The sequence below is a fragment of the Poecilia mexicana genome, unplaced genomic scaffold (assembly GCF_051168715.1).
Source record: "Poecilia mexicana isolate PSO_F unplaced genomic scaffold, ASM5116871v1 scaffold_19, whole genome shotgun sequence".
Lineage (NCBI taxonomy): Eukaryota > Metazoa > Chordata > Actinopteri > Cyprinodontiformes > Poeciliidae > Poecilia > Poecilia mexicana.
Window position 1 is genome coordinate 654,035 of NW_028263388.1, and position 138,933 is coordinate 792,967.

The window sequence follows — 138,933 nt, forward strand, 5'->3', positions numbered from 1 at the left end:
ATCGGCTTATTTTGGGCCGGGGGGGCAACATGAATCTACGTAGCAATAATAATATTACTCAAGTAAAAGAAAAAGGTACATTGCAGTAAAACTACTGTCATAAGAACCTTTTTTACAAAAAAGTTACTCAGAAAAACACAGACAGCTAGTCATGTCTGTGTTGTAACAAGTACTACAACACAGACAACATCAGTAGCCTACAGGCTGCTACTTAACAAGCTTAAGGTGCTGTATTGGTGTTAGCTAGTCATCTGTTAGCTAACATTAGCTAGTCATCTGTTAGCTAACATTAGCTAGTCATTTTTAGCTAACATTAGCTAGTCATCTGTTAGCTAACATTAGCTAGTCATCTGTTGGCTAACATTAGCTAGTCATCTGTTAGCTAACATTAGCTAGTCATTTTTAGCTAACATTAGCTAGTCATCTGTTATCTAACATCAGCTAGTAATCTTTTAGCTAACATTAGCTAGTCATCTGTTAGCTAACATTAGCTAGTCATCTGTTAGCTAACATTAGCTAGTCATCTGTTAGCTAACATTAGCTAGTCATTTTAGCTAACATTAGCTAGTCATCTGTTAGCTAACATTAGCTAGTCATCTTTTAGCTAACATTAGCTAGTCATCTGTTAGCTAACACTAGCTAGTCATCTTTTAGCTAACATTAGCTAGTCATCTGTTAGCTAACATTAGCTAGTCATCTGTTAGCTAACATTAGCTAGTCATTTTAGCTAACATTAGCTAGTCATCTGTTAGCTAACATTAGCTAGTCATCTTTTAGCTAACATTAGCTAGTCATCTGTTAGCTAACACTAGCTAGTCATCTTTTAGCTAACATTAGCTAGTCATCTTTTAGCTAACATTAGCTAGTCATCTTTTAGCTAACATTACCTGCATCCAGCAGCTTTACTCAACTCAGTTGGTTAGTTTGGGTAAAAACTGTGCAAAGTTCTTTGCGTTTTGCTGCCGTGATTCTAACATGGATCATGGCAGCTCTGCGCAGCAGCAGCAGGTCTCCGTCACTGCTGTGCAGGTGTGTAAACCCAGCGTGAGTGTCTTAGCATTCGCATTTAAAGGCGGCTCAGAAGAACAGGTTACGACGCGCTAATAACGGATTAAACAGATTTAACTGCTGGAAAAAAAAGTGACAGAAGGTACAGATATGGGAAGTGCTGAAGCTCCTATCAAATCGATGTAGGAATAACAGAGAGTTGGCCACTCTGAGGTAAAAACAGCAAACAGCTTCCAGTCCAGGGGGGCACTGCTGTATCTGTGGGCGGCAACGCCCCCCAATGCCCCCTGCTTCCCCCCAATGCCTGCCCATGCCCCCCAATGAGCCTGGATAAGATTATGATCCAAACTAAATATCTACCTGGCAAACAAGCTTGCTAAGTAAATATGTTGTGTTTAGTTGGCAAGCTGAATATTTAGCTTATGGCTAACTAAAGAATTACATAGCAAGGTGACTTGTGAAATATCTTGTTAGCTTAAAGCTAAATATTTAGTTAGAAAGCCAGTTTGCCCTGTAAATATTTGGCTTACAAGCTAAATAGAAAGCTGACTCATCTCGCAGTAACCAAATCCACCAAATGCTACAAATAAAGTTGACTGACTATTTATTAGCTAACAATCTAGTCTGTATCTAAATTTTTAGTTTGAATCTGTGCCATTTATAAATGAAAATAAAACAAACTGTTTTCTCTTCTGTCAGGCTAAATCACACAAATTATTTCTGTTAATCGACTGTAACTTTTATAAAAACCAAACGAGTTTTAATCTGATTTTCAGCTGTGTGTGGAAAACGTCGGTCCATGTAAACGTTTACCAGCAGCCTATTCTGTTTCTAACCCCCATGGTGTCTCTAATTGCCCCAGGCCCAGGCAAACAGCGGCTGGTCTACTTCTGCATCGACATCTGCTTCCCCAGCAACATCTGTGTGTCGGTGTGTTTCTACTACCTGCCTGAGTGACGGAGGTCAGCCTGGATGCAGGGCTGCTGCCAGCCAGCTCATTCCCATCCTCCAGAGACAGAAAACAGGCCTGGTGGTGGAGCAATGCGCCCCCTGGTGGCACCATCTGGAGGTTCCAGACAGAATCTTTGTTTTTGTTTAGACTGGAGTGTAATTATGTGCAGCCATTGTTGTAGAAATGTTTTTATCTGCCTATTAAAACACATACTGTTGGTATTTATGTTGAAAAGTTGTTTTCATTTAATCTCACAGAAAACAGACGAAAACTGATAAATAATTTGTACATGGTTTATTCCCAGTTGACCCACCAGGCAGAGAAACAGATCTGAACACAGAGCATCACAGACGCGTCACAACCACAAACTTTTAGGATTTTATGCAACAAATTAACGCATCATTTTGAAGTGAAACAGAAATCTGAGAAGTGTGGCGTGCATTTGTGTTCAGCCTCTTTATTCTGACACTCCTGATATCAGATTATAGCAGATGTAAAACTTTAATTCTTTAAATGAGACGTACAGAAAAATCCTGGGTAATTCTACAAACTTTTGTTTATTTTGGGCTGAATATGAAAGCGGTTTATTTTTTATTTTTCTCTTTCCCCTTCACGATAATTCTGTGCGTTTTTTCATCTGAAGTCCCAGTAAGGAGCTCTGAGGTTTGCTGCAATGTGACACAGTGTGAGCTCAGCTGAATGTCCAGTTGTGGTGAATAAATACAGAAACGTGTTGAAATGTGAGGTTTACCTTCTGCTTCTCCTCCTGCCTGCCTGATAAAGTCTGTCCTGTAAAGCCTGAGGCGGCCATGATGCTGCAGGGAAACCTCTAACTCTCCTCCACTGTGAGGAACCGGCTTGCTGGCGTCTTCGTCGTCCCCCTCGTCTTCCTCAGCCGAGCACGCTGTCGTTGAAGGCCAGGCAGACGACGGCCTTCTGGTGGCCGCTGTATTCCCGCTTGATCTCTCCCGTCTCCACGCACCACAGCCGGGCCAGGTTGTCGGAAGACGCTGTGGAAGGAAAAACTGTCATTAAGGACTAAAGAAATCTGTTTAAAGTGGAGGCCAGAAGTTTACATACACTAACCAACATGAGTTTGAGCCTTTGAAGACAGATCACTGCCCTGGGTTAGAATAGTTCAGATCAGTTTAGTTGTGACTTTTTGTCTGATTCAGTTAGTTTAATGAACGTGTTTACTACTTTTGATTAGTTATTGTTGGTTTAATATCGTTTAGTTTTTAATCAGTTATAGATTTAGTTTTTTCATACTTTGGTTCATTTCTAGGTTCAAAACAGTCAAAGTGTTGTGATTATGTTTACATGGATTAGGTAATAAATATTCAACACTAAATACTATTTTCAAAAAATATATTTAATAATTACTGAACAACCAAGTGACTGGAGTTTCCTGTTCACTGGCAGATTATTTCACTTCTAACTTTTTCATCACTATTTCACCTTCTACCATGTGCTGCAATGGCAGCATTATGCTGCGGGTCTGTCGAGGTTAAAGAGGATGAAATAATCTAAAACGACCCAGAGACGATGGAAACTTAGACACTGGCAAACACACATATTACTGGTGTATGTAAAGATCTGATCCTGGAAGTTCCACTCTGATAAAAAGAACTGTTCAAATGAATCATGAGACGCCCACAGGGGCGTCTCCAGGGCTCGTGTACAGACCAGTAACGATGTACTGGGAGTCCCCAGAGAAAGCACAGTCCCACATCCAGCCTCTAGAGGTCTCTCCAGGGTTGTTGCTCTTGATGCTCAGCTCCGTCATGAGGGAGAAATTCGACGTCCTCCAGATTTTACAGGTCTGGTCTGCTGAGCAGGTGGCCAGCAGTCTGGAGGGAACAAACGCAAACACAACTTATTTACAGAGAAAAACAGACAAACTGGCATCTGGAGGAGAGCATGCAGGTCAAAGGTCGCTCACGTAGAGTCTGGGCTGAACTTGCAGCGCAGGGAGTAGCGTTTGTGTGCCGGGATCTTGGTCTTGGGAATCAACTGGGTGACTTCGTCTCCCATCCCTCCAGCCAGGTTCCACACATAGCAGTTTCCCTGCAGAGGAACCAGCAGGTTAAAGCCCCACAGGGGCGTCTCCAGGGCCGCCTCAGGGGGCCGCAGCCCCACAGAGGCGTCTCCAGGGCCGCCTCAGGAGGCCGCAGCCCCACAGGGGCGTCTCCAGGGCCGCCTCAGGGGGCCGCAGCCCCACAGAGGCGTCTCCAGGGCCGCCTCAGGAGGCCGCAGCCCCACAGGGGCGTCTCCAGGGCCGCAGCCCCACAGAGGCGTCTCCAGGGCCGCCTCAGGAGGCCGCAGCCCCACAGGGGCGTCTCCAGGGCCGCCTCAGGGGGCCGCAGCCCCACAGAGGCGTCTCCAGGGCCGCCTCAGGAGGCCGCAGCCCCACAGGGGCGTCTCCAGGGCCGCCTCAGGAGGCCGCAGCCCCACAGGGGCGTCTCCAGGGCCGCTTCAGGGGGCCGCAGCCCCACAGGGGCGTCTCCAGGGCCGCCTCAGGGGGCCGCAGCCCCACAGAGGCGTCTCCAGGGCCGCCTCAGGAGGCCGCAGCCCCACAGGGGCGTCTCCAGGGCCGCCTCAGGGGGCCGCAGCCCCACAGAGGCGTCTCCAGGGCCGCCTCAGGAGGCCGCAGCCCCACAGGGGCGTCTCCAGGGCCGCCTCAGGAGGCCGCAGCCCCACAGGGGCGTCTCCAGGGCCGCTTCAGGAGGCCGCAGCCCCACAGGGGCGTCTCCAGGGCCGCCTCAGGGGGCCGCAGCCCCACAGAGGCGTCTCCAGGGCCGCCTCAGGAGGCCGCAGCCCCACAGGGGCGTCTCCAGGGCCGCCTCAGGGGGCCGCAGCCCCACAGAGGCGTCTCCAGGGCCGCCTCAGGAGGCCGCAGCCCCACAGGGGCGTCTCCAGGGCCGCCTCAGGGGGCCCACTGCCCCACAGGGGCGTCTCCAGGGCCGCCTCAGGAGGCCACAGCCCCACAGGGGCGTCTCCAGGGCCGCCTCAGGGGGCCGCAGCCCCACAGGGGCGTCTCCAGGGCCGCCTCAGGGGGCCGCAGCCCCACAGGGGCGTCTCAAGGGCCGCCTCAGGGGGCCGCAGCCCCACAGGGGCGTCTCCAGGGCCGCCTCAGGGGGCCACAGCCCCACAGGGGCGTCTCCAGGGCCGCCTCAGGGGGCCGCAGCCCCACAGAGGCGTCTCCAGGGCCGCCTCAGGAGGCCGCAGCCCCACAGGGGCGTCTCAAGGGCCGCGTCAGGGGGCCGCAGCCCCACAGGGGCGTCTCCAGGGCCGCCTCAGGGGGCCGCAGCCCCACAGGGGCGTCTCCAGGGCCGCCTCAGGGGGCCGCAGCCCCACAGGGGCGTCTCCAGGGCCGCCTCAGGGGGCCGCAGCCCCACAGGGGCGTCTCCAGGGCCGCCTCAGGGGGCCGCAGCCCCACAGGGGCGTCTCCAGGGCCGCCTCAGGGGGCCGCAGCCCCACAGGGGCGTCTCCAGGGCCGCCTCAGGGGGCCGCAGCCCCACAGAGGCGTCTCCAGGGCCGCCTCAGGAGGCCGCAGCCCCACAGGGGCGTCTCCAGGGCCGCCTCAGGGGGCCGCAGCCCCACAGGGGCGTCTCCAGGGCCGCCTCAGGAGGCCACAGCCCCACAGGGGCGTCTCCAGGGCCGCCTCAGGAGGCCGCAGCCCCACAGGGGCATTTCCAGGGCCGCCTCAGGAGGCCACAGCCCCACAGGGGCGTCTCCAGGGCCGCTTCAGGGGGCCCACTGCCCCCAGAAATATTCTCAACCCTCACTGAAATAAATCTGTGAGATTTCTGTTTGTTTGTTATTTCAAAAAACTGCCAACAAATTCCATATATTGTGGTCGTAATGAGTTTCAATAAATAATCACATATAGTATAATTTTTAAAGGGGCAGTCTCGTCATGTTATGTTTTTCCTGCAGTTTTCCTTTGATTCTTTCATGTTTGAGAAGTCCTTTAATCTCCATGGCAACCATTCAGCTGTTTAACGCCTGGGTGGACCTAGCTCCACCTCCGAGGCGCAGCTCCTCCCCCAATCAACTCCTTCAGACTAGCCAGCAGCAATTAGCAATCAGCTGAGCTCATTATAGGAGCTGCTGCTGAGAGTAGCGCTGGTAAAAACACTAAAGGGTTAATAGAGGAGCCATGTTGGATGACTTCCTGGGGCGGAGCTTCAGGAAGAGCAGGAGTTCTTAAAGAGATAGAGGCCCAATTTCAAGACTTTAAATTCAGATGTCAAATTTATTTTAAGTCATGTTCAATACATGCATATATATGTATGCATTTTTATAACAATTGAATGTAACCGTTAATTGATTTATAAAATGGCACCATGTGCCTGGAAAACATAATACTGCCCCTTTAACTCAAATAAGATCATAAATGTTAACATCATGTTGCATTATTTAAAATGATTATTATTTCACTTTCTACTAGTTTTTAGATGTACTGTTTAAAACAAGTGCTACGAATTAGCTTTGCTATAAGCATTATGATGTGAACGTGGGACTGCTGTTCTGTTTGTCTGTCAATGTGTGTCTGTCCCTATCAAATAAACTGAAATTAAATTAAATTAAATTTGTCAGCTCCCCTTTAATTACTCGTATAATAGTCAGTGGATTGGTATGAAACATGACTAACTACTCAGAAGATGACACAGGCATGAAAGTTTGCACTGAAGTTTTTCTAAAGGAACCTAATAATTTTAGCTGCAGAGAATTATTATTATCTTAGCAATGTTTGCTAGGAAATAATTTTATGTTATATTTATGAACTGTTTACAGTTATATTTTGTAGTAGGAGAGTTTTCTACTTTAAAAATGGAAAGCATCTTTCGGTTTTGTTGCAGTTTGAGCCATTTTGTTCTCGCCCGCTGCACTGCTGCTGGGGCCTAAACCCCCATCGTCCTTAAAACCCAGTGACGGCCCTGCCGGCTCGTGCTCTGTGCTGCCTGACTGACCGAGCTGTTGACTGCAGCCATGTAGCTGGCGTCTGGGTCGATGTGGACCGAGTTGACGGAAACCTCGGGTTCTGGAATCAGCTGCTCATTGTGATCCGTTTTCAGGTCCCAGACATGAATGACGCCGCTCTGGTCTCCCACTATCAGCTCAGCCTGGAAAACACACAGACCATGAAGCAAACGCTGCGTGACTCCAACACAAACCGCAGCGTCGGCTTATCTGGAGGCAAACCGTTTCCCAAACTGGGGTGTGCAGAGGAGGGCAGAGGGCCACAAACTGAACTCAAGCAAAAGCAGAACTACTTCAACATGTTTTCACTCAAGTAAAAGTAAAAAGTACCCGTCTAAGAAATTACTCAAGTTAGAGTAAACAGGTATTCGGCAAAACTCAGGTACTGAGTAACTGATGAAATGATGAATCATTTAATATTTAAAATTTACATCATCAGACGGACCAAAATATAAAGTTATGTGGAAATTAAAATATTTCAAAATGAAAATAATTGATATAAATACCACAACTGCAAAATAAAAACAGGCAAAAGAAACATTTTTCCAAATGACAAAAACTGCAGGTCTGTGTCTGGTTTGGTTAAAATAAGTTAATACATTTTACTCAAGTATGAGTAGCAATACGTCATAATAAAATTACTCAAGTAGAAATTAAAACGTACAGCATAGTAAAAGTATATTTCTCCCAAAAACTTCCTCAGGTAAATGTACCTAGTTACTCTGGAGCAGCAGACTCACCTGGTTGGGATGTAGACACACACAGTTAATGGGAGCGTTGACCTGGAAGATCCTCTGGCACTGCAGGTTCCTGGACCTGAACAAGGACAGCGGCTCAGCCTGCTGCACGGCGAGCTAACGGTGAGCTAACACCGGCGGTACCTGAGGTCCCAGATGCGAGCCATGCAGTCCTCTCCTCCCGTGTACATCCAGCGCCCGTCCTCATGGAAACCCACGGACGTGATGTTCTTGCTGACGCCATCGTAGTTGATGACCGGGTTCGGATTGTTAGAGTTCAGGTCATACATGCGGATGTGCTGATAGCCTGGAAATCACACATTCAGACGCAACAAGCAGAAGCCGCAATAAAAAGCTTCTTTATGCAGTCGGAGCAAACAAGAATGAGAAACAGCTCCAGTCTGCAGATGCTCAAAGCTGGTAGAACCGTAAAGACTGCAGCGAAATGTGATTCAAATGAACACATAGAAACACCCACCACACTTTTCAGATTTTTAGTCGTAAACATTTTGAAGAATCTTTATCCTTCCACATATAAACCTGCTTTATTGAAACAGATAACATAGAACATGTAAAACAGTTGATGAAGTGTCGAACTGACCTGCAGCAGCTATCATGCTGCGGTCAGGTGTGACCTCCAGAGAATTCACCTGCTGCAGGGAGGAGTTAAGGATCACCTGTTACCGGGCAGATTATTAAACCACTGAAAATATTCAAATGTCTTAATGATGTAGCTTACATACAGAATGATTACTGTCTCTTTAAGTAACGAGGGAAAGCCCAGATGATGATGTCATGGACGGGTTCTGGTCCAAAACCCCAGAACAAAAACCAAATACCTTGTGGGGGTGGCAGCATCATGCTGCGGGGACTGTTTTACTGCAGGAGGAACTGATGAAATTCATTAAAAAAAATGCAACATGGATAGATATCAGCCAGGAAGTTAAAGTCAGGTCCAAATGGGTCCAAATGGGCCCAGATGTCCCTCCGCATCCAGTCAGACTACAATCCTGACCCAGTTCTGCTGGTTCTGTCAGGAATAGACCAGAACTCCAGAAAACCATGGAGAGAAGCTTCTGGAAGGAAACCCAGAACCTAAAGTCATTCAGCTCCAAGGCAACGTGAGTAATAAACTTTATTTATAAGTACACTTCATTTACATAGCACCTTTTGCAGGCCAGAAACCACAAAGTGCTTTACATAATATAAAGCATAAAGAAGACAGTTACTTCTGTTTTTATAGTAACTTTTAGAATAAAGTTCTGTTACAAGTTTATTGTAAGGTTACGACTTTATTCTTATTTGAAAACTTTATTCATGTGAAGTTAAGATTATTCTCGTAAACTTATGACTTTAAGTCCCTAATATTACCACTTAATTCCCCTGATGTTATAAGTTTATTCTCCTAACATTCCTAATATTAAAATCCCTCGGCTCTTCGCGGTTCAACATTCCCTGATTTTCTGTGGGATGTGACTTAAAATGATTTGCCAATTTTTTCAACATATCCAAAACATTTGAGAGAAAATGAATCTTTGTGGACGCAATGCTGCGTGACGCGCTATAGTAAGTAAAGTGTAATCAAATAAAGCACAATATAAGACATAATATTGTCTTATGTCTTATACGACATATAAATGTGCAACTTATAAAGTTGCTCTGATTTAACCTCAGACAGACAGGGCGACAGGATACGGAGTCCTGGTGCTGGACCGTCCGGGTGCAGATCCCGCTGTGGGCCTGCCAGAACCGGACCGTGTGGTCGTATCCGGCCGTGGCCAGGATGACCGGGTCGCTGCCCACCGTCCCTTGGTTCACATTCATGGTTCTGCAACTGGAAGGTGAACCCTGCTAAAGCTTAAAAACAAGAAATATTCCCTTTACCAGCGTCAGAAAAACATATTATTACGTCACCATGTCTGATCCTAACCAGCTTAGCTTCTAGAAAATAAATAAATCTAGCTCTGCTGGAACTAAAACACAGTTTCTGATAGTGTTTATTTTGTTTACATTACCTTCTGTTCTCGCTCCTGTGCTGGCACGGCTCCGTAAAATGTTCGTCAGAAACCTGAAACTGGGCCTAAAGAGTTCCGCCTGGATAAAATAATGGAACACTACCGCCACCTGCTGGTGCATTTCATTATACCTGAACACACTGCAGCTTTAAACATCTTTTTCCTGAATGGAAGATAACTTTTTCTAGACTTTTACTATGGAGGACGGATAAAATATGGAGATAAATAAATGACCTGTTAAAGTATTGATTGCATCCAAAAACTAAAAAAATAACTTTTATTTATTTTATATTATTATTTATATTATTTAATGTTCCATTTTATTTCCATGCTTATTGCTCAACGAGTTTCCTTTCTTATTTCATTATTTATGTTCTTATTAATTTAACATTTTCTATTACTCACATTTCCATTTAATCATTTTTTTCTATATTCTCTATGTATAATTTCTGTATTTATTATTTTTAAATTGGCTCACTTTATTATACATCAGTTTATTATACTTTCTGAAGAGGAATAAAGTTATTAAATTGCTGTTGTAGATGATAAAAAATATTAATTTATGTCACACTATAATTAAACAAGTAGGCAAAGTTATCATTTTTTGATGCAATATTTGGCAAGTTATTTACTCCATCAAGCAATTTATTCATTTAAGTATTTAATACAATTTTGACAGGGTTTGACCTCCATATTTTCTAAGTAAAATTTTAAATACAGGATGGATGGATGAAATTTTAGAGGGTCTGCAAACATAAATATTCTTGCAATTTTCTTTATCTTGACATTAAAATACCTTTTCAAACTGCTTACGAATCCTGAGTTCAGTATTGACCACTTAATAAATGTAATAAATATTGAAACATTTCACAGAATAGCTATGGATGCTTTTAAATCATTTATTTAACACATATTTAATAATCTAACAAGCTGTCCATGCTAACAGAATAAATAGATTTAGATGAATAAGTTAAATAAATATTATCTGTGAGTTAGTTAGTTGCGGCTGCATCACTGCTCCTGCAGCAGGGCAGACATGCTCTGCTTCACCTCTCCGGGGTCGGCCAGCGAACAGCCCAGGATCGTCCCCCTCATCCCGCTCTTCATCCTGGCACAGGGGAGGATCTGCAACACATCCCTGGCATTAAACACCTGACTCGTCTCCATAGCAACACCAATCCATGCCTGCGGTACCTTCAGGTATATTTTGCACCGTTCCAGCAGAAACCTCCACTTTAGCGCCGTCCGCTGACCGTCGGTCAAACTGACAAACTCTTCCGTCTGCAACACAGGAAGGGATGGTTGGTCTACTGGTGAACTTTGACCCCAGATGCGTCAGTGAGGAGGAACGGACCGTGCAGCCGAGGGTCTGCTCTGCCACGGGGCCGCGCAAGCTGCAGGCCTGCAGGGTACCGGTGTGGTCGGTGACGTCCACCAGCAGGTCGAAGGCGGTGCAGGCCGTCAGCGGCCGCTCGCCGCCCGGACACAGTGGGTTGCTGCAGTGCTGCAGCTCCTGCTGCACCAGGAAGCGGCACCTGGCACTGGGAGGCAAAGCGGGTCAGCGCACAGTCGCCGGCACCGTGGTGCATTCAGGAGCCGTCTGGGGCAGTGACTTGGAGTACCAGCGCGTCCTGAACACTTTGGACACGGACGAGTCCAGGTCCAGCTTGGAGACAAAGCCGTAGGCGAGGCTGAAGAACGGCTCGGCGTTTTCTCTGGCCTTCTCCTTTAGCTGCTTCACCGTAAACACGGCTGTGATGGACGCCACTGCAACAAGACGCCGCAGTTACTGCAACAAAACACTGCAGAGTGGACCAGGGAAGACTCTTTGCTGTTGCTGCTGTTGGCGGATGTAGCTAGTGCGTCAGATTAACAGGCGTACCAGAAACATGGGAATAAAAAGGTTCCAGTTTGGGATTTTTATATGTAAAATAGATATGATAAATTGTGTTAAAGAGCAGCGTGCGAGTGCTACTGCCTTCACCTGCATGATCCAATTATATTTAATAAAACAGAGGAAATGATGACTCATCAGGTTCCAGAGTGTAATTGCTCCTCAAACCCACCAGGTGGATCCTCCAGAGCCTCATCTTGGTCTAGAGCTCCAGACTCTGACAGGTCTTTCACATAGCTGAACAACAAGCTGGCTTCTCTCGTGTCTGAGGGCCAGTGAGCACATTTAGACACTTTAAAACCTGATGTTACTGGGTCTGGGTCTGGTTCTGATCGCTCAGACTGTGTGGCTGTGTTTTCTCACCAGGGTTGACAGTAATGATGGTTTTGGAGCTCACCGTCGCCACCATGCTGCCACGGAAGCTGTCAAAACTCATCTTTGCATCGGCAACAAAGAGAACTGGAAAATAAAACCAGTTCAGCGAATGGAGAGGCAGAGAATCCAGCAGCTGGGCTGAGAAGCAGCTGTTACCGGTTTCTCTGGGTACCAGGTTCTGCAGGAGCTGAATGGCCTCCCGGTCCCAGCTGGGGACAAACAAAGATAAATGATCATAAATCCCTGATCAGGAGGCATCAGGAGGAAACGTGGCGGTCCCAAACAAACCTGATGAGGGGAAATGATGAGACGGAGTCATCAAACAGCTTCAGCTCCAGCCTCTGGCCTCTGCGTCCGTCTGAGGTGACAAACTGCTTCGTTTCTCCGATCTGACCAGAGGAAACAGACCGCTTCAGACGGCAGCAGCTTCAGTCCTTCCAGGTTTCACTGTCAGCTTTATTATCCTGCATGTTCAACCAAAAACACTGCAACCCATCTGAGCGCCACCAGAAAACTGACGCGTTTTTAGATGTTTCACCAGAACATGAACTTTATTGCATCTCTGTACACATTAAAAGATGCAAAACAACAACAACAAAAACAAACAATTTGATCATCTGCAGCTAAAAATCAACACGAGAAAATCTGAACATCAATAGTGTGCATGGATGACCTGGAGATTATTATTGATAAACTGATTAATGACTGGATAGAAAACGTGTTTAGTAGATTTTCTACTGGATGTGAACCAGGTGAAGCTAAAACTGAAGTACAGTTCTGGTAGGACAGATTTACAGACAAAGAAGTTTTTTTTCTTATCTTAAATGCAAAATTTATAGATGTATTGTCCAGTTTTGGTTAAATTACAGTTCTGAGGTAGTTGTTCTTTTTTAGAGTGTCTATAGTCCAGTTAATGATTAATTGATTAGGGGATTATTTCAATATGCCCTGTGATGGACGGGCGACCTGTCCAGGTGACCCCGCCTCTCGGCTGTTGACCTCTGGAGAGCAGCACCAGCACCCCACCAGGGATAAGCGTGGAAGACAATGGATGGATCTTTTCAATAATTGATTAATCTGATTGATTGTTTCAGCTCATAAAATCTTGATTATAAAAAGATTAATACTTTGTGTCGTATTTACCATTTAGCGTTCTAAGATGTCAGTGATGATTTTACCCTGACCACAGAGAAAAAGTTTCCCTCTGCATCCACCACCTGTCCTCAGATTTGTATCACTCCTGAAATGCCACAGTCGGCCCCCAAGCCGCAGCTTGGACACCCTGGTTTGGTGCACAGCAGCGGAGCTGAATCGGGAAGCCGGCGCCCCGTACCAGTTTGACGGCTGCCAGGACGTTGATGACGGCGCCGTCCAGCTGCTGGCCGTTGGCCACGATGTCGGCCAGGGAGTAGAAGTCTCTGCTGTCCTTCACCGGCAGGTGAAGCAGCGGCAGCAGCCGCTCCACGCCGTCGCCACACACACTCACCTGGGAGTGGGTCTCTGTCAGCAGCAACCTGTAGTGGCTGCAGCAGCACAAACCCTGCTAACATCACGCTTTATGGCATTTCACAGGAGTTTAATATCACTGAATGTCTCTGAGTCGTATTTACCATAACCTGACCCACTTACCTCGGTGTTGCCGGGCAGAACTTGTCTCCTTTCTCCGGGTCTTTGGTGGAAACTAAAGGATTTTCAATGATCACTAAGAAACAAGCAAATAACACGACTGTTAGAAAAGACATTCAAATAATTTATTATTATATTAATATTTATTTTTAGGCGTTGGTTTAAATCAGAGTTCCTACAGATTTTAAGTTCAAATTTCATACTTTTCCAGATATAAATCTTTGTAAAATTCTTAATTTATTGTTTAATTCAACATATAAATGATTACCAAGAGAACACCAAAGACAGTTATCAGTTCAAAGTTTAAATGTTTACAAACAACCAAAATAACAGGAAGGAAGGAAGGAAAGAAACATGGAAGAAAGGAAGAACAAAAGGAAAGATGAAATGTAAAAAAGAAAGAAAAACATTTTATTATATATATATATATATATATATATATATATATATATATATATATATATATATATATATATAATAGTTTTAGTCACAAAAAATACAATTGAATAAGTTTTCCATATTTTGCAAATTAATATAACAAAACCTTGGTCATAAAAACAGCCTATCATTAAAATTTCAACAGAAAATATTTGGAGTCATCCTTTCTGGCTTCTAATGTTTCTATGTTACATATATTTAACTGAGGATCCTGGCAGAAGAGCCGGCCGGTCGTCCTCACCGCAGTCTCCGATGCTGAAGCTGTCGGCCAGCCCGCTGATGAACGCCTCGCCGCCCCAGGCCGACACATTGATGAAGAACTCTGCAGAGTCTCTTATGGTGAAGCCAAAGGTGAATCGTTCAATCTCAATATCTGTAATCAGAGGAGAAACAGATTTGATTTGTGCACTAGGTTTTTAAATAATACAGGGATGAGCAGCAGAGGGCGCTGGTGTTCAACACAGCCAGGTTAAAAGCAGGTTAGGCTTAAGAGGTGAAAAAGAGAGACTTGTACTGACTTTTTCTATCGGGGAAACTTCTCACATCCGTTTTTCCAATGATGACCCCAAAGACTTTCTGGAAAACATTATCACAAAGAAACAGAAAGCGACAAAATCTGTGGGAATTTAAATAATTCAGCCCAAATTACTCAATAAGTACATGTCTGAAAGTACACAGCGTTCAAAACCATAAGGTAACGTCCCAGCCAAATAACCACGGAAGTTTATTCTGGGAAATCCGCAGTAATAATATAAGCTGTGAACTCACAGCATGGGAGAGGTTGGGGTGAAGCTCGGAGATGGAAATGTAGCTCTGAGAAGCCATTTGATGCGCACTTTATGGAAAAACACGAATAGGATAAAGCACACAAAATAAAAATACGTATTTTACGCATTTATTTTTGTAAAAGATTTGAAAATAAAGCTGAATCTAATGTTAGCTTTAGCTAAAAGAAACGTTTACCGTAGCTAAAGCTATTCTAACGCTGCCTAAACAAAAACATTCATAAATTATTTTCAGCTAACTTTAGTCAAAGACTACTATTAATATTAAACAATGTTGTTAATATTAACCCGTGTATTATAAATCGCTGTCTTTCACCTGCCCACGTCGTTTTATCACGAAAGGTTTTGTTTGACTTTTCGCGCCGCTGCAAATATCGGCGCACGCGACTGAACACAGATGCTGCCTTCAATGTTGTCGGAAACAAGAGCATCATAGTTGTTTGTTCTAAAGGAGGCGTTTAATTAATAATCTGCTGATATTATTATGAATGTAAAACTGATTCATTTTCTTGTAATACAAGAATTTCACACACTTCTGACTAACAGAGGTGTGAGGATTTGGTTTTTCTGTGTGTCAATTTAGTTCCTGTGTTGTGTCGTCCGGTCTGCCCTGATTGCTCCAGCTGTGTCTCGGGTTCCCTGAGTACCTCTTGTGTGTTTAATCCCACCTGTATCTGTGTTTCCCCGTCGGATCCTTGTCTTTGCTCTCTTACGTTGAGTCCATCCGTCCATTCTCTGTACACCCTTGTCCCTCCTGCCTTTCTCCAGCTGGGCAGGTCACAGCTTACGTTGAGTCGTTGTCTACCAGTGTTTGAGTTTTAGTTTTATTGCTCACCTGTGCTGCCTGGACTTTTGTTCTCTCTGAAGATCCTCATTAAATCCTCAAAACTCAGTTGCTGCCTCACATCTTTGCTTTTGGATCAGAACCTCAACAACCAGAATCATGACAACAGGTAACATCTGTTCTGCTAAAGAGTGGAGAAGGGTTTATGCTTTAAGCATGAAAGTCTTTGACATGTCAAAGAGGTTTTTGGTCAGAAAAAAAATGCAGATTATCTAATTTTTAAGTTAGAGGTTCCAAAAGGTGGGTTTGGGGCCTCATTGTGGGGCGTGAGATACCAAGAGCAAGATCTTAAAATAGTTCCTTTAAACTGTGTAAATAAAGATGTTTAATGAAAGTATTTTTGATGATTTTTGCATATCATTTTAAAGGCAGGAGGGCTGCTTGGTGAAGCAGTCGGTTGTTCTGCTGCCTTGCAGACAGAAGGTTCTCGGTTTGAATCCCAGCCTGGGGACTCAGTACGGAGTTTGCATGTTCTCCCTGCATGTGATGTGTGGGTCCAGTTCTTACTTCCACACTCCTATATTATGCGATGGATGGATGAATGATTAGTGAAACAGTCGTTGATGGTTGACTTCTTATCACCACTAATCACTGATGTGTGTGTTCTTCAGTTTGCTAAAGGCTCACACCATGGGTCAAAAACTAAACTTTTGTAAATACAGCTGGATACAAAAAAGATCTTAGTTACTATGCATCGGTTTTTCAGTTATAAATCTTAAAATAAAAACATAAACCTGGTTTCTTATCAGTGTTAATACATTAGAGATGCAAAAGAAAGTCTCCATGCAGCAGTGATCACCGCCACAAACATTTATCAATAGCTCAACTTTACAATTAATTCCTGATCAGTTTGATGCTGGAATTGGTGTCCAGTTTGGACTAAAACTTTATTCATGTGATTAATAATAAATGATGCAGATTTTCATCCTTTTCTTGGTTAACAGAACATCCTGTGTGAAATCTGGGAGCAGATGTGAACTAGAAACATTACAAACAGCTTTGAGCTCAGGTCGTATGAAGGTGATCTGGGACGTTTGGTTGGCTGTTTCGGTCTGGATCTGCCGTAAATCTGGGGTGATGAGGGGTCAGAGCTGATGACGGATGTTCCCTCTGTTCTGTTTCACTTTCTGTTCTCACGCTTTAAAACAACGGAGCTTTTGTTCAAAGCCCGACAGGTTTCAGTTCTTTAATGACCTAATGAATCCAATCTGCATTATTTTATATAATCCGACTAATAAAACGTACTGTCCCATGCACAGTGAGCAATATCCTGGCATGGGCGCCTCCACAGCCATATAGCTTTAGCAGTCGCTGGCAGGAGAGCCTGCCGCTTTATTGGCTTCCCTGACCTGGAAGAAGTCCAACCAGAGTCTGCTGTAATTTCCCTGCCACCTGTGTGCCGCCTGCCGCTGCAGCCTGCGTCCAGCATGGAGGCAGAGGAAACGCTGAATGCATTTAATGACGTGCTGCTGAACGCAGGCAGCGGCATGACGTCAGTTCCCGCCATGGAGGACGGCCGTCCTGTTCTCACTGCGGCCGGTTTCTGACCTGCTGTTGGATGATTTGACCGTCTTGTTTGGCGACTTCAGCTCTGTGGCATCTTGGCAGGCAAGAAACATGACATTTTAGGACATGAAGAACAAATATTCTGACATTTTCCAGTGTTTATGCAGACATTTACTCTTTATTGTTCAACGTAAACAGAGACTGTCTCCTAATCCTAATCAGGACAGTTACAGCATATTTCCAGATTAGAGATATTTGAACATTTTAATCCAGACAACTTTTCTACTTCAGATATCTTGAGTTAATATGACACGTGGAGTAATTATTCTAGTCAAAATGTCCCAGATTTAATTAGCATTTGGAAATTTCAATGAAAAATGTTCCATTTTCATTTTGCTAGTGGGTCGACGGCAGAAGTTCTGATCAGTACCAAACAAACAAACTGCAGAAATTTAATCATCCACGAAAAATCAAAATGTACCTGAGTCTAGTCCAGGGGTGGGCAGCTCCAGGCCTGGAGGGCCGGATTCCTGCTACTTTTAGATGTGTCTCTACTTCAACACACCTGAGTCAGATACTGAGGTCGTTAGCAGAACCTGATGCAGTGAGGAGGAGATTCAGCTGCTGGATCCAGGTGTGTTGGACCAGGGAGACGTTAAGAGCTGCAGGACTCCAGACCTCCAGGACCAGGACTGCCCACCCCTGGCCTAGTCAAAGCTCTGAAATGTAATTACACATAGTCAGACAAAACCGATTTTATGTTAAAACGACTTGCCATAGCGGTGGGCAGAAAGTAGCAGTCAGTGTTCCAACTAATCTGAAGAAGCCTCTGACTGAAGACACTGCTGGGTAAACACCTGATGTAGAGGATGATGACTTTTATCAGGAACCAGAACCTGAACAGAACCAGAACCTGAACAGAACCTGAACAGAACCTGAACAGAACCAGAACCTGAACAGAACCTGAACAGAACCAGAACCTGAACAGAACCTGAACAGAACCTGAACAGAACCAGCCTTCTTTCTCAGTTTGTTTTGCTCTTCCTGTGATTTCTTGGGTCTTTATTCTGTTTTTTTAAACAGTTTTAATAATTAATCTGTGATCAGTGAAGTTTTCATGTTTTCTAATCTGATTATTCTTGGACGGCTAATGCTGCGTTTCGCTAACCGTCTGTAAACGGGTCGGCAGGCCAGAACCAGAACCAGAACCTGTGGCTGGACTCTTCCACACTGGAAGCTGCTCTGTAAATCTTTCCATTGCACCGGCGGCTCAGGCTGTGTGTCTTTTCCTCGGCGTTTTGCTGCGTCAGTTTTGTGCTGCAGTCCAACAGGTTCAGGGTAAAAATGCTGCTTCCTGCTGTTCACACACTTTCTGTCCGTTCCTCATTTTTACTGGGAAAGAGCCGCAGATGGATATTTTTATATTTTCAGCTGAGAGGATCCAGAGTTGATTTAGTAAAAGTTACAAAAAAAGAAGTAAAATTAAATACTATTGAACTAACCAATAATTTACCAAAAAATAAACATGTTGAAGCCAAGTAGACGTCTACTGTCCCTACAGGCATAAAAACACATACATTTATATGTAAATATGCATATAGACTCACATCGGCTACCTAACAGTATTAACTTTAATAATTTTACATTTTAAGGCTCTTTCAAAGCTCATAATTTGAGATCATTAAATTTATTCCACAGTTTCTCTCTGATAACTGAAACGCATCTGGATTTTACTTTTCTTTCTTTTTTAAATGTTCAGATATTAACAAACTGTGAATTATTTCCTGTTTCTTAGCTGTAATAATTTCTGAATCCCCAAAGGAAACTTTTGTTCAGTGTTTTATACATTATTTCCAGTATAACATTAAAGTAATGTTAAAGCATTAAATAAAAAGTATTATATCAGTTGTTTTATTTGCATTTCTCCAGATTTGTGAGGAATATGACAAATAGTGAAAAACCAGAGAGGAGAATATAATATGCAAACCTTCTGCATTTATTAAATCTTTTATTTTAAGCATTGTTCCAATAGTTTCTGCCATTTTAACTCTAATATATATAATATGAGGCTTCTAACTAAGTTGATACCTAATATTTTGTCTCATAAACTCTGCTGGTTCTCCTCTGACATCTTCTTCACCTTTGACCTCAGGAACCTCTCATCATTTAAAAGCAGGCTGTTCAACATTCAACATGAGCTAAGAAACACATTTCTTCAGTTATTGTTGAATGAAACATAAAACAGGAGCGTCCATATTTTTGTCACACTTGTTCCTCTGAACAATGAAATCGTTCTATTTCTCTGAGCGTCGCCATAAATCCGTACATATGAAGGAGATTTGTGGGCGGCCATGTGAGGGTCGGCAGCGCTGCTGCAATTAGCTGCTGATTTTACAGCATCTGGGACTGATGATCTGCAGAAAGCACCGTCAGCGCCGATGCAACAACTGGATCCAGACAAACAATCTGATAATCCAGAATATCTGAGCTTCACCACACACTTCTAACAATCCGTTAAAGTTAAACCTGAGAGTGGAGGACGTTTCTCTGATTCAAACAAGAAAGTCTTTGACACAAAAATGTAAATTATTTCAGTTTATTTTAATTCAGTGTTTCCAAAAGGTGGGGTCAGGGCCTCGCAGAGGGACGTGAAACTCACCTCCATACACACTGTAATAATAAAGAAGATTGGTTGCAGTATTTCTGATCATTTCCATACTGACTTTGAGTCCAACCAGCAACACAAGTCTGTCCCCTGTATTGGTACATCATGTTAATCTTTGTAAAAGTACCTAAATGTATCTATAGAGCTAAAGCAATTTAATACAAAAGCACTTTCACACTTTATGTCTTTTGCATCAAATATCCAGATGTTAGCTAGATTAAATTATGGCTAAGCTAGTTGAGGATGCATCAACATTCTCTCGTTTTTTTTTTAAAACAAATGAAATTAAATAACATATTCCTCAAATTTTTACTCTGAAAAATTTACCAGTGTTCTTTTTGTTTTCTTTATATTTTAAGCAAATATTGATATAACTACCCAGATTGCACACAACGTTAACTCAACGTTGAATTATAGTTAGAATCGTTGATTTTTGGTTGAAGTCGATTTTTGGTTGGATGGTTGTTTGGATCAACCATCCAATCAAACCGTTGAAACTGTGTCATTGACTCAATGTTGTTTTGTGGTTGAAATCTAATGAATGCCGATGTCTGCTCAACGTCTCCTCCCCTCCTCCTTGGGCTCTGAATGAAAAAACTTTAATTTTAGGTGAGGGTTTTTCATTTTCACATGTTATTTTGTTTAAGATTTTTTTGCCTTAGTGGCCTTTATTTGATAGTTAATTGAGAGGAAGGTGGGTAATGAGAGAGGGGGGAGTGTGACAAAGTGGTTCAGTTTATGTTCACCACTTGTCCCTTATATTTTATCATTCACTTATTTTTATAGTTGGTTATAATAATTAATGTAAACATTGCAATTTTGCTTTACTTACTATCCCGGGTTTGTTTGTGTTAGCATTATGTTGCAGGATCTATCTATGTTTAGGTTGGTTATTATTTCTGGATTGTGGGTTGAATTTGTTTCAAGGTGTATTTATTTTTTCTTTGTACTCACCATCATTTGCCCTTGTAGATCTGCAGGAGTGTGGGAGGGGCCGACCCAGTACTTCCTGATTAAGTGGCTGGATGATGTCATTGATTACCTTATTGGGTTCTACCAATTAGAGGGTTTTTCTTTTGTGTATTGCTTTGTTTGTTTTTCTTTAAAAATAATCTTTTGGAGTTATTTTGGATCATGTGACTTATTTTGCAGATAATTTCATTAGGTAGGAGTTTGTCAATTGATTTGTAGTTTTGGTGTTTCTTTGTTTAGAATTTGTTTGTTTGACCTGTTCCTTGGTGGCTGTGTCCAATTAAGCACAGGTGTGGTGCCAAATGTGTATAAAACCAGTGAGTTTTTGAATGCTGGGGGAGAAGTCTGAGAAAGGACTGAATAAAAAGTATAACTGGAAGAAACTGAAACCGTGGCTGGTCCTGATTTTCTGCTCACTTCTGACCCTTGAGCCTAACCTACTTTACAGGGAGGACATGCAGTGAAGGTTGGGAATTGAACCTGTGGCAGCTGCATCGAGGACTAAGGCCTCTGTATGTGTGTTGTGCTTAACCCCTGCACCACCACAGCACCACCCCTTTTAGGTGAGGGTTAATCACGTTTTAACTTAAGCACTATGTGTTGACACCAGTTGTGATTCCGTTCTGTACCCAGATTCAACATTGAATTAACATCTTTTGCCAACAAGCCAACAGCGAAGTGGCTGTGTGTTTGGGACATCCCACTCATGTAAATGGTGGGGGTGGACCGCTCCACTCCTTGTAGTAAGTTGTAGATGTTTTTGTGTCAATATATCACACACAAATGACTTTTTATGAACAAGTAATAAAATGTACAGAAATGAATCTTCACCCACTATCCTTTACAAAGGTTAATTTAGAATGTAATACCCCCCACTCACTAATAAAATGCTCTGACCCAGAGCTCTGATGAGGAGGAGAGGAGGGGAAGGGGTGTGGCAAAAGAGCTGACATTGATTCAACATTGATCAGTCGTTGATCAGACATTAGCATTTCATTCATTAGATTTCAACCACAAAACAACATTGACTCAATGACACAGTTTCAACATTGGTTACTTGGCTGGAGGTGGATGGTTGTTTGATGGTTGATCAACCGTCAGTTGTTGACCTCAACCAAAAATCAACCATTCTGACTATAATTCAACGTTTATTTACTGTTGTGTGCAATCTGGGCAGTTTGTTGCAGCCCTCATCACCTCCTCATCTCCCCCTACTCCCTCCCAAACCTCCCCCACCCAGCCGCTCCTCCCAACCTTCTCCTCTTTACCCCCTCTCATTCCTTCTTCCCTCCCCCTCCTTGAGCTCTGGGTCAGAACATTTTATTACTAGGTGGGGGTTAATCATGTTTCAAATTAAGCACTACATGTTGAGAACAGTGGGTTGTGATTCCTTTCTGTACATTTTCTTACTTGTCTGTAAATATTATTACTGACTGCATAATGTGTTGACACAAAAACATCTACAAGTCTGTACTAGGAGTTGTACAGTCCACCTCCCCAATTTTACACTTGTGGTTTGTCCCAACCAAAAAGCCACTTTGCTGCTGGCTTGTTTGCTACCAGCTTCTGAATTGAATTCTCCTCTGAGCACTTTTATGGTAAGTTTTTCAATATTACTTTGATCTTAAATGTGTTTATTGAAAAATAAGGGCATTGTTTTGTGCCCATAGTAATCCTGGTTATTTTGGGGCAAAACTGATATTTTTAATAATTGAGGTCATGTCTCCTTTTGTATTATTTTCATCCTACCCACCACTCCAGGCCTAAGTATGAAATCCTGTGAGATTTTGTGGGATTTGAGTTTTTAAAATAGGGCGGGGCCTATTGTTTGGTCTGGGAGAGCATGTGGTGGACAAGGAAGTGTAAGGCTGGCTGGTCCAGGTGGGCTTTAAATTGTTGTGATTGTAATCACTTGTTGTTAATAGTGATGGGCAAATGAAGCCTCATGAAGCAATGAACCTTTCCAGCCCTTTGCTTTGCAAAAAGGTTTGTTACTTGATGCTTCATTCATTGCTCTATAGTGACATCTGCTGGTGAAACTGTAACAGTCTTGTCGCTCAGTTGGATCATACTTCCAAAAATTACTAAATGCAATATTGTCACAAAGTTTTCATCAAACTCATGTTTAGTAACAGGATAATCAATGAAACCATATTTAATTGTCATATGTTTTAATTATTACAATTATTTGTAACCAATCTAATCCTGGTTTATTTGAACGTTAGTGGTTGTGTCGGGTTTTCTTATGTCATAGATGGATTTGACAATAAAGACAATTGATGTTTTAATGTCTTGAGAGTGCAGTGTCTGTTGGGGCGTTCACTTTTTCTTGGATTTCTAATTGGCTCTGATCCCTCATATTTGGCGACATGTTGAATTTTAGTTCTGCAACAAGTTTAAATCTGTTTCTGCTGTGCAAGACTGATATATCTTTGCTAATCAGACTACAAATAATAGTGGAACTTTGCAGAAGGTGAGAAATTGGGAGGTGGAGGGTTAATTATTGTTATCTAAGAAGAATTTTAATGTGAGGATAATCTCATATTCTCAGATGTCAGATTTTCCTCTTGCTGGCTCCATTTCAGACAATCAAGTTTATTTGTGTAGCAGGTTTCAGCAACAATGCAGTTCAAAGAGATTTACATCATAAAATCACAATATAGTTATTAAAAAACAACAGGCACATGCAGGGGGGGGGGGGGGCTTGAGCACCTGCCCTTTTTGCTCCTTGCCCCAAAATGCCCTTTTGGTCAATTTTTCTTTTTTTTTTTTTTTTTTTGGTATTATTTCCTAAGCCCTCTTCTGACACATAACATGTACTAAAATTATTAGTTTTTGTTGTTGGTTTTTTTGTACAACATAATAAGCCCTCCGGTCACCTTGCTACCTTTGACCTTTTGCCTGTGACCCAGTTGCCTCTCGCAGTGAGATAAGGCGGCTAACTGGAGCTGAACGTAGCGAACATTCAGATCACAGATCAGTTTTTGGTGAATTAAAACGTTTTTGGTGAATAAAGTGGAGCAGACCTGCTGCTTGTCAGATGACGGAAAACGTTGAAGTCTCGTTTCTGCTTCAGCGGTTTAAGCAGAGAGGTAATGAGATACAACAGACACTGACAGGCCTCTGTCTGCCTTTCTCTGAAGAACTACTGAGGAGAGGAGACAGCCAGGTGAGGAGAAACTGTTCTGATCTATCATTCAGTGTTTTTATCATACAGACATCAGGCTGTTGTTGTTGTGCTATTAGCTAGCTGCTAGCTAACGACTTTGCTGGCAAAGCTAGATAAATAAAATCTTCTTCCCTGTATCGTTAATGATATCAGTCATTCTTCAGTATTGATTATGCAATAGGGGAACATCGCCCGTCCAGAACCGATCATCTCCATAATGGATTTATGTCTAATTTCCTTTGCTGCATAAAGTACATGGCATTTATTCTGGCGTTAGGTAAATGTACCTTGAAGGAGAATAGCACTTAAATAAAAGTCCAACAAGGATATTCATTTAGAATTAAAAATAACTCACCTGAATTACCATGATAGATAAAATGTATGTAATAAAAGTCATTAATGAAGGGAAAAAACTCAACCAGACTTTAAGTTTAGGGTCTGGTTCTCAGAGTATGGAGTTAATTTATTTCCCCAATTATTCAATAAAAAAATAAACTCAGTTAAGTAAAATAAAATTGTAATCAAAACTTTTGGAATTGTAATGATTTCTTTTTTAAAAACTAAAAGTTTTGTTTAAAAAAATGTTTTTTATTAAATAACTCATTTTTGTCTCGTGAACTTAAAAAGTTATTTTCCAAACAAACTTTTATTTGCACACATCAGAAATCTTTTCATGTGAGAATCACAAGCAAAACTTTGAGTCACAAACAAAAACTTAGAATATCAAGAAAAGATTTCTGACGAGCTCAAATAAGTTTGTTTTGCAAAAAAAATTCACTTCATGAGACAAAAATGTGTGATTTTAATTTTAAAACAAGTTTTTAAGCTAAACTCAGCAGCTTTTCTCATGGTGACATGCATTAATAATTACATTTTTGCTTCTTTTTCTTTTTTCTGCAGTTCCACCTTAAAGTTTGATGCAGCTCTGCTTTCCTGAATGGACCATCTTCATCTCCACTGCAGCAACCAGGCAGCTCTGTTTTATAGATTACAGTCACTAAAAGGCTGCATTGGGCCTTGTTTATATCTTTAATAGTGTAATTCTGTAAAGACAAAATATGTAAATCAGAGCTAAACCACCAGCTCTGATTTACATATCTCGCTAAATTGCAGGTTTGAATATTTCAAAACTTTCCTATAACAAAATAGACCTGCAGAAAGAAATTACTAATAAAATATCTTACATATCCATAGTTGTATGATCTATATAGGGACTTTCCTTAGCTTTGATTGTATATCTCACAATTTTGTAATTTATCATTGTTTATTAAACTCTGAAAGCTGAGAGGCTTTGTTCATATTCTGACCTAGAAGGTTAGATGGGCCCTTTTTTTTGAGCACCTGCCCCTTTAGTGGCCTCTGCACGGGCCTGAGAAACAACATAATCTACAATTGAGAAAACCAGTAACAAACATTTTGATGAGTGCCATGAATACACATCGAATATGTTGGTCAATGTTCATTTTATTTGGCCACTGAAGACAAATATCATCGTCTGATGTGTGACCAAATGGACAACAACCCATGAAGCAGCATGGCTCATCGCGCTTTTATTTTGAAAACCGACACGCAAAATGAAGCAGTCACGTAACCCATGCAATGCGAGGCCTTGTTTGTTGCCAGTCACGTGGTTTTCAGCAAGACGACACAAGCATAGACATAATATAAGAGTAGACCCCGCATTGGCCGCTCCGGCGCAGGAAACACGGCGGCCATCTTGGAGCGGTCGTCCCTCCTACTGTGCTCAACCAAAACAGCAGAAGATGCCTCAGCACTGAGGGATATTGTTGTTCGGATCGATGGATTATTGATGTGAGGGCTCCACAGACAACATTTCACAAGTAAGATGGACATATTATTGTGTATATATTGTGATTAGAATATTACTTTACTGTATTTATGTCCACCGGCGAGATGCCAGCTAATATTAGCTACAGTGCTTGGTGTAATACGGGTTCAGCCGTATTACACCAAGCACTGAGATTCCGTAAATCTAAAAAAATAATTATTTTCTAACATTGACTTAGATTATCTGACACAAGGGCCTATATTAGAAATGAAACAATATAACACATATTATTAAACTTATGTGTTATAACATTCACCGGCAAAGTTTACACAGGTGGTAAAGACTATTATTTATATTCTTTCACTCTGTCAAAAGTAAGATACATCCCAAATCTCCCGTTTTTGTTTTGAAAGTTTCCTAAAGACACGATGTGAGGAAGAAGAGGGAGAAATCTATAAAGAGAGACGAATTCACTGCAGCACGGATGAATTGGACTCGTCGGCTGAAAAACATAAGCATATATATATATATATATATATATATATATATATATATATATATATATATATATATATAAAATTCACTATTAATCATTATTTGTGTCATTATCAGTCTTTATTTATTAGTGTTTGTATAGTTATATAAATATATATTGATATTACTAAATAATTTATTAAACTATGAACGGCTGTGTGCTTTGTAATATGCTCTTCATACATCGATACCAGAATATTCCATTCCTATTTTATTGTTATAGCCACTAAGCATATTTAAATATGATGAACTATGTATTAAAAACATACTTAAAAAATACAATTGTTTATAAATGTTGCTTTGATAGATGTTTGAATATGATTTCCAGTAACAAAAAGTGTGTTATGATTGATTAAATGCGCTGATACGTCATTGTGCTGCTAAACACATAACGCTGAGTGGAGTGGTGGACCGCTCCAAGATGGCCGCCCTAAATCTCGTCAGCGACTATAGGCGAGAGCGGTCCATGAGGGTCTATCCTTATATTATGTCTATGGACACAAGCCTCGAAGCGGGGCTTCATCGGCCACGCCCCCTTTTTACTCGGTACAAGCCAGAAGCCTGGATTCAGGAGGCCCATCACTAGTTTTTAACTTTTTATTATGACGTTCTTATATGAGCCTCTGTTCCAGAACAGCTGAGTTAGATGACTGCATGACCGTCTGCAGCCATCAAGAAGTGCAGAAGGTTGTTAATCATCCACAGATTCAATCCAGGTGAGGCAGAAAGGAAACACTGAACTAAACCTGCTAATGACTGATTCAGTCTGTTGATTCTTGGGTTGGTAACTGGTTAAATTGAACTGGACTATTGTTACTTGTGCTGGATCTTTATCAGCATATAGACACTTTTTAAGATTAAACCAGCTATTTGATGGAAGTTTATTCTGTAAAAATTATAATTTTTCCAACTACACTATAAATCACCTTTTGTTCGATTTATTTGTCTCTGGTGTGTTAAATAAACCTGATCCTCCCTGAGTTTTATTGTTAGGTTTTCTGATAAACAGCCCTTATTTTAAATATTGATTTAATATCAATATCATAAATCCTACACTATACTGCAGCTTGATGGGTAAATGCAGTTGTATATGTAAACATTAAGATAAATATTAATGAGAGATTAAGATATTAATTTAACAGTGAGTGTACATGGGGAACTATATGGTTTGTATTTGTTCTCAGACCTGTAACCAGTACAGTGTTTAATCTTTCATTGTGTTTCAGAACTTTTCAAATGTTTATCATATTTCTAACCGGCACCTTCCTCACTTTTATTTTTGTGTTTTTCAGTCGTTGCTCTGCAGTTTGACCCAAAGCTGACTGACTGCAGTGAAACTGTCGAAGTGGCTTCATTATGCGCCAGAATGAGAGGAAGACATCACAAGGACTCAAAATGACGCCAACCAGAGTCAAACTGGGGTTACTGCAACTTGTCCTGTTTCCCTGGTTCATACAGTACAAAGCTGAACCTCATGGACTCTGTTCTTCTGTGGACAACATACTGTTGTTTTGACAGTCAAAAAGGAATCAAATATGTTTAAAGATCTGTCCCTCTTTTCTATATCAAACCCATGTTGTCATTTTTAACCTTTTGCACAGTTTACCCATCATCTGCCAATAATATAGTGTGTTTAACTCCAGTGAAGAAACTTTTAGTAGCATGTCATGATGTAGACCTATCAGACCTAAAAATGTACATAAATCCTGAGCTTTCATTCAATATAAAATCAACCCAAATCTGCATGTACATCCACATTCAGATGATGGTTGAATCAACGTTGATATAATGTCAGTTATGGTTGAAACCCTAACGTTGATTCAACATACAAGTGACCGACCACTTTCAACGTTGATTCAATGTTTCTGGCTGACATTGATTCAATGTTGTTTCAATCATTCTGTGCTCTCTGGGTAGGCTAACTTGCTAAACTAGCATACCAGAACTGGTAACTGACAGAGGTCACAGGTCAACAGTTAAGCTACTTGCATAATCCTAGCCATCAAATCTGATTAATTAATATCCAGCAGCTAAATACCAGACACATTTCAGCTTTATGAAATGTTAGCTAGGTTACCTTAAGCTAGCTAAGCTAATGGAACCTTTGCATTACTCCATTTGGACCTAATCTGTGTAAAGGTATTTATTTACTAGAGAAGAAGTGATTCTGCTTCAACAGGAGCATCTTCTTATGATTATATCTATGTAGGCCTTACCAAGATTTAAAAAATCTAAACTTTTTATGCCGAGGAAACAGTTTTGAACTAATATTAGCTGTGTTAGTTAGCTTACTTACCATGATTCCATTCACTTCTAGAGAATCCTGCAGTTTTGTAGTTTTTCTCAGACAAACGTGATTCGATGTGCAAATTGTTCTTCAGACTGGATGTTTTTCAGAACGCCACATGGACAGCCGGGCTGCCATGCATTAGACGCGTGTGAAGGCAAACCATGCTGCTCTGATCCCAAATCCAGTTGGATGTCATTTAGGTTCTGCTCAAGCCAAACTCTACAATTAGAGGGAAAAGATTTTGCTTCATCTGTCTCTTTTAGTCTTGAGATGTAGTGCTGGGCCTTGGGATGGTAGTAACATCACATATGGAAGACATCATGCTGTTACAGAGCAGCTTCTCTCACCAGGCACTAATAACAGTGTGGCTATGAGTTTAATAAAAAGGAATGGAACGAATTATGGCCCCATCCTAGTCAGGGCCATCATGTACTGCAGCACATTAGCTTGGCCTCAGCAGCCAGCCCAGACCAGCACAGACAGGGAGGGGAACTGGGTTCAGAGCTGCGGTTCTGCAGAGGAACACACAGAGAGATCCGGAGCCTGTGGGAAGCCAGACCCAGCTGCGTCTGATGCGTAGTGACGAGACGGTAACAGCAGTCTGGCAGGGGTTAAACTGAGACTGAAAAATGGTAAAGAGAAATCAACATACTGACGAGTCAAAACGGAGACAGAGATCCCGAACCTGCAGAGACGATTAGAGACCAGATCCAACTCTGCATTGTTCTTCAGTTTGCTTCAACCCGACTCCAGTCCGTTTGTCTATAAAGTCCAGTCCGGTTGGTGAGGTGTGAACGCTAATCGACCTCTGACCTCTGGTCCTCCAAACCTCGGTCTGGTTCGGTTTGCATGTGAACGCCAGGCGGACCGGAGACCGCTCCAAAAGCTGGAAGTGGACTACTTCCTGCTTACTACAGCGCAGGGCATTCTGGGTAAATCCAACCTAAGCTAACAAGCTAGCCTAGCGCTAGCAGCAGAAATGGCTCCTGGTCTTTAGCCTAAAGAGAAATCCTCCAACACTAAAATCTGACGCCTCCATCTTGTTTCCATCTGGTGAAGAAGGAAGTTGCTCTCAGTGTCTTCAGAGGTTTTTGTGTCGTTTCCTTCAGTGGTTCTTGGTGCAGCGCCCCCACAGGCCAGGAGGGGAACAGGTTGGTTTGACTCAGAACCACAGCAGCTGGAGGTGGAGCAGATGGTGGAGTTCTGGTTCCAGGAGAACTGGATCAGCCGGACCATCAGGAGGAAAACACCTTTAATCTGTTTCTCCAGTTTTAACCATCAGATCCCTCCATTTTTTCATTCTAGTTTATTGCAAATTTTCCTAAAAAAGGTAAAAAACCAAACTCCTGCTCCCTCAGTCTGACGTCATGTCATCGTCTGCGTTATATAAACATAAAAACAGAGTTTAAGTTCTTTCAGTTATTATAATGTTTGCGTGTCCAATCTGTCTGCCTGTTTTTTCTCATCTTTTTTCTTCTATTGTAGATTTTGTAAGCGGTTTTATTTAGGAGAATATCACAAAATTCCTCACAAATATTTTGAAAGCGGCTCCACAACAGATCTCTGGAGGGATTGCTTCATGTATCTCAAACTTACATCCAACTGGTTTTATTTTGAAACTTTATGAATTTCCCAAGGAGATTAGCTGCAAACTTCCTTTAAAAAATCTGTTTTTGATTAAAAATCAGGAGAAGCGCTCACAAATCCCCTGGATGTGCTTTTTATTAAATCAATAAACCAACTCAGTGTCTGCTTCAGCCTCGCTCAGCGTGGCTTACCGTTTCATTTATGACCATAACAACAAAAATGCATGACCACTAGAAACGTCCCCAGCTGGTAAAGTCTGAAGTTTTATAAATCTATGATTTAATGAAAATAAAATATTTTAACCCAGCCTAACAAACTCGATGTGAGTTCAGTCTAATAATTCCAGCAGTAATTTTAAGGGCTTATCTTGTTTTACTGCAGGTCAGCTGGTCTGATTCATTATTAATAAATTCATATTTAACACATTAAATATGTTTTTTATTCTTCAGGAATAAAAAACATCCACAGCAAATGAAGGCAAAATGGAGTCGGTACGTTTTTCCTTCCTGGGTGGAAGGAAAAACCGGTTCCGACCCGGTTCTGACCTGCCATCAGATTAGACGGATGACATCAGTTTTTAAGTCTGGTCTCACACTCCCAGCTGGATTTAGATCTGCACTTTGACTAGGCCATTCTTCCCGACCTCTGGACCCTGAATGTCAGAAGGTGTTGATAAAATCATAAACTGTCTGCAGTCGATGATTCCTTCTTAGAATTAATCTTTTCACGCTGATCAATCTGTCCAGGATTTTGCGAATGTTTTAATGATTTATTCTGATCAGATTTAGACATTAAATGGTTCCTGTGAACTGGACGGAGATGCGGTGTGATGTGATTTTCTCCCTGCTGTGATAAACAGGAAGTAGAACATGAACATGGACCAGAGACCATAGACATAATATAAGAGTAGACCCCGCATTGGCCGCTCCAGTGCAGGAAATACGGCGGCCATCTTGGAGCGGTATATCCTCCTACTTTGCTCAACCAAAACAGCAGAAGATGCCTCAGCACTGAGGGACATTGTTGTTCTGGTCGATGGATTATTGATGTGAGGGCTCCACAGACAACATTTCACAAGTAAGATGGACATATTATTGTGTATATATTGTGATTAGAATATTACTTTACTGTATTTATGTCCACCGAGATACCAGCTAATATTAGCTACAGTGCTTGGTGTAATACGGGTTCAGCCCCGCTATGAAGGCTAACTGAGATTCTGTTAATCTAAAGAAATTAATTATTCTCTAACATTGACTTAGATTATCTGACACAAGGGCCTATATTAGAAATGAAACAATATAACACATATTATAAAACTTATATTATGTGTTATAACATTCACCGGCAAAGTTTACACAGGTGGTAAAGACTATTATTTATATTCTTTCACTCTGTCAAAGTAAGATACATCCTAAATCTTCCGTTTTTGTTTTGAAAGTTTCCTAAAGACACGATGTGAGGAGCATATTTAAATATGATGAACTATGTATTAAAAACATACTTAAATAATACAATTCTTTATAAATGTAGCTTTGATAGATGTTTGAATATGGTTTACAGTAACAAAAAGTGTGTTATGATCGATTAAATCCGCTGATACGTCATTGTGCTGCTAAACACATAACGCTGAGTGGAGTGGAGTACCGCTCCAAGATGGCCGCCCTAAATCTCATCAGCGACAATAGGCAGAGCGGTGCATGAGGGCAGTGGCGCAACTGCACATTATTCAGGTGGATGCGAAAAGATAAATCGCCCCCCCCCCAGGGAAGGAACTTCAGGGTGAAGGACCAACGCTCAACACCCCCATGTTTCTGTCTCATATTTGTGTGACATTAAAAGGAACTTTAGTTTTTCCACTGAAAGCTCTGGTTTGCATAGTAAATGCCATGTGAGTGAAGTTTTATGGATGATGCTCTGATGTCCCATTCTCCTGAAGGCAGCACAGAGCTGCACCACCAGAACTACGGTTCTATCCATGTTTTAATGCTGCAGAGCTCAGTCGGTTTGCAAATAGTCCAAAGTTTAAACTGGCATGTTGAACATCTTTTATCTGGTCATTTTGTGGAATATTTAACAACTAGAAAATGGCACAAAATAAGAATATTTCTACCACTCTGATTGGCTGCTGTTAGGCCTACTGATTTTAACTTGAATGTTCATTGCATTTTTCATAGACGCCTGTGAGTGAAAATAATTTCTATTCCCATGGTTTTTTTGTTCTCTGGGAAATTATTTTTGATGATAAATACAGAAACAAGCATAAAAATCACAACATCTGCAATAGTGATAGTAACATTAATAATAAAATAATAGTCAGTGCAAAGTATCCTGCAGATTCTTTGGTGGGGGCGGTGAGGGACCTGGATAAGGGCTGGGGGGCGCTGGCCCAAAAAGGTTGAGAAACACTGGTCTATCCTTATATTATGTCTATGCCAGAGACCATAGCAGTTCTTCTTCCCCTCCAGGTTTGAACATAGACATTTTTCAAAGTGTGGTTCCTTTGGTAAGGCGCAGCGCCACCAGTGGACAGGAGGGTTCACTACATCAGAATTTATTCAGCTAACAGTTAGCTAACCTTTCCATGTTTCATTAATTATTTTCCTGAAAAGCCAAAAACCAAATCAAGCGAAAAACTTTTTTTTGTAAAATTGAAAAAGTTTTTTGAATTTTTCCACCTTTTTTAATGCGACACTTCAAAATACACAGAAAAAACATTGATGGAAACACGATTTATGTCAGTTTGGACTTGGGTAATGGACAGTGAATGAAGGAGTTATTCGGTCCTGATGAATTCAGCGACCCGTCCGGTCAACAGCATGACGTTTTAAATAATCCTAAGAATAACTGCAGGTTCTGGTGTGTAAGGAGGATTTGTTACTTGTTTATAAATCATATTGAGTCCATTCATATCTGAACTGCAGTCATAATATTAAGATCCTGCTGAGTCTGTCATTGATTTCCTGCAGTCCTGCTGCTGCAAACCCAGATGATATAAACTGGAAAAATATACATTCATGTTATGAAAAGATCAATTAACTCTGGGCTATGTCTGCATACACGGCCGCTCTCCACACACACATCCTGACACAAAATCAAACACATCTGCTAAACATCGCAGTAATTGCAGCTCCATCAATACCATATTACCTGCTCCTTTCGCTGCCTATTGATCCTGGCGGCTGCGGCTGTTCATGCGCTGCATTTAATGCGCTCTATTAGCTGTTCCAAGTGTCGGGCCTGACGATGCATCACAGCTGAGCTGAAGGGTGGAGCAGCGCAGCGCCCATCAATCTCTGGCCGCCAAGTGGCTCCGTCTCAGAGGACACGTCCTGGAGCCTGAGCTGCCCTGCAGGACGCTCACTGACAGGACAACCAGCTAACTAACTAACTGAACTCGGTGTGAAGCAGCAGTTATTAAAAGCAAAGAAAGATGAAAAATATGCTGAATATGTTTTATTTTTGCTGTCAGTTTAAACTCTTCTCCCTTTGTCTTTTTGTCTCTTCAGGGTTTGGAGTGTTTCTGCGTCTGCAGAATCTAATGCCTGAACATCCGCGGCTGAAGTGTCTCCGTTTCCTCCTGAGTGCGACTTGCTTCTTATTGACCATTAACCTTTGACCTCTGAGGAAAGCGCTGGGTTATTAAACGAAGAGACTCTCAGTTCCCTGCAGGAAAATCTGATTTTGTTCTCCTCTCTGCTTCTGAAGCAGGAATTAAGTAAGTCCGGCTCTCAGGGAACAGGTGTCATGCAGAGAAACGGATGGCCTGTCGCGCATCGCTCTAAACTCGCATATTGATGAGAAAATGGACCGAAATACGGCCAAAGATGAAACTTTTAAAGATGTTTGTATCACACTTGTTCTCTGGGCTCAGGGAATAAGTCTCATATCAGCAGGACAATAGACAGGGGATGCAGATATTAGCAGGCTCAGAAATGAAAATGCATCCCTCCTGTGTTAATAGGCTGGACAGCTAATGGTGATATTAAACCTTCTACGTAACGGGCCTCTGTTTTCTCATAAGCTATTATGGCGTTAAAAGAAAAAACGGTGAATTACAAACCATGAGTGGAGAAAATGTTCACCAGACGCTGACCGTAAAACATTGGACTCGTGTGTCATTAAAGGTGTCAAACTGTAGTTATTTCAATTCACTGTTTAGGCCTGACATGGTAAGGAAACATGATAATGTTACAAATATCCTTAAAAGTTTCACTTCGGTCATATTTCAGTCTGTTTTCTCATCACTATGCGAGTTTAGAGCGATGCGCGACAGGCCAGGTTTCTCTGCTGACTCCATCCTCACGAGTTCTGCAGAAACTTTCTGCTCTACAAAAACCATGGAGGGGATGTCGTTTCTTTCCTCCCTGAGGTCTAAACAAGTCATTCCTCATAAAGAACTGATTTCTTTTTGAGAAAGATTATTTAACTGATTATTGATTAAGTTACTGATCCAAGTTATTATGTAAATCCTTAAACAGATGAACACACAGGAAGTGGAGCCTGACAGGCGATGGGCTCCCTGCAGACGTTCCCCGTCTCCTCTGTGGGAAAACCCCGGTGACCCGAGGAGCCCAGAGACTCCGAGTCCAGCCTGCTGCTGCGTGGGACGGAGCCCAGTTTAGATTTTAGAGCAAAGAGGAATGAGGCCTGATGGGAGCACCGTTTCACAGCACAAATCTGACTTATTCATCAAGTTATTCATTTATAAATGTCACCGTTTCAAACCAAATATTTAGATCAAATGCAAATTCACTTGCTTGAAGTATTTCCGTTTGGTCCACCGCTTCCTGTGAAAACAGGAACCAAATAAAAACGCATCGAATCGTTTTTCTAAACATCGTTGAAATCATATTTTACGTGAACCTTAATGTGACTCAAACCGAACGGTACCAGAGTTCACCGTTCTTTCCCCGGTTGGGCCAGCTGTTGGCTTCAGGCTCCAGAACCAGAACACCCAGGGTGTCCAACCTGTGGTTCTGGGGCCGTTTGTGTCCCCAGAAATAATTTTATTCGCCTCCTAATCTTAAGTCAAGAATGGTACAAATTTGGCCAACAAAACAATTGATGACCCCAAAACTGTAACCTGTCAGTTTGTCTTGTAATGAGGCGAAAACCTGAAGCCTTTTATGTTTCCGGGTCAGTCTGGACTTCTTGTTTCTATTATCAGAACTGTGTGGTTCCATTTCACAAACTTAAAGTCCACTTTAAGGGTAAAGGTCATCTGCAGATGCCTAATTTAGGGTCACCCTGATTAAATGATCCCCTCGGTATATTTCTTAAACTTCATCAAGTTAAGAAGTTATCAGTAATAATACATTGAATTAAATTCTGATATTTAAAATCTGTTTTTTCCAAGATTTTTTTCCTTTCCTGAATAATTTTTTCACAGCAAAAAATGAAATATCCTTGGATCGAAAGCAGAGCAGAAACTTCACCCAGCTGGATCTGGAGAACATATGTTTGAATCGATCCTCGGTTATATTTATTAAACTGTCATCACCAGGGCATGAGGATGAATTATTGTGAAATGTGAGATCCCGGACATTCATCCTGGGAATTAGTAATCAGGTTTGGCACATTGTCCTCGCTGCAGCCTTGATCTGCTAATTAGAGAGGAAACGTAGGTGCAAATCCGTTCTGATTTGCTGCCAGGAGCTCTGAAGTCTGGCTGCAGATGAGGATGTTGGTCTGGCGTCAGCACAAGCAGCTGGGACGTTACAGAGATATACGAGACATCTGAAGGAATCATTTTTAAATATTTAAGGTCTGATTCCCTTTTAAGATCACCCTGTTCTTGTTAGCGAGCTAGCGGCTCGCCTTCCTCTGGAAAATCTGGGTCACTTCTGTCTCATGTTCAGAAACGGCTCATTTAAAAAGCGTCCAGATTTCCTACGGTCCCTGAAGTAAACCAGCTTTATGCCGTTTCATTAGACAGAAACATGTTCACAGAAATTTCAGGCTGAGCGATGAACCCAGTTTGTCTGACTCCTCCACTTCCCCACTCCTTCAGGTCAAAGGTCAACAGATGACCACTCTATCTGCACCAGGAGACCCAGGACAGCAGTTGTTTAATCACAGCTGTTCTCCAGGTTGGAGCAGAGGATTCTGGAAAATGGAGGGGTCAGATGAACAGAAGTGACCCCTGGAAGTGAATGCACTTTGAACTGTAACCCCAGAGCTGGGTGGAAGCCCACAGAGGGTTCTGTGAACTGGATCAGAACTGGGACCAGTTGCTGGAGTCCCTTCAGAAATGAAGTGGACCCAGATGGGGGAGGCGGACTGAGCGCGCTCAGAGCGGCTCTGCTGCTGGATTATTACTGAAAACAGAAACATGCTCTTCATGGATGGTGTTTCCTTCTTTGGAACAGAAAAAAAAAGGTCATTTGAAAATGAATAGAGGACATTTGGTGACAGAAACTGTAAAACATCTATAATGATTCATAACTTTCAACATTTCTCACAAATTAACATCTGGAAAGTGTGGATTTGTGTTATGATGCATTTATAATATTTATAGTGGAGACTTTAATTTACTCCCTCTTTTGATTTTTTATTTTATTTGTTTTTTTTAGATAATATTTCCCACAAATCTGAACAGGAAGTGGTCGGCGCCATCTTGGTGGTCCAGCAAAGAGGAACGATGGGAGAATATAAAGAAAATGTCTGCTGTGGGGATGGACCCGTAAGAGACGGAAACCAGTCAGACGGTGTGAACGAGCTGCCTCTGATCTCCTACTGTGACATAGTTCACTGCTCAGTGAACAGGAAGAGTTTATCCAGCACGGAGGAGCTTCACAGCCTGAAATCCTTACAGTCACAGTTTAAACGGATTTCTAGAGGACGTACGAACTCTTCGAGTCAAAAACGAGGTTCTGCTGACTGGAGAGTGAGTACATGAGGTAACAAACACCCTGTTAGCTAGCAGATACATTAGCTAAGCTAACGCTGCTAGTTCGGCAGCAAGTACTGCAGTAAATATCACTGATGTTTATCTTAGTATTACACAGGCGGATAGAGTATTGAAAAACTGTAATTGATTAATAGTTATATTATTGATAAGTTAATTAGGAACGAGGCGAGAACTAGTTCTAAACTTGTGGCTTGTTTATTGTTGTCATAGCAACTGTTAGGCTACAAACACACTGCAGGCCTTAATGCTCATGTCCGAGTTTTTGTGAAAACGAATTTGTGTGTGGTCGTTCCGCATGCGCAGTAGAGCCCGCAGTGACGTCACACGCAGAGAGCATCATGTGTTTGTGGAAGTAACATGGATGCCAGAGTGACCGTATCCATATACCTATCAAGATGGCTGTCAGCTACAAAGTTTTCGTCATGTGAAAACTATTCAGTTCTATATTATCTTGATTTTATTTCTTCTGAAATTAATTTAAAGCTTAAATTAATGACTATATACAGAAATATGAACGTGACAGAAGCACCAGTCTGACACTATAATCTGAAAAAGATTGAGGTCCATGTCCAGTGCTCAGACCAATCGTTTATCAGGTGAAAATAAAATTTTACACATAGACGCTGGTGACCCCTGCTTGACCTCAGCGTTAAATCAAAGCAACACGCTGCCGACCAGCACCAGCTATAAACTAAACGGACTCGCATCGATCCCTGCATGCCGCCTGCACATCGCAATATCAGTGGAGCAGGACGGCGCTGCTGCATGCCTGTGTGTGATCAGGTGTGTGTGTGTGTGTGTGTGTGTGTGTGCGTGTGTGTGTGTGTGTGTGTGTGTGATTCCTGGCCAGAGTGCTCAGTTGTTTATGGCGGCCTGGTTCACAGGTCAACTGAGAGGTCAGAGATGAATTAAACGCTGACACATCAGAACTTCCAGTCTTATGTCAACTTCACGTCTGACCAGCGGCGTAAATTTCACCTCCCGACCAGCTAAAATATTTCCTGTGTTAGTGAGGACAAACTGCAGCTCGGACGAAGAAAGATGGCGGTTATCAGTATTACTGTGTTTGATAATAAATGCTAATAAATGTTAGCTCCATTGCTGCAGGCTTGATCTTGGTGGCTCCTAAACCGTCAGCAGATCCTTTAGCTAACAGTTTCAGTCTGTGAGGCAGACACCCTGCAGACTGTTTGATGAGGCTTTAAGCTGTAACCAACCCCTAGATCTACCTTTTCTTTGCAGATAAGCTCTAAATATGACATTTAGGGTTCAATCTTTAAGTTTCTCTGCACATTAGGACATTTTCATATGCATTTCTTCAGTTCTGCATTATTTTGCCTAAAACACAAATCTGGTCTGCCGTTGTGGTTTGGGCTGACATGATGCTGGTTCTCCGCAGGTTCTGAACCTGGTTCTGGTTCTGCTGGAGGTTTCTTCCAGTTTAAGGGAAGTTTTTCCTTCCCACTGTTGCCCCCTGCTGGTCAGGAGGAGTGACGCTGCCTAACGACTCATTTCTGCTGGGTTTCCGTAGATACAAACATTTCAAACTAATTTGAATAATAACCTGAACTTAATGCCTGGATTGATAGCTGGGATTAATTTAAATATATTTTTAAAGTGCCTCAAGACGACATTTGTTGTGAAATGTTGCTGTCGTAATAAACTGAACTTAATTAAAATTTGTAGAATGTCCACAAAATTGTAAAAACTAGAATCCAGTAGGATCTCTGAACTCTTTAAAACCCTTTTTGTCTAATCACTGCCAATAAACTTCACTTAAAAGGGTAAACTGTCCCTTTAATTACCGGGCCTACAGTTAAAGATGTGAGTGAAAAGTAGCAGAGATGTAGTCAGCTGCACATTTAGTTTAGTGGTGTTCCTTTCCTCTTATTTTATGTTCAGTGGAAGTCCTTGCTGTTTGACTCTTACATGGTAGACGGATCAGTGAAAAGGCCTGAAACCCAGAAGCATTTCCTCATTTCTCTCAGAAGATCCAGCTAATGCAGGACGGAGACTGCATTAAGTTACAGGAGCTAATGGACGGCGGCTTCTGCTGTCCAGCCTCCGTTTCAGAGTTCCTGTCAGGAGATTAACGCCACGCTTCAGGAACGTTTCAGTAAACATGCTGTCAACTTCTACAGAAGAGATTAAAGTCGTCGTCATCCTGCTGCTCCGCAGGGCCAAGTCATCTGCCCGGCAGATGTAGGTCGTGTTTTTGGCAGCAGCAGCGTGAACCGGTTTGAAATCGATACAAACAGGAGGAAGTGACGGTTTCTCCAGATAAATGACCCTAAAGCACGTCAGAGTAAAAAGATTTAGTCACAATTTCACTTAAATAAGAAAATCAGATACAAAATTCTCAGAAAAAAGCACCTCTACAACAGTTTGCTTTCTAATAAATTAGGTTTGACAAAAATACAAAGTTGCATATATGAGCACCAGGCCAGAGTCAGTCAGGAAACAGCTGGGAGTTTTTGTTCAGGTGTGTAAATATGCAAAGCGTCGCTGAAGAGGAATCGTTCAGCACAGTTTGCATGTCAGGAGCCTGTTTGGACCAGGAGAACTTCCTGACTGCATAAAGAAATAAACTTTAAAAGTTCTTCCGTCTGAAATGTTAAAATTATTTTTGAACAGCTGATTCCCAACCTATGTGCTTTTATTGTGATAGTACCACGACTCAAAGTGCCTCCCTCGGTTTGTATGGTTCTGTTCGGGTCCATTAGCCCTTTGACCCACAGATTGACTGTATGAGTGCTTTTATTTTGACAGGTCATTGTACTTTCAGCTCTTTGAAGGCTGGAAGTTTGTGTGTCTCTGTGTCTTGTGCTTCTCAGTGGTTCTGAGGGATTTGACTAGGACTTCAGTTTTACTAATGTGGCTCAAGAACTACTAGCTTAAACAAGGTTATAACGCCTTGTTTCGGGTCGGTTCGGTACGATATTTTATCATGGAGGGAACCTTTTGCTAGCTCACCTTTGATTCAAAATCAGTGTTTGATTCCAAACAACTGGGACTTCTGATGTTGCCATTTCCATCCAGGAGTTTTTAATTTTTGGAGTTATTTAGTAAAGAATTGCAAAAAATGTTGATATTTCCCTCACCAAGTTGGATAAGCATTCCTTAAAAGTATTCATGTCGTCTGCAGATACAGCGACCGGTTAGCGGAAACAAAATAACGTTTCTTCATAAGCCCCACCCACAGCCGTCTGACCAATCACAGCCCGCCTCCCATAGCACTGTAGTGGAGGGAACGTCGTAGCTTGGCTGCGCTGTAGGTTTGCTCCGACCATTAGCGGAGTCCAAATGTTTTCTTTCATGGAAGATGGGGCCGGTTGAATCTCTCTCTTTTGTTTTCATCGTTTTCTCTTTGTTTTGGTGCTTTATGCGTATGTTCCAGTACCGTCTCCATAGCGACGTCCGAACGTTACAACATGGAGGTGGACAGACGTCGGATTTATTTTAATTTTTTAAAGCCGATTCTGAATCGCAGCAAATGAGAATCGGGACTTTTATGAGAATTGATTTTTTTTCATCGCTGCTGTTCTGTCTGTTTCTATTGTAAGGGAAACCCAAACAACTGACCGGTACCGCACCGTTCCTGGACCTGCTTCAGGTGTAGGTCTAGAGGACAACGGTCCGGTCCGGTTAGGGAAGAGCTGCTGATGTCACACAACACAGCCCTTTGATTGGGCGACAGAAAAACATCACTGTTTGCGATACTCAGAGAGACACGCATCAGGTTGGGTGTTTGGGTCTAACCCCGCCGGCCCAGTGGCGGTGAATACACCGGGCATAAAATACAGAACCGAACCAAGCTGACCCATATCGTACCGCTCAGTGGAATCAAGACATAAGAATAACTTCTGCAAGGACCTTGAGGACCTAAAAGTCTCTGTGGAAAAGCTTCACAACCAGGCTGGCATTGACAGATGGAAGATGTTTGGTGGGCCGGCGTTCAGCTCCAGCCAAAGTCTTGGCCGGTCATTTGGTAGAACTTGAGGTTAAAGGGTCTGTAGAAGTCTCTGAGCCTGAGCAGAACCTCAGTCGGTATCTGAGGATGCGGTCTGCCCTTCGACTTCCCCAGGCAACGCGGCTGGCTGCTGCCCTCAGGCTTCTTCAGGCAGGGGAAACCTTTGGTCTGGTTGAAGTAGAAGTGTTTGTCCGTCACCACGCGTTTGAGGCCCAGAAAGTCCTGGACTCTGCCCATCTCCCCCGCTGGGTCCGTCACCAGCCGCTCCCCGCTTACAAACAGGAAGCGCGACAGAGGAAAGTAGCGCAGCCAGTTCTCCAGGTGCTTGGCGTAGATGCCGATGCGTACGGCGCTCCAGGAAGTGTCGATGAGTGTCGCGCTGTCGTTGCGGAAGGCGAGGTTCTGGAACGATGGGAGCCCAGGAGATTTGGACAGCGTCTGGGTGTAATCAGAGATGGCTCGGGTCACTGGGTCTCGCACCACCACGATGAGTTTGGTATGGCGGCTCAAGGCGTGGACGCGCCGCGGAGCTTCTTTGGTGATGAAGTAACTTGGAGTCTTTTCCATGGTGATCTGACCCTCCAGAGTCCGAGGCATTAAACTCCTGTATAAAAAAACAACAAAAAACCCAGAAAGGAATTAGGATATTTAACCATTCATACGTAAAGAAAAATACTTTTCCCTTATTATCAATTCCTTCTAATGGATATTTTAAAAGCCTGAGTTTAATTCAGTGAGCTAGGGAGGAAAACAAAGATATTAAAAGACATCATAACCTCTTTATTCCACCGTCTGGAGTCTGGGTTGATTTTGCTTCGTCATGCTAGCTTCATTTCGCTAACAAAGCTACAGAACAGAAACTGTTAGCCCAGGAGCATGCTAATCCAGTTTTACTTCAGTCCTATAAAAACTGAACCACCTCTAAAAGCTACGCAGACAAAGAAAGGATGAAGAAACGATCAGAAAGAGCAGCGGCGCTGATGGCTGACGACTGGAATGTGTTGTCATTTTGGAGCTAGCTAGAATTAAAGTGGACCGGAGTCGGATTAAAGCGAATTAAGCAGAGCTGGTGTGAACGCAGCCTTGGCCTGGTTGTTTCCATTTTCTTGCTCTACAGATTATCATCGTCAGTCTGAAGGTTCTGGTTCTACTGGTAGCTTTAGGGAACTGGATCACTCTTCTATCTCCTGGCCCTGCTCTCTGATGAAGAACCAGGTTAATGATCTGTAAACCTTCTGAAACACCAGAGCAGGCTGTAGAGAAATGGAAGGAAATTACAGGGGAAGGAAAACCTATTTGTCTTGTGTCACTTACTATATTCAAGAGCAAGCATACTGCAAAAATAGAATGTACTAACCTCTGTCTTTTTCTACGAAGAGCAAAAAATACAGCTCCTTTCACCAAGTCAAGACAAGATTTAAATAATGGAGTTAGTTCATGTGTAAGCAGTGAAGAATGCCAGAGCTGCAGCTTTGAAGGAACCCTGGGCTGATTTCCATGCTTCCTCTCCGTCCTCAGCAGGCATGTGGTGGCGGTCGGGTCGGAGGCTTCGTGGTTGGTCTGTCAGTGAAGGTCTTATGAAGCTCTGTCGCTCTGATCCAACTTTACACACTTGGTTCCAAGTCCAGCATGTCCTCTGGCGCGCGGCGCCGAGCGCACCGCCTCGGCTCTTCACCAGAAATGTCTGAGCTGCATTAGCGGCTGGAGCGAAGCTAACCGGAGGAGAACACAATCCCAAACTCAGAGGGGTTTTGGAAAGTGGTGGTGTTTCTATGGTTGGTTCTCTTTAGGGATCCTTTAAAATGTCAGTTTGGAGCCAAAGTTTATACCTCAACCTGCCTGCTGGAACCTGAATGGGATCTGGTGCATCAGCGGATTATTCCTGGTGACTGACTGAGTCCTACGGAAGAAACAAGCTTCATGTCTTATTTATGACCCAAGAGCTGCTTTTTAAAGTAAATTCCAGCTTTGGATAAAAACTTGTAGAGTTTCATGGTGAAAGGTTTTTCTGCAGTGATGCACCTAAAGCCTCAGATCTGGCACTATCTGTGTTTTCTACATTCTTCTAAAGTCTATCAGTGAACATGCCAAAGCATTAAGTGCTTCCAGTAAAGAAAACAGGGAAAGTTTTGTTCTTTAATGAAAATATCCAGAATTCAGTTGGAGGCTGTAATATGTGTGTCTCTCCTTTCAGCTGCAGAAAGGCCGACATTTTGTTTCATTTAAGGAATACAAGAAAAACTGGAAGAAAAATGGAACAATGTGTTAAAGACTGCGTTCTTGTGTCTCCTGTGGCTGCAGGGAGAAGGTCGAGTGTTTGCAGCAGAAAATCAGTTTAATTCCAAGCTGTTGTCCCTGCTGCAGGCGCAGAGGGCTTCCATCGACGCTGTGTTCACATGTTGGACTGCAGCAGGTCTGTGCTGCAGTCCAACATGCTGGTTCTGTGGTTCAGAACCAGCAGAGACACGGCGGATAGAGGCAGAGGCCTGCTGCTGATGCTAATGCTAATCCAAGTAAATAACCAAATATTCATAGACGTATTTCAGTTCCGTTGTTAGTATATAGAAATAATCGCATAAATAATCATTTTCCTTGTCATAAAATTTGTAACTTACCCACACTGAAAGCCTTTCATGTATTTGGTAGGTTTGAGTTTTCAGACTAGATTTTTCTGATGCTGCATAAATAATTTCAACAATCTTGATTCTGACAAAAATAAGTCAGAATTCGTCTTTGTCAGTGGCACTAATTCTCTTCCGTACTTCTCTGATGTAGCCTGACGTTTCTTAATCTCTCAACTGGGAAACTGGGATTAGGGTCAGTTTGGGGCCCATTGGGGGCCAGTTTGGGGCCCATTTGGGGGCCAGTTTGGGGCCCATTGAGGCCAGTTTGGGGCCCATTGGGGGGCCAATTTGGGGCCCATTGAGGCCAGTTTGGGGCCCATTGGGGGCTAGTTTGGGGCCCATTGGGGGACAATTTGGGGCCCATTGAGGCCAGTTTGGGGCTTTTTTCCCCTGTGGTGCGTTCAAAGACCTGCCGGCTGCCAGGAGGAGCCAGTGATTCCGGTCTGTGGCTGCAGCGTCTGTCTGGGTGCTGCATGATGTGGACCATGAGCCTCTCTGACATCTAAACATCCAGAAGTCATTTCTTGTCTCCATGTTTGTAGAACTAGATTGAATCATTTCATCAAAGGTTTCAGTTTCTCTGCTATCAGTTTGACATCAGATCAGGACGAAGCCGGTTTGATAAACACCAGTAAAATATCCCAGCTTCATGACTGAATCATGAATTATTACCAAACCTGTTAGAGCAACCAATGAATTACATTTGGATGAGACTTCCAATAAAATATAAAAGCCATTAATAATGCCTCTTTTCAGTTCTGGTGTTTATTGAGTATAAGTTAGAGTTGGCTCTTTTTTAGGGACAGGAAATAAAGGAGCTTTCTTTCAGCCTGCTGGTTGGCAGTGTGTTGCTGCACAGATTAATAATCCCTTTAAAACTGATCACTTCAGCAGGATGTTATTACTGATATTGTTGGTAGTAATTTTGGCAGAATGACTGAAGGTCAGAGGTTACGTCACTACAGTGTGATGTAAATCCTTCGGTTCTCGGTGGTTTGCAGCTCATCTGGCCGTCTGTGGCAGGTCATGCAGGCTTTCCGCCTGGCAGGCGCTCGGCGGTGAAAAGTGTTTTTACTGAGGAGGTTTGCATCACTGGGGTAGGTCGGTAGGAAAGAGCTGAAGAATGTGTCTAGCTGAGAGGAAAAACAGAGGCGTAACGGTTAATTCCTGCGTCTCAAGGCCTGAGAGAGAGGAGGTCAGTCAGAGTTTCCTCTCAGGAACCAGAACCAGAACCAAACAGGAGAACCTGAGAGTTAACGTCTCAAGGTTTCAACAAAGCCCAGCTTCAGCTCGTGATTCTGAGAGGAAATGGACTGCTTGGTCAGAGTTGCTGTGACGAGAAGCTGGAACTCAGCTGGAGGTTATTACATGTTAGCATCACATGCTAACTCTTTGAGACGTTGGCTTAGATGTAAAAACTTAAATCAGATCAACTTTTCATGTCTTTTTAGAGATTTTTAGTTGTTAAATAACTTAATGTTATGAGTTAATGTTAGGACCTAGCTTAGTTCCTTTGTGTGAGCTAAGCTAACCACGTGCTAGCTTTATCCTCTTTTTAAAAGAAAATGTAAATCAAAGTGTATGGATCTTTTTTAAATTTCCATATAATGTGTTATCACTGCTTCTGTTACTTCCTTTGTTTATGTTGAGCTAGCAAGCTGCTAGCCATAGCTTTATAATGCTGCAGGATGCTAAAACTGTTGTGTTATCAGACATGGAGAATTTTTGATCATAATTTAATACCTCTAGCTTGATCCTTTGGTGTTACCATTTATTTACTGTCCCTGAAAGTAAATCTCAATAAATAACCGGCTCATTTTCTTTGCTAGCTTGTAGCAGCTAGCCTGTTGAGTTCAGACACATTGGAGGTTTTTCTGTAATGGAGGCCATCATGGAGGCAGGAAGTGTCACTCTGTAATCTGCTCATCTCTGCACCAGTCTGTTGGTTCCTCCCTCCCTGCGATCAGGCAGGGCGTGGCCCCCGGCTCCCCCCGTGGCCCCTGGCTGCTCCTAGATAAAACCACACAAGGAGACCAGTGTGGACCAGCAGGAACACAACTTCTGATTTTCCCATCTGATAACTGAAGAGGGAGGGAGCAATTAGTGGCAGTGACCCACACACACACACACACACACACATAGCCTGAATGACACGGCCTCCGTCAGCCTGGGTGTTTGAGTCTGTCAGGGTGTGTAAATGGTTTCATGTTTCTCTTTTCTTCTTCATGACTCGGCCGGTTTATCATTTTCATGTTTCTTTGGGTTTTATTTCCGTGTTGGAACCAGAGCCAGCCCAAGATTATCTGAGGCCCTGGGCAGACTTTAATGTGGGCTCCCACTGCGAGTTCGGCTTTTCTCTTGTTAAATATCTATGATTTACAGATCAGCTGGTTTCTGCTGACGCTCACATTAATCACTTCATATTTATCAAACAAATTAATTTCTCTGATTTTCTTATTTGGTTTGACAGTGGAAGTCGAGAGAGGACAGAGGAGGAGCCAAGTTTAGAGACTCATCACAGTCAGAAACACTTTGCTGGTTTGGAACGATTAAGTCACTTAATGAAAAAAACTTTCTTTTTGTGTTAAATCAGGTCATTTAGTCTGACATATAAATGTGTTTGATGTGAAACATGCAGATGGACAAAAAGACAGGAGAAATCAGGAAGGGTGTGAATACTTTTCTACCTGAGCTGCATGTAAAGCTCTGAACCTGGAAACGCTCCGAATGTCTGCGCAGCACCTGGAGCCGTGCTAACCAGTTTCCTCTTGAAACCAGTCCAGTGAACCAGAAAACCAGTAAACCAGAAAACCAGTGAACCAGAAAACCAGTGAACCAGAAAACCAGTGAACCAGAAAACCAGTGAACCAGAAAAACCATTGCAGACTCAGCATCTCCATCTGTCTTCCTCATCAGTTATCCTCTAAAATGTGACACAGGTCAAAGGTCCATTTTCATTCCATCTCCATCCATCATCAGCTCTGATCTCAGACTCATTTACATATTTGTCAGCTCCACTTCCTGTTTATGGTTACAGTCTCAGCTCCACTTCCTGTTTATGGTTACAGTCTCAGCTCCACTTCCTGTTTATGGTTACAGTCTCAGCTCCACTTCCTGTATATGGTTACAGTCTCCGCTTCACTTCCTGTTTATGGTTACAGTTTCAGCTCCACTTCCTGTTTATGGTTACAGTGTCAGCTCCACTTCCTGTTTATGGTTACAGTTTCAGCTCCACTTCCTGTTTATGGTTACAGTCTCAGCTCCACTTCCTGTTTATGGTTACCGTCTCAGCTCCACTTCCTGTTTATGGTTACAGTTTCAGCTCCACTTCCTGTTTATGGTTACAGTCTCAGCTCCACTTCCTGTTTATGGTTACCGTCTCAGCTCCACTTCCTGTTTATGGTTACAGTTTCAGCTCCACTTCCTGTTTATGGTTACCGTCTCCGCTTCACTTCCTGTTTATGGTTACAGTGTCAGCTGCACTTCCTGTTTATGGTTACAGTCTCCGCTTCACTTCCTGTTTATGGTTACAGTGTCAGCTCCACTTCCTGTTTATGGTTACAGTTTCAGCTCCACTTCCTGTTTATGTTTACCGTCTCAGCTCCACTTCCTGTTTATGGTTACAGTGTCAGCTCCACTTCCTGTTTATGGTTACAGTTTCAGTTCCACTTCCTGTTTATGGTTACAGTCTCAGCTCCACTTCCTGTTTATGTTTACCGTCTCAGCTCCACTTCCTGTTTATGGTTACAGTTTCAGCTCCACTTCCTGTTTATGGTTACAGTCTCAGCTCCACTTCCTGTTTATGGTTACAGTGTCAGCTGCACTTCCTGTTTATGGTTACAGTCTCCGCTTCACTTCCTGTTTATGGTTACAGTGTCAGCTCCACTTCCTGTTTATGGTTACAGTCTCCGCTTCACTTCCCGTTTATGGTTACAGTGTCAGCTCCACTTCCTGTTTATGGTTACAGTCTCCGCTTCACTTCCTGTTTATGGTTACAGTGTCATTGTATGTGTCAGAAATTCCACACATTTCAGATTTTAATTTCTAACAGAAAACCTGACCAGGTCGTTTAACTGGATGTTTCTATGTGTTGTTTATTTCATAAAACCTCAACAAAACAGAGTCAGGTTGTGAATCAGTTCCTCCGTTCTTCAGAATCATTCATTCAGATCAACTGTAAACAACCAATAAAAACACCGTCTCTATGGAGACAGAGGGAAAATAAAAACGTGTCACCGTCGGCATGGAGGAAGCAGCTTATGAATAAACCTGATTTAAATCCTGATGGCAGCAGGATGAAGGCAGAGGAAACAAGTTTGGCTTGGTTTAAAAGCTCCAGGTTTTAAACCGACGGGCCCTGAATGCAGCACAGCTTTTCGTCTCCTGATTTCCCATCGTTCAGAGGGAAACCGCAGCGCCGGCTGCAGGATGCTAAACGCCACAGGAAAGCTTTTGTTCTCCACCGACCAGCCAGCGCTTCCTCCCAGCATGTTTTAGTTGGTTCCCAGCAGAGGAACCGGGCCAGGGACAGGGCCGTCAGAACCCGCTCAGAACCTGAAGCCCAGTTCTAATAAAACTCAGATCCCAGATCTAAACCATTAATTACAGCAATTAAAGATGAAGTTAAAAACAGCTGATAAGCAGATAAATCAATATTCCTCTAAATAGATTCATTATATTTGAAGGATTCCTTATTAAATATATGATGAAAGAGTAAAATAGTCAAGAAAAACTTAACAAATATGAGTTTAATAAAAAAAATCTTCCTGCGGTGACTGTTTTAAATATCTCACCGTTTCTATAAGCAGAGATTCTTTGGTAGGAGACAGAATCTGATTGGTTCTGATTGGTGAAAACGGACTGTTTTCTCTAATATGAGGACATTTTTGATTCTGGTTTTTCTTAATGTCATTAATAAATAAATTGTGTTTCCTTTAACACAACAAAAGGACATAAACAGCCTGAACATTTAAGAAAATAAAATTTACTTCAAATTTAAACCTTTAGCAATAAAAATAAATATGTAAGGGTGCATCTGTTATTAATATTTATCCTGTATCCTTCATTTAAATAGGACAATAACTCATTGACATTTAAACCTCTTTACCAAAACTGCATCATAAAACACAACATGTCAAAATATGAGACCAAATACACAAAATACATAAACTTGGCTTATTGTGCTACATATAAACTAATCAGATTAAACTATTTATTTTTTCATAAACTTTTTCAATTTTTTTCTCAGGTTTGATTTTATTTAACCAATCAAGAGGCTTAAAATTATGAAGAGGAAAGAAATGAAAGCAACAAGAAGCAATGAATTAATTAATTGTATGACAAATTCAAATGAGCTTAATTTAATTTCTGGTGGTTAATATTTGTTTACTGAGACTTTATTGTTTTGGGTTTTAATTCCATTTTATTTATGGTTTTTACTTGTTTTATTTATTTGGATATTTAAACTGTCTTCCATGTCCAATGATAAATGTTTGTTAAAAACTGTATTAATTTTTGAGAGGGAGAACTTGTATTATTATGCTATTATCAATATATTATGTGGAAATGGCCTCAAAACAATATTGTCATTTATACAATAATTTCTGGGATAAGTTCATTCAGTCATTTGTTAATGAATCTACAGTTATTGTATTGTTTAGCATTTATCAGCCTTGTTTAAAAAACTGACATAAATGCTATTTTAAGCTGTTTATTCCAGGAGAGCATCAACAAATAATCAATAAATTCAGTAAAATTAAGTACAGTGACTGTGTTCAGTTTAGTGATATAAATTATATATTTCTAACTTGTGACATCCTGAAGAAGCTTGTATCAAACACAAATGTTTTCCAAGAGCAGGATTTGTGTTTGTGGCGCAATGAGTGCTTTTCCAGTCACAACCATACAGATAAGTAAAAAAAATAATTTGTGTATTTAATTATAATTATCGTTATCAATCAATCAAAGTTTATTTGTATAGCATTTCAGCATCAAGGCATGTCAAAGTGCTTTACATAATTAAAATAAAAACAGCATGTGACATTGAATAAACAGTGAGAAAGACATTTTGAAAAAGATTAAAAAAGATAAAAACATTAAACCCCCTTTTAGGACTTTAGTTAAACGTCGTTTAACAAGGATTCTCACACCTCATAGCACCGAAATATCCCGATGAAATTCTAAGCCCATGTCGCTCAGCCTTACTCTAAACTTTGGCTGGAAGCTGCTTTTTTCTGTCAGCTTTAGATTTAATGTTATTATTATGAAACATTCCGGGCGCAGAATTGGTTCAGGAAGTTGTTATCTTAGTTTTCCTCCTCCACCATGTCTGTTTGAACACACCTTTCCGGCTGCAGGTCTTACCTGTACCAGCCCAGCCCCTTGTCGTAGCAGCGGTCGAAGAAGTGCGGCTCAGCGCCCACGGCTCTGACGTCCGGGTGGACCCGCAGGAACTCCAGCAGCGCCCGGGTTCCGCCCTTCTTCACCCCGATGATGATGGCCTGCGGGAACTTCTTGCTGCCGAAGTTATTGAAGATGGAGATGTTGTCGAGAGGCCGCATTCCGCCGGCGGAGTCCGCCAGCCGGTGCCGGAGCAGCGGCACCGCGGAGCCCAGGAGCCGCTCGCCCGCCGGAGCGCCGCTGCTGAACACCGGCCGGGGCAGCGCGTCGCAGCGGCTGCTGAGGCAGTAGCAGAGGTAAGTGAAGAGGAGGATCATGGTGAGGAAGACGGGCAGCCTGGACTGCGCCTTCAGGTGTCCGAAGTTGAGCGCAGCTCTCCATCTACTGCATCCCATGGAGGACGGAGCGCAGGACGGATGGCACGCCGAGGGACTTCATGGTTCAGCCGCGAACCGGATCATCTCATCCACAGGCGCGATGTGCGCCAAACCTGCCCACTGCGCGTCACGGCGGAGCGCCACGCATCCATCACTGAGGGACCCTCACGTCCCCGGACTGGAGAGCAGCATGCCGGGATGTTCGGCTGGTCCTCCGCGGGTTCTGGTCCCGGTGCTCCACGGGAAACCCACATCCACGCCCCGTCCGTCCAACACACGCCCCCTCCGGCCCCAGCCCTCGCTGCGCCACGGCGCGCGGAAATAACCCCGAAAATAGCGATTATCCGGTCAAAGAGAGGAAAAAGTCTCATGTTAAATGATTATTAGAGCAATTTCAGAGGAATATGGTCGTTAGTTTAATGATATTTAATGCGCTTTTAATGCACTGGAAGGGAAGGAGGCCTGGAGAATGATGGAGGAGGAATATTAGTTTGTGATTGTCGACCAGAGTTCATTTCTCCTCATTTCCGCTGAATCCTCCACACTGCAGCTCTGCAGCTCCAGATCCAGAGTCAGAGGTTTCATGGCTCCACGTCCAGAGAGGAGCCGCCTGCACGGCCACACACCCTGCTGGAGCCGAAGATGACACTGATGTATCCCCCAAACACACACACACATACACACACACACACACACACACACACACACACACACACACACACACACACACACACACACACACACACACTATTTTAACTAGTCATGATGCCTTCAAAGACCGTGGAGCCTCTTAAATCAACTTCTCTTCACAAACTGTATAAATTGGTTCTTACACTGTAAAAAATAAGAAAAACCTGATAAAAATATAAAACGGGGTGTTTTCTCCTTTTTTAATGAATATTGCAGAATTATTGACTTTAAATATAAACTCTTTATGTTCAATTTGTCAGATTTGTTTCCATCAGGACAGCAGACGTTTTCCCACTTCTATATTTAGTTTGTCAGCAGAGTTGAACTCAGACTTCCTGCTGAGAGACTTTCTAATCGAAGCTGAACTTTATATATATATATATATATATATATATATATATATATATATATATATATATATATATATATATATATATATATATATATATATATGTTCTCTAGTAATAACTCAGATGTAACTGGATGGATTTCAGGTTTTTCTGTTCTGATGGAATCTGCAGAATTGATTAAAAATATTTTCTGGTTTCTGTTGATCTCCAGTTTCTGTGCTTCTGGCTGCAGCAAAACATGCGATGAGTAAAAATGCTGCAGCAAGTCAAACTCACTTTATCCACCACAGAAAACTGAAGGAATTTACCAGAGATGTCACTGAGAAACCAAGAGCTCTGCTGCGGTTAGCAGCTGCCTAAGTATAGGCATGCAGCCATGCAGCCATGCAGGGCTGCATTAACACACGGGTGTGGCTTGGAGCGCAGCAAGGGAGGCAGGAAGACACGGGACTGCAGCTTCATGGAGGGAACGCAGAGGGAACTGAGTCAAGTTCAGTCCAGCAGCTTCAACCTCTAGACATGAAATAAAACACAAGAAGTAACAAAGACACGGAACAGCAGGACAGCAGGTAGTACCAGGTAGTATCAGGTAGTACCAGATAGTATCAGGTAGTACCAGATAGTATCAGGTAGTACCAGATAGTATCAGGTAGTACCAGGTAGTACCAGGTAGTATCAGGTAGTACCAGGTAGTACCAGGTAGTACCAGGTAGTATCAGGTAGTACCAGGTAGTACCAGATAGTACCAGGTAGTACCAGGTAGTATCAGGTAGTATCAGGTAGTACCAGGTAGTACCAGATAGTACCAGGTAGTATCAGGTAGTATCAGGTAGTATCAGGTAGTATCAGGTAGTATCAGATAGTACCAGGTAGTATCAGGTAGTATCAGGTAGTATCAGATAGTACCAGGTAGTATCAGGTAGTATCAGGTAGTATCAGATAGTACCAGGTAGTACCAGGTAGTATCAGGTAGTACCAGATAGTACCAGGTAGTATCAGGTAGTATCAGGTAGTACCAGGTAGTACCAGGTAGTATCAGGTAGTACCAGGTAGTACCAGGTAGTATCAGGTAGTATCAGATAGTACCAGGTAGTATCAGGTAGTACCAGGTAGTACCAGATAGTACCAGGTAGTATCAGGTAGTATCAGGTAGTATCAGGTAGTATCAGGTAGTATCAGATAGTACCAGGTAGTATCAGGTAGTATCAGGTAGTATCAGATAGTACCAGGTAGTATCAGGTAGTATCAGGTAGTATCAGATAGTACCAGGTAGTACCAGGTAGTATCAGGTAGTACCAGATAGTACCAGGTAGTATCAGGTAGTATCAGGTAGTACCAGGTAGTACCAGGTAGTATCAGGTAGTACCAGGTAGTACCAGGTAGTATCAGGTAGTACCAGGTAGTATCAGGTAGTATCAGATAGTACCAGGTAGTATCAGATAGTACCAGGTAGTATCAGGTAGTATCAGGTAGTACCAGATAGTATCAGGTAGTATCAGATAGTACCAGGTAGTATCAGGTAGTACCAGGTAGTATCAGATAGTACCAGGTAGTACCAGGTAGTATCAGATAGTATCAGGTAGTACCAGATAGTATCAGGTAGTATCAGGTAGTATCAGGTAGTACCAGGTAGTATCAGGTAGTATCAGGTAGTACCAGATAGTATCAGGTAGTATCAGGTAGTATCAGGTAGTATCAGGTAGTATCAGATAGTACCAGGTAGTATCAGGTAGTATCAGGTAGTACCAGGTAGTATCAGGTAGTATCAGGTAGTACCAGATAGTATCAGGTAGTATCAGGTAGTACCAGATAGTATCAGGTAGTATCAGGTAGTATCAGATAGTACCAGGTAGTATCAGGTAGTACCAGGTAGTACCAGGTCGTACCAGGTAGTATCAGGTAGTACCAGGTAGTACCAGGTAGTATCAGGTAGTATCAGGTAGTATCAGGTAGTATCAGATAGTATCAGGTAGTATCAGATAGTACCAGGTAGTATCAGGTAGTACCAGGTAGTACCAGGTAGTATCAGGTCGTACCAGGTAGTATCAGGTAGTATCAGATAGTACCAGGTAGTATCAGATAGTACCAGGTAGTATCAGGTCGTACCAGGTAGTATCAGATAGTACCAGGTAGTACCAGGTAGTATCAGATAGTATCAGGTAGTACCAGATAGTATCAGGTAGTATCAGATAGTATCAGGTAGTATCAGATAGTACCAGGTAGTACCAGGTAGTACCAGGTAGTATCAGGTCGTACCAGGTCGTACCAGGTAGTATCAGGTAGTACCAGGTAGTATCAGATAGTATCAGGTAGTATCAGGTAGTATCAGATAGTACCAGGTAGTATCAGGTAGTACCAGGTAGTATCAGGTAGTACCAGGTAGTATCAGGTAGTATCAGGTAGTACCAGGTAGTATCAGGTAGTATCAGGTAGTATCAGGTAGTATCAGATAGTATCAGATAGTATCAGATAGTATCAGGTAGTATCAGGTAGTACCAGGTAGTACCAGGTAGTATCAGGTAGTACCAGGTAGTATCAGATAGTATCAGGTAGTACCAGGTAGTATCAGGTAGTATCAGATAGTACCAGGTAGTATCAGGTAGTACTAGGTAGTATCAGATAGTATCAGGTAGTATCAGATAGTATCAGGTAGTATCAGATAGTATCAGGTAGTACCAGGTAGTATCAGGTAGTACCAGGTAGTATCAGGTAGTATCAGATAGTATCAGGTAGTACCAGGTAGTATCAGATAGTATCAGATAGTATCAGGTAGTACCAGGTAGTATCAGATAGTATCAGATAGTATCAGGTAGTACCAGGTAGTATCAGATAGTATCAGGTAGTACCAGGTAGTATTAAGTATAATACTACTCCCCCTGCTGGTCTGGAGGACTTCGCTTTCATTCAGACACTGACACATTTTTCGTTTGCAGAATTTTTTTCAGTTCCATTTATTTTTGTGTGTTTTGAAGTTTTCCTCCTTCATGTGTTTGTTCCTGTTTAACACAGGAACTTTTTCATTCAATAATAATAAATAATCAGATATAGGCAGAGAACTGATACTGATGGTGTTTGAACATTTAGTTCATTCAGTCGTGAATCAAACTCAGCTCCCAGGGCTTCACAGAGCCCAAAGGCTGCGGCTGCATTAGAACCGGGCTTTATATCAGCTGGACGTCTTTGTTTGAGGAGAAACTATCCTTTGGATCTGCAGAAGCCAACAGTTCACTCAGATGTCGTCGACCTGTGGGGATCATCACCTGAACTCACTCCTTCTCTGAGTAGAGCTTCCCTCGTTAGCAGACGTTTCAGGCTTGACTTTTCTCCTTTCTGTGTGTTTTGGCTCAGAAATCATCTGTAATGCTCTAATAGCTGTGATGTCACCCACCTGTGTTTTGGCTCTGGAGACTCAAAGAAAGATGGAATAATTTTCAACAATCATCTTTAATCTGATCTGGATCTCAGGAGCTGAAATGATTTCTTTTCCAAAATAATTGTTTGCTTTGAGATAATTGCAGAATGATTTTTTTTCCAGAGTTTTTCTAAGATAATATTGAAAGTCTAATCCGTGTTGGTTTCAGACTTGAACAAGCTTGGAGGGAATGTGCTGTTTGGTTTAATTTGTTCTTCCTGTGGTTTGATTCACCTGTAAGCAGGGAGGAAATGGAACACGCCGTAACGGCCGTCTGAAAACCTGCGGCTCATTTTCTGCAGAACGCCGCCGGCCGAAACCCGGGGCTGAAACATCTCAGGGCCGTGGGGTTAATGGAGTGTTTGTGCAACACCGTCATGTTCTGTCTGCAGCCTACCAGGAGGCTGACCTTTGACCTGCGATTCATTGAGGAGAAAAGATGTCCTCTGGTGGCGGCGCGGCTTCTTTTCAGACGCCTCTTTCATTTTCTCCACAGAAAGTCAGGAGGGAAACCCAAATGTTACCTAATGGATGTGAGTCATAATAACCATGATCAGGTGATCCAGTTCAGCCGATGTTCTCCTCTAGAAGCTTTTAAAGAACCACAGCCGGGTCAGAACCGGCTGACGGGTCAGCAAGCCCGTCTGTTCAATCTGATGCCGCTTTAAAAAGCAGACAGGACGGCTTTGTTCTGTTGATCTCCACTAAGCCTGAAGCATTTCATTCCTCCAGCTGATGGTCAGACATGGTAACCAGAGTGTTGAAGTACTCGAGACCGGTCTTGGTCTCGAGATCATTTTTTGATGGTCTCGGTCGCTGAGGATCGGGATTTTATTTCAAGACCAGTCAAGACCGCAGCTGTGGAAATATCACTAAACTTACAGCATACTGTCCAGTTTATTTGTTAACATGTTTGCTTTAACTGGATGCAAAACGCACCGATTAAAATCCAAGCAATCACGTGTTTCTGTTACTCTCCCTCCCCACCTTTCACTCGCACGCGGAGCTCCAGACATGCGCAGTGGTTTCTTCTCAGCGGCAGAAGATGTCTGTCTAATCATCAGTAATAGAATAGTGCTGCATAAATCATAAGAAATCCAATGGCCACAGCTAACTCAGCAGCACTTCACTTTCACAGACGGTGGAGACAACGTCTAATTTTTTTTGTCACTTAGAAAAGAAGCTTAAAGAAAGGTAAGCTACGTTGACATGATGTTAGCAAAGCTAGCTATATAGAGACACATAAGCATTTGTGATGAAAAAAGTTGTCACTCACTGCGCTGAATTATTGTGCAGAGGTGTTGACTGATTTGTCACATATGTGGGACAACACTGTGTCCAAAAGTCTGCAAAATGGTGATGTGACATTCAAGAACAGTCCGATTCTTCTGCACAGCTTTTTACTTATGAGATAGGAGTGGAGCCTCACTGAGAACCGCTCTTTGTTCTTGTAATGCTCTGCATACACTGCAGTAGCTATTATTATTTTATTTAATTATATGCATTGGTATTTATTTAATTAGCAAATAATTAAAACACAAGAACGAAAGAGCACGCAGAGCATCGTTCTTTGATTGTTTTCGTTCAAAGTGGCAGCTGTAATGGTAGTCTGCCATGGTGTCAGACTGCCTGGCTTCATGTAGCTGTGGAGAGGGTGAGAACAGTCACGGTGAGCGCCTTGTGCTTGGTTACTTCTTGCTTGTTGTTCCTTGGTCAGTGTTCATAGTTGACCGTTATTTACGGTCCGGGCATTGCCTTCATTGCTATGTTTAATGGTGCAGACAGTGGTGGTTTCTGACATGAATGATATGGGCAAACGCCCAGGGTGTTATCTTTTTAGGAATGGCACGAGACCGCTGTGGATTGTGGCACAGGGATGAAATAACAAAGAGTTTGTTCTGCTTTTAATACTGGTTAAATTTATTTCAGCTCTAAGTATTTAATTAATATCTAGGTGTTATTATGGGAATGTGGATCTTTCAGATCAATTTGAGAAGCAATTTTGTTCATATTTCACATTTTATCGTGTCATGTAGTGCGGGGTGCTGGTCTTCGTCTTGACTTGGTTTCGAACCCTAAAAGTCTTGGTCTCGGGTTAGGTGGTCTTGACTACAACACTGGTAGCCAGACATGAGAAGGGTGATAACACAAAAACCTGAATAAATCCAGTCATAAGCTAAATAAACGGCAGGAAACAGCTCTTCCTGTTGATTCTAATATAATTTTTATTACTGTTGGAATAAAATTACCTGAGATATTTATTTATTTTCCTTTTGAGATACAGTTAAGTCCAAAATTATTCATTCCCCCAGGGATCTAGATTTAAAATAGTTTTCAATAAACTAAGAAGTTTGTTTCTGACAGGAAATGAAAAATAAATAAGAAAATCAATATAGATCAGGGTTTTTTTAATATAAAAACAATGGCAAACTGACAAATATCATTTATGTTCCATATCCTCAGGATTACTTCCCATCAGAAGAAATATGTTGATGAAATTAAAATATTAGTTTAATCCTAAATCTGTCAAGTATGATAATTTTGGGCCTTCTCTATGACTGAAATGTTGATTTAGTTCAGAAACTAAGAACCTGATGACATAAATAATATTGATAAAACATTTTTCAGTATAATAGAAACACGAGAGGCAGGCATTACAAAGACCCGCAGGGGGACCAAGCTAGCTAGCTGGCTAGATGCAGCTAGCTAGCTTGGCTAACATCCGTGATTTTAATAATAATTTAATAAACACTAACTTTATTCACTTGCTCAGCAGATATTTATTAAACAATAAACATACCAGGTGAAGTTTTGGTTGAGTGACAAACCAGCAGCTAAATTTTATACCACAGTGTTAACCATAAAGATTATTATAGTTAGCTGCTAGCCATTAGCACTGTTTCCAAATGCTGGTTACCATGGTGAATTTAGCATTAATCCTAGTGGTTTGTGCACATGATAACTGTCATTTAACAAAAAATATAACTCCTTTAAGTAACTTAATAAAATCTGTTATTAAATAAAAGCAGTATTTAGACCACAGCTATGATAAGAACCGCAGATGACGAATTTGTTGACGCCATCTTGAAAGGCATTTTGAACAGTCTAAATTTTAATTAAGTTATCTTTAATTCTTATTCTTAATAGTCAGAATCTAAATGCAGAAATCTTAACTCATCATTCAGCTGAGACAAAATGTAATTGTCTAGTCAAAACTAATTTTTAGATATCAGGAATGTAATTACAGATTGTCAGAAGAAACCGATTTTATGTTAATATGGCCTCCCATACATACAGCAATCAGAAACAGACGAACATTGACTGTTGATGTTTGTGTTATTATTCTGATCCCTCAGCTTGTTGTCTATTATAGCCAACAAGCTGCACCCTCTCCATCACACAGTTGATAGACAGAGGAGCACTTTCTCACACAGACTGCTTCAGCTCCGTTGTCGAAGGGAAACAGGAAATCTTTCCTGCCACAGGCTATCACTTTATATAACAAACGTTAAGTTACCTTTGTACATATCTGCTCATTAATCGATATTGTACAGATTGTTTACAAAGCACTTTTGTACAGACTGTACAGATTATTAATTTTCACTGTTCATACTGTACAGAATCTTACATTTTATATTTTATGCATTTATCTTATTTTTATTTTATTTTTCATATTGTAATTTGATCTGTGTGTATGTGTATGCTGCAACTGCACAGTAATTTCCCTGTTGGGATGAATAAAGTACTTCTATTCTATTCTATTCTATTCTATCCGTTATGGACCTTACCACAGGGTCCACGTTTCATTGGCTAATGCCCATTTGACGTCACTGCGCAGCTACCACGTGCTTGACAGTCTCACAAACAAAAGCTAAAGTAGTATACACATGCTAATGTAGATTGTGGACTAGCAGACCACAATCTACACAATCAAAGTTTTTGCGACAGAACTCAAATAAGAACGGTTCTCCACTGTCAGTGGGGAATCTGTTCAGGCGATGTCAGGTATCCTGATCGTATTTGTGGAAATAAAATTCACAGATTTCCCAAATCTGAAACGGGATGCCTAGCTTGGATCAAAGCTTGTGCACGACCGCATTTGCAGCTCAACCGTCGTAAGATCAATAAGAACAAAGGAGTTTGTGATGTAAGTATTATTACTTTGCTTTCTGTGTGTTTAGTGAATGGGGATATTTTGAGTGGCCCTGCCAGACTGGCGACCTGTCCAGGGTGACCCGCCTCTTAGCTAGATATAGGCACCAGCACCTCCCGATCCCTTTTGAATTTTGAAGCTTGAAATATTGTAAGGTCTTAAGGAGGCCTATAATGTGTGAACAATGACCCCCAAGTCTGAAAAAAGTCAATAATAAACACATTCATTATGAAAACCTTTTAGCTAAGTACAGCATAACGGCAGTACCGATACAACTTCTACCTTGAAGCCTGTCTGTTACACAGTCTTACGTTAGCTGAACAGATCAATATGCAATGTGTACCGTATCTGACATACATTAAAGATTTTATTTTACCTGAAAAGGCTTTTTACTAAACTGTAATCGTGTTAGCCACGCTAGCATCGAGCACCGAGTATCAGGCCTAGGCACACTCAAACATTTGCTAACACCAGAAATCACTGATTTCAAAAGTGACCCTCAAAACCATGAATGCCGACTTACCCAGCCTTGCAAGAACAACAGGCATCAGTGATCTTGTCCACAGCTATATTTATGCTGAGGCTGGGAGGATCTGCTGTTTTCCTCATCCACCGGTAGCATTTAGCTGTGACGCGCTCAATGTTGGAGGCATCCCGTGGCTCAAACATCTTGATGTCGTCCATAAAAGATGACATGAACTTGTTGGTTCCCCTGTCCATTGTCGTGGCTGATATTTTGTGAAAATCCGGCAGAAATGCTACACTAATCGACTCAGAAATACTTTGTAGAGTCAGTTGAAACGAAAGACGCCATGTTTACACATAGACACTAAGCTCCGCCAGGCTTTGTTTGTGAGACATGCAGCCACGTGGGATTTTAGGGGGCGTTTCTGGGCGGAGCTTGTTAAGGTCCATTATGTCGTCGGTCAGAAGCTGAATAGTTGGGAAGCTCTGATCTAAGAGGATGAACATGTAGCTTTGCTGCTCCCTGGTGGCTAGTGGGCCACCATGCCGCCCTGCTCTGTGGGTATTTTCAGATTAAAATAGCAGTAAATGTATAAAAACACGGATCGCTTTCTTAGTCAAATTAATCATGATTAATAAATACAACTTTAGATACTTTAGATCTCTCCAGAGATTTTGTAACATAATCAAAACGTCTTCATTTAGTTTATAAAAACATAAAATCTTATTATGAAACACTAACCGGAAGTGTATAATGTGCTTCCGGCTGTAGTTTTCCACACATTTTCTGTTCCCGTGTTTAGTTATTTAGTATTTGTTACGTTATTTTGTCATTTATGCTGATATTTATAGCCTCCCCAAAGGTTGTTGAAGCTCCAAGAGACTCGGAGCAGCAGGACGGACATTAGCGGGAGATCCAGCCGCTGCTAGCGGGAGATCCAGCCGCTGCTAGCGGGAGATCCAGCCGCTGCTAGCGGGAGATCCAGCCGCTGCTAGCGAGAGATCCAGCCGCTGCTAGCGAGAGATCCAGCCGCTGCTAGCGAGAGATCCAGCCGCTGCTAGCGGGAGATCCAGCCGCTGTCCGCACTGCCCCCGGCCGCCTTCCAGGCCCGTCTCATGCTGCACCCATAGCCGAGGCTCTGGGTCACCGATGGCCGCCCGGCAGCCCTTCGCGGACGCGGACACTGCGGATGAAGCGGTCCGAGCCACCTGCGACGATGCGACCACCTGTAAAAGGTGAGAAGCAGCAGGAAAATCTGGCGACTGGTCGCACTGTTACTCATTTCATTCATTCATTCATTCATTCATTCATTCATTCATTCATTCATTCATTCATTCATTCATTCATTCATGACGTTTCTGTCATTTTACTAATCAGAACCGCAAACTTCAATAGATTTATCGGTATTTACGCGACAAACCAACTAAACTAAGAGTCCAGTGGAACGAAGGAGAAGGAACAAGATGCGTGGCTTTAGGTCTAGACTTTGACTAGGCCATTCTAGCCCATGAATCTGCTTTGATCTGATTCATCTGTTATCCTGTAACTTTCAGACGTGTCTCTTCTCCAGCGTGAAGCGGATAAATGAATCTCCTCATCAGAACCAGTCCTTCAGGTCTGATAACCGGACCTTCATCTGATTCAGCCGCTTCAGCAGGAACACATCTAAACATCTAAAAGCTGCAGGATTTTAGCTCTCCAGGATCAGACATGGCAACCTTTGATCTAAACCATCCCATAATATCTCTCCATGTTCAGGGTTTCTCCTCCCAGTCTCTACCTGGTTTTCCTCCAGGGTTGTCCTGGTTCATCTCCATCATGGAAACTCTCTGCTATTCTTATTCTTCCTGATAAGTGAATTTATTTATCAGGTTTGCCACCAGTAAAGGCTACTGGAAGGACTCCAGCCTGCAGTACTTTGTGAGGAGCGTTGGAGAGAGGAAGGCACCCGAGATCAACAGAGGTGAGTGATCCAGTCTGGGATCTGGTCTGGGATCAGCAGAGTGATCCGGTCTGTGTAAACTGACCCGGCTGCTGTTCGCTCTGCTCTCTGACCTCAGGGTACTACGCCCGGGTTCAGGGGGTCAACCTGCTGCTGGATGCCTTCCTAAAGAAAACCCAGGGCCACTGCCAGGTGATCAACCTGGGCGCCGGCCTGGACACCACCTTCTGGAGGCTGCAGGTGAGGAAGCAGAGAGCGCTTCATCCCAGCATGCCCTCTGTCCTGCTGCAGACCAACTGAAACTCCAGCATGTGTGTGTGTGTGTGTGTGTGTGTGTGTGTGTTTAGGAGGAAAACCTGTTGCCACGAAAGTTGTTTGAAGTTGACTTTCCGACTGTTGTGGCTCGGAAAATCCACCACATAAAGTGAGTCTGCAGCTGTTCTTTACTCCTGTTAATGACCCGTTACTAGATTATATTATAGTTACTAATTAATCTATCAATTATTCAGATGATTAATCGGATAAAAAACTGGTGTATTCTGCAGTTTCTAAGTCTTTTTTATACAATATTAGAAATACATAAAAAATGCAAATAAATATTCCATTCTTTTTTTAAATAATAAAATCAATATTTTCTTGCCTAGAAGTCAATAACAGCATTATTATTTAGTTAACTCTTCATCATCCTCTTCAAAGGATGAATCTGCAGATAAAAATCCTTCAAACATCAAATGAGGAAAGATGAAGATCAACAGTGAAGCTGATCTGGAGATCCAGTTTCTGTTCTCAGATATTAAATATTAATATGAAAACATTAGAGCAGATAAAATCACCTTTGACCTCTTCTTCTCCTGGCTGGTCCTGCACAGCAACGGCCGCCAGGGGGCGCCACAGTCTGGTTCAAAATCAGCATATAAGTGATTAAAGGAGCTGAACGTGAGGCAGGAGAAATAATTACCATGTTGTGATAAATGTGTGAAAATCCAGAGTTTTCCTCCAGGGGAACGTATTCCCACCCCAGAGCCGCTTCCTGTTGGTTCAGGTTACAGATTCAAACTTCACTGTTTGTATTTTGATTGTATTTGACCTTGAATCATACAAACCTGGTTATGTGATTCAACCTGCGGAGGTTGAATCACATACCTGAAGTTTCTTCCAGCTTTCAACATGCAGATTCTCCAAACTCAAACAGCTTCAACGTTTTGTTTGCATAACAGTAAAAGTTTGGACAGAAAGAGGATCTGAGAAAAGTTTGAGTCGGAACCAAACAGCTCTACTCTGACATTTACTTTAATTAAAACTTCTGCAGCTTCTCTGGATTCTTTATGTTCAAGTTTTTTTTCAGCAGAGGGAGAATCAGGAAAAGCAGCATTTTAAATAGTTGACATTGTCTCAAAATGACAATATTATCATTTATGGCAATAATTTCTGGGACAATTTATTGTTTCACAAAATGTTATTGTGACAGATGTTTCTGTTTTGGTCTTTGACTAGGACAAAACCCCCTCTGTCCAAACCCATCATCGATGTTCACTCCACCGACTCCTTACTGCTGGGTAAAAACATCGTCATCATTATTCTAATATTTTATTGTTGAAATGTTGATGCCGTCTCTGCGCCTCCTCAGAGTCTCATGTTCTGGACTCGGACCGGTTCTGCATCATCGGAGCCGACCTCAGAGACGTTCCCGGCCTGGACGAGAAGCTGAGGCGGTTCCAGCTGGACCCAGAGTACGTTTAGTGACCTCAGATCAGCGTTTCCATGGAAACCATGGTCTCTTTTCTCAGCAGGTCTCTGCAGGTCCAGGAACTGCAGCTTATCTGCTGCAGCGCCGCAGCTGCAGGTCAGAGGCATCTGGAGGCTGATTGCAGGCGGCGCCACGCCCGCCGCCGCGTGTTTTCAGAACCAAACCTCCAGTTTGCTGAGTCACACTTTCAGATAAATCTGCTGATTCAGGCAGAGCGAAGAGGCTGGTCAGGCTCAGGAGTTGCTGCTGCCTTTGCGTTGCCTTCATGTTGCCTGTCCTGGTGTTGCCGCAGGTTGCCCACGCTGCTGCTGTCAGAATGCGTCCTGGTCTACATGAGCCCGGCCCAGTCCTCCAGCCTCGTCCACTGGGCCGCTCAGACGTTTCACACCGCCATGTTTATAAACTACGAACAGGTAAAAATCACTGATGCAGCTCTTTACTACATGTTGCCATGGAAACCAAACCAAAATCTGTCCACACCATCCTGCCTCTGTGTGGCAAACTAAACCCAGTACCTAACATGACCAAGGATGACCTTTGACCCTCTGTGCTTTGCTGGGTTGATTCAATTCTCACACAATGGCCTATTTAAAGTCACACTGCAGCACCATTTGCCTCGTCAGTGTTCATATGCTTTTCTGCCAAGTTCTCAGGAAGCAGCAGGAAGTGACCTTTGACCTGTCGGTCTGTTCCTGCAGGTGAACATGAGCGACCGCTTTGGTCAGGTGATGATTGAGAACCTGCAGAGGCGGCGCTGCGCGCTGGCTGGGGTGGAGCTGTGCCAGTCCCTGGACTCCCAGGTAAAACCAGTAAGAACCAGTCAGTAAGAACCAGTTGGTAAAAACCAGTCGGTAAAAACCAGCCTGTCTCTGTGTCTGCAGAAGGAGCGTTTCCTGAGGGCCGGCTGGGATCAGGCCAACGCTCTGGACATGATGGCGGTCTACAGCGTCCTCCCTCAGGACGATGTGGCCAGGTAGGACAGCTGCACTGCCCCCTGCTGGCAGAGAGGGCATTAAAGCAGTCCAGTCCACTTTAACCCGACTCCAGTCCGTTTGTCTATAAAGTCCAGTCCGATTGGTGAGGTGTGAACTCTAACTGACCTATGACCTCTGACCTCTGGTCCTCCAAACCTCGGTCTGGGTTCAGTTGAACTGAACTCTGGTTCAGTTTGAATGTGAACACCAAGTGGACCAGAGACCGCTCCAGAAGCAGGAAGTGAACTACAGAGCAGGGCATTCTGGGCAATATACAACCAAAGCTAACACATTAGCCTAGCGCTAGCAGCAGAAATGGCTCCTGGTCTTTAGCCTAAAGAGAAATCCTCCAACACTAAAATCTGACGCCTCCATCTTGTTTCCATCTGGTGAAGCAGGAAGTTGCTCTCAGTGTCTTCAGAGGTTTTTTTGTCGTTTCCTTCAGTGGTTCTTGGTGCAGCGCCCCCACAGGCCAGGAGGGGAACAGGTTGGTTTGACTCAGAGCAGCTGGAGGTGGAGCAGATGTTCTGGTTCCAGTAGAACCAGAACATCTGGTTCTCCCGGACTGAAGGAGGAGAACAAAATAAAACTTTCCTTAAATGTAAAGTCAGAACAGTAATTATGAATTTTAAAGCAGCTGAAACATCAACTCAGGTTGAGCTTCTACCTCACATTATTATGAAAGCTCATTGTTAGAAATGGAGTTTCCATAGCAACCACTGGTTTCTAAGTGAGTGTAATGTTGAGCAACCAACCGGTGGCTCTGATGTGAATCAGGTTCCTGCCTTGCAGCAGGAAGGTTGTGGGTTCGACTCTGACTGGGTGTCTTTGTGTCCTGCAGAATTGAGCGTTTGGAGTTCCTGGATGAGAAGGAGCTTCTGCAGCAGCTGCTGCAGCACTACTGCATCTGCTGGGCCACCAAGGACCGGCTCAACCTGGGTGAGACCCGCCACAGGCGGCAGAGCGCTGTGCGCCGCTGCTGAGCTTCTCCAGCTGTCCCCATCTTTAACCAGCCGGGTCGGTTCTGCTTCCTTAGGGCTGTCGCAGCTGGCCTTCTGAGGGTCAAAGGTCACGGTTGGGTTGCCAGAGTCAGCAGGAGGAGCAGCAGGGGAAGAGGACACTCTGATCACCTGGGAGCCGTGGGGTCAGAGGTCACACTGGAACCACATGCTGGAAAAAATGAAACGGGAATATTTAAAAATGTTTAACAGAATCTGCTGGAAATAAAGACTGAGAGACGAAACAGATTCATGTCATCATTATTATCACCGAACAGCAAAACGTTCTGAAACCAGTTAAACTCGTTTTCATGCGAAAATCAACATATATATATATAATATATATAATTATTATTTTTTTTTTTTTTAATAAAATGGCAGGTAGGGGCTGCACAGCAGTGCAGCAGGTAGAGCTGCTGCCTTGCAGCAGAAGGTTCTGGTTCGATTCCCGGGTCTTTCTGCATGGAGTCTGCATGTTCTCCCTGTGCATGGTGGGTTCTCTCCAGCTTCAGTCCAGAAACACGACTGTCAGGTTAATTGGTCTCTAAATTCTCCCTGGTGTGACTGTGTGTTGACTGTGTGTTGCCCTGAGACAGACTGGTGACCCGTCCAGGAGACCCGTCCAGGTGACCCGTCCAGGTGACCCGACAGGTGACCCGTCCAGGTGACCTGACTGGTGACCCGTCCAGGTGACCCGACTGGTGACCCGTCCAGGTAACCCGTCCAGGTGACCCGACGGGTGACCCGTCCAGGTGACCCGACTGGTGACCCGTCCAGGTGACCCGTCCAGGTGACCCGTCCAGGTGACCTGACTGGTGACCCGTCCAGGTGACCCAACCAGGTGACCCGTCCAGGTGACCCAACCAGGTGACCCGTCCAGGTGACCCGTCCAGGTGACCTGACTGGTGACCCGTCCAGGTGACCCGTCCAGGTGACCTGACTGGTGACCCGTCCAGGTGACCCAACCAGGTGACCCGTCCAGGTGACCCAACCAGGTGACCTGACTGGTGACCTGACTGGTGACCCGTCCAGGTGACCCAACCAGGTGACCCGTCCAGGTGACCCGTCCAGGTGACCTGACTGGTGACCTGACTGGTGACCCGTCCAGGTGACCCAACCAGGTGACCCAACCAGGTGACCCGTCCAGGTGACCCGTCCAGGTGACCCAACCAGGTGACCCGTCCAGGTGACCCGTCCAGGTGACCCGTCCAGGTGACCCGTCCAGGTGACCTGACTGGTGACCCGTCCAGGTGACCCAACCAGGTGACCCGTCCAGGTGACCCCACCTCTCACCTGAAACATTCGCTGGAGGCAGCAGCTCCTGCCCCCTGGAGGACAAGGTGTTAGAAAACGGATGGATCAATCGGCAGGTTTCCAGATCTATTTATTACACCCAGTTATTTCACTTATAACAGGGAAAAATCTTCTCATAAGTGAAATATAATTTACAAACTAAATATTTGTGACATTTCTAAATGGTGAATGTTACATAACCAAACTGTTGCTGCTCATTTTTTACAGTGTATTGTTACAAAAGGTCGTTAGCCTTTCTGATACTGAGGGGTCAAAGGTCAAGTCCAGTGTTTGTTTCTGTTATGTCTCGTTCATAACGGAGTTTAAATCATTTTCATTTCTTGGTAACTTATCTGCGTCGTAAAAGCCTCGGCGTTGCCATGGAGACCTGAAGCTGTGAGCTTCCTGCTTCAAGGATTTTCAGATAATTGTTTGAATTTATTGTTGAAAGTCTTTAAAACGTTTTTATTCGGTTCTTTGTGATTGTTGTTTGATTTTATTAGAAACAGTTCATTTGCTGAACAGCAATTTGAGCTGCTTTAAAAACACTTTATTAATAAACCTGACATTGAATGACAATAAATTGATAATTAGGTGAAGAATAAACATCCTGACAGGCTGAGGAACATTTTGGTTTAGTTATTCAAATTATTGTCACTTTGTTAATGAGAGAAAAACCCACAAAATACTTAAAACTGATAAAAAGTCAATAAATCATATTGACTGGAAATGAACCAATGAAAATCAGACGTTGTTTTTAAATGAATCCGATTAAAATCAGACCTGCATGGTTTGTGTAGTTTAATATTTTAAGTTCTTAAAGAGACATAGACCCAATTTCAAAGTGTCACATTTCTTTTAAATAAAGTTTTATATATGCAGCCTTTATAACTGGACATGAACTGAGACGTGAAGACGGAGTTTATTCATCACTTAAAGTCTTTCTAGTAATAATATGGAGAAATGTAACAATAATCAATAACCAGTTGATCGGTTCTCGACTGTTTGGTGACCAGAGAACTCGAGTTTTGTTTAATTTAAACAATAATTTCCTTTTGAAATGTTTTTCTTCTGATTGTTGGATGTTGAAGCTTTTATTTTGGAATCTGCTGCGGCTGGAAGCAGAAGAAACATTTCAGATAATAAACGTGATGATCTGATATATTTATGATCTCTGCTCTTTGTTGTTGAAAATCTTCCATGAAAAATAGATTCTGATTGTTTTACTGGTGACACAAGGTCACAGAAAGGTCACAGAAAGGTCGTAAAGCGGCGACTTTGATGGCAACCGCAACAAATTATCTGATTAACGTCAAAGTTCAAACTAAAGATGCTGTGAAAAAGTTTTCACCCCAGAAGATTTCTACAGTTTTTGTTTTAAAGTTTCAGATCAGAAACAACTTTAAATATCAAAGAAAACTGAATAAAATCAAAAATCTGTTTCAGTCGATTTTATTAATTGAAGCAAATAAAAACAACCTGGAAAGTTTTCACAACCCTCCAGTGTTCATGTTCCTTTGACTAGGCCAGTCAGACGATGACCTGCTGGTGACCTTTGGGTCATCGTTCTGCTGCTAGAGAGCAGAGCCCGCAGCATCATACTGCCACCGCCGTGTCTGGCTGTAGATCTGATCTTCTGGTTCTTCAATGCTGAAAAAGTTTTTCTGAGTTTGAAAAGTCAGAATTTTTCAACTTTTGAGAAAATGTCTGAGTTTTTAGTGCAAAGTTCCTCCTGATTATTTTCTTTGTTGTTGAAACGTCTGACCTGGAAGAAGCGCAGACTTCGAGTCCAGGCTGAATTCATTCATTCATTCATTCATTCATTCATTCATTCATTCATTCATTCATTCATTCATTCATTCATTCATTCATCTAAATGTAATGACAGAAATGCGCCTCCAGTGCAGACGTGCAGCAGAAAGCTGAAGCTTCTCTGGTTACTTTGTGAATTTCTCCTCCTGTTCATGTGAGTCGGGTTCTGCAGACTTTGACTTTTCTAATCGTCTCTGCAAAGAGAAACTTTGAGGCTTCGCTTTGGACCGAAGCCAGAAGCTGCAGAACCTTTAAGACTCAGATAGTCTGTAGCTTATCCTTCACCTTTGGATTTTATGGGCAGTCGGTTGAGCTGACAGGTAGAAACAAGCAGCCTGGCAGAAGTTTGCCTCAGTCAGCAGACTGCAGCAGGAGTGAAGGGACACCATGGAGAAACTGGAGATGGAGGCTCCAGACTCTTCCCTCGTGGACAAAGCCAAGAAGCCGATCTCCAAGCGGCTCAACAAGTACGAGCGAGTTTTCCAGCCCTGCCTGGCGGAGGTCCTGGGCACCATGTTCTTTGTCTTGATTGGCTGCGTGTCCGTCATCGAGAACACGCCTGCAGCGGGGCGGCTGCAGCCGGCTCTGGTGCACGGCCTGGCGGTGGCGGTGCTGGTGGCCGTCATGGACAGAATCAGGTGACTTTCCTCAGGACCGGAACCGACACAGACTCCTCTGATCATGGATCAGATGGCTCCTTTCTTTAAAAATCATTTTTTGAAATTCAGAATCGTTCTGCAGGGTTTCGGTCGGTCATCCTGCGGGCCGCCGGGTTTTGACTCCAAAATGTTTAAAGTTGACAGGAAATGTGAAAATATGAGCAGAAAATGTTTGGAAGACATTAATAATGACACCTTATTAATGTCGTTATTAATAAGGTGTTTTTTAATAACATTGCCTTTTTTAATGTTTGCCTTAAAAAAGGCAAACATTAAAGAAACAGTGAATTAAACTAAACCAGTTTTTTGACTTTGCTGCAGCAGTTAGCATGCTGACATGTTGAGTTTCTCACTAAACAGACTCTTTAACCATCTTCACTGCTACAGGTGTAAAAAAACTTTAATAAAAAACAAGCAACACTCAGCCTGGTGGAGGCGCTAGTGAAGCCTGGTGGCCCGCCAGGCTGATGGGGAAACCCTGGTTCAGTAACGTTTTTCCTTCCTGGTTGAAGCGGCTCCCATTTCAACCCCTCCTTCACCGTGGCCGTCTGCCTGTGTGGCGGCTTGGAGCTGGCCATGGTGGCGCCGTACCTGGTCAGCCAGCTGGTCGGAGGAGTCCTGGGAGCGGGGATGGCTAAGGTTGGTCTGTCAGCTGCTAAATGTCCTGACGCTGTTTGGTCGGCAGCAGCATGTGAAGCAGTTCTTCTGTCGCCAGCTGATGACCAGCCCAGAACGCTTCAGCAACGCCAGCGGGGCAGCCTTTGACCTCCTGAGGTCAGAGAGCCAGCTGTACCGGGCGCTCTTTGGAGAGGCGGCCATGACCTGCCTGGTGACCCTGGTGGTGCTGATGGTGGCCGTCAACAGCCGGACCAAAACCCCCTTCGGCCCATTTCTGGTGGGCAGCACCGTCATGTTCAACATCCTGGCAGGGTGAGTTAGCAGCAGACCACAGAAACTAATGGGTCATTAAAGTTCATGATGACCCATTGGTGACCTTCCTGTTCCCATTGGTGACCTTCCTGTTCCCATTGGTGACCTCCACGGCCCCATTGGTGACCTTCCTGTTCCCATTGGTGACCTTCCTGTTCCCATTGGTGACCTTCCTGTTTCCATTGGTGACCTTCCTGTTCCCATTGGTGACCTTCCTGTTTCCATTGGTGACCTTCCTGTTCCCATTGGTGACCTTCCTGACCCCATTGGTGACCTTCCTGTTTCCATTGGTGACCTTCCTGTTCCCATTGGTGACCTTCCTGTTCCCATTGGTGACCTTCCTGACCCCATTGGTGACCTTCCTGTTCCCATTGGTGACCTTCCTGACCCCATTGGTGACCTTCTTGTTCCCATTGGTGACCTTCCTGTTCCCATTGGTGACCTTCCTGTTCCCATTGGTGACCTTCCTGTTCCCATTGGTGACCTCCACGGCCCCATTGGTGACCTTCCTGTTCCCATTGGTGACCTTCCTGTTCCCATTGGTGACCTTCCTGTTTCCATTGGTGACCTTCCTGTTCCCATTGGTGACCTTCCTGTTTCCATTGGTGACCTTCCTGTTCCCATTGGTGACCTTCCTGACCCCATTGGTGACCTTCCTGTTTCCATTGGTGACCTTCCTGTTCCCATTGGTGACCTTCCTGTTCCCATTGGTGACCTTCCTGACCCCATTGGTGACCTTCCTGTTCCCATTGGTGACCTTCCTGACCCCATTGGTGACCTTCTTGTTCCCATTGGTGACCTTCCTGTTCCCATTGGTGACCTTCCTGTTCCCATTGGTGACCTTCCTGTTCCCATTGGTGACCTTCCTGTTTCCATTGGTGACCTTCCTGACCCCATTGGTGACCTTCCTGTTTCCATTGGTGACCTTCCTGTTCCCATTGGTGACCTTCCTGTTCCCATTGGTGACCTTCTTGTTTCCATTGGTGACCTTCCTGTTTCCATTGGTGACCTTCCTGTTCCCATTGGTGACCTTCCTGTTTCCATTGGTGACCTTCCTGTTCCCATTGGTGACCTTCCTGACCCCACTGGTGACCTTCCTGACCCCATTGGTGACCTTCCTGTTTCCATTGGTGACCTTCCTGTTCCCATTGGTGACCTTCCTGTTCCCATTGGTGACCTTCCTGACCCCATTGGTGACCTTCCTGACCCCATTGGTGACCTTCCTGACCCCATTGGTGACCTTCCTGACCCCATTGGTGACCTTCCTGTTCCCATTGGTGACCTTCCTGACCCCATTGGTGACCTTCCTGTTCCCATTGGTGACCTTCCTGTTCCCATTGGTGACCTTCCTGTTTCCATTGGTGACCTTCCTGTTCCCATTGGTGACCTTCCTGTTTCCATTGGTGACCTTCCTGTTCCCATTGGTGACCTTCCTGACCCCATTGGTGACCTTCCTGTTTCCATTGGTGACCTTCCTGTTCCCATTGGTGACCTTCCTGTTCCCATTGGTGACCTTCCTGACCCCATTGGTGACCTTCCTGTTCCCATTGGTGACCTTCCTGACCCCATTGGTGACCTTCTTGTTCCCATTGGTGACCTTCCTGTTCCCATTGGTGACCTTCCTGTTCCCATTGGTGACCTTCCTGTTCCCATTGGTGACCTTCCTGTTTCCATTGGTGACCTTCCTGACCCCATTGGTGACCTTCCTGTTTCCATTGGTGACCTTCCTGTTCCCATTGGTGACCTTCCTGTTCCCATTGGTGACCTTCTTGTTTCCATTGGTGACCTTCCTGTTTCCATTGGTGACCTTCCTGTTCCCATTGGTGACCTTCCTGTTTCCATTGGTGACCTTCCTGTTCCCATTGGTGACCTTCCTGACCCCACTGGTGACCTTCCTGACCCCATTGGTGACCTTCCTGTTTCCATTGGTGACCTTCCTGTTCCCATTGGTGACCTTCCTGTTCCCATTGGTGACCTTCCTGACCCCATTGGTGACCTTCCTGACCCCATTGGTGACCTTCCTGACCCCATTGGTGACCTTCCTGACCCCATTGGTGACCTTCCTGTTCCCATTGGTGACCTTCCTGACCCCATTGGTGACCTTCCTGTTCCCATTGGTGACCTTCCTGATCCCATTGGTGACCTTCCTGACCCCATTGGTGACCTTCCTGACCCCATTGGTGACCTTCCTGTTCCCATTGGTGACCTTCCTGTTCCCATTGGTGACCTTCCTGTTCCCATTGGTGACCTTCCTGACCCCATTGGTGACCTTCCTGACCCCATTGGTGACCTTCCTGTTCCCATTGGTGACCTTCCTGTTCCCATTGGTGACCTTCCTGTTCCCATTGGTGACCTTCCTGACCCCATTGGTGACCTTCCTGACCCCATTGGTGACCTTCCTGACCCCATTGGTGACCTTCCTGTTCCCATTGGTGACCTTCCTGTTCCCATTGGTGACCTTCCTGACCCCATTGGTGACCTTCCTGTTCCCATTGGTGACCTTCCTGACCCCATTGGTGACCTTCCTGACCCCATTGGTGACCTTCCTGACCCCATTGGTGACCTTCCTGACCCCATTGGTGACCTTCCTGACCCCATTGGTGACCTTCCTGTTCCCATTGGTGACCTTCCTGACCCCATTGGTGACCTTCCTGTTCCCATTGGTGACCTTCCTGACCCCATTGGTGACCTTCCTGACCCCATTGGTGACCTTCCTGTTCCCATTGGTGACCTTCCTGACCCCATTGGTGACCTTCCTGACCCCATTGGTGACCTTCCTGTTCCCATTGGTGACCTTCCTGTTCCCATTGGTGACCTTCCTGTTCCCATTGGTGACCTTCCTGTTCCCATTGGTGACCTTCCTGTTCCCATTGGTGACCTTCCTGTTCCCATTGGTGACCTTCCTGTTCCCATTGGTGACCTTCCTGTTCCCATTGGTGACCTTCCTGTTCCCATTGGTGACCTTCCTGTTCCCATTGGTGACCTTCCTGTTCCCATTGGTGACCTTCCTGTTCCCATTGGTGATCTTCCTGTTCCCATTGGTGACCTTCCTGTTCCCATTGGTGACCTCCATGGCAAACAAACAAACCTTGAATTTTCTGACCAATCAGATCCAACCTGGTTTATCAAATGTCGCCAGTAAAATGGCGCTAACCCGGAGCTTTGAACTCTCAGTGTTATTATAACTGTAATTTGCAACATATAATAGAGAAACACTGACATTAAGTTTATTTTCCTTCTGCTTGTTTGACTTAAAGTTCATATTTCAAAAAACATTTTTGGTCAAAGGGCTTTTGAAGTTTTGCTCAATAGTTCCAAAATACGTATAAAATGTACTTTTTCTCCTGAATATGAAGGTCTACCGTTATCTGTTATCATTCTTTATTTTTCTGAGTATAATAATTATTTGTAGACATTTTAATGAATAACTAAATTGCGTTTTGTGGAAACACAGAGCTGATATTTCAGGAGCTTGTATGAATCCTGCCCGGGCGTTCGGACCGGCCCTGATCGCCAACCACTGGACCTACCACTGGGTTTACTGGGTGGGGCCCATCACAGGCGGGGCGGTGGCCGCTGCTCTGGTCAGGTAACGCTTTGCACTAAACCTGCATGATAAATCAAACCTTGACGAGAAGCTTGACCACGACGTCCTTCGCTCCGTTTCAGGCTCGTCCTGGGAGACCAGAAGTTACGAATCGTCTTGAAGTCATAATTTTCTCTTTGTGGAGCTGTAAACTTTATCTCTGCAAACTTTTGACTCTTATAATGTTTCATGGATGTTTCTGACTTTTACAACTGTTGATTTTTTTATGAGTAATAAAAACAGAGGTCAATGTTTATGGGGATCCGTTTCTAAAGTTAGAAAAATGAAAACAATCATTCTGTTTATCTAGGTGTTCGTCTTTTATAGTCATATTTTCACCATATTATTCCTTCATTTATGAATGTCAGAGTCACAAACTAAATATTTAATTCAGAAATGAAATATTTAGTTAAGGAGCTAAATATTTAGTTTCCAACTAAATGCTTATGTGAGCTAAACATTTGGTTTTCAAACTAAATATTTAGCTCCAATTAAATATTCATTTTTCTTAAATTAATATTTAGCTCCAAATTATTTATTTTCTAAACAAACAATTTAGTTCAGACCTAAATATTTATATTCAAGCTCGATGTTTAGCTAATATACAAATTAGCCTGTTGATACGTGGAATATCAAAATAAAAGCAGTTTTTGGGATTTGGGATCTTTATATGGACTTTGCTGCTCAAGTAACATGTTGATATATATATAAATTATATGTAATTGTATATAAATTTGTACTTAAATTATAAATAAATGATAGATTAACATGACTTTAAGACATGAACTCTCACATTTTTTCTCTATGAAGGTAAATAAATTATTTTAACAGTTACATGTTTGTTGGTTTTGAGAGGAAAGTGTAAATAAAAGAAGCAGACATGTTGGGCGGCAAGCTGTTTATTGCTCTGTCAGGTTGTTCAGCGTGCTGCAGCGTGCTGCATCATGTGCTGCAGCGGCTCAGCGGTATTTCTCGGACAGGGCCAGGGCCACGTTGGACAGGAACTTGTCCAGGGCGACGTGAGCCTCCGGGGTGAAGTCGTTGGGGAACATGATGGCGATCACCACCTGCAGGCACTGCGCCAGGATCTGCGGACAAACACAGCGTCACGTCACACCGGAGCACCGTGAAGCAGCGGGCCGAGTCTGGGTGGGCCAGAACGGGTCAGAACCTTGAAGTTGGCCGGGTCCACCCGGAGCTGGAAGGCGTGCAGCTCGCTGAGCTCCAGCAGGCCGCCGGACAGGTCGTCCATCTTGGCCACCGCCAGCGCCACTCCACCCATGATCTTCTTCCCGTGCTTGGTGACGGGACCGGAACCGGCGCTCATGTCCGGCCAGTGGGAGAAGTAGGTCTTGGTTTGGGGGTACACCACCAGCATCCTGCAGGAGAACAGGGGTCAAAGGTCACAAAGACAAAGTCTGAATTATGAGAAATCTGAAGACAGAAAAAATGAGATTTACTGGAGGAAAATGAAAATGTTTGTTTCCCAAATAAAATTCAAAGATACTTTATTGATCCCAATGGAAAATTAAATATTGTAACTAAAAATAAATGTAATTTTCAGAGTGTTATTGTAGACACTGATGACTGCAGGCAGGGCAGATCTCCTGTAGCAGTCTGTATTACAGCGGCTCTGAAGGAGCCTCTGACTGAATCATTAAATATTAAATATTATTTCAATCTTGGAAGCTGCTGCTGAGCTGAATGTCTTTAACTCTGAATCAAATCTTTGCTGTGGTTGTCATGGAAACGCCGTCAGAGTGAATATTATTATTTCAGCTTTAGGCTGCGATCAGAAGTGAAACAGAGGAACCGTGAACAAAACGGCTGTCTTTTCTAGTTCAGTGGATCTACGTTTACATTTCCTGGTTCTGGTTCTGGTGCGGCCGGGTGTCGGGTCACCTACCTGGCCAGAGCTTCAGCCCCGATGGCGTCCGCCCCCTTGGAGATTTTGGCCCACAGCGCCTTCACCGCAGCCTTGTCCTTGTCCGTCAGACTCATCTCTGCTCGTCTCGGTCTCTGCCTGAGTCTGACGTTTGTTCCCGGTTCCGTTTAAATCCCCTCGGCCCGGACGTCCCTCCCACAGCGCCGGCGCCAGCCGGCGCCGCCGCTGACGCAGATGGCCCGGTCCGGCCCGGCTGATAGGAGGCTGGGCGGCGGGGCGCCAGCAGCAGGGCCCCTATCAGCGGCCGGCATCACGGGCGGAGGCAGAAACACCATCAGGAACGAACCCTGGAGGCAAAGATAGAAAAACTGTAAGAGGTCAAAGGTCACAGCCAATCAGAGAACAGCTCAGAGACGGTACATTCAAAACTCATGAAGTATCAAAAGTCTTTCTGGACTCAAATTAATAAAATCATAATTCAAATAAGAAAATAAATAATACAAATAAAATTCTGATCAGTTTTAACTTTTATTCACTTTCAGTTTTTCTGAAATCAAACGTCAGAAAAACTGAGGCACGGTGAAGGCAGCATCATGCTGTGGGGAGGCTTTGATCAAGGTGGATGAAATCATAATAATCAGTTTTCTGGTTCATATTCTCCAGTTTGATCCTGATTTCTGGAGGATTTTAATAAACTGGAAACATTTTTATTTATTTTATTCTGTTTCAAACGTTTTAATGTTTTTTAATGTTCAACGTTTTGTCATTTTATGTCTGTGAAAAACTACAAAAAAACTTTGCATAAAACCAGAGAGATGAGGAAAATGATCCTGAAAATGAAATGAATCAAAATGTGTAAAAACTGATTTTAATGTTTCTTTGTTTTTTCTCCTCAAATAAACTGAAAAAAGTGGAAAAATGATGAACTAACAAATGAACTAATTAACTAATTAACAGAATAAATAAATAGTGTCAGAATCCACTGAGGATTGTTGTTTTTATAATACATTTTATTTTTATTAAAGTCCCAGTGAACCATAAACATGTTGGTTTATTTCCTCTAACATTGAATCATATTAATATTTTATGATGTTAATAACAGCTGCAGTTTTTCCTTCCAGTTAAAAATCCTCTCAGATTTTCTCTGATTGTATTTTTTTAATTGCTCATTTTTGGCTCGTCTTGTAAATTCCTTTGCTATCTTTGCTCCAAACTTGGCCTGCATCTTTTATCAGGGAGTTCTGGTTCTGGTCCAACAGAACCAGAACCGCCTGTGGAGGGGAGGCGGTGCAGATAAGAGGCGGCTGGGCTGGTAGATAACAGCTGCAGCAGCAAAACGACTCGTTTTTATTCTGAAGAAACTAAAAACAAAAACTTCTTTAAATATTAGATAAAAACCTGATCATGATGATCATAATATCACTTTGATGTTTTGTTTTGATGTCTGTTTTATTAGTTTTAATGTAAAACTCTGAATTTTTGAAAAACAAGCAGCAACACAACAGGGGGATCCTTTATCGGCTTCAGGACATTTAAAAAAAAGTTTTAAATATTGTGTTACAACACTGACATGTTTAACAATAAGAAATGAATAATGGGAAAGTTCAGGACTGGATGAATGAATAATTACAGGTGTTTTTTTCACCAGTGTCTCTGAATGTGATCCACCCTGTTAGGAACATTTACATCCAGACCACAAATAGTTAAACATTTAAATTTAGAATAATCACTTTTTCTTAAACAGTGTGTCCCTTTTACTATATAATATGTTTTATTTTTGAAATTATAACACATCATGTCGTTATGAATCATTTATGTCTTTATTGTAAAGAAAAAACTTTTTTTTTACTCATTATTACTGTCAGCATTGAAAATATTAATTTTAAAAATGTATATCAATATGTGCATTTATTGGTCTTCAATTCCCAACATGGCACAGAAAAATTCACAGTATTTAATGTTTCTGTAACAATATTTAATAAAAATGTGTGGAATGGAACATCACAGCCTGTTACTGTCCCATAACAGGGTGGAAAATAAATGTCTTTGATTCTAAAATCTGATGATTTTCATCATTGGTTGCAGAATTGCCTCTTTCAAGTCAAAGTAAAGGCAGAGTGTTTGTCCTGGCTCTGTTTGGGAAAACAGGTGACATCCCTGTAGTGGATTTTCCCCTGACAGACTCATCATTCCTCACAGGAGTCAATGGGGGCAACTAGTGAAGTGAAAACAGACAAAAAGACGTCTGATAATACCTCAGACTGCTCTGCAACTATTCCATCATCTGACATTTTTTATTTTTCACCCTAATTTCCACCCATAACAGGGTGGAACTTTTCTAACTAATCTACCTGTAGCTCTTTATGTGGCCAACATTTAGCTAGTTAACCTTCAGCAGAATAACAAACCTTTAATGACTAATATGATGTTTTTTAAATTCTACTGAATAAACATTTTCACAATCCATCCTAACAGGGTGGAGCTTTAAGCTTTACTCATCCAGGTTTGACATGTTGAAGAGAAGAAACGGTACAGAGATGGTGACAGTTGAAGCTGACTTTGTTTTCCATGGTTGAATTCACTTCAAAACCTTTGATGTCCCTTACATTAAATGGTTTTTATGGAATTTTAGACTTTTTGAAGGCAAAAAGGAAACATCCCAACAGGGTGGGAAGTACTGGGACATGTAGAATATGAGGAAAATATCAAATGAGAAAAATAGTTTCAACAGATTCAATTGCATATTAAAATAATGTTTAGTCCAGTCAATAAACTTATTGAAGAAAAACATAAAAATATATATTTCATAGTTCAAACTTCATGAGGAAGTCTGTTACATGGCTCTGGGGACGCAATGAAATTGAGCATGTTGGTCACCAAAAAGGTGTGAAAAGAACAAAATAATATTTAAAAGGCATTTCATTTATATTTGAATAATGGCAAAAATATAAATACATAATTAAAACACTTTGTTGTAAATATTTGGCACATTTTACAAAAAATAATTGTAAGCAAAACATGGGGACATGGAATGTTGGCGCAAAACGAATCACCCAATAATTATTACATTTTTATTATTATTATTATTATTATTATTATTATTATTATTATTATTATTATTATTATTATTATTATTATTATTATTATTATTATTATTATTATATTTTATGTTAATTTTATTAAATAATGTGCTCCATTAATCTGCAGCTGCTGGTTTTTCTCCACAAGGAGTTAAATCATATTAAATCATATTAAATCATATTAAATCATATTTCTGCTTTTTATCTTCAGACATAAAAATGTTCAAATCACTTCATTAAAACCAAATAAATTAAATTATCATCATGTTTTTATGAATTGATGTTTTTATATTTTTATATATTGAAGTTTTTATATTTTTATATTTTTATATTTTGATGTTTTGATGTTTTTATATTTTTATATTTTTATATTTTGATGTTTTTATATTTTTATATTTTGATGTTTTTATATTTTTATATTTTGATGTTTTTATATTTTTATATTTTTATATTTTGATGTTTTGATGTTTTTATATTTTTATATTTTTATATTTTTATATTTTGATGTTTTTATATTTTTATATTTTGATGTTTTTATATTTTTATATATTGAAGTTTTTATATTTTTATATTTTTATATTTTGATGTTTTGATGTTTTTATATTTTTATATTTTTATATTTTTATATTTTGATGTTTTTATATTTTGATGTTTTTATATTTTTATATTTTGATGTTTTTATATTTTTATATTTTGATGTTTTGATGTTTTTATATTTTTATATTTTGATGTTTTGATGTTTTTATATTTTTATATTTTTATATTTTGATGTTTTGATGTTTTGATGTTTTGATGACGTAAAGCTTTTTGTCTTGTGTCTGAAATGGTTTATAAATAAACTTGATTGAATTTATTTATAAACCGGATTGAAACAAATAAAGGTAATTAAAATATTTTTTTAAACTGGATTATCTGAACTTACATTAAATTTACTGTCAGATTAAAACCAAAATGAAGATAACAGGAAATGTGGGTCGGTTCGGGTCAGTCCAGGTTTTTCTGGTAAGTTCTGGAGTGATGTCCGGTTTATCTCCAGCCAATCAGCGGCCTCCTCCTCAGGGCGTGGGGAACCGCGCGGGCCGTTAAATGGACCCGGTTCGGCCTGCGGATCCATTCAGCGTTTCTCTTTCAAGCGAACCGAACTCCGACAGCAGCCGCCATGGTAGCCTGGTCCGATCAGGAGCGCAGCATCATCACCTCCATCTTCTCCAACCTGGACTACAACGATGTGGGCCCCAAGGCTCTCATCAGGTACCGGTCCGGTCCGGTTCGGTTCTCCCAGCCTGCTGCACCCTCTCACCGCCTCTCTGTCCGCAGGTGTCTGATCGTCTACCCCTGGACTCAGAGGTACTTCGCCAGCTTCGGTAACCTCTACAACGCTGACGCCATCAGAACCAACCCGAACATCCAGGCCCACGGAACCAAGGTTCTGCACGGCCTGGACCGCGCCGTCAAGAACATGGATGACATCAAGGCCACCTACGCCGAGCTGAGCGTGCTGCACTCCGAGAAGCTGCACGTCGACCCGGACAACTTCAAGGTAGGACCCGGCGCTCCGGCGGCTCCCCGCACACCCAGCGTGCGGGACCCGGCGCTCCGGCGGCTCCCCGCACACCCAGCGTGCGGGACCCGGCGCTCCGGCGGCTCCCCGCACACCCAGCGTGCGGGGAGCCGCTGATCTGTTGCGTGTTCCTCCCGCAGCTGCTCGCTGACTGCCTGACCATTGTCATCGCCTCCAAGATGGGCTCCGGCTTCACCCCGGAGATCCAGGCGACCTTCCAGAAGTTCCTGGCCGTGGTGGTGTCCGCCCTGGGGAAGCAGTACCACTGAACCCGGCGGCGGCGGCCCAAACCCGGGAGGGGAGCTCCGCGCCCGGCCGGGCAGCGACTCTGACTCTAGGAAGAAATAAAAGCTGAGAAAAAGCAGAACGTTCTCCTGACTCCTCTGTTCAAACACCAGAACCAAATATGACACGTTCATGTTGCAAAAACTAAAATAAGTAAATGAATCAAGTTTTATTCATTTCAGGGACGAGAATTTCACTATTATTATTATTATTATTATTATTATTATTATTATTATTATTATTATTAGCTTCGGTTCTAAGACTCTGAGCTGTTTCCCGTTTGGGGCCAAAATATTAAATAAGAATATCAATTAATTCAAAATATAAACAAAATAATATATTAAACATTTCTATTCATATAGTTTGAAGAAACCCTCCGACCCACTGAGGGAAAACGTGTAAAGAACATGGATGGAAGTTTGAGTCGCATAAATCCAAACATAACTGATGTTTTATTGTTTGATTTATCTGTAGTGCAAAAGTAACAATAACAATTTTAAAGAAAAACATCCATCAATCAGCGGTCTATTAGTTATTAACAGCTTGATATTTGTTGTTTTTATTAGGAAACCTAAATGTGATGAAGAGCAGCAGAAGCGACCAGAGCTTTGTTTGGAAAATCTAAATACATTTTTAAAAATTCATTCATCAGGAAATCATATCATATCAGAAAAAAACAAGTTTAATAGATCTGGAAAAATAGATTTTTACGAAACATAAATTCTCCTTTTATCTCCAGAGACAGTGAAGGACAATATCATAAATAACATCATAAATAATATTATGAATAATATTATAAATATCATCATAAATAGCATGAGGAATAACAGCTTCAGCACCATGGACAGCGCTTCTTTCTTTTTCTCTTTCTTCTTAAAAATATTCATAATTTATAAAAAAAAAACATCTAATAAATTTCATCTCATTCACAGTTTCCATCAGTTTTCTACGGAGCCCCCCAGGGGACATGGGGAATTTTTTTTCTTTTGCGTTCCCTCGCAAAACTTTTGCGTTCCCTCGCAATAATCTACTGATCAGTTCATGCAGCATAATTGATACTATAAGCCTTTTTTACGGTGGCCGCCTACTTTCTGCTTTAATACAAGCTTATAAGGTTTTTCCATGGACTATTGAGTTATTATCGCGGGTCATCAGTCATCTGATTGTGTCTCCATTGTGTTCGTGTCTGAATGGTTTAAAGTGCTGCTTTCTGTTCCATCTGAGCCTTAACAGGCATAAACATGCAGTAAATAAATCGATTTTCAATCAGTTTTCTGCACCAAAGCGTTAATAATAATAAACACGTTTTATTATTATAAAACATAATGGTGGTAGAGGGCCGCACTGGGTTAACTCGGGGAATCTCATCTGTCCGTGTATCAATCAACTCCTAACCTCTTCTTTGTTCTGTCACAATTATCGATTTTTTAAATTTTTATTATGCTCCAAACTTTGCGAGGACTGACCCCCCATCTCACCCGCTGCCTCACACACACACACACACACACACACACACACACACACACACACACACACACACACACACACACACACACACACACACCGAGCCAGCAGCGTCACCTTCCCATTCATACTTCATGACAGTCACTCCCACATCGACACGCCCACCACCGTGTCAAAGCCGCTGCTCCTGTCATATCAATAATTACTTATTTCATTCATATTGCTCTTATAGAGCCTCAGTGAAAACGTGTTTATTATTATTAACGCTTTGGTGCAAAAAACTGATTGAAAATCGATTTATTTACTGCATGTTTATGCCTGTTAAGGCTCAGATGGAACAGAAAGCAGCACTTTAAACCATTCAGACACGAACACAACAGAGACACAATCAGATGACTGATGACCCGCGATAATAACTCAATAGTCCATGGAAAAACCTTATAAGCTTGTATTAAAGCAGAAAGTAGGCGGCCACCGTAAAAAGGCTTATAGTATCAATTATGCTGCATGAACTGATCAGTAGATTATTGCGAGGGAACGCAAAAGTTTTGCGAGGGAACGCAAAAGTATTGCGAGGGAACGCAAAACCTTTTGCGAGGGAACGCAAAAGTTTTGCGAGGGAACGCAAAACCTTTTGCGAGGGAACGCAAAAGTATTGCGAGGGAACGCAAAACCTTTTGCGAGGGAACGCAAAAGTATTGCGAGGGAACGCAAAACCTTTTGCGAGGGAACGCAAAAGTTTTGCGAGGGAACGCAAAAGTATTGCGAGGGAACGCAAAAGAAAAAAAATTCCCCATTTCCCCTGGGGGGCTCCGTAGTTTTCTACAATATTCAGATGAATTATTATTATTTATTTATTTGATACTTTGCTGTAGATTTATTACAGATGCCAGAAACTCGTGATGTTCATTTTTCAACACATTCCTGTTGATTTATTGGCTGTAAGGTGACGTCACCTGCAACCCGCTGGCCAATCAGCTGGCGCTCCTTTTCTGTCCTGTTCGTAAGTTTTTGTTCTTCATTTTTATTCAGATTTCTTCCTCTGCTGCGTTTGGCTTTTCCAGCTCAACCTGCAACGTGACAAAAGAAACTTTAAAAATCTGGCTGTGGATTCTCAATTGGATTTAACGCTAAACTTTGACTAGGCCACAAAAGTCAACCTTTTCACTTTAGCTCAGACTGGTCGTTTTTCTGCAGGAAGCGTTCTGCTGATTGGCCACATGGTGGTGCTGTTGCTTAATTTACTATTTTTTCTGGTTCTCCAAACGTGGCAATTTGTTTTTAAAAAAAATCTTCAATATGGTCAAAACTTTCTAGTTATGAGTGTCTGGATTCCTCGTCATGGTTCTTCTGCTGGTTTTCTTTCAGAACAGATATAAATGTTTTTATATCTTTGGGCCTTACAAACATACATTAGTTCACATTTTGGTTATTTAATTTCCAACATGTGAATAAAGTTTGGATGGGAATAATTTATACTTTCAGTGGATTAATGAAGTTTGATAAATTACTCCGTTTTATTAACAGTTCTTTCATCTGAAATGTTTATGTTTCTGCATAATCCATAACAACAAAGGTTTGGGCCGAGCACACGGCCCTGTGGTCCGCCACAGAGAAGCTCCAGCAAATTAGAACCAACATTGGAATCTGAATATATTAATACTTATGCTTAAGGTTAGATTGGTTGTAAAATCAACATGAAAATTATTTTCATAAAATATAATTTTAAAAATCTTTTTATCATCTCCAGTTTGTTCATAAAACTGTAATTAAATGTGTCAACATAAAATTTAAAAACATAATCAGCATTTCACCAGGAGACACAAAGAAAGACAAACGACGGGTTTAATAAATGTTTATACAATAAAAACAAAAATGACTCATTTATGCTGCAGCTGTTTATTATAAGAAAACCATGAAACAATAACACATCATTTACATGTAAATATGATCCAGTGGTGGCTGAGTCTCATCTGTATTTCTCAGAGAGAACGGCTGCGAAGGCTGACAGGAACTTATCCATCGCAGCGTGAGCGACCGGCGTGAACTCTGACCCCAGGTAGCAGGCCAGCGTGACGAGCATACAGTGAGAGAGCAGCTGCAGGAGGGCGAGAGAGAGAGGAGCAACGAATAAAAACTGGAGCAGAACCTGGACAGCACAGCAGCTGCAGGACAAACCATTAACTCACATTCCAGAAAAGACACAAAGAGGTTTTTATTCATTTATATCCTCCCCTTTAACCTGTGGGGCCCCACCAGGCTCAGTTTTGGGTCCACTTTTGTTTTCTTTTTATATCATTACACTTGCTGGCATTATTCAGTCCTTTTCGTTTACGCTGATGACATTCAGTTGTGTTTTTCATTCAGACCATCACCTGACAGGTCGGCCGTCCTCGTCCAGGGTTTGTCCCGTATCAGTGACTCTCTGCTTCTAAACACCAGTAAGAAACTGTGATTATTGCTCCCAGTCACCTACACAACAACATGACGACTGCCTCCTTCTGCCTGCTAGTAAAATCAGAGGTAAAAAATCTCGGTGTCACATCTGACTCGTCATCAGGCTTCGACTCACATTAAGGCTGTTTCCTGTTCTTGTTTCTTTCATTTAAATCGTTTCTAAAACCAGACGAAAATCATTCATGCTTTTGTCTCGTCTGGATTACTGTGATGCCCTTTTTACCTGGATAAATCCTCAGCTTCACGTTTGTAATCTCCACAGAAGCAGCAGCCAGACGTCTCTGCAGATCCTGTCGTTTCTCTCCTGTTCGCTGCACTGGCTCTGATTTTAGGATTCGTTTTAAAGTTCTTGTGCTGACATGCAGCGCGTTTGGCCAGGCTCCTGATTACCTTTGTCAACTTTTAACTAAATATTCTGCTGCTCGTTCTCAGTCTGAATCTTTTATTTGCTCCAGGAACGGTTGAAACCTAAAGCGGCCGTTCAGTCGAGGCTGTGGAGCCGTTGGCCTTGCAGCTCCGTTTTTCTGACTCTGTTTTTAAAAAGCAACTAAAACATTTTTACTTTCCCAGGTTTTTATCTCTTGGTTTTGTTGTGTTTCTTCTGGTGGTTTTGTGTTTTTTAGGGTTTTAGGGTTGATTTTTATTGTACAGCACTTTGTTTGGGCTTTATAAATAAACTTTACTTACTATATTGTTTCTAAAAACTGGCTTGAGGTCTGAAAGTACAGAAGAATATCTACGATCCACTCAGATCTATTATTTTATTTATTACCAACTAAATGTAAAAGATTTTTAAACATAATATTTCTACAAACCTCGAAATTCAAAACAGAAATTTGTTTATAAAAGCTTTTTCTGGATGTTTTTCTCCATCTGGCCACAAGGTGGAGCCAAGCCAACCTCCGCCTTTGACCTTTGACTTCTACGTGTCCAAACTAAAGATGTCTAAATATTAATAAATGCTTATCATTAAAAATATTCTGATACATTTTAAATATGTTTTAGTTTTTGATAAATTGAAACAAACTTCCACTAGATGTGTTTTTATGTTCTTCTTTTAATTAACTTGGATTTTATTATATAAATCAACACAAGTCAGAGGTCAATAGTGAAAAGATGATTTTCTAAATTTTTTACAGATAAAATCTGAAAAGTGTGGCATGAAATTCCAGCCCTTTCACTGTGACTCCCCTGAAACCATTAATGTCAGTGTTATTGGTATTTTCTGAATTAAATAGTTTACTTTTGTTTATTATATAATATAAATGTGATTATATTTTATAAAATATAATCACATTTATATTTGATTAAATGTCACTAATCAAACATATTGATTACATATAAATAAGTTGTCCAATAAAATGAATGTCCTTCATGACCTTTATCACATTTTCTTATTTTCCAAAACAAATTTTAATGTATTTAACCAGATTTTGTGAAACAGGCTGTGAACTGTGAAGTGGAAAGAAAAAATAAACGATTTAAAACATTTGATAAAAAAGTCAGAGAATCCCAACAGATTCACTTTCACAAGTGAAGCGTTACAGATGTAATATTTCACTTGATCAATAGATTAAAAAAACTTTACTGGGTTTATTTCAAATGCAACAAACACAAAGAGCCAAAAATAAAGAAAAGAGGAAAATGAGGGCAAGAGGAGAAGCAAAAAGTTTAAAGACGGAGAGAAAGAAAAGAAGAAGTTTGTTTCTACGGCTGCAGAGAGAAAAACCAAAAACCAGGAAGAACAAAAAGAACAAGAAGGAAAAAACAGAGAAATGGTTCAAAACAGACCAACAGGAAACACCCGAGTGTGTGTGTGTGTGTGTGTGTGTGTGTCCACGGCTTATAAACGTGTGTTAACAATTAGAAACTTTACTGAAACTCCAGACTAAGTTTGTTTCAGAGGAATCAGATCTGATCCATCACTAAACCAGTGGACCCCTCAGTGGGTCCTGCATGTTCCACTTCCTCCCTGCTGGTGGCAGTAACTTCCTCCTCAGCAGGTCAAAGTTCGTCTAATGAGCCGTTATTGGATCCAGGTGAGTGAAACCAGGGAGGAACTGACACATGCAGGATGCCGGGCCTCCAGGACCCACGGTGGGCTCCACTGAGCCCGGGAACCACGGTCTGAACCTCCGCAGAGACGAGTTTTAAAGACACGACTTTCAGATTAAAGTTTTAAACGCCGACAACCTGGAGGTGAAACTGTGAGAAAGTCTCAGGTGGGTTCCAGGAACATGTCTGTCTGGAGAGGATAAAGTTTCTTATAATTACTGACCTCTGACCTCTGACCCTGACCACAGACCCCAGCCTGACCTTGAAGTTGGTGGGATCTATCCGCAGCTGGTAGGCGTGCAGCGTCTGCAGCGGCGCCAGCGTGACGGTCAGCTGGCTGATGTCCTTGGCGCCCTCGGCGATGGCGAGGACGATCTTCTTCCCGTGGGAGGAGAGGTGGGCGGAGCCAGGGCTGATGTCCAGGTGGGAGAAATACGTCTTGGTGCCTGGATACGAAGCAAACATCCTGCAGGACAGAAGAACAGGGTCGTGTCCAGGTCCAGACGGCGAGAGGAAAAGAAATCATTTAGTTTATTTAATGTTCATTTTTCAGTCATGTTTTCACCTCCTTACCCATAACTTTATGGATGTAACAGTTCTAAACTAAATATTTAGTTCCAAATTAATATATTTAGATCATAAACTAAAGATTTACTTTGAAAGTAAATCATTTGAAAGTTAAATATTTAATTCACAAACTAGTTATCGTTCATATTACATGTTTACTTAGCTATTTAGTTTGCAAACTAAATATGTAGATTACAAACGACATGCTTAATTTCTAACTAAATATAAATAGTTTGTAATCTGCATATTTAGCTTACAAACTAAATATTTAACTGTAGCTACATATTGAGCTAAGAGGCTAAATAATTAGCTTGGATCCATAAGGAGCAGACCAGCTGCACAGTTTGTGTCTGTTAGCTTATCATTAATTACATGCTTAGTTTGCAAACTAAATATTTGTGTTGTAAACTAATTTGCTAACTAAATATTTAGTTTGTGAATTAAAGGTTTAGTTTGGAATTGTGACATTTATGAATGAATGAATAACATGGTGAAAATATGACTTGTTGTATGACATTCTAAATAACCCAAATTACTACTGTTCAATTTTACAGTGTAGCAAAAACCATCCCAGACTTGAACTATTCCACCCAAAGTCATAATGACAGAGGCTCGTTGCTTCTGTAACGTCGGAAACAAGCCGCCTACCTGAGCAGCGCGTCAGAGCCGATGTCTGCAGCCACCGGGGTCAGACGCTCCCAGATCTCCTTAATCAGCTTTTTCTCCTTCTTGGACAGCATCCTGCCCCAAGTCACCCAGACTCTTCCCCGCAGTCATCAACCATTTTATCACTGCTTTAGCTAAACGGCTAACTGACTAACTCACTAACTTTAACTAACTTTAACTAACTTCATCTAAGCCAAACGGCTGAAAGGAGCCAGAAAAAGGTCAATAATTCCTGTTGGAGGGAAAACGAGCCGTGAAGCTTCAGCCTTGTTGATCTGCCTTATCAGACCTTCGCCAGCGCAGGGCGGGGGGCGCCGGGCAGGGCGGGGCGCCGCAGCCCCCTGCTATCGTCCCTCTTCTGTGCGTCATGCTGCTCCGGTAGCAAACTGTGTCGCGTCTCCTGGAGATTTCCTCTAACTGAACTGAAGCCTCATCCAGGTTATTAATTAGTGGTATTAAATATTATTCACCTTTAGTTACATTATCTCACCTGAAGAAGCTCCAGAAAGCACAACAACATTATTCTGATTATTTTCTACTAATTTAAAATGATGGATTAAAGTATATTTTAATGTGCTGAACTGCTGGAGCTTATGGCTTTTTATTCTTTTCAAATATGTAACCAAATATGTTTTCAAGGGTGTTTTTTTTCTGTTTATGATTATTTTCTCTCCTGCTTGCTAGCACTGCACCATCTTGTTTTAATATTGATAATAACATGAGACTACAGATGAAAACTAGCATTGATGGCTAACTGGCATATTTTGTAATGAGCATTTTGCTTTTGAAATAAATAAACAACATTCATCTAGTCAACACTTGACAACAACAAAAGACACTAATATGTCAACATATTTATGTTTAAAAACATCTTTTAATAACTTTAAATGTCAAAGTAAGGACATTTTAACTTCAGGAGAGAAACAAACATAAACATTGTTGAGCAGATAAAGTTGGCCATCTGCAGGGTGGAGCGTGTGAAGCATCTCATTACACTGAGGATCTTCGCTCTGTCCGACCAGCTGACCCCAACTTCGGTTCACACTCCTGCAACTTTCAGTATTTAGATTAAACATGACCCAGCAGGTTTTACAGTGTAGACTGAGAACCTCAAAATGAGCAGAACATCAGCAGTAAATGCATCAATGTAGAAAAATATGATTTTTTTCTTGTTCTCTGCTGTTTTCTAACAATAAATTTCCTGCAGTAATGTTGAGTTAATCCGTTTCCCTGTTTTCTGACATGAAAACCAGTTTGATGTGTTGCTGATCAAAGTTTTGAGTTTTTACCAGGAGAAGCTGCAGGTGGGAGAGAAAGATTATCTCCCAGCAGAGGGACGTGGCCTGAACCCGCCCCGCCCTGACATCACTGCCCAGCAGATAGGAAAGAATAGAAACATTTTTCTGTTCAATTGTTAAATAAAGTCTTGGATTCACTAAACAAGAATCACCTGAACTCAGAATCGCAGCTGGAACTGGAGCGATTCCTCTGAGCGCAGATTGTAACGTTAACCAGTTTAATAATAATTCAGATTAAATTAAATAGGAATTAATTTTTCAAAGTCATATTTTCACCGTGTTATTCATTCATCTATAAATGTCACAGTTTCAGACTAAATATTTAGTTTGAAGCTAACCATTTAGCTAAAATGCTAATTCACGTGCCATTATCCTCTTTACTGGTTTCTTGATCATTTCATGTTTAAACAAGATGACAGTTTTAAAGGCGGTGCAGATGTTTTACCAGCAGCAGAGATACAGCTCCAGATACAGCTTTTATTTTGATAGTCCACTTCCGGTTGAATTCCGAATGAATAACATGATGAAAATATGACTTTAAAAAAATGAACCCCATGTTTTCTCTTATAACAGGCTAATAACCCAAATTGTTGCTGTTCAGTTTTGACTGTTAGCTAAGAAGCTGCAGCAAACAGGACTGACCTGGAATCCACTGGAAGAATTTGGTGCTTCTTAAAAATAGATACAGGACACTGCAAACTGATAACTGGGATATTATGTGCCAAAAATAAATAAATATGGAGAATCTTTTTCTATGGCATCAAATTCCATCTAGTTTAAAAGAGCAAAAAATAAAGTTATTTCTCATCCTTCCAGGGACCCAAATGGATAATATTTGCCATTTAAAGTTCAAAGGTCAAACACACGAGCCTCAACCGAAACTGTTTCCCACCGTTATACTTTAATTGAACCATTACACTTAAGCATCACAGTGCGGCCTGCTTCGTTAACATCTGAACTTCTATGACGGATTAAATTAGATTATTTTTCAACACATTCTATATTCAGCCACTAGAGGGCAGCAGAGCTAACATAAGGGGCTTCCTCACATTGTTGCATAGAAACACTTTTACAACTAAATGGTCAAGATAAACGAACAGCAGCTGATTATTGTTGTATACGGAGCCCCCCAGGGGTCATGGGGAATTTTTTTTCTTTTGCGTTCCCTCGCAATAATCTACTGATCAGTTCATGCAGCATAATTGATACTATAAGCCTTTTTACGGTGGCCGCCTACTTTCTGCTTTAATACAAGCTTATAAGGTTTTTCCATGGACTATTGAGTTATTATCGCGGGTCATCAGTCATCTGATTGTGTCTCTGTTGTGTTCGTGTCTGAATGGTTTAAAGTGCTGCTTTCTGTTCCATCTGAGCCTTAACAGGCATAAACATGCAGTAAATAAATCGATTTTCAATCAGTTTTCTGCACCAAAGCGTTAATAATAATAAACACGTTTTCACTGAGGCTCTATAAGAGCAATATGAATGAAATAAGTAATTATTGATATGACAGGAGCAGCGGCTTTGACACGGTGGTGGGCGTGTCGATGTGGGAGTGACTGTCATGAAGTATGAATGGGAAGGTGACGCTGCTGGCTCGGTGTGTGTGTGTGTGTGTGTGTGTGTGTGTGTGTGTGTGTGTGTGTGTGTGTGTGTGTGTGTGTGTGTGTGTGTGTGTGTGTGTGTGTGTGTGTGTGTGAGGCAGCGGGTGAGATGGGGGGTCAGTCCTCGCAAAGTTTGGAGCATAATAAAAATTTAAAAAATCGATAATTGTGACAGAACAAAGAAGAGGTTAGGAGTTGATTGATACACAGACAGATGAGATTCCCCGAGTTAATCCAGTGCGGCCCTCTACCACCATTATGTTTTATAATAATAAAACGTGTTTATTATTATTAACGCTTTGGTGCAGAAAACTGATTGAAAATCGATTTATTTACTGCATGTTTATGCCTGTTAAGGCTCAGATGGAACAGAAAGCAGCACTTTAAACCATTCAGACACGAACACAATGGAGACACAATCAGATGACTGATGACCCGCGATAATAACTCAATAGTCCATGGAAAAACCTTATAAGCTTGTATTAAAGCAGAAAGTACGGCTTCCACCGTAAAAAGGCTTATAGTATCAATTATGCTGCATGAACTGATCAGTAGATTATTGCGAGGGAACGCAAAAGTTTTGCGAGGGAACGCAAAAGAAAAAACATTCTCCATGTCCCCTGGGGGCCTCCGTAGTTGTAGATTTAAAAAAGGAAGCTCAGAAAATCTCTAGAAAAAACCTGGGACATTTCTGAGCTCCAGAAGGCAAAAACTTTCAACTTTTGTAAGTCAGAAATGTTCCAAAAGTAAAAAATCTTTGACTTTACGAACTCAGAAAATTTCCAAGTTATTTCTAGGAAAATGATGAGATTAATGTCAAAACGTACTCTTTTTTCAATCTACAATGGCCTTAATAAACACCACTCACATTACAAACAACTCAAGTATTTCTCTAGCCACTTCATAAATCATATTTTATGTTTTCCACACTAAAACAAATCGTCTGCCTCTGGTTAACGCTGTGAATTTTGATTTCTTTTTACATATTTGCAGAAACATCGAAATTTTCTCACTTTGTTTATTGTATAAGTTATGTTGCAACAGCAATGAACTTAGTCTGTATGGGGGAATTGTTCTTGAATCTTACTTTCAGGCTGAAAATGTCTGCTCTTGGGCAGAAAAATTCCCTCTGAAGTCCATTTTAATAACATTGTGCATACAGTCAGCCTGCAGCTTCCTTGTTTGGCCGCTGGGTGTCGCTGGGGGAGCGGCCACCGTCTCCTCCAGCGGCGGCCAGCTGGTGCAGCTTCAGCGGGGGGAGGACCGCAGTTAGACCGAAACTCCGACGCACCAGAGAGCCGAGGAGCTCCGAGGAGTCCAGACGTTTCTGCCCGCTTCTTCGTTGGTTTTATTTCCAGCTTTCAGCGCGCGCTTGAAAGCAGCAGCCGTCCTCGCGCTCCTCGTGATGAGGCTGGAGGAGCGTCTGAAGTGACCGCCAGGTGTTCGCGCCTCACCGGTGGAGGACTTCCGGCCCGGACCGGGGGACCAGAACCGGACTCAGCTCGAAGGTGAGCGGGGAGAGCCGCTCCTCACCCCGGCCCTGGGGGGAGGTAGACCCGCGCTAAGTGTGGGCTTTTCCACAGCTGGAGGCGCTGTAAGATATCTGATAGGAACAGGTGTGTGTGTGTGTGTGTGTGTGTGTGTGTGTGTGTGTGACTCTTCATCCCGGATTTTTGGATGATATTGATCTATAAAGGCTGCTCTGCTGTTGAAGGAAATCCCTCTGAGGCCATTTGACCTCTCACCTTTTTACTCAAGGATTTGTCTGTAACTTCCTGTTTGGGAAGATGAGGGGAAGCGACACACAAACACCTGGATCAGCTGCAGTAGCTGTACATTCAGGTAGAAAGTGATTTAAACCTGGAAGTTGAATTCTGGAGTTCCTGTCATGCAGGATCCTGGCTGGTTTTGGTTTTTTCACTTTTTCGTGTTTCTTAGCATTTAGTTGTTCATGAGTTTAGGTTGTTCTTTCCGGCTGCTTCAGATGAAACCGTTTGGTAGAGCTGGGTCTGGTGTGACACTGCGAAGCATCTCCTGGCTGCTGGAGGATACGGTGGGTGATTGGTGATGCTGTGGGCCTGTTTCTCCACTCAGGGAACTTTATTCAGCTCTTCTAAAAACACAAACATTAAATAAGAGCATGAAACTATCACTGAGTCAATCCAAAACATGCAGAAACGTTTCAACAGACAGGAAACGGACCTCAGATTCAAACCACATAGAAACTGTTTTTACTCTACTTATTTTGAAAGGTTGGATTTTCATAGACAGAAGATGTTCCTGTATTTAAGGGGCAGTTTTATGTCAAATCAACATTTTTATATTTTTCCCTCATCAGAATCAAACCTGCAGTGTTGCTTCGATTCTTTATTGTTTGAGAAATCCTCTAATCTCCATTAGGGCTGTTGTAAACGAATATTTTAGTAATCGAGTAATTATCGATTATTCTTACGATTAATCGAGTAATCGGATAAAAAAAAAGAGTAAAATGAAATATTGGTAAATCTGGCATAATACCGGTGTTACTATCAGATATCAATATCAGTCCAATTTTTCATATTTGAGCATCCCTAACAGTTGCTTTTTTGTAGTTTAGAAAACTAACCTGTAACAATAATAGCTCACTTTCTAAGTTAACCAGAAGAAAAGTTATAGAAAAATCTGAAATTATATTGAATTTAATAACAAAGAGGCAGGCTCACAAATATGCTTATAAAAAATGTCTACAATCCAGCTTTTAGTTTATGTATTCATCTTCAGTGAGTTTAATAGATTAATTAAACTCACCTTGCCACCTAACCTGTCACGCTTTGGGTTTGAAAATACGGGAAATACCGCCTGGAGTGGGAGGAGAGGGCGAATGAACGAACATGGGGTGGAGGGGAGGAAATAGACCAGCGGACTGACGAACCGTTAGACCGGGGGACGAACACGGGGGGAAGCAATACGGGATATTTACGACACCTTCACTGGTCACACTCAGAAACTCATCTACCAGCCATGTACGATGCGCTCCGCCACCCGTTTCTTCAGACCGGGATATGAAATTTATTGTGCGGTTCGTCGGTAAAGCTACATTTACACGGTAAGCATCAGCTACTCAGCCGCCCGCCCTGTTCAGGCTATCCGCTCACCTCAGCGCTCTTCCCGCCGTTCGCTTTCAACCAGCAGCTCCGGAGGAGAAATGCTGCCGTACTCCAGGCATTCCCCCAGTCATTTTAAGGATGCTTATTGGTTCCCCAAACACGATAAAAAGTCGGGCATTATCATCAATCAATAAAATCCCCACGGGCCAATCTTGAAGATTGGACTTTATGCCGCTGAGACTTAGCTTTTGTCAACAACTCAGAGGCGGAAGTGAGAGCTCCGCGCAACGCAAATGAAGTCCCGGCCGGAACACGGTGCGCTAACTAATAAAACATAAATTAACGAAGCTTCGAGGCAGGAAAATTTTCCTCGAGGAATTTTAGTAATCGAGGTACTCGAATCATTCGAGGAATCGTTTCAGCCCTAATCTCCATAGCAACCATTCAGTTGTTAAAACGCCCGGGTGGACCTAGTCCCGCCTCTGAGGCACAGCTCCTCCAGATGAAAGGAGGAGCTGCCTAGTCAGCTGGTCATCTGGCTAGTCAGATCCTTCAGACTAGCCAGCAGCAATTAGCAAACATCAGCTGAGCTCCTTATAGGAGCTGCTGCTCAGAGCTACGCTGATAGAAACTTTTATAGCGGAGCCATGTTGGGACGACTTCCTGGGGGCGGAGCTTCAGAAAGAGCAGGAGTTCTTAAAGAGACAGAGGGGTTAAATCAGGAAGTAATTTGTATTTTAAGTCATTCATATATATATATATATGAATTAATTATGCTACAAAATGACACTTTGTGCCTGGAAAACATAAAATTCTGCCCCACTAAGATAAACGATGGATTCATCTGACTGAACCTGATGCAGTTTTTTTAATGAGAGTTTCTCCTTGAAATTTTAAAATCTGAAGCCGATTTATTTACCGCTCATAATCAGATAACATTCTCATGTTTTCATGATTTAATTATTCAGGAAGTAAAAACATTAGATAAACTTTGAGAGAGACTCATAATCCATAGTAATCCCATAATAATCCCAGGGAAGACTGAGGCAGATTTACAGGTCTGCTTGACATCAAAACCAGAAGCTGAATTGCAGCAGGAAGCTGATTTCCTCCAGAACCACAGTGTGAAAACTCTGCAGCATTTCTGCAGAGTTTTTTTTACAACTTTATTTTGTTCTGTTGCAGCGTCTTGCTGCAGCGTCCTGTTGCAGCGTCCTGCTGCAGCGTCCTGCTGCAGCGTCCTGCTGCAGCGTCCTGCTGCAGCGTCTTACTGCAGCGTCCTGCTGCAGCGTCCTGCTGCAGCGTCCTGCTGCAGCGTCTTACTGCAGCGTCCTGCTGCAGCGTCCTGCTGCAGCGTCCTGCTGCAGCGTCTTACTGCAGCGTCTTACTGCAGCGTCCTGTTGCAGCGTCCTGCTGCAGCGTCCTGCTGCAGCGTCCTGTTGCAGCGTCCTGCTGCAGCGTCCTGCTGCAGCGTCTTACTGCAGCGTCCTGTTGCAGCGTCCTGCTGCAGCGTCCTGCTGCAGCGTCCTGTTGCAGCGTCCTGCTGCAGCGTCCTGCTGCAGCGTCCTGCTGCAGCGTCTTACTGCAGCGTCCTGTTGCAGCGTCCTGCTGCAGCGTCCTGCTGCAGCGTCCTGTTGCAGCGTCCTGCTGCAGCGTCCTGCTGCAGCGTCCTGCTGCAGCGTCTTGCTGCAGCGTCCTGTTGCAGCGTCCTGCTGCAGCGTCCTGCTGCAGCGTGCTGCTGCATGTCCTCCCCTGCTCTTGGCCTGGCACGTTGGGTCGAGTTCCAACAGGCTGTGACAGGAAACGCTGCGCTGCGGCGTGGAGAACCGGTTTGGGTCGGCAGCAGTTTTCTGATGAGTCGGTCTGCCAGCGTCTCGGTTTCCCTCAGGCGCCGCGTTTTCCTGGTTTCTGGATCAGGAATACTTTCCTCTTGTTTCCGCCTCAGTGAAGGTTTTGATCTGACTGCAGCTCATCATGTTGAGGCTGTAAACACTTTAATGATGGTGATTATTTTCCAGCTTCTCCGACTTTAATTGCAGGATTTTGTTCTTAAATAATTTTCCTTTCTCTTTCTTATGTAATATTTGGTGTTGCTAATGTTACCAAACCCGAGGCGCCGGGCTGCCCGAGAACCACAACAAGAACAAAGAAAGTCCTTAAACTGCTGCATCCCAGGTTTTTATTATGAAAGACAAACATATTTTGGTGCCTTTTAAGGTTTTTGTTTTTGGCTTTCTGATTAACTAAACATGCAAAACTGTATTTTAGTTTTCTGCAAGATTATAGAACAAGAAGTTTTGGTATATTAATGAAAACTCCTTCCAAACTCTGATAAACTTTCTAAATTAAAGCATAAAAAATGTAAAAATGCTTTGTTTATGTTTGTAACTGTTGGCAGTGATGCTGCAGGAACTGATGCTGCAGGAACTGAAGCAGCAAAAACTGAAGCAGCAGAAACTGATGCAGCAGAAGCTGATGCAGCAGAAACTGATGCTGCTGAAGCTGATGCTGCTGAAGCTGCAGCTTGTTCTGATGCAGCAGAAGCTGATGCAGCAGAAGCTGATGCAGCAGGAACTGATGCAGCTGAAGCTGATGCAGCAGAAGCTGATGCAGCAGAAGCTGCAGCTTGTTCTGATGCAGCAGAAGCTGATGCAGCAGAAGCTGATGCAGCAGAAGCTGATGCAGCAGAAGCTGATGCAGCAGGAACTGATGCAGCAGAAGCTGATGCAGCAGAAGCTGATGCAGCAGAAGCTGATGCTGCTGAAGCTGCAGCTTGTTCTGATGCAGCAGAAGCTGATGCAGCAGAAGCTGATGCAGCAGAAGCTGATGCAGCAGAAGCTGATGCTGCTGAAGCTGCAGCTTGTTCTGATGCAGCAGAAGCTGATGCAGCAGAAGCTGATGCAGCAGAAGCTGATGCAGCAGAAGCTGATGCAGCAGGAACTGATGCAGCAGAAGCTGATGCAGCAGAAGCTGATGCAGCAGGAACTGATGCAGCAGAAGCTGATGCAGCAGAAGCTGATGCAGCAGAAGCTGATGCTGCTGAAGCTGCAGCTTGTTCTGATGCAGCAGAAGCTGATGCAGCAGAAGCTGATGCAGCAGAAGCTGATGCAGCAGGAACTGATGCAGCAGGAACTGATGCAGCAGAAGCTGATGCAGCAGAAACTGATGCTGCAGAAGCTGATGCTGCTGAAGCTGCAGCTTGTTCTGATGCAGCAGAAGCTGATGCAGCAGAAGCTGATGCAGCAGGAACTGATGCAGCTGAAGCTGATGCAGCAGAAGCTGATGCAGCAGAAGCTGCAGCTTGTTCTGATGCAGCAGAAGCTGATGCAGCAGAAGCTGATGCAGCAGAAGCTGATGCAGCAGGAACTGATGCAGCAGAAGCTGATGCAGCAGAAGCTGATGCAGCAGGAACTGATGCAGCAGAAGCTGATGCAGCAGAAGCTGATGCAGCAGAAGCTGATGCAGCAGAAGCTGATGCAGCAGAAGCTGCAGCTTGTTCTGATGCAGCAGAAGCTGATGCAGCAGAAGCTGATGCAGCAGAAACTGATGCTGCAGATGCTGATGCTGCTGAAGCTGCAGCTTGTTCTGATGCAGCAGAAGCTGATGCAGCAGAAGCTGATGCAGCAGGAACTGATGCAGCTGAAGCTGATGCAGCAGAAGCTGATGCAGCAGAAGCTGCAGCTTGTTCTGATGCAGCAGAAGCTGATGCAGCAGAAGCTGATGCAGCAGAAGCTGATGCAGCAGGAACTGATGCAGCAGAAGCTGATGCAGCAGAAGCTGATGCAGCAGGAACTGATGCAGCAGAAGCTGATGCAGCAGAAGCTGATGCAGCAGAAGCTGATGCAGCAGAAGCTGATGCTGCTGAAGCTGCAGCTTGTTCTGATGCAGCAGAAGCTGATGCAGCAGAAGCTGATGCAGCAGAAGCTGATGCAGCTGAAGCTGCAGCTTGTTCTGATGCAGCAGAAGCTGATGCAGCAGAAGCTGATGCAGCAGAAGCTGATGCAGCTGAAGCTGCAGCTTGTTCTGATGCAGCAGAAGCTGATGCAGCAGAAGCTGATGCAGCAGAAGCTGATGCTGCTGAAGCTGCAGCTTGTTCTGATGCAGCAGAAGCTGATGCAGCAGAAGCTGATGCAGCAGAAGCTGATGCTGCTGAAGCTGCAGCTTGTTCTGATGCAGCAGAAGCTGATGCAGCAGAAGCTGATGCAGCAGAAGCTGATGCAGCAGGAACTGATGCAGCAGAAGCTGATGCAGCAGAAGCTGATGCAGCAGAAGCTGATGCAGCAGGAACTGATGCAGCAGAAGCTGATGCAGCAGAAGCTGATGCAGCAGAAGCTGATGCAGCAGAAGCTGATGCAGCAGAAGCTGATGCAGCAGAAGCTGATGCAGCAGAAGCTGATGCAGCAGAAGCTGATGCTGCTGAAGCTGCAGCTTGTTCTGATGCAGCAGAAGCTGATGCAGCAGAAGCTGATGCAGCAGAAGCTGATGCAGCAGGAACTGATGCAGCAGAAGCTGATGCAGCAGAAGCTGATGCAGCAGAAGCTGATGCAGCAGAAGCTGATGCAGCGTCATCCACTCAGAGATCAAATGATCAAGATTTGATCTGATCCCCTGAGATCTACATGAGGATTTCTTTAATCCCGTCTCTCGTCTCTTTCCTTTTTTACTCTTTTTTTCTGTTGTCATCAAATCCTAAATTGAATTTCTTCAGACTTAAATAAAAAACACATGAAAAGGAAATATATGCAAATTGAGAAAGAAAATAACTGATACATGAGGCAAGATTACACATAGTATTTATTTGATAGGTGTGATTAATGAAAAACCAGTAGATGTTTCCCTTCCTGGTGATTTCTGGAACGGAACTCTCTGTCTCTGATTGTCTCTTTCTGTCTCTGATTGTCTCTTTCTGTCTCTGATTGTCCCTCTGGTCTCATGCTGTGTCACCAGTCGGGGACAGAGGACGGTAGGACAGCTGAACGTAGAACTAGAGCAGGCAGGTTGTGAGGGACGTTCAGGTCGTGGTGGTAAAGTTTGATCTGGACCAGAAGCTTCTCTCCTCATCCTGGAATCAGATTAAAATCTGGAATATTCTGGATCTGTCTGACTACAGATGGGAATCTTTCCAGTGATTTGATTGATTTTAATTCAGAAACTTTTTTCTATTCAAACCTTTTACAGATGCTGATTGATGAAGAAATGTTGAAAATCTTATTTCAAACATTTCTATAAAGTTTCAGACTGCATCAAATTTCATCAAGTTCATATTTAAGCAAAACTATCAAATTCTTAAAATGAAATATCAAAAAATGATTCCGAATACGAACGGTGGCGAGTGGACGCGGCGTGCAAAGACACGTAATTATGAAGTCAATTTTAAATGAATTTGAGCGTTTTGAATCGATTCCAAATCACTTCAACTCCAATCAATTTTTAAAACCTGGTTAAAAACAGGCGAGGAGGAGTGACTGGATGGAGACAAAGATGAACTTTAAAGGCTGGAGTCGTTCTCCTCAAACCAAGAAACAGATTTCTTTTGAGCGTTCAACTCAAATCCGACTCGACGACTGAGATGAATATGTTTCTTGGTTTGAGGAGAACGGAGCCTCTAGGGACATTCGGACATTTTGTTCTTTTGCGTTCCCTCGCAATAAGCGTCCTGCGATGCCTGCTGGTCTGTTTTGTAGTCATGAATGTCAGTTTAACATTTCCAATATGTACATATTTAAAGAGCCTAAATGTGCGGTGGTAGAGGGTTAACTCGGGGAATCTCATCTTTTCAGGCCTGACCTGTTAAGTCAAGTTTTGTCAGCAGAGGAAGCAGGAGGGAAGGGGGCGGGACTTCCTGTCACCAATCAGCGGCTTGTCTCAGTATTTCTCTGAATTCATATTTCAGTCAGTAAAACGTTTCTGAGCGAATAATAGAAACGATAAAACGAACATTTTCCATAAGAGTTTCTGCTGACTCAGGTTTTCTTGGCTGGTTGCTAACCTGTTAGCATCGTGTGTCAGATGGAAATGTGAGATGATGATCCAGGAATCAGCTGCCTGATTTCTTGGTACCAAGAACAAACATAAAGATTCAGAGTTTCCATTGACTGGTGTTTCATCAGAATGAGTGGAAACCAGTTTACTGCTGGTTTCTGTCTGCTGACTGGGGAATCATTCTGGATTTCATCTCTGATATTTTGACTTTGTGTGATTTTTTTATCCTGAAACGTCCCGATGTGAAGCAGCTGCGGGTGTGTGTGTGACGTCCATGAACCGCCAGACGTAAACATGCAACCCAACGGCGGCAAAGCGTCGGATCAACAGATCCGTTCTGTTCCCGTCTCCCAGTTTGTTTCCATGACGCTGTGAAGGTTTCCCTGTTTTCTTCTTCTGCTGATTTCTGTTGCATCGTTTTCAGTTCTTCTCTGTCCTCCTTCCTGCAGACGTCTTTGACAGAGTTCAGCTCGTTGTCACGTTCAGGTGTACAGCAGGAAGTGACACGTTTCTGTGTTGCTTCCTGTTCAGACCAGCTGTGTGTATCTGGGTCAGGTTTCCATACATGCATCACTCTGACTGTGGAAACTCAAACTTTGCTTTACGTCACGCTGCAGCCCAGCCCTCTGCTCAATAACTTATTTTTATTATTATTATTATTTGATGACAGTGGCAGAGATCTAAAAGCTCTGGATTTATCTGCTCTTCTGCTGAGTCTGTCCTCAGCTGATTGGTTCAGAGGAGGCAGAAGATTCGGTCCTGCGCTCTGATTGGTTCCCACTGCTAAGCTGCTTTTTCATCTCGTCTCTGAGTTATAAACAAAAAAAATCATCTTTAAGCTCCTGAATTTATTCTCATGCATTTGAAACAGATTCTCAGAGTTAAATCTGGTTTACTGTCAACGTGTTCGATAAACTGGGCAACATCCAGTCTGGTTGTTTTATTTTCCAGATGTGTCTGTGAGACGATGGATGAATTAGGATTAAATCTTTTTTACTTTACATCAGTGACACTGAGGTGTGAAAAGTTTTCACTCGGTGCGTTAAGCAGCAGCATGGCAGCAGGTTCTGTTTGTGGGTTGAACCCAGGTCAGAGGTCAGAGGTCAGCTTCAGCCTTTCTTTGCTTTTCTCTGTTTCAGTTTCTGTCTGATCAGACGAAACGTCTGGCTGCAGATTTATTTGTGTTTGTGAGCATAAAGCAGCTGATGTGGAGGAAACACTGTGTGTGTGTGTGTGTGTGTGTGTGTGTCTCTGTGTGTGTGTGTGTGTTTATGTGTGTGTGTGTCTCTGTGTGTGTGTGTGTGTTTATGTGTGTGTGTGTCTCTGTGTGTGTGTGTGTTTGTGTGTGTGTGTGTGTGTGTGTGTTTATGTGTGTGTGTGTGTGTGTGTGTGTGTGTTTATGTGTGTGTGTGTGTGTGTGTGTGTTTATGTGTGTGTGTGTGTGTGTGTGTGTGTGTGTGTGTTTATGTGTGTGTGTGTCTCTGTGTGTGTGTGTGTTTATGTGTGTGTGTTTATGTGTGTGTGTGTGTGTTTATATGTGTGTGTGTGTGTGTTTATATGTGTGTGTGTTTATATGTGTGTGTGTGTGTGTTTATATGTGTGTGTGTGTGTGTTTATGTGTGTGTGTGTCTCTGTGTGTGTGTGTGTTTGTGTGTGTGTGTGTGTGTGTGTGTTTATGTGTGTGTGTGTGTGTGTGTGTTTATGTGTGTGTGTGTGTGTGTGTGTGTTTATGTGTGTGTGTGTGTGTGTGTGTGTGTGTGTGTTTATGTGTGTGTGTGTCTCTGTGTGTGTGTGTGTGTGTTTATGTGTGTGTGTGTGTGTGTGTGTGTGTGTTTATGTGTGTGTGTGTCTCTGTGTGTGTGTGTGTTTATGTGTGTGTGTTTATGTGTGTGTGTGTGTGTGTGTTTGTGTGTGTGTGTGTGTGTGTGTGTTTATGTGTGTGTGTGTGTCTCTGTGTGTGTGTGTGTGTGTTTATGTGTGTGTGTGTGTCTCTGTGTGTGTGTGTGTGTGTTTATGTGTGTGTGTGTGTCTCTGTGTGTGTGTGTGTGTTTATGTGTGTGTGTGTCGGCTCTAACATCTGGCAGAGACGGGTGGGGGAGGGGGGGCCCGTTTTAATCTGCTCCAGTCCTGCTGGTTTCATAACGGTTGGATGAAGTTTGTTCTGATTGGACGGTTTTATGTATTGAATAAACAGACATCTAACAGCAAAACCAAGTCTCTTTCTTGTAAATATTTCTGTCCATAAAGAGGCAGAATCAGTCCAGATGTGGATGTTTGGACCTGGATGGTCTGACTGTTGAATATTTTTTACCTGGATTCTTCAGGTTTGTATTTTCGTCAGGATATGAATCTGATCTTATCTGTAAATGTTTCCTGGTTTGGCCTCGTCTCTTCCTCTGGGCTCTGATGAGCGGATGGCGGTTCTGGTCCGGCCCGGGCTCAGTCTGAGCCAGCGGGCCGGGTCATGTGACGATCAGGGATTACAGATTTAATCTGACTGTCATGAAGCCCAGAGAGGAGGAACTGAGCTGGACAGAGGAGGAAGGAATGGCGGCGGCAGCGAAGGATTTCTGACTCCATCTTGGTTCTGATGGAGAATCAGAAAGGCTGAAGCTGCAGCTGGTGAGAGAGAGAGTGTGAGAGAGTTTGTGCTTTAGTTCCTACTTCCTGTTGTTTCAGCAAATCGATTCAGTGTCGGTTTGTTTTTTCTCTTTATGCATCAAAATGAGTCAAATTTCTGCAAATATTTTTTCTTTTGCTTCTTTTTAACATCTGATTTTCATTCCTGATCATTTCCAGTCGTTATAGTTTATTCATGGCAGCAAACCTGAACATGCATGATGTCATGATGTCATCACATGGTTCTGATGCTGCAGGACCAACCGACCAATCAGACTCTGACTAGGAATAAAATCAAGCTGCATTTTAGTCTTATTTTGACCTTTAAGTCTGTTTTCTATTTATTTGTTTCCTTTTATCATCCATATTGTGTTTTAATAGTTTTTATATCTGTAGTTGTGATTTGCAGTGTACAGCTGCCAGTCTCTGGAAATATTTATTAAAATCCTTAAAGCAACAGCGGCACAAACTAAAATCTTTGCTGTAAAACATTTAAACTGAAAAAGTTAAATTTTCTATTTTCTGCTGCGGTTTTCCAGCTGGCCCTTCAAGATGAAGGCCGAAAACCCGGATGAGACGGGAAGCAGAACCAACAGCTTCCAGAGGAAGAAACCGCCGTGGCTGAAGCTGGACATCCCGACCATCCAGCTGACGCCGGACGAGCCGCCGCAGGCCGCCGCGCCGCATGTTGGGTCGCGTGTTGCTGCAGTCAGACGCAGCAACGAGGCGCAAGACAAAAACGAATTCCAGGTAAAAACGAAAACAGGGAACTTTACCTGGGATCCAGCTGGTCCAGCCTCTCATGCTGCGTGTGTGTGTGTGTGTGTGTGTGTGCGTGTGTGTGTGTGTGTGTGTGTGTGTGTGTGTGTTCGTGTGTGTGTGTGTGTGTGTGTGTGTGTGTGTGTGTGTGTGTGTGTGTGTGTGTGTGTGTGTGTGTGTGTGTTGCAGCCTGTGAAGCGAGTGCGCAGTGTGAGCATGCCCGGGGAAAATCCACACACACACTCTGCTGCCATGGAAACGTCCAACGGCTACCTCAAACCTCCAGTGGAGAAAATGGCCGTCATGCAGTCCATCAAGAGGTCAGACACACACACACACACACACACACACACACACACACACACACACACACACACACACACACACACACACACACACACCTTCGTCTCAGATCACCTGCTTGATGCTCCTCTTCCTCTTCCTCCTTTAGGGCTGAACTGATTATTATTTAGTCATTAATTAATCTATTGATTATTTCCTGATGATTAATCAGTAAAAATATCACATTTTCATTTTTATCAGTATAATAATAATAATAGTTATTATTATTTTATTTTCCTGGCACCAAGGTGGGAGAAAAATACAATTTAAACACAGAATCAATCACACAGCAAAAGTAAAAACTTAAATGATTAATAAAACAGAATGAAGGATGAAGTGAATCCTGATTATATTTAGATTTGATCAGAATAATAAAATTCTGGCTAATATCAGATTTTCCATCTGTTGGTTCTTTAGCCACTGCAGACGTTTATACATTAGAAAGACAAAATGACTCATTTTTGCCTAAAAGTGAAGGCTGCAGATAAAAATCCTTCTAACATGAGAATCAATACAGAGTGGAGCTGATCTGGTGATTATCGTTTATAGATTAATAATTGATAGGAAAAGGTGATGAATAGAGATTTTTCCAGGTGACGCTAAACCTGAACTAGAGCAGTTCTGGCACATTTATGTTTTTATTTTTATCTTAAAGCAAAATGTTTTTGTTCAATTCTGGTTTCTTTTTTTGCTCCAATTAATAATTAATGAATTATTAGAGGATTATTTAAATAATCGATTGAATCTCAGTAAACAGTTTGTTCTCTCTTCCCGCTTCTTGCCTGATTTAACCCTGCTCTCCTTCAACTTCCTGTCTGCTCTCCTTCAACTTCCTGTCTGCTCTCCTTCCACTTCCTGTCTGCTCTCCTTCCACTTCCACTTCCTGTCTGCTCTCCTTCCATTTCCACTTCCTGTCTGCTCTCCTTCCTCTTCCTGTCTGCTCTCCTTCAACTTCCTGTCTGCTCTCCTTCCACTTCCTGTCTGCTCTCCTTCAACTTCCTGTCTGCTCTCCTTCCACTTCCACTTCCTGTCTGCTCTCCTTCCATTTCCACTTCCTGTCTGCTCTCCTTCCACTTCCACTTCCTGTCTGCTCTCCTTCCACTTCCTGTCTGCTCTCCTTCCACTTCCACTTCCTGTCTGCTCTCCTTCCACTTCCACTTCCTGTCTGCTCTCCTTCCATTTCCACTTCCTGTCTGCTCTCCTTCCTCTTCCTGTCTGCTCTGCTCTCCTTCCACTTCCTGTCTGCTCTTCTTCCTCTTCCTGCTGAGTGAAGTGAGAAGCGAGTTCACTTCGACCGCCTGAACACCGTCCCTCCAAAGGGCCAGCGCTGCTCCAGGAGGGCGTCGACCGGCCGCCGGCGCTCTTGTGTTCCTAAAATTCTGGCCCGGCGCCGCTCGTCTATCCCCAAACAGATCATCAGGTACCAGTGGAAACCGGTTTGGGTCGGTCTGAGGCTGACATGGAGGGGGTGCGCTGCTCAGGTGGAGAAAACTGGAAGACTTGCGTTGCCATAGCGATATGACCATTCTTCTTTCTGCTGAGTTTATTCAAATTCTGAATTTGGATGATTTTATTTCTGTCACTGTGAGACTTTAAGACCAGAATATTTAGATTTTACTTTAGGATTTTTCCTGACTCGGCTCCAACTGAGCGTCAGATCAAACTGAGCTCCGTCTTGATCTGGAGTAAAGGAGCAAAACGTTCCCTAAGCAGAACCCAGAACTCTTCCTCTTCTGGTTTTTCCAAAGTTCTTCCATAAACATTCCTGTCTGGAGGAGGAGCCCGCAGCATTACTCCTCCCAGTCATGCTCAGCCTGCTGTCCATGACGGATGAGTGTTTATGTAGGAACGTTCTGCTCTCTAAACACTCCTCTTCCTCCTGATGAAGCACAGCCTGCCGTCGTATTTATTTATTACTCTGATCTACAGCAGCGTTTCCAAACTTTTCCATTTCCATCTGCAAACCCACACAAGATGTAGCAAAACATGTAAGAAACCTCAGAATGTTTTCCTCCCAGTTATCAGTTTATTATAAATACAAACATTCATTCAGAGTGAATGAATGAATTCAACCCTCCTGATTCCAGGACGGTTTTCTGCAGCTGGAATCACCTTCAGCCGTTTTCTGCTCACAAATGTTTCCATTTTGTTTCTGCTGGTCGCTACGCTAGTCACCACGCTAGTTACTACGCTAGTCGCTACGCTAGTTACTACGCTAGTCGCTACGCTAGTCGCCACGCTAGTCGCTACGCTAGTCGCCACGCTAGTCGCCACGCTAGTCGCCACGCTAGTCGCCACGCTAGTTGCCAAGCTAGTCGCTACGCTAGTCGCCACGCTAGTCGCCACGCTAGTCACTACGCTAGTCGCCACGCTAGTCGCCACGCTAGTCACTACGCTAGTCGCCACGCTAGTTGCCACGCTAGTCGCCACGCTAGTCGCCACGCTAGTCACTACGCTAGCTGGAGGAGAAAAGCAGCATGACGAGTTTGACTGGCAGCCAATCAGAAAGATGAGAAGTTTTTCTAAAAATGATGGAAAACAGATTAGATTTTAACCAGAACCTCTGACCCAGAACCAGAACCTCAGAACCAGAACCTCTGACCCAGAACCAGAACCTCAGAACCAGAACCTCTGACCCAGAACCAGAACCTCAGAACCAGAACCTCTGACCCAGAACCTCTGAACCAGAACCTCTGAACCAGAACCTCTGAATCAGAACCTCTGAACCAGAACCAGAACCTCTGAACCAGAACCTCTGAACCAGAACCAGAACCTCTGAACCAGAACCTCTGACCCAGAACCTCTGAACCAGAACATCAGAACCAGAACCTCTGAACCAGAACCTCTGAACCGGACTCAGACTAAACGACATGTTTCTCTGGATGTTTTCTTTCTGGTGTCAGCATCTGGTAAAACACCTGAGTTGACTTAGCCCCGCCTTCGAGTCTGAGCTCCTCCCCCCACTCAGATCCTTCAGACTAGCCAGTAGCAATTGGCAAACAGCTGCTTCTCTTAAGTCATGTTTGGCATATAAGGCATTTTTATAAGTGAAGCTAAAACAGTTCATGGATATTTTACATTTTAAAATGTAAATCTGAATTCTTGTGGCGCTAACAGACATGTTTGTTGTGGTTCTGACGGCACCTGTCCTGTTGCAGGGGGACGGCTGATTGGTTCGGCGCGAGTAAGGACGGCGATGGCGGCCAGCGCTGGAGGAGGCGGAGCCTGCAGCACTGCAGCCAGCTGTTCGGGGGCCTGAAGGCCCAGGTGACGCTGCTCAGCCTGGACAGCCTGTCCCTGTCCAGCACCGACCCCCACCCTGACCCCGACCCGACCCCCCGCCTGTCCCCACGCCGCCACCGCTACGGGATGCAGCGGGTAGGCTTACTGCTAGCTGCTAGCTGCTCAGGACGCAGGAAGAACCTGGAGAAGGATTCCCTTTTCTCTCCCTTCGTTTCTTCATTTCTCATCATATTTTCGGTTCTCGGTGTAAAAACGTTTCGACTAAAGAAACTTCAAGTTCAAATGACACGACGCTTTCCTTTCTTCATTTTTCAATAAAGTGCAAAAAGAATTACATTTTTTTCTAGGGCTGTCAAAATTAACGTGATAATTTACATTCTTTTAGCGACATTAATTTTTTTTATCTTTTAGTTACTATGAAATGTAATTAAGAAGAAAAACTTGACAGATAAAGATAAACTCTTTGTTCCTTTTCGTGTTTTAGTTAGTTTTTCGTGTCTGATCCGGCAAACTAAATTAGTCCATTCTTAAATTATAATGGAGGGCCCCAAACGGCCCCCGCGCCGCATGTTGGACACCTCAGTCGCCAGCGGACCTGTGTGTGTGTGTGTGTGTGTGTGTGTGTTTAATGTGTGTGTGTGTGTGTGCAGGTCGTGGACCCCCTGGCTCGCGGTCGGGCCTTCCGGATGGGGGATGACCTGGACGGACCTGGCGCCCCTCAGATGCCGCTCACCCCAGGCTCCGCCTCCCTCTGCTCCTTCTCCAGCTCACGCTCCGCCCTCAACAGGTTGCCACGGCGACGCAAGCGGGAGTTCGTGGCCGTCATGAGCATCAAGGCTGCCGCGGCGCTGATGAAGGTTTGGTTTCTGTCCGTTTATATTTACAGAGTAGAAAATATTCAGTGATTTTAATGTTACTAATGAAACACTTTTAACTGAAAAACTGCGTTAAATTAAATCAAATCTGATGAAATGAGACTCAGGTTGATTATTTTCACCAACTAGGTAAAGTCTGAAGCCGCCTTTGAGAAACACGCCACACTTTTCAGATTTGTGCTTGTAGGTTTTTGGTATTTTCGCCGTTTGTCTGTATAATTATTCACAGCTTCATGTTCAGCTGGTCCAGGCAGAGAAACCATAAACCATCTGAAGGTTGTGGGTTTGATTCCAGCAAACTGCTGCCAATCAGTATATCAATATATCAGTTTATTGGTGGATGTTACAGAATATTTCAGTGTTTGATGAATTTATTTTGATTTCAGGGAAACAATTCGATTCAAAAACAATTTTTAATTCAGAAATAATTGTTTTATAGAAATAGTTCAGAGATTCTGAATAAATTCTGACAGAGAAAAAGCTTCAGAAACGTTTATTTTAAACTATTTTATTAGGTTCCATAATGTATCAGTTTATTTTAAATCAGTTTATATTGAAACAAAAATAGGTTTTACATAAAACTCTGTAACTTAAATTACCAGTATTGGCTTATCTGCCTGACTTTTATGTAAATGAAAAATTATCCACGGATAATTCGATACATAAAATAGATCAGGAGGGCGAAGCAAACAGGATGTTAACATCTTCAACTTAAACGCATTTTAACATTTATTTGATATAAAGGCTTGCAGATGTTAATGCACTGTTCTAAGTATAGATATATAGAGAAAAGTTAAAACTAAATTAACAGGATTAATAAATTATTAGATGATGTGAATGTAAAGATGAGTTCATACCCAGAGATCAGTTGAAATGATCAGATTTTACTCTTTATGTCTAAATAAAATGAAAATTTTATGCCATGAACTACTGACAATATGTTCCAAAATTAAAAGCAAAAATTTATTATTTGCAGAAAATGAGAAATGGTGAAAATATTGAAACAGATGCAGCGCTTTCAGGCCTCAAATAATGCAAAGAAAACATTTTATATTCATTTAAAAACAACAAAACTAATGTTTAAATTCAGGAATCAATATTTGGTGAATAACCAGGCGGTTTTCAGTGCAGCAGTTCATTTTTTTCAGAGCTGTATATAATACATTCTTCTTCTTCTTTTGCTTTACATTTATTTCAGCTTGACTTTTAATTCACTATGTTCAATAAAGTCCAACTCAAATTTTTGAGCATTTGGAATCGATTCCAGTGAATGAGGCTCTGCTGTTCAACTGTGTTTGACCATTCAGTACCGGTGATCCGGCTCCGTTAGCATTTCCAGCAGTAATGGCTCCGTTAGCATTTCCAGCAGTAATAGCTCCGTTAGCATTTCCAGCAGTAATGGCTCCGTTAGCATTTCCAGCAGTAATGGCTCCGTTAGCATTTCCAGCAGTAATGGCTCCGTTAGCATTTAAAGCAGTAATAGCTCCGTTAGCATTTCCAGCAGTAATGGCTCCATTAGCATTTCCAGCAGTAATGGCTCCGTTAGCATTTCCAGCAGTAATAGCTCCGTTAGCATTTCCAGCAGTAATAGCTCCGTTAGCATTTCCAGCAGTAATGGCTCCGTTAGTATTTCCAGCAGTAATGGCTCCGTTAGCATTTCCAGCAGTAATGGCTCCGTTAGCATTTCCAGCAGTAATGGCTCCGTTAGCATTTAAAGCAGTAACAGCTCCATTAGGATCCATCCATCCATCCATCCATCCATCTTCTTCCGCTTATCCGGGATCGGGTCGCGGGGGCAGCAGCTTCAGAAGGGAGGCCCAGACTTCCCTCTCCCCAGCCACTTCTTCCAGCTCCTCCGGGGGAACCCCAAGGCGTTCCCAGGCCAGCCGAGAGACATAGTCCCTCCAGCGTGTCCTGGGTCTTCCTCGGGGCCTCCTCCCGGTGGGACGTGCCCGGAACACCTCACCAGGGAGGCGTCCAGGAGGCATCCTGACCAGATGCCCGAGCCACCTCAACTGGCTCCTCTCGACGTGGAGGAGCAGTGGCTCTACTCTGAGTCCCTCCCGGATGACCGAGCTTCTCACCCTATCTCTAAGGGAGAGCCCAGCCACCCTGCGGAGGAAACCCATTTCGGCCGCTTGTATCCGGGACCTCGTTCTTTCGGTCATGACCCAAAGCTCATGACCATAGATGAGGGTGGGAACGTAGATCGACCGGTAAATCGAGAGCTTCGCTTTTTGACTCAGCTCTCTCTTCACCACGACGGACCGGTACAGCGCCCGCTTCACAGCAGACGCTGCCCCAATCCGCCTGTCGATCTCCCGCTCCCTTCTTCCCTCATTCGTGAACAAGATCCCCAGATACTTAAACTCCTCCACTTGAGGCAGGACGACCCCCCTGACCTGGAGAAGGCACTCTACCCTTTTCCGGCTCAAGACCATGGCCTCGGATTTGGAGGCACTGAGCCTCATCCCAGCCGCTTCACACTCGGCCGCGAACCGCTCCAGTGAGAGCCGCAGATCACGTTCCGATGAAGCCAAAAGGACCACATCATCCGCAAAAAGCAGAGATGCGATCCTAAGGCCACCAAAACGGATCCCCTCAACACCTCGGCTGCGCCTAGAAATTCTGTCCATGAAGGTAATGAACAGAATCGGTGACAAAGGGCAGCCTTGGCGGAGTCCAACTCTCACCGGAAACGAGCCCGACTTACTGCCGGCAATGCGGACCAGACTCTGACACCGGTCGTACAGGGACCTGACAGCCCGTATCAAAGGGCCCGGTACCCCATACTCCCGGAGAACCCCCCACAAGGCCCCCCTGGGGACATGGTCGAACGCCTTCTCCAAGTCCACAAAACACATGTAGACCGGTTGGGCGAACTCCCATGCACCCTCCAGGACCCTGCTGAGGGTGTAGAGCTGGTCCAGTGTTCCACGACCAGGACGAAAACCACACTGCTCTTCCTGAATCCGAGGTTCGACTATCCGACGGACCCTCCTCTCCAGGACCCCTGAATAGACCTTACCAGGGAGGCTTAAGAGTGTGACCCCCCTGTAATTGGAGCACACCCTCCGGTCCCCCTTTTTAAACAGGGGGACCACCACCCCGGTCTGCCAATCCAGGGGAGCTGCCCCCGATATCCATGCGATATTGCAGAGTCGCGCGAGCCAACGCAACCCTACAACATCCAGAGCCTTAAGGAACTCCGGGCGGATCTCATCCACCCCCGGGGCCCTGCCACCGAGGAGCTTTTTGACCACCTCGGCGACCTCGTCCCCAGAGATTGGAGAGCCCAACCCAGAGTCCACAGGCCCAGCTTCCTCAACAGAAGGCATGTTGGTGGGATTGAGGAGGTCTTCGAAGTATTCTGCCCACCGGCCCACAACGTCCCTAGTTGAGGTCAGCAGCACACCATCCCCACTATAAACAGTGTTGGTGCTGCACCGCTTCCCCCTCCTGAGACGCCGGATGGTGGCCCAGAATCGCCTCGAAGCCGTGCGGAAGTCTTTCTCCATGGCCTCTCCGAACTCCTCCCACGCCCGGGTTTTTGCCTCAGCGACCACCCGAGCCGCATGCCGCTTCGCCCGCCGGTACCCATCAGCTGCTTCTGGAGTCCCACAGGCCAAAAAGGTCCGATAGGACTCCTTCTTCAGCTTGACAGCATCCCTCACCGAAGGTGTCCACCAACGGGTTCGAGGGTTGCCGCCGCGACAGGCACCAGCAACCTTGCGGCCGCAGCTCCGATAAGCCGCCTCGGCAATGGAGGCACGGAACATGGTCCATTCAGACTCAATGTCCCCCACCTCCCCCGGAACGTGTTCGAAGCTCTGCCGGAGATGGGAGTTGAAGCTCCATCTCACAGGGGACTCCGCCAGACGTTCCCAGCAGACCCTCACTACACGTTTGGGCCTGCCAGGTCTGACCGGCTTCCTCCCCCACCACCGGAGCCAACTCACCACCAGGTAGTGGTCAGTGGACAGCTCCGCACCTCTCTTCACCCGAGTGTCCAAGACATACGGCCGCAGATCCGATGAAACGATCGCAAAATCGATCATCGAACTGTGGCCTAGGGTGTCCTGGTGCCAAGTGCACATATGGACACCCTTATGCCTGAACATGGTGTTTGTGATGGACAATCCGTGACGAGCACAGAAGTCCAACAGCAGAACACCACTCGAGTTCAGATCGGGGGGGCCGTTCCTCCCAACCACGCCCCTCCAGGTCTCACTGTCATTGCCCACGTGAGCGTTGAAGTCCCCCAGTAGAACAAGGGAGTCCCCAGGAGGAGCACCCTCCAGTACCCCCTCTAAGGACTCCAAGAAGGGTGGGTAATCTGAACTGCTGTTCGGCCCGTAAGCACAGACAACAGTCAGAACCCGTCCCCCCACCCGTAGGCGGAGGGAGGCTACCCTCTCGTTCACCGGGGTAAACCCCAACGTACAGGCGCCAAGATGGGGGGCAACAAGTATGCCCACTCCTGCCCGGCGCCTCTCACCGTGGGCAACTCCAGAGTGGAAGTACGTCCAGCCCCTCTCAAGGAGACTGGTTCCAGAACCAGAGCCATGCGTCGAGGTGAGGCCGACTATTTCTAGCCGGAACCTCTCAGCCTCACACACTAGCTCCGGTTCCTTCCCCACCAGAGAGGTGACATTCCACGTCCCAAGAGCCAGCTTCTGAAGCCAGGGATCAGACCGCCAGGGTCCCCTCCTTCGGCTGCCGCCCGTAGCACAATGCACCCGACCCCTTTGGCCCCTCCTACAGGTGGTGAGCCCGTTGGAAGGGGGACCCACGTCTTCTCTTCGGGCTGAGCCCGGCCGGGCTCCGTGGGTGCAAGCCCGGCCACCAGGCGCTCGCCATCGTGCCCCACCTCCAGGCCTGGCTCCAGAGGGGGGCCCCGGTGACCCGTGTCCGGGCGAGGGAAAACCGAGTCCAAAGTTTATATTCATCATAGGGGTCTTCAGGCTGCGCTTTGTCTGGTTCCTCACCTAGGACCTGTCTGCCTTGGGTGACCCTACCAGGGGCATAAAGCCCCAGACAGCATAGCTCCTAGGATCATTGGGACACTCAAACCCCTCCACCACGATAAGGTGGCAGCCCCAGGAGAGGGGAGGATTAGGATTTAAAGCAGTAATAGCTCCGTTAGCATTTCCAGCAGTAATGGCTCCATTAGCATTTCCAGCAGTAATGGCTCCGTTAGCATTTCCAGCAGTAATAGCTCCGTTAGCATTTCCAGCAGTAATGGCTCCGTTAGCATTTCCAGCAGTAATGGCTCCGTTAGCATTTCCAGCAGTAATGGCTCCGTTAGCATTTAAAGCAGTAATAGCTCCGTTAGCATTTCCAGCAGTAATGGCTCCGTTAGCATTTCCAGCAGTAATGGCTCCGTTAGCATTTAAAGCAGTAATAGCTCTGTTAGCATTTCCAGCAGTAATGGCTCCGTTAGCATTTCCAGCAGTAATGGCTCCGTTAGCATTTAAAGCAGTAACAGCTCCATTAGGATTTAAAGCAGTAATAGCTCCGTTAGCATTTAAAGCAGTAATAGCTCCGTTAGCATTTAAAGCAGTAATAGCTCCGTTAGCATTTAAAGCAGTAATAGCTCCGTTAGCATTTAAAGCAGTAATAGCTCCGTTAGCATTTAAAGCAGTAATAGCTCCGTTAGCATTTAAAGCAGTAATAGCTCCGTTAGCATTTAAAGCAGTAATGGCTCCGTTAGCATTTAAAGCAGTAATGGCTCCGTTAGCATTTCCAGCAGTAATGGCTCCGTTAGCATTTAAAGCAGTAATGGCTCCGTTAGCATTTAAAGCAGTAACGGCTCCGTTAGCATTTCCAGCTGTAATGGCTCCGTTAGCATTTAAAGCAGTAATAGCTCCGTTAGCATTTAAAGCAGTAATAGCTCCGTTAGCATTTAAAGCAGTAATAGCTCCGTTAGCATTTCCAGCAGTAACGGCTCCGTTAGCATTTCCAGCAGTAATGATAAACATCTACTGGGGTAAAGTTAGCCTTCCAGCACATAACGGACCTGATGACGTCATCAACCCAGCGGTGAAAAAATGGCGACCTCTATGGGTGACAAATATAACAAAAGACGTACATTTTTGAAGTAATTATGAGTTGTGGCTTATCAAAAACAGCAATATTTTAGGTAATCGGAAAATTGCAACATATTTAGGCAACATGTTCAACTAGTCCTGGATCCTTTTTAAAAGTTAATAATATTAATAAATACAGCTACAGTTTTTACTAGATCCAGCTTGGTTTTGGTTATTGCTCATTTAGGAAATGAAAATAAATTAATGATCAGAGTTTGAAGTTTATTAAAACTTTGAGTCTTTCCTCATCCAGATGCTGGAAACAAACCTGAGCCATAATACTGCCACCACCGTGTTTCCTGATGGGTAGCAATGTTCTGTTTCTGTCTTTAAAAGGGATTGTTCTGTTTTGAAGTTATAAATGCTGTTTTTTTTTAGTACTATACAAGAAAAAAGGGAGAAAGCCTGCCCTCTCATGTTATTTTCAGGTACTACAACTTAGCAAGTTTTTTGTTATTCGAAACAAAACTTATTAAACGGTAGAAATAGACACCGCTGGTGTAAATTACTGTTGAAATCTTTCATGTATGGTTGCATTGCCGGTATGTATTAAGTTTGTAACTTTGTAACATTGCTTCTGTCTAGAGATAACGCTCTAATGTGTTGTTTTAAGGTAGAGTACGTTTGTTATATTAATTAGATGCGAGGTTATCGGGTGCGCAGTTGGTAGCCTAGATGTACGCATATAGATGTGATGTTCGGTAGAAATTGAATGTATTGTATTTTATCCTGCATATGATCACATATTTATTGTATTTTTTGTCTTGATTTCAGTTTTACCCTTTTAATTGTCATTAAACCTGCTGACGACGTCCTGTGGTCTTCAGAGTCGTGACGTGAGAAAGGTGTTAGAAAGCCTTTGCATCAGACATGCACCAGTAACGGCACAGGGATATTTATTTAAATCTTATTTTTCAACATTTGTTCCAACAACTTTCTGATGTTAATAAGAAAAATATTTCAGTTTAATTTTTCCATCAAATTAGCTGCTAATCCAGGAGTTTTTTCAAACGCAAACTCTGAATAATTGTTTGTTTTGGCTGATTTTTTAACTGCTAACGTCCGTCTCAGATCCGGTTCCGGTCTGGTCCGGTTCTGGTTCTGACCCTGCGTCTTGACTGGGTTCTGTTGTTGATTTCAGGGTCGGACGGCGGCTGAGGGCGGCACCGGGAGGCGGAGGCGGAGCTTCATGCCTCCCAGTTTCTATGACGACGACACGACAGATTTCCCGGACGAGTTGGACACTTCGTTCTTCAGCAGAGTGAGAAACACGCATTTGTTCCCCAAGCAGGAGTTAAAAATGTGAATAATAATATAAACGTTTTGATGTTCAAAGCCGATTTAAAAACTCTGTTTTATCTCAGACTCAGTTGTTGGATTTTCATATGGAGACTCGGCGATAAATCAATTATTAATTAATACATATTTTGGTTTTTGAAGATTTACTTTTGAAAAATCTGGATTTTATCCCACCAGTCCACTCTTTGGGCTTCTGTAGTGATGTCATCGCTCAGGGCGGCCATCTTGTTTGCGAAGCGTTCTGTTAATCTGGACTTTGCGTTCAGGTCGGTGAGTGTTGTGGTCAGGATAAGACCGATTAATTTTACAGGAATAAAGTCGTAATATCAGGATAAATGTGCAACTGCTGCACAAAGATGAATAAATTGATGATGAATGTGGAGCATTTTGTGATGTTCTACGTTGGCATCAGTTTTACAGGCAAAGAAATATTTCATGTTTGAAAACGTCAGCAGCAAAATGTCACCAGGAATTTAAACTGTTTTCCAAATAACTGAGTTTGTTCAGAGGAAAATCCAGACGGACTGAACTGATCAGATCCTGATAACTAATAAAACCTTGATTTTCTTTAATGCAAGACGTTAAGGTGTTCTTCTGGTAAAATTGGGTCTTTATTCTGCTAATATTATAACTTTATTTTTGGAATTACACAAAAATTCTCAGAGCTTTTCCTGATACTCCGTCTTGTGAGGATTGAGATAAAATCCACTTTTTAAAAATTATAATATTTTTTTAGGAAAGAAAGTGAAGAAAAAATAAATTAAATCTTATTAAATAAATCAGAAATGTTTTTCATTTTTTCCTCTGCAGGACGGTTTCCAGGAAGAGACGTCCAGCTACGCCGACGACGTGTTTGAGACGCCGTCAGAGACCGACCTGCAGCGGCTGGAGCCCGGCGCCGAGAGAGGAGACGCTCCGCCAGGAAACGCTCCGCCAGGAAACGCTCCGCCAGGAAACGCTCCGACAGGAAACGCTCCGCCAAGAAACGCTCCGACAGGAAACGCTCCGCCAGGAAACGCTCCGACAGGAAATGCTCCGACAGGAAACGCTCCGCCAGGAAACGCTCCGACAGGAAACGCTCCGCCAGGAAACGCTCCGACAGGAAATGCTCCGACAGGAAACGCTCCGCCAGGAAACGCTCCGCCAGGAAACGCTGTGGACCGGACCAAGCTGGAGCGGACTCACCTGATGCTGTGGGCGGAGTTTTGAACCAGAGTGTGACCTCACAGGTAAACCGGAGCGTTTCCATGACTACTCCCTCCTCCGTCTCCGCAGGCCGCTGGAGCGAGGCTGGCGGAAGGCGAAGGACGGCGCGCTGCTGCAGCAGGAGGCGGCGAGCGGGCCGCAGCGGCGCGGGCGCAGGATCGCGGCGCCGGTCCAGAAGCTGTTCGCCCGGGACAAGAGGCCGTACGGACTGGGCATGGTGGGCCGACTCACCAACCGGACCTACCGCCAGCGCCTGGACAGCTTCGTCCAGAAGCAGATCCAAGACATGGACGACCACAGGCACGACCTCTGCTCGACCTCTGCTCCGGGTTCAAAGGTCAGCCGACTCTGTGACCCGTCATGTTTTCTTCTTCAGGCCTTTCTTCAGCTACTGGATCACCTTCGTCCACCTGCTGGTCACCGTCCTGTCCGTGTCCATCTACGGCATCGCGCCGCTCGGATTCACGCAGCACGAGACCGTCGACTCTGTGAGCCGGATTATAATCTGTAATAATCTGTCCATAATCGTCTCCTCTGAATGTTTCTCCTTCGATTCCCTCCAGGTGCTGAGAAATAAGGGAGTTTATGAAAACGTGAAGTTTGTGCAGCAGCAGAACTTCTGGGTCGGTCCGAACTCGGTAAGAACCAAACCACTGAACGGCTTTCAGAAACTGAAACAAAACAATTAAAATGTTTTGATAAACGCTTTAAGAAATAATTATATTAACAGGAGGGAAGATAAAAATGTTGAAGTTGCTGAACAAATATTAGAACTGAAAAATTTTGCAGAAGCAAAGATTTCTTAAAAAGTTTGGAAAATTCTGAAAAACTTCCAGCAGATTATTGAAAGTGAACATGAATAATCCAAACATTTTATGATGAGGAGGAAACAGACCGACTGTAGAATCCAGTTTCATGTTAATGGTTGAGATCTGAAGGCTTATACATTTCTCCCTGCAGAGAACATTGTTGAAGATTATTTTAAGTTTTTATTTCCTGTCTGCTTTTCCAAACTGTAATGTTTCTACCTGCTGTCCTGCAGGAGGCGCTCATCCACCTGGGTGCGAAGTTTTCTCCATGCATGCGTCAAGACGAAGAGATCCAGCAGCTGATTGAGGAGACAAAGGTGAGAGAACGACAATCCGGCTGCTGCGTCCGGAACGACCGCTCCGGCTGCCTGCAGACGCTGCAGGAGGAATGTTCGGTGGGTGGAAGAACTCCGCGATGCTTTCAGGTTCCCTCAGACTGAAGCTGCTTGGCAATCTGAAGTGTGTCTGTCTGCAGAACACCCTGGCAGTTTGGGTGAAGTGGCCTCAACACGCCAGCGCTCCATATTTAGAGGGGGAACCACGGCAACACGGCTCAGTCTGCCACCAGGACCCCAGGTGACCCGGAACAGAACACGTTCTGGAGTCGGCAGGTCTTAGCATCTGAGTTTTGTTGCTCTGGAGGAGAAACACTGGAGGCCAGCAGTAAAATAAAAGATGAAATCATCAGTCAAAACTTCTGATGAAAACCCAAACCTTCCCTCAGCACAAAGCACGGCGGTGGAGGAATGAGGCTTTGGGGCTGCTTTGTGTGACGTTCACTGGACCGAACCGGGCCAGTACTCCTCCACAGTCAGAAAACTGCAGCGTTTCAGTTGTTAGGCTGGTTCTGTTTCATCTGCAGGATGTTTTATTTTTACACCTCAGAAAGTCGAAGCTGAAGTTCAACATGTTGACAGATTCACTGTAACCTTCACTGTTTCTGCTGAACGCGCAGAATCTGCCAAGAACCCGCTTCAGTTTCACCGCATGAGTGGAGCGACGACATCACAGAGTGGCCGGTACGGCCAGCACATCCATTATTAGATTATTATTAGATTATTATGTCTGCATGATGTCTGATTCTGCCTCCTGGTTCTGGTCGGACCTGTAGATCTGCACTAAGCTGGACTCTGGGAACCACACCAACCTGCCTCACATCGACTGCAGCATCACGGGCCGGCCCTGCTGCATCGGCACCAAGGGACGGTGAGAACCCGACCGGCACAGAACCTTCTGGATCCAGAACACGGTTCCTCAAAAACAAACAGAGAGATGGCTTCAGGTTTTCAGATGAGGATGTTTAACAGGAATTGTTTGTTTCAGGTGTGAAATCACGTCCAGAGAATACTGCGACTTCATGCACGGATACTTCCATGAGGAAGCTACGCTCTGCTCACAGGTACCAGAAAAACTCCACCATCTGCTCCACCTGCAGCTGCTCTGAGTCAAACCAACCTGTTCCCCTCCTGGCCTGTGGGGGCGCTGCACCAAGAACCACTGAAGGAAACGACACAAAACCTCTGAAGACACTGAGAGCAACTTCCTTCTTCACCAGATGGAAACAAGATGGAGGATTTTAGCGGTTGGAGGATTTCTCTTTAGGCTAAAGACAAGGAGCCATTTCTGCTGCTAACGCTAGGCTAGCATGTTAGCTTTGGTTGTATTTACCCAGAATGCCCTGCGCAGTAGTTCACTTCCTGCTTCTGGAGCGGTCTCTGGTCCACTTGGTGTTCACATTCAAACCGAACCAGACTGAGGTTTGGAGGACCAGAGGTCGATTAGCGTTCACAAATCAGCAACAGACTGGACTTTGACTAGGCAAACAGACTGGAGCTAGAATAAAGCAGATTTTCAGCAGTGTCACAGGGGGCGGGGCTTCATGGTTGACACCTGATGATGTCACTGTGTCTTCCAGGTGGCCTGTATGGACGATGTCTGCGGCCTGCTGCCGTTCCTCAACCCACAGATCCCAGATCAGTTCTCCCGCCTCTGGCTGTCTCTCTTCCTGCATGCCGGGTCGGTCAGCTTCTTCCTGTGACTGCAGCGCCTCCAGCTGGTGGCAGGTTGTGACTGCAGCGCCTCCAGCTGGTGGCAGGCTGTGACTGCAGCGTGTCCTGTGTGTCTGCAGCGTCCTGCACTGCCTGGTCTCGGTGTTTTTCCAGATGTCGGTTCTCAGGGATTTGGAGAAGTTGGCAGGCTGGCTCCGGATCTCCATCATCTACCTGCTGAGCGGCGTCACAGGAAACCTGGCCTCCGCCATCTTCCTGCCCTACAGAGCAGAGGTACGGCAGCCTGGCGGAGACATGACACACGTCTTACCCTTCATGTTTCTCACATTAAATCCACCAACTGGAGGTTTTGTTGGGATTTCATCCTGAAGACAAACAGCAGAAAATGTTCCAGTTAAACTTTCTCCACCGTTTCTGTTCAATCTTTTTGTATTTTGGCTGCGATGACATCACTCTAAACTACGGCAACCCCAGGAGACAATTGGTGGAAAATTTTCACGTTTTTCTTTTGAAAGCAAACATTTTATTTATTGATAGATCAGATTTATCGACCAGCCGTACCCAACCCTAAAGAGGGATCTGCTTCCTGTTTCCTCTTCCTGTTTCCTCTTCCTGTTTCCTCTTCCTGTGCCCCGCTCCAGGTGGGTCCCGCCGGCAGCCAGTTCGGCATCCTGGCCTGCCTCTTCGTGGAGCTTTTCCAGAGCTGGCAGATCCTGGAGCGGCCGTGGCGAGCGTTCGCCAAGCTCGCCGCCATCTCCGTCTTCTTCTTCTCCTTCGGTCTGCTGCCGTGGATCGACAACTTCGCCCACGTCTGCGGCTTCCTGTCGGGCTTCTTCCTGTCCTTCGCCTTCCTGCCGTACATCAGGTGGGTCAGCAGAGTGAAGCCAAAAGGATCCAGGATCCGTTCCGTCTGTAAACGTCCACTTCCTGTTTCAGCTTTGGCCGCTCCGACTCGTACAGGAAGCGGCTCCAGATCTGCGGCTTCCTGCTGGTCTTCCTGGGTCTGTTCGCCGCGCTGGCCGTCCTCTTCTACGTTTACCCGCTCAAATGCGACTGGTGCGAGTTCCTCACCTGCGTCCCGGTCACAGACAAGTTCTGTGAGAAGTACGACCTGAACGCACACCTGCTCTGAGCGTCAGAACCAGCTCTGAGCGTCAGAACCTACTCTGAGCGTCAGAACCTACTCTGAGCGTCAGAACCTACTCTGAGCGTCAGAACCGGCTCTGAGCGTCAGAACCTGCTCTGAGCGTCAGAACCTGCTCTGAGCGTCAGAACCTACTCTGAGCGTCAGAACCTGCTCTGAGCGTCAGAACCAGCTCTGAGCGTCAGAACCTACTCTGAGCGTCAGAACCGGCTCTGAGCGTCAGAACCTGCTCTGAGCGTCAGAACCTGCTCTGAGCGTCAGAACCTACTCTGAGCGTCAGAACCGGCTCTGAGCGTCAGAACCTGCTCTGAGCGTCAGAACCTGCTCTGAGCGTCAGAACCGGGTCTGAGCGTCAGAACCGGGTCTGAGCGTCAGAACCCGGTCTGAGCGTCAGAACCCGGTCTGAGCGTCAGAACCCGCTCTGAGCGTCAGAACCCGGTCTGAGCGTCAGAACCCGGTCTGAGCGTCAGAACCTACTCTGAGCGTCAGAACCCGGTCTGAGCGTCAGAACCGGCTCTGAGCGTCAGAACCTGCTCTGAGCGTCAGAACCGGCTCTGAGCGTCAGAACCGGCTCTGAGCGTCAGAACCTGCTCTGAGCGTCAGAACCCGGTCTGAGCGTCAGAACCGGCTCTGAGCGTCAGAACCTGCTCTGAGCGTCAGAACCGGGTCTGAGCGTCAGAACCGGGTCTGAGCGTCAGAACCCGGTCTGAGCGTCAGAACCCGGTCTGAGCGTCAGAACCTGCTCTGAGCGTCAGAACCCGGTCTGAGCGTCAGAACCCGGTCTGAGCGTCAGAACCTACTCTGAGCGTCAGAACCGGCTCTGAGCGTCAGAACCCGCTCTGAGCGTCAGAACCCGGTCTGAGCGTCAGAACCGGCTCTGAGCGTCAGAACCTGCTCTGAGCGTCAGAACCGGGTCTGAGCGTCAGAACCCGCTCTGAGCGTCAGAACCCGCTCTGAGCGTCAGAACCCGGTCTGAGCGTCAGAACCTGCTCTGAGCGTCAGAACCCGGTCTGAGCGTCAGAACCGGCTCTCAGCGTCAGAACCCGCTCTGAGCGTCAGAACCCGGTCTGAGCGTCAGAACCCGGTCTGAGCGTCAGAACCCGCTCTGAGCGTCAGAACCCGCTCTGAGCGTCAGAACCCGCTCTGAGCGTCAGAACCTGCTCTGAGCGTCAGAACCGGCTCTGAGCGTCAGAACCGGCTCTGAGCGTCAGAACCGGCTCTGAGCGTCAGAACCTGCTCTGAGCGTCAGAACCCAGTCTGAGCGTCAGAACCTGCTCTGAGCGTCAGAACCTGCTCTGAGCGTCAGAACCCAGTCTGAGCGTCAGAACCGGCTCTGAGCGTCAGAACCGGGTCTGAGCGTCAGAACCTGCTCTGAGCGTCAGAACCGGCTCTGAGCGTCAGAACCTGCTCTGAGCGTCAGAACCCGGTCTGAGCGTCAGAACCCGGTCTGAGCGTCAGAACCCGGTCTGAGCGTCAGAACCCGGTCTGAGCGTCAGAACCGGCTCTGAGCGTCAGAACCGGCTCTGAGCGTCAGAACCGGCTCTGAGCGTCAGAACCTGCTCTGAGCGTCAGAACCGGCTCTGAGCGTCAGAACCTGCTCTGAGCGTCAGAACCTGCTCTGAGCGTCAGAACCGGGTCTGAGCGTCAGAACCTGCTCTGAGCGTCAGAACCTGCTCTGAGCGTCAGAACCGGCTCTGAGCGTCAGAACCCGGTCTGAGCGTCAGAACCTGCTCTGAGCGTCAGAACCCGGTCTGAGCGTCAGAACCCGGTCTGAGCGTCAGAACCGGCTCTGAGCGTCAGAACCTGCTCTGAGCGTCAGAACCGGCTCTGAGCGTCAGAACCTGCTCTGAGCGTCAGAACCGGCTCTGAGCGTCAGAACCTGCTCTGAGCGTCAGAACCCAGTCTGAGCGTCAGAACCTGCTCTGAGCGTCAGAACCCAGTCTGAGCGTCAGAACCTGCTCTGAGCGTCAGAACCTGCTCTGAGCGTCAGAACCGGCTCTGAGCGTCAGAACCCGGTCTGAGCGTCAGAACCTGCTCTGAGCGTCAGAACCCAGTCTGAGCGTCAGAACCTGCTCTGAGCGTCAGAACCCGCTCTGAGCGTCAGAACCGGCTCTGAGCGTCAGAACCTGCTCTGAGCGTCAGAACCGGCTCTGAGCGTCAGAACCCAGTCTGAGCGTCAGAACCTGCTCTGAGCGTCAGAACCGGGTCTGAGCGTCAGAACCTGCTCTGAGCGTCAGAACCGGCTCTGAGCGTCAGAACCTGCTCTGAGCGTCAGAACCTGCTCTGAGCGTCAGAACCGGCTCTGAGCGTCAGAACCCGGTCTGAGCGTCAGAACCTGCTCTGAGCGTCAGAACCCAGTCTGAGCGTCAGAACCTGCTCTGAGCGTCAGAACCTGCTCTGAGCGTCAGAACCCGGTCTGAGCGTCAGAACCTGCTCTGAGCGTCAGAACCTGCTCTGAGCGTCAGAACCGGGTCTGAGCGTCAGAACCGGCTCTGAGCGTCAGAACCCGGTCTGAGCGTCAGAACCCGGTCTGAGCGTCAGAACCGGCTCTGAGCGTCAGAACCTGCTCTGAGCGTCAGAACCCGGTCTGAGCGTCAGAACCCGGTCTGAGCGTCAGAACCCGGTCTGAGCGTCAGAACCGGGTCTGAGCGTCAGAACCGGATCAGATATCCGCTTCCTGGTGGCGCTGCAGGAACCTTCTGGAACAAATGCATCTCTTCTGGATCAGGAAGGACCAGAGTGCGGCGGATCAGAGTCGCTGCAGGGGGGAAAGACAAATTGTGCCAAAAAAACTTTGAAAATTTGAGATTAATCTCAGAAATTTTGGGGGGAAAATAGTTGGAAATTTCTGAGAATTTTCCGTTTTTTCTGGAAAATTTCTTGATTAATCTCAAAATTTCAGTTTTTTTTCTAGCAAATTTGCAACATTACAAAATCAGAAATGTCCAACTTTCTAATCTCAAAATTATATTTTATAGACAATTTTTGACTTTTCAAATTTAGAAATGTTATTGTTTTTTTTTTTTGTTTTTTTTTCACAAATTTCTGAGAATATTGTGAAAATTTAAGTTCTTTCTATCAATTTTTTTACTTTTCAAACTCAAATTTCCACGTTTTCCTAGAAAACATGGATTCACACCTGAACACAAGGAGCAAAGTTAAACTGTCGGGAAATGGTTGTTTTTACTGTAAAGCTGACGTCACAGCGCCCCCCAGCGGCCAGGCGGAACATGACAAGCGGAGTTGGCCTGATGAAAAGTGCCTTCGCTTCATCCTCCACAGGTTCTCACTTCCTGCCTGGAAATCCTTTTAGTGGCTGAGTTAAGGTTCAGTTACAGCCTTTTATATCATGAATGAAACGTTTTTATATCCTGTGGTAAATATTCATCCTGTGAATGAAGAACTTAAAGCTGAATTACTGTGAAATCTGTGAAAACTGTTTTTCTTTGTGTTATATTAAATATTGTAGCGTTTTAGCTACTTAACAGCTGAACTGGACTTTTCCTGTTCGTTTCTCACTAACAACTGAACTCTGGAGGCCAGAGGTGAGAAATGCTGAACATTTTGGTTCAATCTAACAAACTAAATCAGGATCAGTATCACCGATACCGATATACCGATACATTTTGTTAAGTTTGATACAGCATCAAAGTTCTCATCATCAGACATTTTTCTGTTTGTTTTTTTTATTGTTTTTGGAAATAATTTAATCTATTAACATGATAAACTGAAACAATAGAGAAATAAAACCAACTTGTGTGCACTTTCTTTTAGGAAAACATGCAAAAAATATTTGAGAGCAAATCAAAACTGATTTGATCCAAAATACTGAAGCTATTAATCGATGCTGGCGAGGTAAGATCAATGCTTCAGTTTTAGATTATTTCATTTATCGCAGTTTCCAAATTCTGTCTGAAGTTTGAACAAAAATAATTCAAAGAAAAAAAATCATCTAAAGGTCAGAAGTCTGATGATTTTTTAGCTTTATTATATTTATAACCAAAGTATTGATATCAACGACACTGGCCCATCGGATCAATACTAAATATTTAGCATCACACACTATTAATATTCATGTCTCCAGTCCAACTTCACCAGATGAACTAAACGTTTTTCTCCGTCTGCAGAGTTAAATTAAGATGTTTGATCAAAGCAATAATCACATTTTTCCATTTTTTTAAGTTTCCTAAAACTTCCCAGATTTTATGATTCCTTCATGTAAAACATAAAATAAATGTTAGTTCCTTCGATGACCGCTAGATGGCGCCAGTGGAGTATTTCTGGGTAAAACGTGCAACCTGCTGTTGATTAAATCCAGTTTTCTAAAGTCATCAATCAGAAAACATGTTGGTTCTTCCTGGATCACTGACCACACACACACACACACACAGAAAGCATTGCTCTGGATAAAACTGCATGAAGCAGAACAGCAAAGAGGTGAACATTTTTAAATGTTTGAGATTCTGGTTAAATGTATTTTCTCAGTTGATAAAATTAGAAATCGGATGAAAAATATTTGACCAGATGAATCAGGTGAATGTTAAATAATTTGTCATTTTGCTCATCCTGCTGCAGGAGGCCACTGATATCACTGACAACCTCTTGTTACTTTAAATAGGCCATCTAAGTTAAATAAGCTTGAATAAGGTAGCTGTAGCTACAATTTAGCATTGTTAGAAAAAAGCTAAGCTAGCAGATGTTCTGCTGGTTCTGCTCTGAATTATTTCATTTTTAACGTATTTCTAATATTGTATAAAAAAGGTTTAAGTGCAGATAAAAAAATCTGCAATATTTTTATTTGATTAATAATCCGGCCTTCATCTTCCTGTTTCCTGCCTTCAGGAGGAACCATCTCTCCTCCTCTTCCTCTCATCACTGTTTAGTTTTAGTTTGGGGTTGAACCCGGGCTGTGGGGTTCCTCAGGGATGCTGGACGTGGAGGAGTCGTGTTTACCTGAAACGGGACTCTGCCAGCTGGCCAACAGGTGACAGCCCCTCTCTGTTCACCTCAACTCACACACTCAGACTCATCAGCAGCCTTGCTGTCAGGTGAAGTGTGTGTGACAGAGGGATCCGCGGCGTACACCTGCCTGATGAGCCGCCATGGCAGAGTAACGTTATACCCCCCCATTCTCCCAGTGGGACCCCATACACCAGCTGGGCTGACACTGACGGACCCCCCTCCACACACACACACACACACACACACACACACACACACACACACACACACACGGATTAAGGTTTATTCAATGACTCCATGGGAATTTTGTGTCGTTTTCCTTCTTATAGACTAATAAAACATGACATCACAAACTTATTATTTTAAGTAAATTAAAAAGACAAATAACTAAAATGGTACATTTTAGTAAAACATAATGGATGTTATTCATTCCAGATCCAAAGTTTTAAAGGGCCAGTATCATTTAAAATCTATTTTTTAATCTTTTCATCGTATTCTCATGTTTTTCCTGTAGCGATGCTTTGATTCTTTCATGTTTGAGAAATCCTTTTGTCTCCATGGCAACCATTCAGCTGTTAAAACACTAAGGTGGACGTAGCCCCGCCTTCGAAGCTCAGCTCCTCCCCCACTCAGCTCCTTCAGACTAGCCAGCAGCAATTAGCAAACATCTGCTGAGCTCATTATAGGAGCTGCTGGTAAAAACATTAAAGGGTTAATAGAGGAGGCATGTTGGGATGACTTCCTGGAGGCGGAGCTTCAGAAATGGCAGGAGTTTTTAAAGAGACAGAGGCCCAATTTTACCATGACGATTCTGTTTTTTCAGGCATTTCATTAGTTAAATTCACAAACATCCCAGAATAATCAAGCCGACTCTTCATTGCAATAGGCGAGTTCCTTTCAGCATAATCAGTCAGTTTAACCCAAACCTTGGTGTTGATGTTCAGGTTTCAGTTTTTGTGCGTTCAGCTTTTCTTTGCAGATGTTTTGCAGGAATAAACGTAAATCCTGAGAGAATCGGACCGGATCTGCACAAAGTAAAACACAGAAACTCCCAAGTGGCATCCTCCCCGCAAACACTCATTTCATCTTCATCTCTGAAGGCAAAGCCTCTTCATCGCCCTCCAGCTGTCCTAAACACTGGTTCTCATCACCTCACACACACACACACACACACACACACACACACACACAGCTCATTAGCAATCACTTCAACAATACCTTTTCCCTGGATGCCGTCCTGAAGCCTCTGAAGGTGATCCTCCGTTCATCCGTCCGGCTCTGCCTTCTCTCCTCCCTCCTGCTCGGTTTGAGTCTCTACAGACACGTTTTCATGGAACGCTCACCGAGAACCAAAGACGGGAAAGAACATTTAGTCAGACAACCAGGAACAAAGAGTTCTCACAGCAACTTTGCGCTCAAAAAGTGTTCAGATGGCGAGGAGGCGGCGTGGTTACCTGCTTTCTGGTTATCTTGATTCTGGAGTCATGTGATCAGACACTGTCACCTCTCTGTAGAAAATACTTTGTTTGCTAGAGGCTAAAGTTGTCTGAATGTGAACAACGTTTTGGCTTTTGAACCTGGAAAATATTTACTGATGACAGAATCAGGACAAAATTTTCCAGACTTATAAAACCGGATTCCTGCAGCAGTTCTGTTTCCTTTGATCGTTCTGTCTTCTTCATTTCTGAGCTGATGCAGACACAGCAATCAGGTCCAAAACTCTAAGTTAGTTTTAAAAAATGAGACTTTAGTCTAAACGTCTGTTTGTAGGATTTTATTGTTTCCAGTGATGCTAATCTGCTAATCACAGCGCTAATGTTTTGCTTAGCACTTTTGCATTCAAAATGTTTAGCATGTTTTGCTTCTCCTAAATACTCTAATTTAAATATCAATATTTTATGGTAGATATCAATATGATTAAATAAAGTGTTTTGGAATTTTAGCTTAGCTAAGTAGTGCATTGGTGTAGCTCTTTAGCGTTAGCGGAACTAAGCTTATGATTAGCTCCTTAAGGTTAGCACAGCTAACGTTTTAGTTAATGTTGCCCACCATGGCTGGCTCCATCCATTTCACACAAATATACTTCATTAATTGGATGGTTATTGTTGGAATATGACTTTTTTTTTAATTAAAATTTAAAATACATTGTTAACTGATAAACAACAAAAAGTGCATGTACTCTTTTGGCTTTTGTCATAAAAATATTTGTTTCCTGTGACTCTAAATCATAGATATTTCTGGTCTTTCAGAATGTAAAACTACATGCTCTAATGTACATAAATATTCACAGATATGGGACAATTTAGCCTTAAATTCATGCAGAATTCTGACCAATAAATCTCCTGTTGCACTTTTACACAGGGTGTCAATTTGCACATTCACCATCCAAGGATATTCCTAAAACTTCACGTTAGATTGGTCATTCGATGTTTAAAAATGTTGGATTTTTATGAGTCTTTCTGAATGTCACAAACACTTCTGGGTGTACAACTGGAACACAATCAGTTCTTCACATTTCCAGTGTTCAGGCTAATTATGGGCTGTGGAATGCGGCTCTCCCACATTGCATGTGTTTTATTGTTCTTAATGAAATGGTCTGGCCCTCCCTCCTGGTTTCAGTCGGTTAGTGATGGGTCAACAGGGATGCATAGCTGAGGGGGGGGAGGGGCTTGTTGTGTTTGGTGTAAGACAAGCAGGACTAATGATTGAACAAGGCAAGTCTGGGCTTGACTGACTGGGGAGCAGCTGCTGGAACTTTCTTTCCAGTTGGGACATTGTGATCGATAATTAAAACTTGCAGAAATATCAGTTTATGAGCTATTAGTTTGTTCTGGTCTGGTTGACCCGGTTCTACTGGAACCAGAACATCTGCTCCACCTCCAGCTGCTCTGAGTCAAACCAGCCTGTTCCCCTCCTGGCCTGTGGGGGCGCTGCACCAAGAACCACTGAAGGAAACGACACAAAAACCTCTGAAGACACTGAGAGCAACTTCCTTCTTCACCAGATGGAAACAAGATGGAGGATTTTAGCGGTTGGAGGATTTCTCTTTAGGCTAAAGACCAGGAGCCATTTCTGCTGCTAGCGCTAGGCTAGGACATTAGCTTTGGTTGTATTTACCCAGAATGCCTTGCTCTGTAGTCCACTTCCTGCTTCTGGAGCGGTCTCCGGTCCACTTGGTGTTCACATTCAAACCAAACCAGACCGAGGTTTGGAGGACCAGAGGTCAAAGGTCGATTAGAGTTCACACCTCACCAACGGAACCAGACTTTATAGACAGATGAAGTGGATTTGGGTTAAAGCAGACCAAACAGGACCGGTGGGACCGATGCACCCTGTAGTCTCCACTCCTGCACCACATAACCCAGAGAAAAGATCAAGTCAAACTCATCCACCCAAAAGTCAGAACCTCTTTGCTTCAAGCTCACTGTCCTGACTTCCTGAGCCAATCTTGGTTAATCAGAAGAATAGATGGGTGAATGATGACTGGGACCTGACCAACAGCCGAGGTCCCGACAGTCAGCAGTGTCTCTGTGCGGTGCAGTCGGTCAGCCTGTTACTTATCAGGAACCAGCAGAGCAATGCTGAGGCTGTGAGTTTGAGCCTCGCCTGGACCAGGACCTGGACCAGGTTTTACAGGTTGGATAGACATGAACTAGATGGTGTTTAAAGCCATGCCACTCTAAGAGTGACCAAAGATTTAGTTCCCAGCTGACATGTCAGCCGTTTATTGACCTTTGCACGTGACGTCACACTATCTAAACTCCGCCCACTCCGCCATAGCGTAGTCAAAACAACCACTGGGCTCCTTAAAGCCTGTCTAAAACAGACATCTGTAACCTAATATCCCTGCTATTTAGTTGATTTCACTTTAAAATGTTCACAGGATCTTTTATTAGTTGGAGCTAATAGGAAACATATTAATTAGACCAGTGGTTCCCAAACTGTGGGGCGCGTCCCACACGGGGAGCTGTTCATGTTTTAACCCCTTTTTGCACAGAGGCTTTTTTTAAATGCATTGATGATACCAAAGTTGAATATTGTCAAAAAAAAAAAAAGAAATATGATTGAAGTAACACTGAAGAATATTCTTCTACAGCAGGGGAGTCCAAGGTGGGTCCTGGATGTCCTGGAGGTTCTGGAGGTCCTGGAGGTCCTGGAGGTTCTGGAGGTCCTGGAGGTCCTGGAGGTCCTGGAGTTCCGGCATCCTGCATGTTTTAGTCTCTCCCTGGTTTAACACACCTGGATCCAATGAGGCTCGTTAGAGGCCTAAGGAGAACATTGACCTGCTGAACAGGTTGTTACCAGCGGGGAGAGAACTAGAACATGCAGGATGCCGGGCCTCCAGGACCCCCAGGCCCTCCAGGCCCCCCAGGCCCTCCAGGGCCTCCAGGCCCTCCAGGACCCCCAGCCCCCAGGGCCTCCAGGACCCCCAGCCCCCAGGCCCTCCAGGACCCCCAGCCCCCAGGGCCTCCAGGACCCCCAGCCCCCAGGGCCTCCAGGACCCCCAGGACCCCCAGCCCCCAGGCCCTCCAGGACCCCCAGGGCCTCCAGGACCCCCAGCCCCCAGGGCCTCCAGGACCCCCAGGCCCTCCAGGACCCCTAGGCCTTCCAGGACCCCCAGGGCCTCCAGGACCCCCAGCCCCCAGGCCCCCAGGACCCCTAGGCCTTCCAAGACCGACTGTGGACACCCCTGATCTACAGCATAGAACTAAAATTTTAGATTTTTTTTTATTTTTTGGAGGGGATTTTATTGTAATCCATAGGGGCCTAGAAGAAAATCTTCAGGAACCACTGAATTAGACGGTAAGGTTGAAGGACAGTTGGAGACCGATAGTGATGAAACCCGGCTTAGACTCAGAACTGTCCTAATATAAAACGTGTGGCGTTAAGTATTTTGAATTGGGTACGCTCTGACTTGAATCAGATTAGTTGATCAATCCTGGTCAGCATGCAGTACCTACAGACGGTGACCAGCAGAGCAGTGCTGAGGCTGTGAGTTCGAGCCTCACCAGGAGCACAGAAATTTTAACGTTGCATCAAACAAAAACCTGTTAGGGGTTAATGTAACAGTTGTAATTAATGTTAACTCAATATTAACTGAATTCAAGGCATTAAGGCGAGTTTTGTCTAAGTTTTAGGCAGCAGATCTAAAGACTTTCTAGTATAGCAGCTAGTGACCAAAGATGTAGTAATAAATCTGACATCTGAGTTGTTTCTAGGAGCTGCTGAGTTTGAATGAAAGAAAAGCACAGCTGTCCCAGTGGGAACAGATTCACTAGATCATCAACCATCGGCTCCAGTGGCCCAACCGGTCGGCGCCTGGTACCTACAGACAGTACAAGGTGGGAGAGATGCTGAGGTTGAGTTCAAACCTCACCTGGAGCAAAAACACTTTATGAGAAAGTGACACTTAAAATGCTTTTCATGCCAGTCAAGCCAGGCTGCCTGGGTAAACAGACATTTATCACTGCCACTCTCCTTGGTGAGAAGTTTGGGATGCATTTTAAACCTGGTGTGAAGTGAAATCAGGTTTCTTACATCTTATCTCCATTAGCCTCCTGTTGGGTTTGTTTCCCTGCTGAGTGAAAATGCTTCTCATCAGGAGTTTTTATCAGTGTCAGAAATCCCTGACAGTCTGCAGTGGAAATTTCCACAGTAACCCCAACAGGTCCCACTGGCCGTGCATGAACCTCTGTCCGTTTAGAAGGACTCAGGCTGAATCCACAGAATCTCTTCCTCTAAACTCGTCTTCCTCTGGAAGTCGGTCCGTTTCAGTGAAGATCTGCTGCTGACATGAGCAGCAGATCAGCTGGTTATCAGGGACTCTGCTTTGTTTGCTGCTTGCTTCCTTCAGATCAACCCCTCCCCCACCCGTTTCTCTGTGGACTGCAGTGATGAAGCACAGATGTGGTAACGGATAAACGCGGATGCATCGTTTGTTTGTTCTGCATGTCTTCAGGCTTCGTCTCTGCCAGGTTCTGTCCGACCGCCGGGCAAGTCTGGGCTCGCCTGGCCCGGCCTCCCGAGGTCTGAGGCTAACACACACATCACACACACATCACACACACACCGAATGCTGAACATCTGAATCTAGAGCGCCTGACCAGCCATGACTGACTAAAGCTGAAGAGCTTTCAGTTTTCTGATGATTCCTCCTTGAAACATTTTGTGATGCTGTGATTTTATAATCTAGCAAACAGATTTGAAGAATCTCAACATTTAGGAAAGAATAAATGGAGGAAATCAGCCAGGAGCAAAAAACCCAAACCTGATAAAGGTTTCCTGAAACTCTTAAATATCATCATTCATAACTAAACTTTATGAAATATTGTCTTCTGTATCAGCCAAATGTGCCGACTTGATGATTAAATTTATCTTTAAAAATCCTCGATCTGAGCCCAGACCGGCAACCTGTCCAGGTGACCCGTCCAGGTGACCTGACTGGTGACCCGTCCTGGTGACCCGTCAGGTGACCCGTCCAGGTGACCCGTCCAGGTGACCCGACTGGTGACCTGACTGGTGACCCGTCCAGGTGACCCGTCCAGGTGACCCGACTGGTGACCCGACTGGTGACCCGTCCTGGTGACCCGTCCAGGTGACCCGACTGGTGACCTGACTGGTGACCTGACTGGTGACCCGTCAGGTGACCCGTCCAGGTGACCCGTCCAGGTGACCCGTCCAGGTGACCCGTCCAGGTGACCCGTCCAGGTGACCCGTCAGGTGACCCGTCCAGGTGACCCGTCAGGTGACCCGTCAGGTGACCCGTCCAGGTGACCCGACTGGTGACCTGACTGGTGACCCGTCCAGGTGACCCGACTGGTGACCCGTCCTGGTGACCTGACTGGTGACCCGTCCAGGTGACCCGTCCAGGTGACCCGTCCAGGTGACCCGACTGGTGACCCGTCAGGTGACCCGTCAGGTGACCCGTCCAGGTGACCCGACTGGTGACCTGACTGGTGACCCGTCCAGGTGACCCGACTGGTGACCCGTCCTGGTGACCTGACTGGTGACCCGTCCAGGTGACCCGTCCTGGTGACCCGTCCAGGTGACCCGACTGGTGACCCGTCCAGGTGACCCGACTGGTGACCCGTCCTGGTGACCCGTCCAGGTGACCCGTCCAGGTGACCCGACTGGTGACCCGTCCTGGTGACCCGTCCAGGTGACCCGTCAGGTGACCCGTCCAGGTGACCCGTCCAGGTGACCCGACTGGTGACCTGACTGGTGACCCGTCCTAGTGACCCGTCCTGGTGACCCGTCCAGGTGACCCGTCCAGGTGACCCGTCCTGGTGACCTGTCCTGGTGACCCAGACCGGCGACCAGTCCAGGTGACCCGTCCAGGTGACCCGTCCTAGTGACCCGTCCTGGTGACCCGTCCAGGTGACCCAGACCAGGTGACCCGTCCAGGTGACCCGTCCTGGTGACCCGTCCTGGTGACCCAGACCGGCGACCAGTCCAGGTGACCCGTCCAGGTGACCCGTCCAGGCGACCTGACCAGGTGACCCGTCCAGGTGACCCTGCCTCTCGCCCGAGTCGTTCGCTGGAGAGGCAGCAGCTCCTCCCGACCCCTTTGGGTCAGGGGTTAGAAACGGATGGACCTCAGTGTGAATCCAGACCAAATGCAGGCATGTGAACGCCAAGCGGACCGGGGGCCGCTTTGAAGCAGGAAGTGGACTACTTTTCAGGGCATTCTGGGTAAATACAACCAATGCTAATGTGCTAGCCTAGCGCTAGCAGGAGAAATGGCTCCTGGTCTTTAGTCTTTGGCTAAAGACCAGGAGCCTCAAATCCTCCAGCTGCTGGTGGACTAGTTTCGATGTTTGACATGGAGACGGAAGTAGCTGCACACTTGCCTAAGGTCACCACCAGGGGGCAGTGCAGTGAGACACAGACTGTCCAGCTGCCTGATGTCAACCTGGAGTCCAGAAAGGTCCAGCAGGACAAACCAGGACAGACTGCAGGATCATGGTGCTGGTACCGTTTTCTCCTAGCCTTCTGCAGATCTGCTGGTTCTGGTTCTGAATGTTCTGGGTTCACTGCCCAGCTTGTGGGGAAGGTTTTCTGCTGCTGCTCTGTTGGTACCGATCTCAAGAACGTCTGTGGTGCCGGTTGTGTTGTGGTCTTTCTGGATGATTCCCGTTGATGTTCAGTTAGGATAATAGAAGTTACAGCAATGATTCAAAAGCAAACTTGTTTTTCTCCGTTTCCCGTCTTCCTCCTCCCACTCTGGACACTTTGTCCTCAGCTGTGTCCCCGTCCCTTCAGACTGGCCCCATCCACCAGGTTCACAAAATCAAACTCCTCCCGTTTCATCTGCTGAAAAACCCCGAACATTATCCCAGCCGGTCCAGCGCGCCGCTGGTACCGCAGGCAGACACAACAAGTGTTGGGCTGTGAGTTTACGGGCCGCTGGCGCTGCTGCCAGCCTCTTTATGACCCGGGGAGGGTCGCAGCGCTGAAAGGGCCGCCAGCAGCCAGCGGTGGGCCACTCACACACAGCACCGCTTCTCGGCAGGCAGCTTTGTCATGGTAAACAGGGGTCTGAATGGAAGAGGATGGGCAGGACACACACACACACACACACACACACACACACACACACACACACACACACACACACACATAAAACACAGGGGGCGGGGGAAGGAGGAGGACAAACACCCCGACCACCTCAGAGACACATCAGCTGTCATCAGGAGAAACTGAACTTCACTCATTTTCTGCCCAAATTCTAAACCTTTACGATCTGACTTCATTCAGGATGAACATTTATGGTTTTAAAAATATTCAAATGTAACAGAAAACTGTGAATTAATGAGGTGAAACAGCTGGTAGTCACGTCTGAACGTCTTTTAAACTTCAGCCTTACAGCAGCAACGACATGGAAACGGAAAACCTGTAAATATTTGCTTTTCTGAACACAAAAGCTTTTTAAATTACAGGATGACCTCTGACCTCCAGCACAGCTCCTGGTGGAGGACTTGGGAATAAGATGTGAAATCATCAAATTCAAAAGAAAAACTCAGAAAATCATTCAAATTAAATCTTTATTTTTTCATCACATACAAACAGTCTTATTTCTACCCCTGCAGTTTAAAGTTTAAAACATTTTTTGCTGTGATCTGATTGTTTTGGATTTTTGACATGAATCTGATAGAAACTCTGAGAAAGATTAGGGTGATGGTAAGGAGGCCTTCCAACCGGAGGAACCAGAAAACCTGCAGAAAGCTGCTCTGCTGCTAGAGGAAGAAAACATTCATCAGCTCGTGAAGAAGATGAGCATCAATGATTTCTGCCAGGCAACTTTTAATAAAACATACATGTATATTTAAAACAATAGATTTCTCTGCTGACATTGTTTCAGCAACAAAATACATTTAAATCTAGCTCTGTTAGGTGTATGAATTATTTTAGGCTTAGCCGTGAGGACAATATTTTTTTGTGAAACAGAAGATGTTTTCCATGTGCAGCCAGTGCAGAGCGTCTGAAGTTTCATATTGATTCAGACGGTTTCTCAGCTGCTCGCTGAAACAGAGAGAGATTATCCTCCACGGTTAAAAGCCCTCCTGAAAGGCCTGATGTGTGCCAGGTAATCAGTAAAAGACTCAAGTGTGCCACACACACACACACACACACACACACTCCAAACAGATGAAAAAGGAGGCAAAGGACAGAGCAGAGGAGGGAAAACACTGAGTAAACCTGCCTCCTCTTCCTCCTCCTCCTCTTCAGACTCTCCCTTTTCTGTTTTCTTCATCTCATTTTTCTGTCTCTTTTCTCCCACATTCTGCTGCTTTTACAGCAACACAAACTTTAAAAAATACTTTGCAACAATCACATTTCTTATCATTCGCAGCTTTACAGTTCACATGTTGTTTCTGGTGAATGTTGCCCAAATATGGAGCAGAAATGATGATCCTAATAAATAGTTTTTAAACTTTGTGCTAAAGGGAATATGTGGACATATGTGGTCCACTGGAGGTTAAAACCAGAAAGTCCTGGTTTTATTTTGGCCAAAATTTTCTTTCTGTTGCCTGAGACGGAGCCATAATTAGTTGTAGCAATAAATTTTATTTGAAACGCTTATTTCAAATGTAAAAACTACACTGTAGGTGAGTTGAAATAGACGTTTTCACGCGTCTATAAAATGTAGTCACCGGGCGTCGCCATGCTAGTTACACTGCAATGCATTCTGGGTAGATAGTGTATGCTAGGTGCTACGGCGCTAGCTCCGTCCGGTCGAACTCGGCACAGTAATTTCTGCGCATTGAGGAACGTTCAGGCCGTTCAGTTTGAACCGGAAAGAGTTGAAATGGCGATGAAGAGGAGCGACCGGAGGAAGAGGAGAGAGTCGGAAGAAAACGCAGGAGTTTGTGCTGCTGCTTGGAAAAGCCAAACCTGGAGAGCGCTAAAGGTTAGCATCAGAACAGTTTGTTAGAAACACTGAAAGATGCTTCATTGTCACGTTAATCATTAATTTACTATGAATTCAGTGGGATTTTCTACCCACTGAATGAAAAACAAACATGTTTTAACGAGACTCAGACACCTGCAGTTTCTTTTAAAGTTTAGTTTTTATTGACAGAAACTGATTCTGAAAACTTTTCTTTTGCTGGATTTTTTGTTACTTATATGATTTATTGTAATTTAATACCAAAATTTGCACATAACTTTATATTTTGGTCCATCTGATGATGTAATTTTTAAATATTAAATGACTGATAATTTGATCAGCTGCTCAGTACTTAAGAAGACTTTTTAGCAAATACTTTATTACTTCTATTTGAGTAATTTCTTGTATGGCTATTTGTTATTTAACTTGAGCATCCCGCTAACCGCTAACCGCTAATGCTGCGGTGCTGAGCTAAGGGGCTTTTAATGGCTGCTGATTACTCTGGAGAGGGGCGACCAGAGTTATAACCACAGGTTGCGGCGTGCTCTGAAGCTAATCACAGGGAAGCTCTCAGCATGTCACTGAGAAACCAGGTTTCCCTTTTGTGTCTCATATGGAGAAAAATATGTGCCGTAATTTTCCCAAAGGACAGACGGAGCTGCTGGGTTCTCTATCAGAGACGCCAGGCTGCAGCTTTTCTTCCAGCTCTACTGCAGATCAGTACACGGATATAAAAAAACAGAGAGAAATAATCAATCAGATCTGAAATCACTGCCTGTTTCCATCCTAGCTGTCATGTTTTCCAGGCTCATCCTGAATCGCTCACTTCTGTTCAGCTGCAGGAATCAGAAATGAACTCGCTGCAGCAAAAGGCTGGATTATTGTTTTTAGACTATAGATATTTTTTACTCTGTCTGTGAGAGAGAATTACCTTCACAGTCTTTATTTTTATAACACAGAGTAGATTTGGTTAGTGTTGGAGTCCAGATCACCTAACCCGAGACCCAGACCGGCGCCTCGTGCTACATAATAAAATGTGAAATGATGAAAACTGCTTCTTAAATTGATCTGAAAGATCCACATTCCCATATATTAAATACTTAGAGCTGAAATAAATTTAACCAATATCATTATCAATACAAACTGTGTTCTGCTTTGCTTCCATCTCTGAGCCACGATCCGGAGGACTCATGCCATCCCTAAAACGATAACGCCCTGGGCGGTGTCCCATACTGCCCATGTCAGAAACCACCACTGTCTGCTGCATTAAACAGAGCAATTAAGGCAATGCATTAACGCTAAACACTCAACTATGAACACTGATCTCTCTCTGTATGAGCGATGAGCTCTGCTGTTCGTTCTTGTGCTTTATTTATTCTCTAGTTAAATAAATATCAATGTATATAATCAAATAAAACAATAACAGCTACTGCAGAGCATTACAAGAGCAAAGATCGGCTCTCAGTGAGGCTGTCGTTCTTAGTAAAGATCCGTTCAGGAGAATCGGATCGTTCCTGAACGCCACATCACTGTATTGCAGACTTTGGTCACAGCGACACGTCAGTCCTTTGCACAATAATGCAGCGCAGCGACTGACAGCTTTGTTCATATTGAATTTGTCCCTGAACAGCTAGCTCTGCTAGCATCACCTCACAGAGCTCACCTTTCTTTGAGCTTCTTTTCTAAGTGACGATAAAAGTTAGTGGTAGTCCTGCTGCCGAGGTCACATGTCGCCATGGCTGATGATTTATGTTGCGGATTTCTATTACTGACGATTAGACGGACTTCTGCCGCTCAGAGGAAACCGCTGCGATGTGTCAGAGAGCCGCCTGCGAGCTAAAGGGGAGGCGACGGCCGGCAGCGGAAACATGCAGCTCGAAAGTCACGTTGTTGCTTTGATTTGAATCTGCATGTACATCCAGTGGAAACAAAGAAGCTGATTTAACTGGACAATATGCTGGCAACTCACTGATCATTTTACAGTTGTGGTCTTGAAATAAAGATGGAGACCATCAAAACGTGGTGCGACACCGAGGCCGGTCTCCAGTTCTACAGAACTAGACTTGGTGTCAAACTCAGTGATATTTTAGCCATGAAGTTACAGTTTTCAGGTTTAACAGCTTATATTAATTATCATATTAATGAAGTATGACATGCAGAATGAACAGTTTTCTTTAATCCCTGGTTGGATGTGTCTGACATGCAGCGGCTGACTGAGTGGAAACCAGCAGGATCCCTCAGCTGTGGATCCGACCACCAATTAAAACGTTCCCGAAACAAAATGCAGGAAAACTCAAAGTTTAGTGGAAAAACTGGAAACGTCCCAGCTGTCTCTGCAGCGGACAGACCGTCTGCTGCGTCTCGCCCTCTTTGTCCTCTTTGTCCTCGTCTAAGCAGTCTGCTGGCATAATCAGCTGGACCTGGTTCTGGTTCTGGTTCTGGTCCAGATCTGGCTGAACATTTCTTCTTCTCCTGCTTTTCTTTCGTCTCCCAGATGATGAAAGGTCAGAAGCGTCGGGCCCAGCTGGCTCAGGACCCGATGTTTGTCCTGTGTGGACGAGTCTCTGGTCCATCAAGGACAGACAGACAGCTGGACCGGTTCTGGCTGGACCGGGTCACAGCCAGAACCAACAGGGACGTTTGCTCTGCACCACAGGACAATTAAAGTTACACAAAGATGTGTTGAAATTTAACCTGGAAAATTAGAGACACAAGTTGCATGAACTTTAGATGAAGTGAAGAGAAATGATTCAAACATAACAAATTACATAAATTGATCAAATTCTAACAGATTTTTAACAAACTGATCAAAGATTGGGAATCTGTCAAACTAACCTCTTCAACAAAATCTCTCATCCTGTTTCAATTGTTTTGCTGTTAATTGTGACTCATCATGATTTTGTTCGTTTTAGTTTAAATATCTTCTACCACTGATATAAAGTTCACACCAGATGTTGGAAACAACTCAAATAATCCTCAGACAGCAAATCAGATCATCAACAAAGACATGGGTAAAAAGTTTGACGCATTAAAAACACGATGAGGAAAAAGTCAGACAGCCAAGAAAGCAGCAGAAACCTGTCAGAATGTAGAAAACTGATAAAAAACAAAGTTTTACTGCGGCAACGCAAACAAATGACGATGTCTGGTGACCAGCAACTTTAAAGTCCATCTACAGACGGCAGCCATCTTTACTGCCTAAATGGAGCATTGCGGCGGCCATCTTTGCTGCCTAAACGGAGCGTTGCGGCGGCCATCTTTGCTGCCTAAACGAGCGTTGCGGTGGCCATCTTTGCTGCCTAAACGGAGCGTTGCGGTGGCCATCTTTGCTGCCTAAACGAGCGTTGCGGCGGCCATCTTTGCTGCCTAAACGGAGCGTTGCGGTGGCCATCTTTGCTGCCTAAACGGAGCGTTGCGGTGGCCATCTTTGCTGCCTAAACGGAGCGTTGCGGTGGCCATCTTTGCTGCCTAAACGGAGCGTTGCGGTGGCCATCTTTGCTGCCTAAACGGAGCGCTGCAGGGGGACGGCTGCGTTCTTCTTCTTGGGTTGTTTTGGGGTCGGAACCGCTCGCGCAGATGTCTGACTGCAGTCGGGTTTCATCCGCAGCTGGAATAACAACAAAAAAATCCATTATTGAGTCTCGAGATCTGCTGTGAGAACCTGAGTCTCAGTAACTAAATTACTGATCGTCTCAGTATTTTAGTTTTTGTCTTATTTTGAAAACCCGTC

The 138,933-nt window shown here is 44.0% G+C and overlaps 11 protein-coding genes and 1 long non-coding RNA gene across 20 annotated transcripts in view; 6 read left to right on the forward strand and 6 right to left on the reverse strand.

The window, feature by feature from the left end:
* Positions 1 to 2,051, forward strand: part of bricd5 (BRICHOS domain containing 5) — a 7,320-nt gene extending 5,269 nt beyond the window's left edge. The window contains exon 8 of the mRNA XM_088001033.1: positions 1,871 to 2,051. Coding sequence (XP_087857159.1) covers positions 1,871 to 1,965 — 95 coding nt within the window. The 3' untranslated portion in view covers positions 1,966 to 2,051. The remainder of the gene's footprint in view (positions 1 to 1,870) is intronic.
* Positions 2,052 to 2,239: 188 nt separating this feature from the next.
* Positions 2,240 to 9,787, reverse strand: mlst8 (MTOR associated protein, LST8 homolog (S. cerevisiae)). Its single transcript, XM_014975202.2, has 9 exons — positions 9,699 to 9,787; positions 9,379 to 9,540; positions 8,285 to 8,336; positions 7,828 to 7,990; positions 7,687 to 7,762; positions 6,937 to 7,089; positions 3,903 to 4,027; positions 3,647 to 3,810; positions 2,240 to 2,970 (listed from the first exon to the last, which is right to left on the reverse strand). The coding sequence occupies exons 2-9, from the start codon at positions 9,505 to 9,507 to the stop codon at positions 2,852 to 2,854; spliced, it is 981 nt and encodes a 326-aa protein (XP_014830688.1). The 5' UTR covers positions 9,508 to 9,540; positions 9,699 to 9,787; the 3' UTR covers positions 2,240 to 2,851.
* Positions 8,670 to 11,321, forward strand: LOC148153545 (uncharacterized). Its single transcript, XR_015766323.1, has 3 exons — positions 8,670 to 8,804; positions 10,816 to 10,898; positions 10,991 to 11,321. It is a non-coding gene; the product is annotated as an uncharacterized LOC148153545 (long non-coding RNA).
* Positions 10,582 to 15,466, reverse strand: meiob (meiosis specific with OB-fold). The gene is made up of 14 exons (XM_014975201.2): positions 15,133 to 15,466; positions 14,800 to 14,866; positions 14,550 to 14,607; positions 14,273 to 14,404; positions 13,597 to 13,669; positions 13,301 to 13,490; positions 12,256 to 12,356; positions 12,124 to 12,176; positions 11,956 to 12,051; positions 11,765 to 11,857; positions 11,321 to 11,465; positions 11,053 to 11,239; positions 10,893 to 10,979; positions 10,582 to 10,823 (listed from the first exon to the last, which is right to left on the reverse strand). Exons 2-14 carry the CDS (start codon positions 14,854 to 14,856, stop codon positions 10,710 to 10,712), a joined length of 1,386 nt encoding a protein of 461 aa, XP_014830687.1. The 5' UTR covers positions 14,857 to 14,866; positions 15,133 to 15,466; the 3' UTR covers positions 10,582 to 10,709.
* Positions 15,467 to 39,385: 23,919 nt separating this feature from the next.
* On the reverse strand, positions 39,386 to 51,288 carry LOC106910243 (heparan sulfate glucosamine 3-O-sulfotransferase 6-like). Its single transcript, XM_088016606.1, has 2 exons — positions 50,043 to 51,288; positions 39,386 to 41,659 (listed from the first exon to the last, which is right to left on the reverse strand). The coding sequence occupies exons 1-2, from the start codon at positions 50,471 to 50,473 to the stop codon at positions 41,041 to 41,043; spliced, it is 1,050 nt and encodes a 349-aa protein (XP_087872732.1). The 5' UTR covers positions 50,474 to 51,288; the 3' UTR covers positions 39,386 to 41,040.
* An 8,994-nt stretch (positions 51,289 to 60,282) lies between these two features.
* lcmt1 (leucine carboxyl methyltransferase 1) lies at positions 60,283 to 65,432 on the forward strand. Of its 2 annotated transcripts, none has more exons than XM_088016628.1 (11): positions 60,283 to 60,761; positions 61,398 to 61,489; positions 61,587 to 61,708; positions 61,816 to 61,892; positions 62,963 to 63,024; positions 63,096 to 63,198; positions 63,508 to 63,628; positions 63,914 to 64,015; positions 64,097 to 64,188; positions 65,031 to 65,157; positions 65,226 to 65,432. In XM_088016628.1, the coding sequence occupies exons 1-11, from the start codon at positions 60,676 to 60,678 to the stop codon at positions 65,313 to 65,315; spliced, it is 1,074 nt and encodes a 357-aa protein (XP_087872754.1). In that variant the 5' UTR covers positions 60,283 to 60,675; the 3' UTR covers positions 65,316 to 65,432. The 2 variants fall into 2 exon arrangements, with proteins under 2 accessions (XP_087872754.1, XP_014832312.1); XM_014976826.2 differs by having other exon boundaries at positions 65,031 to 65,128.
* A 3,247-nt stretch (positions 65,433 to 68,679) lies between these two features.
* Positions 68,680 to 73,596, forward strand: LOC106910245 (aquaporin-8). Its single transcript, XM_014976828.2, has 5 exons — positions 68,680 to 68,930; positions 69,464 to 69,590; positions 69,667 to 69,881; positions 73,336 to 73,470; positions 73,551 to 73,596. Exons 1-5 carry the CDS (start codon positions 68,680 to 68,682, stop codon positions 73,594 to 73,596), a joined length of 774 nt encoding a protein of 257 aa, XP_014832314.2.
* Positions 73,597 to 74,350: 754 nt separating this feature from the next.
* hbae5 (hemoglobin, alpha embryonic 5) lies at positions 74,351 to 79,494 on the reverse strand. The gene is made up of 4 exons (XM_088016381.1): positions 79,355 to 79,494; positions 75,374 to 75,699; positions 74,639 to 74,846; positions 74,351 to 74,555 (listed from the first exon to the last, which is right to left on the reverse strand). Exons 2-4 carry the CDS (start codon positions 75,466 to 75,468, stop codon positions 74,427 to 74,429), a joined length of 432 nt encoding a protein of 143 aa, XP_087872507.1. The 5' UTR covers positions 75,469 to 75,699; positions 79,355 to 79,494; the 3' UTR covers positions 74,351 to 74,426.
* A 70-nt stretch (positions 79,495 to 79,564) lies between these two features.
* hbbe2 (hemoglobin beta embryonic-2) lies at positions 79,565 to 80,360 on the forward strand. Of its 3 annotated transcripts, XM_088016380.1 has the most exons (3): positions 79,565 to 79,683; positions 79,750 to 79,972; positions 80,134 to 80,360. In XM_088016380.1, exons 1-3 carry the CDS (start codon positions 79,592 to 79,594, stop codon positions 80,260 to 80,262), a joined length of 444 nt encoding a protein of 147 aa, XP_087872506.1. In that variant the 5' UTR covers positions 79,565 to 79,591; the 3' UTR covers positions 80,263 to 80,360. The 3 variants fall into 3 exon arrangements, with proteins under 3 accessions (XP_087872506.1, XP_087872505.1, XP_087872504.1); XM_088016379.1 differs by lacking the exon at positions 80,134 to 80,360 and having other exon boundaries at positions 79,750 to 80,125; XM_088016378.1 differs by having other exon boundaries at positions 79,592 to 79,972.
* A 3,265-nt stretch (positions 80,361 to 83,625) lies between these two features.
* On the reverse strand, positions 83,626 to 87,752 carry hbae4 (hemoglobin alpha embryonic-4). Of its 5 annotated transcripts, XM_088016514.1 has the most exons (4): positions 87,470 to 87,752; positions 86,516 to 86,720; positions 84,118 to 84,173; positions 83,626 to 83,840 (listed from the first exon to the last, which is right to left on the reverse strand). In XM_088016514.1, the coding sequence occupies exons 1-4, from the start codon at positions 87,559 to 87,561 to the stop codon at positions 83,678 to 83,680; spliced, it is 516 nt and encodes a 171-aa protein (XP_087872640.1). In that variant the 5' UTR covers positions 87,562 to 87,752; the 3' UTR covers positions 83,626 to 83,677. The 5 variants fall into 5 exon arrangements, with proteins under 5 accessions (XP_087872640.1, XP_014832317.1, XP_014832315.2 ...); XM_014976831.2 differs by lacking the exon at positions 84,118 to 84,173; XM_014976829.2 differs by lacking the exon at positions 84,118 to 84,173 and having other exon boundaries at positions 86,478 to 86,720.
* Positions 87,753 to 91,458: 3,706 nt separating this feature from the next.
* rhbdf1b (rhomboid 5 homolog 1b (Drosophila)) lies at positions 91,459 to 119,891 on the forward strand. Of its 2 annotated transcripts, XM_088016434.1 has the most exons (20): positions 91,459 to 91,897; positions 102,616 to 102,826; positions 103,025 to 103,155; positions 104,451 to 104,597; positions 106,336 to 106,555; positions 107,071 to 107,277; positions 114,526 to 114,645; positions 115,494 to 115,876; positions 115,959 to 116,189; positions 116,266 to 116,377; positions 116,453 to 116,527; positions 116,932 to 117,093; positions 117,174 to 117,274; positions 117,654 to 117,717; positions 117,810 to 117,904; positions 118,022 to 118,097; positions 118,614 to 118,714; positions 118,827 to 118,980; positions 119,349 to 119,572; positions 119,644 to 119,891. In XM_088016434.1, exons 2-20 carry the CDS (start codon positions 102,629 to 102,631, stop codon positions 119,837 to 119,839), a joined length of 2,997 nt encoding a protein of 998 aa, XP_087872560.1. In that variant the 5' UTR covers positions 91,459 to 91,897; positions 102,616 to 102,628; the 3' UTR covers positions 119,840 to 119,891. The 2 variants fall into 2 exon arrangements, with proteins under 2 accessions (XP_087872560.1, XP_087872561.1); XM_088016435.1 differs by lacking the exon at positions 104,451 to 104,597 and having other exon boundaries at positions 91,461 to 91,897; positions 119,644 to 119,890.
* On the reverse strand, positions 108,430 to 113,327 carry LOC148153547 (uncharacterized). Its single transcript, XM_088001025.1, has 3 exons — positions 113,315 to 113,327; positions 112,430 to 112,972; positions 108,430 to 109,018 (listed from the first exon to the last, which is right to left on the reverse strand). The coding sequence occupies exons 1-3, from the start codon at positions 113,325 to 113,327 to the stop codon at positions 108,531 to 108,533; spliced, it is 1,044 nt and encodes a 347-aa protein (XP_087857151.1). The 3' UTR covers positions 108,430 to 108,530.
* Positions 119,892 to 138,933: the final 19,042 nt, after the last annotated feature.

Excerpts from the sequence above, each read along its gene's own strand:
- mlst8 (XM_014975202.2), bottom strand. The coding sequence starts at position 9,507 with ATGAATGTGAACCAAGGGACGGTGGGCAGCGACCCGGTCATCCTGGCC. Across the intron at positions 7,991-8,284 it reads CAGCATGATAGCTGCTGCAG|GCTATCAGCACATCCGCATG; the intron begins GTCAGTTCGACA and ends TGTGATTTCCAG. Across the intron at positions 2,971-3,646 it reads CTCCCAGTACATCGTTACTG|CGTCTTCCGACAACCTGGCC; the intron begins GTCTGTACACGA and ends TTCCTTCCACAG.
- meiob (XM_014975201.2), bottom strand. The coding sequence starts at position 14,856 with ATGGCTTCTCAGAGCTACATTTCCATCTCCGAGCTTCACCCCAACCTC. Across the intron at positions 13,491-13,596 it reads TTCTGCCCGGCAACACCGAG|CCACTACAGGTTGCTGCTGA; the intron begins GTAAGTGGGTCA and ends GTGCTGCTGCAG. Across the intron at positions 10,824-10,892 it reads GGTGCAAAATATACCTGAAG|ATCCTCCCCTGTGCCAGGAT; the intron begins GTACCGCAGGCA and ends GATGTGTTGCAG.
- LOC106910243 (XM_088016606.1), bottom strand. The coding sequence starts at position 50,473 with ATGGGATGCAGTAGATGGAGAGCTGCGCTCAACTTCGGACACCTGAAG. Across the intron at positions 41,660-50,042 it reads AAGGGGCTGGGCTGGTACAG|GAGTTTAATGCCTCGGACTC; the intron begins GTAAGACCTGCA and ends TTTTTTATACAG.
- lcmt1 (XM_088016628.1), top strand. The coding sequence starts at position 60,676 with ATGGCCGCCCGGCAGCCCTTCGCGGACGCGGACACTGCGGATGAAGCG. Across the intron at positions 63,629-63,913 it reads TGTTTATAAACTACGAACAG|GTGAACATGAGCGACCGCTT; the intron begins GTAAAAATCACT and ends CTGTTCCTGCAG. Across the intron at positions 64,016-64,096 it reads GCCAGTCCCTGGACTCCCAG|AAGGAGCGTTTCCTGAGGGC; the intron begins GTAAAACCAGTA and ends CTGTGTCTGCAG.
- LOC106910245 (XM_014976828.2), top strand. The coding sequence starts at position 68,680 with ATGGAGAAACTGGAGATGGAGGCTCCAGACTCTTCCCTCGTGGACAAA. Across the intron at positions 69,591-69,666 it reads TGGGAGCGGGGATGGCTAAG|CTGATGACCAGCCCAGAACG; the intron begins GTTGGTCTGTCA and ends TTCTGTCGCCAG. Across the intron at positions 69,882-73,335 it reads ATGTTCAACATCCTGGCAGG|AGCTGATATTTCAGGAGCTT; the intron begins GTGAGTTAGCAG and ends GTGGAAACACAG.
- hbae5 (XM_088016381.1), bottom strand. The coding sequence starts at position 75,468 with ATGAGTCTGACGGACAAGGACAAGGCTGCGGTGAAGGCGCTGTGGGCC. Across the intron at positions 74,847-75,373 it reads GGGGCTGAAGCTCTGGCCAG|GATGCTGGTGGTGTACCCCC; the intron begins GTAGGTGACCCG and ends GTTCTCCTGCAG. Across the intron at positions 74,556-74,638 it reads TGGACCCGGCCAACTTCAAG|ATCCTGGCGCAGTGCCTGCA; the intron begins GTTCTGACCCGT and ends GTTTGTCCGCAG.
- hbbe2 (XM_088016378.1), top strand. The coding sequence starts at position 79,592 with ATGGTAGCCTGGTCCGATCAGGAGCGCAGCATCATCACCTCCATCTTC. Across the intron at positions 79,973-80,133 it reads TCGACCCGGACAACTTCAAG|CTGCTCGCTGACTGCCTGAC; the intron begins GTAGGACCCGGC and ends TTCCTCCCGCAG.
- hbae4 (XM_088016514.1), bottom strand. The coding sequence starts at position 87,561 with ATGCTGTCCAAGAAGGAGAAAAAGCTGATTAAGGAGATCTGGGAGCGT. Across the intron at positions 84,174-86,515 it reads TAGATCCCACCAACTTCAAG|AAGCAGAGAGTCACTGATAC; the intron begins GTCAGGCTGGGG and ends ACTGGTGTTTAG. Across the intron at positions 83,841-84,117 it reads GAGGACGGCCGACCTGTCAG|CTGCTCTCTCACTGTATGCT; the intron begins GTGATGGTCTGA and ends GCCCTCCTGCAG.
- rhbdf1b (XM_088016434.1), top strand. The coding sequence starts at position 102,629 with ATGAAGGCCGAAAACCCGGATGAGACGGGAAGCAGAACCAACAGCTTC. Across the intron at positions 114,646-115,493 it reads ACACTTCGTTCTTCAGCAGA|GACGGTTTCCAGGAAGAGAC; the intron begins GTGAGAAACACG and ends TTTCCTCTGCAG. Across the intron at positions 118,715-118,826 it reads TCTCTCTTCCTGCATGCCGG|CGTCCTGCACTGCCTGGTCT; the intron begins GTCGGTCAGCTT and ends GTGTGTCTGCAG.
- LOC148153547 (XM_088001025.1), bottom strand. Across the intron at positions 109,019-112,429 it reads TGGAAATGCTAACGGAGCTA|TTACTGCTTTAAATGCTAAC; the intron begins TTACTGCTTTAA and ends CTAATGGAGCTG.